Source organism: Pantherophis guttatus, chromosome 12 (genome assembly GCF_059756535.1).
Source record: "Pantherophis guttatus breed Tessera chromosome 12, ASM5975653v1, whole genome shotgun sequence".
Taxonomy (NCBI): domain Eukaryota; kingdom Metazoa; phylum Chordata; class Lepidosauria; order Squamata; family Colubridae; genus Pantherophis; species Pantherophis guttatus.
In genome coordinates this window covers 8199090-8343268 of record NC_142074.1, presented here as the reverse complement: position 1 = coordinate 8343268, position 144179 = coordinate 8199090, and the positions used below count along the sequence as shown (strand labels likewise).

At 41.1% G+C, this 144179-nt stretch overlaps 2 protein-coding genes across 7 annotated transcripts; one reads left to right on the top strand and one right to left on the bottom strand.

The window, feature by feature from the left end:
• Positions 1-41178: 41178 nt before the first annotated feature.
• On the bottom strand, positions 41179-86201 carry SMARCA1 (SNF2 related chromatin remodeling ATPase 1). The gene is made up of 24 exons (XM_034435016.3): positions 85912-86201; positions 79345-79431; positions 75164-75330; positions 74176-74276; positions 73989-74089; positions 72732-72911; positions 71604-71759; positions 70715-70846; positions 70241-70309; positions 67620-67729; positions 65712-65938; positions 64927-65048; positions 63922-64074; positions 63593-63725; positions 62284-62432; positions 61950-62069; positions 60165-60275; positions 59933-60046; positions 59194-59316; positions 54781-54913; positions 52420-52538; positions 50548-50760; positions 43584-43694; positions 41179-41665 (listed from the first exon to the last, which is right to left on the bottom strand). The coding sequence occupies exons 1-24, from the start codon at positions 86095-86097 to the stop codon at positions 41594-41596; spliced, it is 3189 nt and encodes a 1062-aa protein (XP_034290907.2). The 5' UTR covers positions 86098-86201; the 3' UTR covers positions 41179-41593.
• Positions 86202-88244: 2043 nt separating this feature from the next.
• Positions 88245-142798, top strand: LOC117675947 (synaptotagmin-like protein 2). Of its 6 annotated transcripts, none has more exons than XM_087877584.1 (17): positions 88245-88447; positions 112830-113304; positions 113859-114010; positions 121681-121780; positions 124271-124364; positions 125055-125139; positions 126923-128074; positions 131800-131898; positions 132398-132489; positions 132998-133099; positions 134246-134415; positions 136010-136112; positions 136898-137059; positions 137170-137248; positions 138232-138334; positions 139800-140005; positions 141422-142798. In XM_087877584.1, the coding sequence occupies exons 2-17, from the start codon at positions 113204-113206 to the stop codon at positions 141565-141567; spliced, it is 2946 nt and encodes a 981-aa protein (XP_087733710.1). In that variant the 5' UTR covers positions 88245-88447; positions 112830-113203; the 3' UTR covers positions 141568-142798. The 6 variants fall into 6 exon arrangements, with proteins under 6 accessions (XP_087733710.1, XP_034290908.2, XP_060548058.2 ...); XM_034435017.3 differs by lacking the exon at positions 88245-88447 and adding an exon at positions 90612-90894; XM_060692075.2 differs by lacking the exon at positions 88245-88447 and adding an exon at positions 90702-90894 and having other exon boundaries at positions 131803-131898.
• Positions 142799-144179: the final 1381 nt, after the last annotated feature.

Genomic DNA, 144179 nt, shown 5'->3' with positions numbered 1-144179 from the left:
AGTGAGCTTAAATGGACTCCAGAGGATGGTAGAGGACAGGAAGGCCTGGAGGAACATTGTCCATGGGATTGCAATGGGTTGGACACAACTTGCAACTAAAAAAATAATAGTGGATAATAACATCCATGGTAATAAAATACATGGTTTCAAACATTTTGGATCATACTGGGGTGAAATGCTCCCGGTTCAGACCGGATCACCCGATCCGATAGTGATGGAGGCAGGTGGTTCAGAGAACCGGTAGCAAAAATCTCTGTCCCCCCCACCACATGCCCAGCTGAGCTGTGCGATCATCAGAGGCTTTTTTTCTTTTAAAAGCCTCTGATGATCCAAGCTGAGTTGCCTGATCCTCAGAGGCATTTAAAATAAAAAAAGCCTCTGCTGATCAGGCAACTCAGCTGGGATTGTCAGAGCCTTTTGAAAACATTTTTTTACAACCTCTTCGCCAAAGAGGTTGTAGAAAAAATGGTTTTAAAAGTTAAAAAAAAAAATTGGCCACGCCTACCCAGTCACATTACCCCACCACCACCACGCCCACAGAACTGGTAGTAACAAATTTTAGATTTCACCACTGAATCATATCCTTGTTTACATGATTGGAGAGCAGATAAGTATGTGTGTAAATATAATTTCTCTAAAAATTGTAAGAGATAACTACAAAAAATTGGCACAAATTGACATCTACAGTTCTGTAACTGAATTTTTCCTTCTGCACGCATGGTAGCCGGGTTTGAATCCCAGAAGAGATAGCCTACATGAAAATTGTCTATATGTGAAGCCACACATTTTTAATACACAGCCTGTTTTCAGCACTTTTCAGTGGTTCCTGAAAGCATTGCATGACTTCAACATTTCATCTGCTCCAGCTAGGAGAACATCATCTGCCATTTTTAGGATTAGACAGTCCCTTTGTTAACACAAGTTCTGACTTAAATACAAATTTGATTTAAAGATGAAGTTAGGAAATGGAACCAATTCTTAACCTAGGAATTTCTACGTTTCTTTTCTTGGTCTGTATAAGGTGGCCAAATTTCAAGTAATTGGCCTTATTTATGATTTATTTGTTAAATGTATACACCGACCATCTCACTCTACAAAGCAATACTTTGAGGTACATGCAATAGCAAGAGATGATCTCAAAAACAAGATGGTACTTTTCTTTTTTTTCCCTTCTTGACCTGGAGGTTAATGTTTCATAAAGCAACTTTCAAGAGGTGCTTCACTCAAAGTGTCATCAATGTTTTCACAGCCCTATTTCCTTTCAATGATTTTTTTACCACTGTAATTGCTCTGGATTTTTTTTTTTACATCTGACCTAAAACATGCCAGCGATAGTAGTCAGTCTTGTCCTCCCTTTAATTAGGCTTCAGAAATCATCACATAGTTAAATTGCTCTTGCAATACAGTGTCAAGCCAATTCAAAAGGCCAGCAAGAAACTCTAAAATAGCTCTTTGCTTAGCCAACTTGTACTTCGTTTTTCTATTTGCACGACAGCATATATAGGAAAGGAGAGGACAGTGAATTCCAATAACCCATTTTTTTTTCCTTTTCCCGTTTTCCTCCCCAGCTTCCCATTATTATTATTATTATTATTATTATTATTATTATTATTATTATTATTATTATTATTATTATTATTATTATTATTATTATAATTATTAATTATTAATTATTAATTATTAATTATTAATTATTATTTAATCTTTAGTGAGATTCACAGCCTTTCAGGCTGGTTAATAGCTCAGCAGCTCGAGTCCTAACCAAGGACCTAGGAACTGTTAAGGTATTGTCAGAGGATGTAAGCTGTTCCGAGTAAGGTGGTTTTTTGTAGAGTCAAAATGTTCAAGTCCGGCAAATTTAGAATTTCTAAATAGCGGGGTAGCCCTTTGGGTATTGCTCCAAGGGCTCCAATTACAATCGGGACAACACACAATTTCTTTTTCCATAGTCGCTCAACTTCAATTTGCAAGTCCCGGTACTTTGTGATTTTTTCTTGCTGCTTATCTTCAATTCGTGCATCACCAGGTATTGCAATGTCAATGAACTATACTTTTTTTCTTTTCAACTATTGTTATGTCAGGTGTGTTGTGGACCAAGTGCCTGTCAGTCTGAATCCTAAAGTCCCACAAGATCTTGAGTTTCTCATTCTCTAAAACTTTCTCAACCTGATGTTCCCAGTGGTTTTTGCTGTACTCAAATCCAAACTTCTGGCACAATTTCCAGTGAATGATCTTAGCAACACGGTCATGGCGTTGTAGGTAGTCAGTTTGTGAAATTTTGCTGCACCCACTGATCAGGTGGTCGACTGTCTCATCTTTCTCATTGCAGAGGCGGCATTTGCTGTTGGTGGTAACATGTTGAATTTTTGCCTTCATGCAGTTTGTGGCTAGGGCTTGTTCTTGAGCTGCCAAAATAAAGCTTTCTGTTTCTTTTTTCAGTACTCCTGATCATTATTATTATTATTATTATTTGTATTATTTGTATTTTATATTCTGACAAAGTAAAAAAAAGGTTTTTAAAACAGGGACACTATGTAGAAACAGAAGCTTTATCTGTGGTCACAGTTTGCCCATGTATGAGGACAACAGAGAGAGTGAAATTTCTGGGGCAGCATCTAGTCAACCGTGACTGATTTCAAAAAGCTTAACCAGCATCAGACCTGGTTACTATTTGGATGGAAGGCCACCAGCTTGGGGATCTAGGCTAGACTGAGCAGTTGGAAAGAGCGTTCAGAGGACAGCCAATGGTGAATTTATGTGCTGGCATGTAAATTATATGGAATTGCCTGTACAGTCATCAAGAATCTATGGCAATAGATTCGGGTTACAGGAAACCATCATGTGTCTATACTTTCATCTCAACTCATTCCTGTTACATATCTCCATTTTATGAAGACCAGATGTTTCCTATATTCACACTATTCTACTACCTATTTCAGGGGTGTCAAACTCGATTTCATTGAGGGCCGCATGTGGGTTGTGTTTGACCTTGGGGGGCTGGAGTGGGCGTGGCCACAGTGGGCATGGCCAGCTTGATGTCACTCATGTTGGGGGCACCTGTGGTGGCCCAAGTGCTCTGCCAGAGAAAAAGAGCTCCCGAGCTCCGCTTTCGGCTGTGAGGCCCTCCTGCAGCCCTCTGCCAGTGAAATCAAGCTCCGTTTTCACTGGCAGAGGCACCGTAGGGCTAGTCCTTTGCTGTTTCCAGGGGGCCCCCGCAGGCCAGAGCCTTGATAGTACAGTGGTTTAGTGCACCCTGTTATTAACACAGCTGCCTGCAATTTCTGCTGGTTCGAATCCAAGGCTCAAGGTTGACTCAGCCTTCCATCCTTTCTAAGGTAGGTGAAATGAGGACCCAGATTGTGGGGGCAATAAGCTGACTTTGTATAAAATATACAAAAGTATGAAGGCTATTGCTTAACGCATTGTAAGCCGCCCTGAGTCTCCGGAGAAGGGCGGCATATAAATCAAATTTAAAAAAAAAAAAAAAAAAAAGCACCCTATGGGCCAGATCCGGCCCCTGAGCCTGGTCTATTTTATCAGAAAATGAGTGGTGATCTCTCTCTGAATCACAGCACGCAGCTGTGTGGATACAAGTAGTCCTCAACTTACAACAATTCTTTTAGTGACTGTTCAAAGTTGCAATGTCACTGGAAAAAGCGACTTATGGCCATTTTTCACACTTACAACCATTGCAGCATCCCCTGTGGTCAAAATTCAGACAATTGGCAACTGACTCATATTTATGATGGTTGCAATGTCCCAGGGTCATGTGATCCCCTTTTGTAACCTTCTGATAAGCAAAGTCAAGGGGGAAGCCAGATTCATTTAACAACCGCAGTGACTCACTTAACAATTGTGGCAAGAAAGGTTGTAAAATGGGGCAAAACTCATTTAACAAATGTCTCATTTAGCAACATAAACTTTAGGCTCAGTTGTGGTCTAGCCCAGTGGTGGGTTTCAAAATGTTTTACTACCGGTTCTGTGGGTGTGGCTTGGTGGGCGTGGCATTGCTTGGTGGGCATGGCTTGGTGGGCGTGGCAGGGGAAGGATGCTGTAAAATCCCCATTTCCTCCTGATCAGCTGGGATTCGGGAGGCAGAGAATAGATAGGGGCAGGGCCAGTCAGAATTTTTACTACTGGTTCTCCGAACTATTTCCGCTACCGGTTCTCCAGAACTGGTCAGAACCTGCTGAAACCCAACTCTGGTCTAACTCTAACCCTAACCCTAAACTACCCAACAGTCTAAAATGATTTAATCTATTCTACCACTTCCTTCTGCAATTGTATTATATTTTATTAATCAGTATTCAACTAGGGAGGATATTATTTGTATAAGTGTTAGTGTTTTTTTAAGACACTTTTTATTAATGTCTTGCTTGTTGTCTGTTTTTCTTCTTTTGTCCTTTTTTAAAAAAATATTTTCATGTTTTGTATTTCTTCTTGCTTCCTTTTGAATAAACTAAATATTATATACATAAAAAAGAAATGTCCTGAAAGATAAACCAGTGCATGTGTGTTTAAAGAGAAATGTAAATCAAAGTTGATTTCACTGATAGAATTCTGGCCTTCATAATCCTAATATTTCCTAATAAATCAAAAACTTCCTTGGTGGATATCCTGCTCAATTTCAGCCACAAATATCTGAACACACACACAGTAGAGTTTATGAGAAAGAGGAGGTAATAAATGAAAAATTAGGAGCTAAAATTGAATCTTCCCAAGCAGTGAATTAAAATATGTGGGTCTGGGTGTTTGTGTGTCACACACATCCAAACCTGTATTAAATATTGAAATTACAGGGGGGTTCTTGGTGTTTTTCTGTGTATTGGTGGTGTGCATATTTCATAAGTGCAGAGGCAGCGTTTCTCTAATAACTCCTAACCCCTGAGTTCCTGTCATTCAAGTTTAAATTTGAAGAAGCACCAAAGGACTATAAAGCAGAAGCAGCAGAATGACCAACATACCCAGAGGCAATGCTCTTTCACTCATTTTGTTGGTGAAAAGGTGCCTTTGAGGTACGTAATTGAAAAGTCCAAAACTGGCACAAAAAATATTACGAGGTGTACATTTTGATGACAAAGCCTTCATTGTTAAATATGAAACAACAGATAACTGCAAAGGTTCCTCCCCATCGCAGGAGTTTGCCTTCTAGATAAATCTTCGGCATCAACATTATAGACAAAAAAATAGGAGACCATCTCCCAAAGGTGTTTTTGCAAAAGGCAACTGGACTTCCTTGTTTTTGTTTTTTTCCTTGAAAACGTTTTGCTTCTCATCCAAGAAGCATCATCAGTTCTGAAGTTTTGAAGAAGCTTCTTGGATGAGAAGCAAAACGTTTTCCAGGGGAAAAAATCAAGAAAGTTCAGTTGCCTTTGGGAAAAGCACCTTTAGGACAACCATGACTTGGATGATTGGAGAACCTCCATAGATTCCTTTCCTACCCCAAATGCATTCAAAACATGTCAGCCACCTTTTTGCGAGGGGCAGGGGGCGTGAAAAAGATGTTTGTTTAGCCAAAAGCAACAGAAGGGGATAAACTGAAACTTTTAGACAAAAGGTTATCTCAGATGCAGTTTTTGGAGATCAGATGCTAGCTGTAAAACCACAAAATTGTAATTCTTCTCTTTATTTCTGTAGAAGGAAACTAAAAGTAATATCCTTGTGTTACAATCATCTTTCTTTTTATAGCATCTTCTTTCCTTATTGTTGTAGTCAAGAAGTCCAGAAGGGGTAAAAATAACTTTTGCTTCTACGATGCTAATCTCAAATTTAGTGGCGATATATGTATTAAAATATTAATGAATCCCTCAAATGTGGGCCATAAATGGAAATCACAAATTAACAAGGCCATAAATAATGCAAACACCAAGTTAAAAATAACTTTTCTCCTCTTTTTTTTTAGAATTGGGTGAAAGAAATGATAGCATAGTTTTAATTCTGTCCCAGACAAGAACTCACTTATGGTTACATTTACCTTTCAGTGAAATGAATTGTAATTAAGGTTCTTTTTTTAAAATGTAGAAACAAAAGGTGAACAGACCTAATTATCTTCATAATTTATATCATGCAACCTCATGTCCATATAGATAGATGTCTTGTGCAGAGATTCAATCCTTCTTTCCATCCCTATGACATAGTTGCGTCCCTTTCTGGATCGGGACTCCTTACGCACAGTCACTCAGGCACTCCTCACTTCCCACCTGGACTACTGCAATGCTCTCTACATGGGGCTCCCCTTGAGGAGCACCCAGAGGCTCCAACTGGTGCAGAATGCGGCCGCGTGGGGGATTATGGGAGCAATGGGGCGCTCCCATGTGACACCCCTCCTGCGCGAGCTGCATTGGCTTCCGGTGGTCTTCCGGGTGCGCTTCAAGGTGCTGGTGTCCACCTTTAAAGCGTTCCATGGCATAGGACCTGGGTACTTATGGGACCGCCTTCTGCCGCCGATAGCCTCCCACCGGCCAGTTCACTCCCACAGAGAGGGACTCCTCAGGGTGCCGTCAGCCAGGCAATGTCGGCTGGTGACCCCCAGGGGGAGGGCCTTCTCTGTGGCAGCACCTGCCCTCTGGAACGACCTGCCCCCGGAGATACGAAGGATACCAGATCTCTGTGCTTTTCACCGTGCCCTCAAAACATTTTTATTTCATCAAGCTGGGCTGGCGTAATCCCCCCCCCCTCAGATATTTTTAATTGTAAATGGATTTTAATCAGGAGGTTTTAAATTTTGGGCCAAAATTTGTTTAATTCTTTTAAAATTTTAAATTTTGTATTGGGATGTTTTTTATTCTTGGCTGTGCACCGCCCTGAGTCCAGCAGGAGAAGGGCGGTATAAAAATTTAATAAAATAAATAAATAAATAGACCAGTGATGGCTAACCTTTTTGCCGCCGTGTGTCAAAAGTGGGGAGAGAGTGGGGGGTCACGTGCTCATGTGCTCACACCCAAAATTCAATGCCGCCCCACGCCACGACCCCCCATGTATGCACGCAATGGTAAAAAGGTTATCGGTGGGCCCAGTAGGCCCGTTTTTTTGCCCTCCCCAGGCTCCAGAGGCTTTCTTGGACCCTGGGGAGAGCGAAAACAGCCTTCCCCACCCCCTGGAGGCCCTCCAAAGACCAGAAACAACCTGTTTCCCAACATCTGGTGGGTCCGGAAGGCCTGAAAATCAGCTGGCCAGTGCACACATGTGCGCTGGAGCTGAGCTAGTACAACGCTCGCGTGCCCACAGATATGGCTCCACGTGCCATAGGTTCACCATCACAGACATAGACCAATCCCTCAAGAAAGTAAGGAGGGAATGAAGGAGAGGGAAAGTGAAAGAAAAAGAACGATGCAATGCGCTAGGCAAACTACAAATATTGCTGTCCTGCTACAAATATAGCAGTTTCTGTCCCAAAGACTCCGTGAAGGGTTGACTTTTTTGTTTCAAGAGTTTTGTTCATTCATTCTTCCAAGCGGACTCTGCCATAGCGCAGGAATAATGCTAGAAAGAAGATTCATTCTTCCAATTCATATGGGTGCACATCACAAATTAGTGACTCTGGTCAGCTAAAAATAATTGAAACATATCCTAGACCTAGACATTAAACTTCCTGCTGGACCTGATGGGATACTTAAAACATAATTAGGGACAGAAAATGCCAAGTTCTGAAACAAATACTCCTCAGCTTTCTTTACCTGGACTTTCTTCAGATTGCTGGAAATACCAACATTTAATCCATTATACAAAAACAATGCTGAGATCCTAGAAAAAGTGCAGAGAAGAGCAACAAAGATGATAAGGGGTCTGGAGCCTTAACCATGTGATGAACAATTGAGGGAACTAGCTATGTCTAGTCTAACAAAGAGAAGGACTAGGGGTGATATGATAGCAGTCTTCTAAGATTTGAAGGAATGTCACAGGGAAGGGGGCATTAATCAATCCTCCATAGAACCTGAGGGGAGAACAAGAAGCAATGTGATGGAAGCTTGTCTGAGGGAGATCCAACCTGGAACTAAGGAGAAATTTCCTGACAGTGAAAACAATTAGTTAATGGAACAGTTTACCTCTAGAAGTTGTGCATGCTTCATCCTTGGAGGCTTTCAAGAAGAGACTAGGCAGCCCTTTGGCATTGGATGTCCTGGTTCAGCAGGGAGTAGGACTAGAAGACCTCAAAGTTTCTTTCAACCCTATTATTCTATGTTCTCTATGTTCAAATATTAAACAGATCTGATGCTAGTTAAACTTTTTTGAAATCAGTCAAGGTTGACTAGATGCTGCAGAGAATTTACCATCTCTGTTGTCCTCATACATGGGCAAATTGTGGCCATAATAAAGTTTCTGGAGTTGTGGGTGATCCATTGCTGGTGGTTTTAAAGAAAGATTGGACATTCATTTTTGTCCAGAATGGTATAAGGACACAAATTCCTTGTGTGTCCAATCACACTTGGCCAATAAAGAATTCTATTCTATTCTATTCTAAGGCAGGAGGTTGGCTTAGAAGACCTCCAAAGTCCCTTCCAGCCCTATGATTCTATTATTTTTTTTACTATTTTATTGATTTTCAAACATTAAAAAAAAAACAGAAATGCAATTTATGATTTGAACGATTTGAAAATCAATAAAAAAATAATTTTGGATTCTATTATTCTAATTAGAAGCTAGGGGAAACATATCAGTCCCATCCTTTTCCCAACAGGGGTCCACATATTGATCAAGATGCTCAGATCAGTCCCCAATGTCTGGCTTTACACGAATTTCCCCATAATTCTGTTTTGTCATTTTTACAGTCATCTATAATTTGTATCTCATCTATAAGTCGGGAAAACTTTTCAGGACCTTGGAGAGCTCCAAGATAGCTCCTGCATCCGTGAAGCTGAAGCTTTTTCTTTTCCTTGGCTAGAAAGCTCACCCAAGTTTTTGCCCTCTTCGTGAACAGTGAGAGTCTAAAATAGTTGATCTTACAGTGCAGGGCCTGGCATTCTCTCAGCTCTGTCCAATAATTCCATTTTACACACTGATGAATAGCCACTGAGGAGCATGAAATCTCCGATTAAAGGAACATTAACTACCAAGACTTGCTTCGTGTGGCTGTTTGTACAGTTTTCAGCGTGGGGAACCTCTCTGTCAAAATGTTCGAAAGTTCACAGGCCTGGTTTCTGATTCTGGGTTCCATGCTGTCTTGTAGCTTCCAATATTATAATGGTAGAGTTATTTCTTTTCTTTCTTCCTTGTTTTAACCACTTAAGAGAGCATGTTGCATATTTATTAATATTACTTATTTTTTTGCTGGACATCACACAAGTAAAAGACTTAATAGGATCCCATCTATTGCATGTCATCATTTTTTTTCCTTTTGTGCTTCCAGTTTCAGAGTGATATTATGATTTAATTTGTGCTAAGTAATCACTACTCATGGTTTATTTCCCTATGGAGTAACTGCAGTTATATGCACTATCATTATATTCTCACTGGAAGGCCCGGAAGACCAGGAGAAAATCTATTTATGTTATTAAGAGGTGACACCTACTTGATGGCACATGGTCAATCAAGTCAAAGTCATCAGATTCTCGTAGTCATTTGGTGTTTATGTAAGGAAAAATCTCTAGCTGCAGATAAAATGACTGCTTTGTGCTGTGATAAGCTCTTCTATCACAAGGGGACACAATGGCTCAGTGGCTAAGACGCTGAGCTTGTTGATCGAAAGGTATGCAGTTCAGTGGTTCAAATCTCTAGCGCCGCGTAACGGGGTGAGCTCCCATTACTTGTCCTAGCTTCTGCCAACCTAGCAGTTCAAAAGCACGTAAAAAATGCAAGTAGAAAAATAGGGACCACCTTTGGTGGGAAGGGAACAGTGTTCCATGCTCCTTTGGCATTTAGTCATACCGGCCACAGGACCACGGAGACATCTTCGGACAGTGATGGCTCTTCGGCTTTGAAACAGAGATGAGCACCGCCCCCTAGAATCGGAAACGACTAGCACATATGTGCGAGGGAAACCTTTACCTTTACCTATGCCAGGGGTCTCGGCAACCTTAAACACTCAAAGAGCCACTTGGACTGGCTTCCTACAGAAAAAAAAACACAGAGAGAGCCACAAAACCTGGGTGGGCATGGCCCAGGGGTGAAATGCTCCTGGTTCAGACCACATCGCCCAATCCGGTAGCAATGGCGGTGGGTGATTCGGAAAACCAGTAGCAAAAATCCCTGCACACACACCCCCATGCCCAGCTGAGCCATGCGATCATCAGAGGCTGTTTCTTTTACTTTTAAAAGCATTTTTTCTACAATCTCTTCGGCCGAAAAAATGCTTTTAAAAGAAAAAAAAAGGCTCTGATGATCGCGTGGCTCAGCTCAGATCGTCAGAGGCTTTTCAAAGCATTTTTTTCTGCAACCCCTTCGGCCGAAGAGGTTGTAGGGAAAAAAATGTCTTTAAAAGCCTCTAGCGATCCCAGCTGACTTGCCTGATCGTCAGAAGCTTCTAAAAGCATTTTTTTCTGCAACCTCTTAAGGTTGTAGAAAAAATGCTTTTAAAAGTAAAAAAGTTGGCCACGCCCACCCAGTCACATTACCCAACATACACATACACACCAAGTCACGCCCACAGAACCGGTAGTAACAAATTTTAGATTTCACCCCTCAATGTCACTCACCCAGTCACATGACTCCTAGCCATGCCTACCCAGCCACAAAACCATTCTCTATGTCTCTCTCCCTATCTCCCCCTCTCTCCCCTCTCTTTCTGTATCTCTGTGTCTCTCTCCCTCTGTATCTCTCTCTCTCTCCCTCTCTCTACGTATCACTGTGTGTGTCTCTATGTCTCTGTCTCTCTCTCTCTCTCTTTGTGTGTGTGTGTGTGTGTGTCTCCCCCTCCCTTCAGGCGACCGTCCTCCTCCTCCCCTCTCCTCTCGTAACCCCCTGGCCGGCTGTGGCTGAGCCAGGAGTGTATACACACGCAGGGAGACCCTCCTCAAGCAAGCGCCAGAGTGCAGCAAAGATGTGCATGGGGTGGGCAGCTGCTTCTTAAGAGGGTCTTAACAGGATGCGGCTTCTATCCTGCACTAATGCTCTGGCCATCGCCTTGCCATGTCATCCCCCACTCCCGGCAGCTCTTCAGCCAAGCACGGAGGGTGCGAACTCCAGCCCGAAGCGGCAGGAAGTGAAGGCTGCCTTAAGTGCAAATGTGGAATGAAGGCAGGTATAGGGAAGCTTCACTCCTGCACTCTCTGGCGACCCTCTTCCCCCTCCTCCTCTCAGGACATCCGGGACAGCTGTGGCTGAGCCAGGAGAATGTGCACGCTGGAAAGACCCTTCTCAAGCAAGCGCCAAAGCTCAGGAAAGGCGCACACGGGGCGGGAAGCAGCTTGCCTAAGGAGGGTCTCCCTGCGTGTGCACACGCTCCCGGCTCAGCCACAGCTGTCCAGGGGGTCATGAGAGGAGGCGCCACATTTGTGCGTAAGGCAGCCTTCGCTTCCTGCTGTTTGGGGTTGGAGTCCAAAAAATAAGAGGGGTGAGGGGCAGGGCCAACCAGTGATGGGACAGGGAGCTGCGGCAGAGGGTCCAAAGAGCCGCTTGCGGCTCCGGCACCGCGGGTTGCTGACCCCTGACCTATGCTCTTCTAAGGCATCCATTTCACAAATTGGGTCTCTTTTATCCAAGTACTAAAATGTTTTAGCATGCCTTTTCCTCCCCATTTTACAAGTCATTCAATTACTTGAAGACTTCCTTTATTTTCTGGTTTTCCCAAACATTTTCCATAGCTCCCCTAAATCCTGCTTCCTGAACTGCTTTTCTCCATTGACAGTTATCTTCCATATAACCTAAAAAGACATTCACGTACCAAGTCCTAGTTTGGAATAGGCTGTCCTTGATCTGACAAGACTATCTGGAAAATGATCTTCCTTCCAGCTTCCACATTCTTGGAAGACTATTCCTATAAACCCAGAAACACTGCAATGCAGACATAGAAAGTAGCACTAATTTGCTATTCAGTGAAATCACCAACCTGTCCACTAATTTTCACGTATAACGAGGCATGCAATCGAAGAAATGATGTTGCCCTAGATGGAATAATATTTAGATCCAGAAAGTCTGTTTCAAGCACAAACATATTTGGTCATTATAGCAGCTGCTCCATCAGTTAACATTTCCCAATAAATTGCTATGAAGATTGACTCCTTAGAATTAAGTATTACATATTTCCAAGCAATTATAGTGCACAGTTAAGATACGGAAACTTTGGGTATGAAGAATTATCTGTGACTTCCCTCTGCGTCGCTCACCGAAATCATTCATATTGGCTTTGACATCAATTATTATTTTAAAATAATCAGGTTATGCTTTTGGGGCAAACGTGGAGAGTTACTTGCAATAAAGTTCCTGTATTTTAATATTTGAATTTAGTTATAAGTTAGCAAAGCAAGATGAAGAAAAGATATCAAGAAATCCAGATACATCTATTTTCAACAGTTTAGGACAGAATGTGCATTCCCTTAAATTTCTGAACAATTTGAATTGTATTTCTTGTTCAACAATTATGATTATTGTTGTACTTTTACTTAAAACTAACCGTGCCCAGACAACACGCTGTTCAGATAGATATGGAACTTTTTCTGTTTATTTTTTTTAAAGATGTATCAATAAAACATATATTTAAAAATAAAAATAAAAACAATTCAGCTTTTTGCTTTGGAGTTGTATCCTTTCATTTGTTAATATAGATCCATACAAACAGTCTTCTACTTAACAAACTTTTGAATTACAAATTTTCGCTGTTTCTGATGATGTTACCTAGTTTGGGTAATGAAACTTCTGCATAGATACAACCAAGCTCAGAGAAGCTCCAAAGACCCCTCGTTTCACCAGTACAAACAAACCTGACCTCTATGGAGATTCTCAAAGGTGCTTTTCCGAAAGGCAACTGGACTTTATTTTTCCTTGAAGACCTTTTACTTCTCACCCAAGAAGCTACTTCAGTTCTGACTGAATGGTGTGTGTGCATGGAGAGGGGGAGCGGGAATAGAAGGAATTGGCGCTCTCTTTGAGAGCCATTGAGGCTACTTGGGGGGGGGGTTATCTGTGCCCTCAGGATCACCTGTATCAGAGTGCAAATTGGTGTGAAATCTTCTTGGAACTTCTGAAAGGACTGCGTTGTAGACAGGAGAGAGGTGGTGTCATATGCCTCCCCTTCTGCTGACAGAGGGCTGCTCAATTTACACTCTAATTCAGGTGACCCTAGGGGCACAGAAAACACCCCACATAGCCTCAATGACTCTCAGAGAGAGTGCTAACAACCAGACAACTGCAAGGAATATAAATCCTCCCATTTCCTCCCATTATTCAGTCAGAACTGAAGAATCTTCTAGGAACTTCTTCAAAGAACAATGAAGTCCAGGTGCCTTTTAGAAAAAAAAAAACTTGGTGAAAACAAACTCCAACCTAGAAGGTCCTGGAAGGTGGGAGAAGTCAGAAAAGACTAGGTTGCTATCAGGGTTCTGACGGATGCCCTAATTAAATCATGAGCCTTGAGCCAAGCTTCAAAAGAAATCCAGTTATTTATTAGGAGCTCCATGTCAGCACGTACCCAAATGAAGCCAACTCTGACCCCATGTAATTTACAGCCCTAATCATGAACCTGTTTCCCCCTCCCCTCAGGGTGTGTCATCAATCACATTCACCAATGGAGCAATTTCGCGGGTTGTAGAGAACACTCCCCTCTGGCCGATGTTGTATCCCTGGGAGACAGCCTTGAGAAAGATATGTCTGGAATGTGCTCCTGTCTGTGGCTCCCGTGTTGCTTCATTGGTTTCCCATCCCCCCTTGCCTATGGCAACTTGAGAGCAGGCCAGGGATGCTTTACGAGTTGACACTTACAATAGCTTACGTGGAAAACATATGTATGCTTGGCAGGTCGAGTATACACCATTTTGGACACCACCCCATCCTGTCTACCATGATTTCCAGGTATTATTTATTTATTATTTATTTTATTAGTTTGATTTATATGCCGCCCTTCTCCGGAGACTCAGGGTGGCTTACAATGCTTTTAAGCAATAGCCTTCATATTTTTGTATATACCTGCTTAGTAGGGCTTTTGGGGCCCCCTAAGCGGTGTTCTTTTTTATACAAAGTCAGCTTATTGCCCCCACAAACCGGGTCCTCATTTTACCTACCTCAGAAGGATGGAAGGCTGAGTCAACCTTGAGCCTGGTAAGAATTGAACTCGCAGTAATTGCAGGCAGCTGGCAGCTAAATACTACTTTAACAGTAGTTTAGTCCACTGCACCACCAGGTTCCTTAGTATTATTATGGCATACCGGCCACTCATATAAGGTAAGAACTGTATTGTGCATTTTTTTAAGTACTTGGTTGGACTTACAAACAACATGGACTTACAAACAGCCTCTTAGAATATAACCGATTCATAATTAGAGGACTAGCTGTACATTTTTTAAAAATGTGCTTGAATTACAGAAATGTAAATACATTCGCTCTTTGGGAAATATAAAATTATCCTCCCAAACACACACAGACACTTGTAATTAAATTATATCCTTGCTACTCCTTAGATATTTTTAGGTTTATCACTAATGGATCAAAAGAAAATAGTTTCAAACTTAACTAATCTATAGAACATAATAGACCAAAGAGGGATCAAAACTAAGAAGAAGATAGGGAAGAATAGGGCATAAAATAGCAATTCTAAAGGAGGAACGGCAAACCAGGGGAAATTGTTTTATATGGGACATCCCATATAAATAATACGATGTTTACTCTCTCTGTTTTCAATTTTCTTTATACAATACAATACAATATATAGCTAGAGACTTTTTGCAGATGTTCCATTCAATAGTCACTAAGTTATACAAAAAATTGGTTTGGATATGAAGTTCAAAGGTAATTCAGTTGACCCACTGGGAGATCAATTTGTTATTGTTTAATTTAGGATCTACAAAGGGCAGAAGTGTGATGTGATTTGGCAAAGCTGACTTTCCTAATCTATTTTGATTTTGGGACTTAAGGGTCAACATGGATTTTAAGTTATCACAGTGAAAGTTTGGCTCTTATTTTAGCACAAAGAAACCACCCGCTAACACTGGCAGTTTGACCACCAGATTTGAAAGATACAATCTGGGTTAGGGGATTGTAAAATAAATTGTCTGGGGATTCATACCTAGCCTAAAAGCTGCCCCCCTCTGACCAAAAGGATTTAAAAAGCCGAACAGGGAGACGTTTGAGTAAGTGTTCCTAGCAGTAGATCTCAAGATGCATTTTGTACTTGACTTGCAAGACTTTAATAAAGCTATTTCTCTTCCGGCTTGGTGTTCCCCTCCCTGCTCCTCTGTTTGAACATTCAAACCATTCTGAACATCTGCAAAACACATATTGGAATGAAGTAGATGACACATCCTATTTCCATAAACACACAAGCTCACCAAGAAAAGTCCAGCTCCAGAGGAGAATGCAAAGTTTTCTTTAAGCATCTCTTTAGTGCCCTTTGTCAGCAGAGATTCCAGGCAGAAGTTAGTGATTAACATCATGCTGACACAAGCAGTCTAAGTTCTTTAAGGGGACCTCCAAAAAAACAAAAAATCACCTTCAAGGCAAAATCCACCATACATTTCTTGCAAGCTGTTTTCACTGGAAAGGAAAATGTCTGTTTTTATTTTCTACTGCAATTATACTTACCAAAGGAATCTGCCACAATTTTAGCCTTTCTGCTTATAAAGAATTTTCTTCACATCTAATATCACTGTTGTTAACACAGCCTTCATTTTTTACTCAAAACACCTTCATTTCATGACTTCTTTCTAAAAGGAAGGAACTGTGAAGATCCTATATGATTATAATTTGATTTATTTTGCACTGCTGTTAGAACTATTGATATTTGTTGGTAGAACATGTATTGTCTTTTTAATACTGCGCAATCTTAATATATAAGAAGGGAAGGGAAGGGAAGGGAAGGGAAGGGAAAGGAAAGGAAAGGAAAGGAAAGGAAAGGAAAGGAAAGGAAAGGAAAGGAAAGGAAAGGAAAGGAAAGGAAAGGAAAGGGAAAAAGTTAGGGGAAGGGAAGGAAATTAGGGAAAGGAAAGGGGAGGTGAGGGGAAGGGAGGTGGGAAGGTGGGAATAAAGGAAAGGAGGAAAGCAGGAAGGAAATAGGGGAAGGGAAAGGAAAGGAAAGGGAAAAAGGGAGGGAAGGGAAGTGAGTTACAGGAAGGAAGTTAAAGGGAAAGGAAGGGAATTAAAGGACAGCTCTTAAAATGGCTTCATTAAATTGTATCCCCGTCGCAAATCAAATCACAAATATAAACTGATTTGAAAGACAGAGTCAAATCAGGGTTGATTCACATACCCCTAACAATAATCTAATTGACCTCCACATCTTTGTCTCCGAATTAATCCCTGCCCTTTGCCCTCCAGCCATGATGTGATAGAGTGATAAAGGAAAACTGATGACAGCCCAAGATCAGATTGCAGCCATGATGTAGTGGTTGAGCCATAATGGAGAAGAATTCAACTGTTTTTCAAGCTCTGATATCAATAACGGTTCCAAAGGATTCAATTACTGAGAGCATCCAAAGATACTCCCGTGTGGTAGAAAGGCCAACTCATGAAAGGGTTCTTTTTGCTTTCCTTTTTTAATCATATGCCGCACTGATCATTCTTCATTAAATTGCCTGGTGCCTCTCCATCATTTGTCCAATTATTTTATGATCCTCAGAATGAACAGTTTCTGTGTATTTACTTGGATTTGCAGATGCTGTTGCTTGTATCATTTATCAAGCGTGACAACCATGGTCATCTAAAATGCATAAAGCAAAAGCTTTACTCCAGCTAGTGATAACTACTTTGGGAATTATGATTGTACTTGTTTCCTAATTTTGCTTGAAAACAGACTTTTTTGAAGATTGGGTGGGCAAGAATGGTTTAAACCTGTGTTTTTCTACCTTGGCAACTTTTAGATATGGGGACTTTAGCCAGTTGTGGAATTCTGGGAATTGAAACCCATGCATCTTAAAATTGCGAAGGTTGAGAAACGTGATTTAAACTATTCAGCTGCATTTTGGTTCGGAAGCAACATCTTATGAAATAGAGAAGTCAACATATTTGAAGAAGAGCAATTTGAGAACATGGATGAATATGAGATAGGACACGGCACATCACCTACCATAAATCTATGGGAGGATGGATAACATGCTAAGTCTGATGGTCCTTTCTTAAGCACATGCAACTTCAGTTGGCTCAAGGGCCACTCGCCAAATTCCCAAAGTGGTCAAATCCAGGGCTTACTTGGGGAGGGTTTTAGGAGGTAAAATGGGTGCCTTAAATGCGGGGAATTGTGGGAAAGAAAGTTGAGAGCAACTGATGGGGAGACTCTGAAAAGAAGCATTTCAAAGAGATGTCACCTTAATTAACTCACCAGAAAGGAAGTTGGTGAGATATTTCTTCCAGCTTCAAGATGCTCTGTTTACCTCAGGACTAAAGACATCTTACAGAAATCCAGGTTCTTGTTTCTCCCTTGGTCTTGGCAGCCACATGGGGTTTGGCCACAGTCTGTTGCAACATCTTCAAAGCACCCCCTTTAAAATATTCTATAAACAAAAGCAAAGTTATGTCAGCCCTATGAGGCAGACCAGACCAAGAAATAAACCCGAAGGAAGTCAAGAAACTATTTATATTTAGATTGGCTATAGTAAACTTGGAAATCTGATTATGCTTCCCCTCCCCCCTCTTTAATATTCATGTGAATTCATGTTTGTTTTGATTCAAGCAATGTTTCCCTTTTCAGTAATGGATCTTTCCTTGCTCTGTCAAGACAATCTTTACTCCCTACAAATTATTAGTTTTCCCACTCTGGGGAGGTTCTGGGGTCCACAACTTGTTTTGTTTTGCCCCAATTTTATATAGTGTTTGAAGCTACAACCACACAGTATGACCAGATAAGCAAGTTTCACTAGTCAGGTTGAATGTCCAGAAATAAGAAGTGAAGATACAAAATCCTAGAAACTGAATAAGCCAAACCACCTGTCCTCATTTATGAGTGAATTCGTGAAGAGATGCTCTGTGACTTCTTCTTTTCCCCAGAATACAAAATAGAAGAGCTAATTTCCTTTTCCCCAGATAAGGCTGCCTGGGAACATTCATCTGTTCTGCATCTGTGAAGCTCCAAAATATTCTCTTTTCTTTCTCAGCCTGACTGAGTTCTTTTACATGGATGTTTGGGGTCTCTCCTCATGATTTCAGCTTCCCATCCTTTGCTTTCTTGAGTGCCAAGCTGACCTGTATAGATAAAAATATGTATGTGTTATCTACACTTGCAGTTAGACCACTTGAGATGCAGGATGCTTTGGGATCAGTTTATATTTCCCCTTTTTCTAGCTCAAGAGAAGTTACTCGTTTCAGGGCCCTCTGTGAAAACTTTAATTCAATGAAGGATCATCCTAAAAGGTGCTTTGAAGCAAAAGAAACAGCTTTCCCCTCCAAACCACAAAGTTCGAATGGCCTCCTTAATTCAGTCAAAGCACTTGACAGACATTCGAGAATAACATGCACGTGCCCCATTAAATCAAGAATTTATGATAGGTTTCAGTGGGAAGTAAATATATTACAGTGCAATCCAGTGCTGAAACCTGATTGGGTTGAGGTAGGAATGGACACGGAATCATAAACTACATCAAATGGACTAAGTTCTCCCAAAATGCTAAGTTCTAAAAAAGTCACTTGCTTTAGTATGGTGTAAAAAGGCACCTGCCAGATCCTGATTTGGTTAAACAAGGGACATGACCACATCTTGTATGAATAAGACCAGGGAGCAGTAGTCAGTGGAAGGTATTGGCAATGTAGCACCTTGGGCAGGGGTGTCAAACTCAAGGCCAGTGGGCCAGATCCAGCCTGCAGGGTGTTTAGATCTGACCAACAGGGCCACCCTGGAAACAGTGAAGGACCGGCCCTCAGTGCCTCTGCCAGTGAAAATGGAGTTCCGCATGCAGCCCTCCTGAGCTCCATTTTCACTGGCAGAGGGTTGCAGGAGGCGGTCGCAGCCTAAAACGGAGCTTTGGAGCCTGTTTTCACTGGCAGAGCGCTCAGGCTATCACAGGTGCCCCCGACATGAGTGACATTGAGCTGGCCACACCCATCCCAGCCCCCCGAAGTCAAACACAACCCTGAAGCGGCCCTCAATGAAATCGAGTTTGACACCCTTGACCTATGGAAATAGTGAGGGTGTCTGCCGATTACTTTTAAAAGAGACTGGAAAGCCACTTTGGTCTAGTGGTTAAGGTGCTAGCCTTGAACCTAGGAAACTGTGAGTTCTAGTTCCTTCTTAGGCATGAAAGCCAGCTTGGTGACTTTGGGCCAATCACCAGGAGACAGTGAGTTCTAGTTCTGCCTTAAGAATGGAAGGCGGCTGGGTGACCTTGGGCCAGTCATTCTCTCTCAGCTCAACTCATGTCATAGGGTTGTTGTGGGCAAAATAAGAAGAGGATGGAATATTATGTATGTTTGTCACCTAGAGTTATTTATAAAGTAGTAAAGGTAGGATAAAAATCAAATTAGTCAATGAATAATAAAATAATTTAAAACTGTAGACATGAAATGAAGAAGACCACAAGATCAGGACATCTCACAAGGTTTCGGTAGGAAACATTTAAGGTCTCCTTGGTGGCTGGCTGAATTTTTTTGAAATGTAATGATCCTGAGATTTTAGCATTTTTAAAATTATTCTTATTGGGGAATTCTCAAGGCTTTCCACAAAATGAAGGTTCCTGACTCCGGGACAGATTGCATTTAAGGTTCTTCCAAAGTTACTAATCTTAGGTCAATACTGTGTCACCTATGAAAACCTGTTGGTAGCTTGTAGAAAGCCTCCTCAGCAGCATTGATCTCCATCCATCTCAAGAAAGAAAAAATTCAGTCCTCAAAAAATGTTTCCCCTCCATGGAGAAAATATTCATAAGCTCCGTTTCATGCAAGAGCAGTGAGGGCACCTCTTCCGTTCCCCACTGCACAAGCCACCAGGCCAATCGTACTGATCTGAAGGACGTTACTTTAATGAAGCAATTTATGCTGTTAAATATTAATCTGTCAAAGCAGTTAAAGCTACATCTGTAACAAAACCAAGCAATATATAATGGAGAAAGGTAATGAGGGGAAAAAAAGCACTGCCAGAAGTCAAGGTTAAGAAGCTGTCTAAATAAAACTGAGCAAGGAAGAGAAAGAAGCGGATAAGCAAAATCAAATTCCTCCTCTTTGAAGGAAGGCGAGCCGCAGACTGGACAATTGGCATGTAAAAGATGCATCAGCACACAGAAGAAGGGGAGGTGTGGGGAGCATTTCAGAAGCTCCCCAGTTTTCCAGAGAGTCAAAGAAAGGAGAAGAGAAATATTTTTAGTCTTGCAAAATTAAGGAGAAACTTCCTAACAGTGACAACAATTAACCAGAGGAACAGTTTGCCTACAGAAGTTGTATATGCTCCATCACTCGAGGCTTTTAAGAAGAGATTGGCAGCCATCAGTCTGGAATGGTATAGGGTCTTCTTCTTGAGTTGGGGGTTGGACTAGAAGAGGGGTCTTCAACCATGGCAATTTTAAGTCTGGCAGACTTCAACTCCCAGAATTCCCCAGCCAGAAAAGCTGGCTGCGGAATTCTGGGAGTTGAAGTCCTCCAGGCTTAAAGTTGCCAAGGTTGGAGACCCTTGGACTAGAAGACCTCCAAGGTCCCTTCCAACACTTATTCATGCCCTTAAAGCTTTTTGTGATGTGGACAAATCTCACTTCTTCATGGATTCCCAAATTAATATCCTTCTGTATAGAGATCGTGGCTCTCTGCATAATATTACGGCAGTATTTCAATGCTCCCAAACCAAGGTAATCCCAAAACATCATCACAGATCAAGCCACTGCAAAACAATGATTAAAAATCATGGCGGGTAATATACCCTTTTGGAAACTTTGAGTCTCAAAGATGCAACCAATATTTGCACTGAAAACAAAGCTCAAAATCAGAGTTTCGTAGTAGGATTTGCCTCCCTATTAAAAAGAACAGCTGCAGTCTGCAATGCCTTCAGATCAGAGATAATAAAGTTAGTATGCAGAGGCTAGGGCACATTTAGATCGATGTATTTTTGGAAACATCTTTGTGATGAAAACAGCCAATTTCCTTGGTAAAAGAAAATTAAGCCATCAGCTCTATAGAATCCGCTTCTTTCTGAAACTTTTAATGAGCCTGGAAAAGTGAGCATCACAGCTGTATTTATATCTTAATTTATACAGCAGGCATGGGCAGCTCAGAGTTGCATGATTGAATGGGGCCTCCAAATGATTTTCTCGGTTCCTCTCACAAGCCTTCCACCACGGCTGCTAAACTTTTGCAGCCAGCTCATGATCAAAAATCAACAAAACCCATCGAGGAAGCCCTAAAATAAGTTGGGAATGGCTTTGAAAGATCTTCCCCAGATGAAAAAAAAATAGGCAGGCAGGAAACAGGACAAAAACAACTTTATATCCTTTTAGAAAATCTTTTAGACAAAAGGATAGCTCAGCTCTCTCCTAATGGATAAAGCTTAAGCATTGTCAGATCCTACGTTGATGAGTTTGGAATCCACCCTATTTCTCCAATCCTTTCAGCTGGGGCCTTACCTAATCTTTTAAATCTTTCTGAACTTGGTATTATTTGTCGAAATAGAGCCATAGTGGCTGAAAGTATATCAGCCAGTTCATTCAACTGGATCAAGGGGTGAGAAATCAAGTTGTTGATGATTTTTTTTAAGAGTCAAGGAAAGATAGATAGGGATGGGATTGGTGTGTGTATTTAGCATTCAAGCTTCATGATAATAAAAGGTTTAGGTTAGACTCAAAGCACCAGGAAACACAAAGCTAAGATGCTGAGCTTGTCGATCGAAAGGTCAGCAGTTCAGCAGTTCAAATCCCTAGTGCCGTGTAACGGGGTGAGCTCCCGTTACTTGTCCCAGCTTCTGCCAACCTAGCAGTTTGAAAGCACCTTAAAAATGCAAGTAGAAAAATAGGGACCCCCTTTGGTGGGAAGGGAACAGCGTTCCGTGCACCTTTGGTGTTTAGTCATGCCGGCCACTTGACCACGGAGACATCTTCGGACAGCGCTGGCTCTTCGGCTTTGAAACGGAGATGAGCACTGCCCCCTAGAGCCAGAAATGACTAACACACATGTGCGGGAGAACCTTTACCTTATCAGGAAATGCACACAGAAGATGAAGATGATATTTTAGTGTTTTTTCCTGCAACAATTACTTAAGGCATCTTGATATGGTTTATGGTAAAAATAGAGACATATAAATCGAGATAAACTGCATTAAGACTTTTTTTAGACTCATCTCAAGACTCTTTTTTCTGCTATGTATTCACAATGGACTGTGATATACATATACATGTATTTCTATTTGTGTGTTTGTGTGTGTGTGGCATATGTGTGTGTGTGTGTGTGTATGTATATGGTTATATATTTATTTCTTTTCTTTTGAGAGCGGGCATCAGAATTTCATTTTTTAATGTGTGCTAGGGCGTTCATAGAAAAAAGTGGCAATAAAGGTTATCTTGTCTACCTTATTATTATTATAATTGGTGCCCATCCCAATCTAATCCCTAGCAGCTTGCTAAAATTGCATGTTATTTTGATTTGTATCTGCAACAAATTTGTAAGAGCAACAAAGGTAATTAGGAGACTGAAAGCTAAAACATATGAAGAACTGTCGCTGGAATTGAAGAAGTAGAGTCTGGTGAAAAAAAGGACCAGGGGAGACATGATAGCAGTGTTCCAATATTTGAAGAGCTGCCATAAAGAAGAGGGGGTCAAGCTATTCTCCAAAGTACCTGAAGGCAGGACAAGAAACAATGGATGGAAACTAAGCAAGGAGAGAAGCAACCAGGAGAGGAGAAACTTTCTAATAGTGACAACAATCAACCAGTGGGATGCCTTGCCTCCAGAAGCTGTGGGTGCTCCGACACGGGAGGTTTTTAAGAAAAGATTGGATAACCATTTGTCTGAAGTGGTATAGGGTTTCCTGCTTGAGCAGGAAGAACTTCATGGTCCCAGCCAACTCTCTTATTCTGTTATTTTGTTTATTCCGATACAACCCTTCTGGCCTTGAATTCATCTAATTCCTTAATGGAATAGCTTGCAAGAAACTTTTAAAAAACCATGAAGGCCATTATATTTTCTTTTGAGTAAACACTCTAAATGCTATATTTTTTTCTTGTAGAATCCGTTTCGTTGTTCTTTGATGGAGCGCTCTCTCTCTCTCTCTCTCTCTCTCTCTCTCTCTCTCTCTCTCTCCCTCTCTCTCTCTCTGAGAAGTTGACATCCAAGAAACAAGACCTTAAGAGTACTGTTCATAGTATTGATTAGAAAGTTCATAGCATTGATTAGGAAAAAGGTTAAAGTTACAACACAAGAATTCTAGCAAGTATCCTTCTTTCAAACGAGGTCAATAAAGAGAACAATTCAATTGTCCGTTTCATCCTGCCTTCTGGCTCTTCCACACCCATTAAATGAAACCACCGCATTTCATGTGTTTTTTTCCCTAAATCAGGCTTTTTTAAAAAAAAAAATCCATTTCTCAACTCTCTCAGTCTCTTGGACAAACACACACAGAGAAAAACATCCCTGTACGCAGACTATCATCCTCCAAGCTGTATTGCATTTTTGTCCCATTTTTCCTACAATGATCCTGAGCAGGAAACTCATTAAGAAACCAAATTACTACCTATCTCAGGTTGGAACTAATGTATTGACATCCACAGCGGTTGTTAAATGAACTGTAAATCCAATACATGAAAATAATTTTCAAGTGAATCAAATCAGGTTTCAGTCAAAAGCAAAGCACAAGAGACTTAAGGAGTGCAGTTTTCTGAGAGTTCACCGACTAGATGGTTTTTTTTTCTTTAAAAAGGATGGAAAAGCCATCCAAATTTGAAAAATCCAGGGCAAAAACCATAAAATAGCATTAATCAGACTGTACACAATGACAAGCAAACATCAAATCAGGGGTGGGTTCTACTTACCTTTACTACTGGTTTGCAGCGGGGCCTCACACAAGCGCAAAAGCTTCTGCGCATGCACAGAAGCGTTTTGATGATGTCGGGGTCGGTGGGCGGAGTCTCCCGCCGGTTTTACTACCAGTTCTGTAGAACTGGTGCAAACCGGGAGCAACCCACCACTGCCTTAAATGCTTGGATTTTAAGGACAAGGAGGTTCAAATAATATTGGTAAACCTGGAGGCCATCCATCATTTTTATTTCCAGATCTAAATAGAAGAGGAAGAGAAACCCCATAGATACAATGACTCTCCATAAACTTCTCAAGACCTTCCTTGAGTACATTCATTTAAACACACAGACACAGACACAGACAGATAGACAGAGTGCTAGAACTAGAACTAGAGATAGAGACCGTGTGTGTGTGTCTGTACAGGTAGTCCTCAACTACAACCATTCATTTAGTGACTGTTTGAAATTACAAAGACACTGAAAAAAGTGACCTACATCTCTTTTTCACACTTGCAACGGTTGCAGCATGCCCATGGTCACGTGATCAAAATTTGGACACCTGGAAACTGGCATGTCTTTATGATGGGTTACAGAGTCCCAAGGTTGCCACCTTCTGACGAGCAAAGCCAATGAAGAAGCCAGATTCACTTAACAAACTGTGTTACTAGCTTAATTGCAGTGATTCATTTAACAGCTGGGTCAAGAAAGGTTGTAAAATGGGTGAGGCAAAACTCTCTGAGCAGCTGTCTTCTTTAGCAACGGAAATTTTGGGCTCAATTGTGATCGTAACTCAAGGACTGCCTGTAAAAGGATAAGCGACATGGCTGCAAAATTCAGTGCTTGGGATCGGGCTGCCTGTGCTTCGAAAGGGTTAGATTTCAGTTTAACATGACTTATTTTTTGTTTTTAATGCTCTTGCTTGGTTCTACGTACCATTTGGTCATACTTAAAAAGCACAGTATCAGCAAGTTGGGATCAAAATTTGCAAATGATGGCCACAGTGTTGGAATGAATAGACATCATGTGCTAAAAGGGTGGCTTCAGTTGTGATACCGCATCCATCATATTGCAGCTATCCCTGGTTTCAGGCTCTGGCCTACACCTGCTGTTTGATCCTAGCCCCATGATGGCAAAACTATGGCATGTGTGCCAGAGGTGCCACGCAACGCCCTCTCTGTGGGCATGCGAGCCATCATGTAAGGATTGCCTCTCCTTCCAACTTAAGAAAGTAAAAACTCTTGAAATGTGGTTGCTCAAAAGAGATCTTTTATTAAGCAGAAGTGATAGCCACCCGGTTAAAGCAAGATCTGACGGCAAAACGAATAGGATTAAAGCAGTAGAGACCTCTCCCTTTAAATCACAAGTGTGAAGATGTTTTCTTTACTAGTTTCCCTGAGAACCCAAGCAACCATGCATTCACACCATTATCCTTTAAAGTGAAACAACCCACATGGCTATCATAAACATTCCTCCAGGTAAAGAGGGTCTCAGGGCTCTTTGGCGCCAGGATATAGATTGTAAAATATCTGTTGACACAGGCAATGCTAGTAAATCGAATCCAAGTCTCCCCCTTCCTCCAATTGAATGGCAGTATCACTTTTAGGGATCTGACACATCACCCCAGTTCAGCTCTGGCACACATGTACGCACATCTCCCGCACACCAGCTGGTTTTTGGGTCTCTGCCACTCATGCACAGGGGGGGCGCATGCATGGGGCACGTGTGCATGTGCAGGATGTGTGTGCATGCACGGGGCACATGCTAGGGGCGTGCGTGCATGCATGGGGGATGGCACATGTGTGGGGTCCACGCATGCATTGCATTTTGGAGGTTTGGGGGCGCGCTTTCGGCACTCTGTCTGGAAAAGGTTAGCCATCACTGTCCTAGCCTAACCAACTGTTTTGACACTGGTCCTCGGCATGTTCCAGCACAATGCAGAAATATTGAGCTCTCAGCATTAAAAGGACCAGTTTGGTCTAATGGTTAAGGCACCAGGCTAGAAAGCAGGAGATTGTGAGTTCAAGTCCCACCTTAGCATTGAAAGCTGGGCCAGCCCCTCTCTTTCAGCCCAACTCACCTCACAGGACTGTGAGTGTGGGAAAAATAAGAGGAAGATGTGTTGGATATACTGTATGCACCGCCTTGAGTCATTTGTAAAAATAATAAAGGCAGGATACAAACAAATAAATACGTAAAAATAAAATGAGTGAAGGAAGAATAACATGGTAGTAAAATACAGTAGCTGATTGTGCAACCTTGCAACTAACTCTCAGGTTAGCCCCAAGGATCCTCATCTAAAATCTGTTGTAACTAGGTGTCTCCTACCACTTCATTTGTTACAAGACAGTTAGTGGTGGGAGATTCCTAGTGTGTAAAAGGAGACTTGTGCAAGCTGCAACATTAGAAGATCAATGCAAATGCTTCCAGTACGAGTACGAGCGTAGCAAATATTTTCTCTGCCATGTGTGTTTGTGCTAGGGAGAGGAAGTTGGAAAGACGTGGGGGAGTTTCAAACAATGGACCTGGAGCAATTTATGAGCCTGCATTAAGGGACTGATAGAATGGGAGAAGACAGCCCATTAACCTGTGCACACAAAATATGTCTGTTGTTATTATTGTCCATAAATTCCTCAGTTGCCTGTGGAAAGAGGCACCGTAAAAGTAGTGTGACTGATAGAGAGCGATAGTAAACAGCCTGTTAAACAGAAACAGTAAACTCTGCACAAATGGACTTGGTTTTAGGCTGCTGTCGTAAAACCCAGTACAAGCCACACACTTCCAAGGAGCACGGTGAAAACCTCTCCAAAATGTGTTTATGATTCTAGAAGCGCAAAGCAATGATGAAGTGGCTGGCAAGTATTCACAAAGGTGTAGTGTTTGTTTTCAAACTCCAAGCTCTTCTGTCCAACCGAGTGTCAGCTAGCTCGGTTCTACGACATTAAATAATCCACTGTTTGGGTTGAAGGCACTTTTCAAAGGAAGGTGTTTCAATTGCAGTCGTATAACACTCTTGCCTTTATGATTTTACAGCAGCATAATCCCCCTTCATAGAAGTGAACCCTAAAGATATCGGCTTTTTAACCATTTTTTGAAAAATGTTTCATCAAGTCAAGAAGAGGATGTGGAAGAAGAGGACAACATGATGTTTATTAAAGAACGTCTGGGCTCCATAGGGTTATAGAAAATAACTTGAAGTGAGATGTAATTGTTTAGTCATGTCAACATTCTACAATTCTCACAAAATTTTACAAGGGTTCCAGATAGCTGTTGCCTTCCATTTGTGATTTATTCAAAATCCATTCAGACTGAGTGGTGTCTCAAACAACATTTTGAAGATGGATCTCTGGAATTTCTCCAATGTGTGAAAAGATTTTAAGGACAGTGAATAGACTGAATAGAATATTGTCCTAACAATAAAGTAAGTTAAAAGTCTTTGCACACGTTGAGTAATTCTACCAACTAATAGGAGAAGCTGTTGTTCTGCTCCAATGGAAATGTGAATTTCAAATCAAATTTAGAATTTATTAGTCCAATTTATTTATTAGTCCAATTTATATGCCGCCCTTCTCTGTAGACTCAGGGCGGCTTACAATGCATTATAGCAATAGCCTTCATACTTTTCTATATACCTGCTTAGTACCTGCTTTCGGCCCCCTCTAAGCGGTGTTCTTTTTTATAGAAAGTCAGCTTATTGCCCCCACAATCCAGGTCCTCAATTTACCTACCTCGAAAGGATGGAAGGCTGAGTCAACCTTGAGCCTGGTGAGATTCAAACTTGCACTAATTGCAGACAGCTGGCAGCTAAGTGCTAGCACTTAACAGCACTTTAGTCCGCTGCACCACCGAGGCTACTACTTTAATAAACATACTGTTTTAAAAAAAACAGTCTCAGAATACATTACTCACTACAAAAATAGATTTCAATAAGAATTAAATTCCAAGTCTTTCTTACTTCTTTGAAAGGAATTTGAAAGTCAGTAGCCCTTAGTCAAATAATGCCAAAGGAGATAATTTAGCCCCAAACAGTCGCAGGCATGCACAAACTAACTCTAAACTAAAGAACTTAAATGAAATGTGGGTTAGACAGCATCACCATCAGATGGATTCGTAACTAGCTGACCAACCGCACTCAACGGGTAGTCCTCAATGGAACTGCATCTACATGAAGAGAAGTATGCAGTGGGGTACCCCAAGGCTCTGTTTTAGGCCCAGTACTCTTCAACATCTTCATCAATGACTTGGACAAGGGGATAGATGGAGAACTCATCAAATTTGCAGACGACACCAAGCTAACAGGGATAGCCGATACTCCGGAAGACAGGCTTAAGATGCAGAAGGATCTTGACAGACTTGAACATTGGGCGCTCTCTAACAAAATGAAATTCAACGGTGAAAAAAGTAAGGTTCTACACTTGGGCAACAAAATGCATAGGTACGGTACAGGTGGTACTTGGCTCAATAATAGTAACTGCGAGAGGGATCTTGGAGTCCTAGTGGGCAATCACTTAAATATGAGCCAGCCGTGTGCTGCAGCTGCCAAAAAATCCAACCCAGTTCTAGGCTGCATAAACAGAGGGATAGAATCAAGATCACATGAAGTGTTAATACCACTTTATTACGCCTTGGTAAGGCCACACTTGGAATATTGCACCCAGTTTTGGTTGCCACGATGTAAAAAAAGATTTTGAGAATCTAGAAAGAGTGCAGAGAAGAGCAACAAAGATGTTTAGGGGACTGGAGGCTAAAATATATGAAGAATGGCTGCAGGAACTGGGTATATCTAGTTTAATGAAAAGAAGGACTAGGAGTGACATGAAAGCAGTATTTCAATATCTATATACGAGTTCGCCTTCTGCCGCCGATAGCCTCCCACTGGCCACTACACTCCCACAGAGAGGGGCTCCTCAGGGTGCCGTCGGCCAAACAATGTCGACTGGCGACACCCAGGGGGAGAGCCTTCTCTGTGGGGGCACCTGCCCTCTGGAATGAGCTGCCTCTAGAGGTTCGTATGATCCCCGACCTGCGTACCTTTCGCCGAGCCCTGAAGACTCTTTTATTCCAACAAGCCGGGCTGGCCTAATAGGAATTTTTAAATTGGGTGTTTGTTAGTTCTTAATTTTGTGGGCCAAATTTTATATATTTGTTTTTAAATTGTTCTTAAATTTTTTGGTTTATATGTATTTTAATATGGCTGTACACCGCCCTGAGTCCTTTGGGAGAAGGGCGGTATAGAAGTTCAATAAAATCTAAAATCTAAATCTAAATCTCAGGGGCTGCCACAAAGAAGAGGGAGTCAAGCAGTGGTGGGTTGCCCCCGGTTCAGACCGGTTCACAAGAACTGGTAGTAAAACCAGTGGGCGGCTCCACCCACTGACCCAGATGTCATCAGGAAGTTTCTGCGCATGTGCAAATGAAGCAAATGAAGCAAAAGTGCACACACGGCCCCATTGCGAACCGGTAGTAAAGGTAAGTAGAACCCACCCCTGGAGTCAAGCTATTCTCCAAAGCACCTGAGAGCAGGACAAGAAGCAACGGATGGAAATTTAACCAAGAAGAGAAACAACCTAGAACTAAGGAGAAATTTACTGACAGTTAGAACAATTAATCAGTGGAACAACTTGCCTGCAGAAGTTGTGAATGCTCCAACACTGGAAGTTTTTAAGAAGATGTTGGATAACCATTTGTCTGAAGTGGTGTAGGGTTTCCTGCCTAAGCAGGGGGTTGGACTAGAAGACCTCCAAGGTCCCTTCCAACTCTGTTATTGTTTTTTTTTAATGAAATTAAACTAAACTAAAATTAACTCTACCCAGTCAACCATGTAGTAAGAAACTTACACAATGTACTTGAAGGAAAGTAACCATTGGAGAATGTTATTTATTTATTTCATAAGTAGATTAGCTGCCCAACTCTTAATTCTGGGTGCCATATAACCTAAGGCAGTTATAAATAAGAGTTATACAAAGATCCAAAAAAACAAAAATTGAGAATTAAGTAGACTTGAGTTTTTGTTTTCCACTTTTTTAGAGAGATGATACTTTAGCTGAAGTTCATCTTCAATATGAATATCTCCTATATGTTGATGACATCTATAAAGTGGGATATGATATATGATATGATATGACCCCCTGACAGTTTCTGATCAAGGTATGCCTGTCAGGTATGTTCTCTTTACAAAGGGAATTGCAAGACCCCTGCCACGCTTTTTTGATTGGGTGGAAAGAGTAACTTTTAATAATATGTGCCAGTGCCAGAGAAAAATTGATCTGATCACAGAGCTGGTATAATAGGATTTAATTCTGCTTCAGATGTGCTAGTTTTAATAAAAAAGGATTGAACAAAGCTCAAATAAATTACACAGAAAGGTCAGGCTTATTGCCTGTACAGTTCTGTTAACTCTTCCAGAGAAATTTTTAGATATTGTATTTATAAGACCTTTTGATTTGGGGAAAGCAGGATATAAACTGTATGCATGGCTCCCCCATTATTCGTGAGGGTAATTCATTTACAAATGAGAATCCCCCCTGCTTAAAACAAAGCATCTTAAGGAGGCTTCCCCTATGTTGAGGCTTTGTTTACCAAGATGTCCCTGTTACATTAGCAAACCATCTTCGTTCATCTAGAAAATGAGGAGAGGTCTTAACTGGTTTGTGGTCTATGAACAGCAATCTCGTTTATGTGCTCATCTCATCCCATAAGTATACGATGGTTTTAGTCAATCATATTTAACTATTAAATAGATCGGTTTATGGGAGAGATTTCTATCTTGCAAAAGTTATAAAGAGGCAGATAAAATATAATTGCACAGTTGAGAGTGAAGCAAAGACACTTAATAGATCAAAGAATATTTCTAGAAAATTAATAACTTCTATTTTTGTTTGTTTGTTTGAAGTTCTTGGTTAATCAGCAGCTCCTCTAAACAGTTAACAGATTTCTAAAAAAGGAGATCAACCACTAAACATCTGATCTTGCCTGAGAATGTTACAAACTGTTGTAGATCACAGAACTGAAGTCTGACTATAACTTTCCACGAAAAATTCCACGAAACCTTGTAGGAGCCTAAATAGACCTTCTTACAGTTACGCAGAAAAATATGGAGAAAAAGCAAGGAAGTTTTTTAAAATCATAAGAACGCTAAAAATACAATCACCATCTTTTAACGACCCCATAATTCCTTGCAGGGTGGAATCTGGGCAACTGAATGGAGCTAGCAGAGTGTTTACTGGCCGGATGCCCTTCCTGTCGCCAATGTGGAGTTTTGTTCAGCAGATATATTCTCATTGTGCCCAGAGAGAGAAATATCTGCCTCTACCTAGGATCAAACTCACAGCCTCCTGATCGTGAGGCGAGAGCTCCACCTCTAGGCCACCACACCACTGCACTATTCCAATACCAATAATACAATGATCTAAACAATTTATTGCCAGAAAATATTGTTATGGACATCAATCTACAGTATGTAACATTATTGATTCAATTTCTATGGCCACCTATCAAACATTTGACTTAGGCAGGTGAACAACAACTTCGTCTCCTATCCTCCTCCTTCTCCTCCTCCATGTTCATCTTTTTTGTCTTCTTCATCTTCATCCTCCTCCTCCTCTTTTCCCCATGCCAAGGAAAAACATCATTCTAAATCAAACCATCATAATTTATACTGATTTCTAGAAAAGACCTTTCCTTTATAGCTAGGACATGTGAATTATTAATATCAGAATTAAATATCAAAGAAAATGTGTCAAAATTGCTAAGCCTTATAAAGCTAGTTTCCCTGGCCATTGTCCAAATTTCAAAACCATGAGGATTTCAGGTAAGATAACGTGTCCCCCGTCTCCCAACCCCCGCTTTTCTATGCCTCGGTGGGAAAATAAAACATGAACTAGCACATGCACGACATACTGTGAAAGTCAGGGAAGCCATATTACTACATATGCTCAGCCACCTGCCTCTCTGAACGCTAATGATTTATCCCGTCCCATTGGACTCTACTGCATTAGAGTTTTTTCACTTACTTAAACAAAAGGCCACTGAATCTTTGTTTTGCAAAGGACCGGATTGAATTTGAAGGAGGGATCTATGAGATCAGAACCATGAATACTTTTTTGGCTTCTTTTCTATTCTCAGGAACACTTAAAATTTTCTGCAAATATGGTAGCCAGAATTTTGAGGACAAAGGGTTTGCTGTACCAGGCCAAGCTGCAATCTGAGCAGGCTGACTAAAGATGGTGAGGGCTACAGACCAAAGCATCTGGAGAACATCAGATTGTGGGGAAACGGCTGTATAACCCAATGTTTCTCAACCTCAGCAAGTTTAACACCGGTGGATTTCAACTCTTGGAATTTCCCAGCCAGCGTGCTTAAAGTCATTGACGCTGAGAGACATTGATATAATCATTCTTGTCAAGTTGAACCAATGGGTAATCTCACTTCTTTAGAAACATGTCCTCCATCACTTGTGCCTATAAAGGTTGGCCTTCCCTCTCTTTCCTTGTTCGTTTAGCCTAGTCTTACCTACTTTAAATGACAGGACTTGATTTTTATTATCATCTGCTCGTCTGTTTGGTAAAATCCTGGCCCTCCAAATGTTGCTGAGCTACACCTCCTGCATGTTCTTATCTTTCATCACAGTAGCCTGGCACTGACCTTTCAACACTGGTGGGTCAGAACTTCTTCATATTCAACCCACTTTTGCTTATTACCAATCAGAGATGCCAGGGAGATGAATCTCTGGATTTTCTCAAAGGAAGGACATCTTCTACCACCAATACATAAGTAGAGAATCAATGTAATAAGTATCTTTCTGTCAACCGTCTCACTGGGTTTGGCAGCAAAAGAAACTCCTGGGACATTTTTTTTTTTTTAACGAAGAGTGTAACTTTACTGGAGATTTCATATGGGTACAGAAGTAGAAAAGCCACTTCTAACTATTTTGTGCGAAAACAGCATAGGGAAACTTTCCCTTTTTATTTATTATTGTTTATTTATTGGTTCGATTTATATGCCGCCCTTCTCCAGAGACTCAGGGTGGCTTACAATGTGTTAAGCAATAGCCTTCATACTTTTGTATATATCTGCTTAGGAGGGCTTTCGGGTCCCCCTAAGCAGTGTTCTTTTTATACAAAGTCAGCTTATTGCCCCCACAATCCGGGTCCTCATTTTACCTACCTTGGAAGGATGGAAGGCTGAGTCAACCTTGAGCCTGCTGAGATTTGAACTTGCAGTAATTGCAGGCAGCTGGCAGCTAAGTGCTACTTAACAGCACTTTAGTCTGCTGCGCCACCAAGGCTCCTTGGACTTTTCCCCCCAGACTTCCCACGGTCCATTGCCCATCAATCATTTGCACTCTCTTTGTTTTGAGAATGGTCTGTCTGCTTCAGATTTCCCCAGCTGGTGGCCTTGAGGTTTTGGGTCTGTCTCAGGATTCCCGTTGGCAAGCTTTGCATTCCAAATTTCCCTCCTAAACCTCCCTTACATTCCAAAGCCTTCCCAAAGCCTTCCCTCTCCCCTTGGTTGCAAGCAAGGCTGTGTAGCATGTCAACCATGGTACTGGCCTTTCTAACCATGTGGTGCCTTCACTTTGGGTTGACTTCATAGTATCCAAAATAATCAAAAGCAAAGCTTCAACTGTGCTCTCTCACAAATGACCAAATGGAGATCACTCAACTCAGTTTCCCCTATTCAATACTAGTTCAAACAATCAATTTTCCCCACGTGGTCACTTCTATCAGTGTCGAACTGCAGTTACTATCACCCTATCTGGTAGCTAACCAAGTTCTGATTTGAAATCAATGCATCAGCATCTCAAAGGCAGACGACCAATTTACTAAGTTGCTCCGTGAACAAGGCGAATCCATTATACAAATCCAATCTGAGATATTTTCCTCCTTTCTCGGATGTGGTGCTTATAATAAGCAAAATAACTACAGTAATTTTTCAAATGAGAAGAAAGCAAACAAATTCACCACGCCAGAAAAACTTTACCCATCCTATTTTTCACGCCACATCTCTGGAATCAATAACTGCACCTATTGATTGTGGGCATAAATTCAAAACATTAATTTACATTGAAGTATCTTAACCTAATAAAGAAGCAGCAGCAGAATTTGGCCGAATTGATTTCCCTTTTGTTTTCAAGATTAAAATCAAACCTGTGGGAGAAACAGAGACATTGTAAGGTACAAATGCTGTTAATTATCAGTAACTATCACAACAACATCAAGAATCAAGTAGTCCCAAGAGGAAAAATCCATGATTGTTCAGTCTGGAAAAATTGCACAGGTTATCTATGGGACAGAGGAAGAGGTCTTTTCTCACTCCTAAAAGTATTTAAATTTTGCATTTACTGTACATTGGCAAGAGCGGAACATTTTTCCTTGCAGATAATGGGAAGATAATATAACAGGTAGTATTGGGCAAAAGATTTATTTATTTTATTTATTTATTTATTTCATCAAGCATATATTTTATGACAGATACAAGTGTAAACATAATTATAAATACATGAAAAGAATATGAATAAAAGAAAACATTAGGACAGGCACGCATTATGCATGCCCCTTACAGACCTCTTAGGAATGGGGTAAGGTCTACAGTAGATAGTTTAAGGTTAAAGTTTTGGGAATTTGGGGAAGAAACCACAGAGTCAGGTAGTGCATTCCAGGTGTTGACAACTCTGTTACTGAAGTCGTATTTTCTGCAGTCTAGTTTGGATCGGTTTACCATGAGTTTGTATGTATTATGTGCTCTTGTATTGTTTTGGTTGAAGCTGAAGTATTCATTGGCTGGTAGGACATTGCAGCAGATGATTTTATGTACTATGCTGAGGTCAGACCGAAGACAGAGAAGTTCTAAGTTGTCTAAGCCCAAAAGTTCAAGTCTGGTAGGATAAGGTATTTTGTTGCAAGCAGAGGAAAGGAGGACTTTTCTTGTGAAATATCTCTGGACTCACTCAATTGTATTAATGTCCGATATGCAGTGCGGGTTCCAGACAGATGAGCTGTATTCAAGAATTGGTCTGGCAAAAGTTTTGTATGCCCTAGTTTGCAGTTCAATATTACTGGAGAAGAAACTATGCAAGATTAGGTTAACAACTCTTAATGCTTTTTTAGCAATGCTGTTACAGTGAGCTCTGGCACTTAAATCATTTGAGATGAGTAGTCCAAGGTCTTTGACATAGTGAGGGTCGTCTGTTAGGTCATATCCATCCAGCTTTTTATTTTGTATTCTGATTTTTTTTTCCAATGTGTAAGACAGAGCATTTGTTGGTTGAGATTTGGAGTTGCCAATTGTTTGACCATTCTGACACATAGTCAAGGTCTTTTTGTAGAGTAGCAGCATTGTCAGTAGTGTTGAATAGTTTTACATCATCCGCAAAGAGAACACAGTTGCTTATAATATGATCGCAAAGGTCATTTATATAAACCTTTGCAGTCCCAAAGCTGCTTTTTCAAAGGCAACTGGGCTTTGTTTTCTCTTTAATACATTTCGCTTCTCGTCCAGTTCATTTCTGAACTGGAGAAACTTCTTGGATGAGAAGTCCAGCTGCCTTTTGAAAAAGGACGTTTGGGTCAACTATGACCCGGATGCCTGAGAATCTCCATAGATATAAATCTTGGCAATTTTTAGGCTTGTAGAGATTAATTAACTTGGCAATGTTTAGGCTTGTAGAGTCTGGCTGGGGAACTCTGGGACCCAACCCCGATTTCAACCTTGTCCATTCTTGCTCTTTGGATGAAAGCAAGACTACAACATTTTGTTGTTGCTCCTATTTCTGAATAAATAATTCACAAGCTGAGCGACCAACAATTTTTCTTCTTTGCTTCTATATATCAAGAAACAGCTTTCAAATAAGGGGGCAGATGATGAAAGCAAATTTTAACTGACAGATGCCATGCAACTCAAAAAGCAGTGTCAAATGCTTGCAAATGCAAATGAAGAAAAAAATCTATTGACGCAAAGATAATAAAAATATACCAAAAAAAAAAAAAAAAACCTTACGGCTTACCAATATTGTAATTTACTAAGTTGCTGACTTTACTATCAGGAGCTAGTCCTATCATTTGATTGACAGCTAATTAAAATTTGACTAGATTAAAACTTCTGAAGGACTCTCACTTGCATTCAAGGCATTGTTCGGCAAACACGAAGGCCAAATGTTAAAACTATCTAAAGCGTAAGCACTGATAATTTATTTAAGTCCTGGAAATTGTCTGGAATATTAAAAATCCGAGAGCAAATATATTTTGCATGCAAAACTCAAGCCTCTTCAAAATTTGCCATATAAAATTGGCATTAAACAATATTCCTTCTCTAGATTTTTTTTTCCCTTTAAAAAGTACAGTTCAAATGCCAGATTTCAAAAGCGCACTGTCGTTATTTTATGTAAATGTTTTAATACAATATCTTCCATAACAATGATCATTTTCAGTGTCCATTGAAAATGGAAATACTGCTATTCATGCAAGGATTTTTGGAATAAGTAGGATTTGAGTGCAGCTGTAGTTAATTTCCCTTTCTTTGTCCTGAGTAGATATTTTTCCCCAACCCTCCTGCTCATATAAAAGAAAGTTGTAATTTTTATGAAATCTAAAAAAGAATTTTGTGTTGAACTGAACTCTTGGGTCCCAGAAGCTGAGATCTGACCAATTCCAGGTTTCCACACATAAATAGTGGCAGCACAGTGTTTTTGTGAATATGTATCCAGTTGTGATACACTACAGCTAATCCTCAATTTACAGCAGTTCATTTAGTGACCATTCAAATTTGCAACAACACTGAAAATGTGACTTATGACTGTTTTTCATACTTTTTTTTTTTTTTAAATTTGATTTATATGCCGCCCTTCTCCGGAGATTCAGGGCGGCTTACAATGCGCTAAGCAATAGCCTTCATCCTTTTGTATATTTATACAAAGTCAGCTTATTGCCCCCACAAACTGGGTCCTCATTTTACCCACCTTAGAAAGGATGGAAGGCTGAGTCGACCTTGAGCCTGGTGAGATTCGAACCAGCAGAAATTGCAGGCAGCTGTGTTAATGACAGGGTGCACTCAACCACTGTACTATCAAGGCTCTTACAACTGTTGCAGCATCCTGAGGATCATATGATCAAAATTCAGATGCTTTGCAACTGGTTCACACTTATGACGGTTGCACTATCCCAGGGCCATGTGATTTTGCAGCCTTCTGACAGGCCAAGTCAATGGGGAAGCCAGATTCATTTAACAACCATGTCACTAACTTAACAACTGCAGTGATTTATTGAACAGCTGTGGCAAGAAAGGTTGTAAAATGGGGCAAAACTGATCATCTGTCTCGCTTAGCATCAGAAATTTTTGGCCTCAATTGTGGTTGTAAGTAGAGGACTATCTATTTAGACTATCTATGTAGAACTTTAACAATTAAATACCGGTGCAGCCCCAGAGAGACCAAGGTTAAATTCAATCCTTGGTTGATATTTTACTGTGACTCAGATCAGTCCTACCTCTATCGTGATCTTGTTATCAATTTAGTATTAAAACTCCGAAAATGTCCCTGATCCTCCCAAATACCAGCGTGATTTACTGCTTTATTTAATCCTTTCTTTGCACTTGGACAAAGAGCTACCTCCCATTGTTAGAGCCTTGATCTAACAGAGCAATAAAAAAAACCTCATAGGAAGTCAAAATCTTGCATCTGCGTGACAGCTGTATCATTTCCCTCCAGGTTGGATAGCTCCTTATTAATTTGTTGGTACTGTTGAGTTCATCTTCCAGAGGAACAAAAGACGAGAGGCTTTTTTGCAAACTTGTATGTGGCATTTAAACCAAAGCAAGGAATAATGGCAAACCACAGTCTTGAGAGCCCTCCTCAGCTGGCCTCCGTATTTCACCAATGACCAGAAAGATAAAGGAATCCAGGGCTTCAAAGTGACACAAAGAGTTACCTTGGGCGCCTTCATCTCGTTTTGTCTTGCACCACCACAATGTAGCTTGTGTTTAGGCCTTGTGAAGTTCAAGTACGATAAACACTGGGCTGGCTTTTGTGTTGCGATTATCGAAACGTTAAATCAAAAGGCTGGGCTTGCAAACTGAGAAGCTTTTGAATGGCTCTTCTGTCTTTATTTAAACACTTCAAACTTTGTTCTCTAAAACCTCTGCTGCTGGTTTTACTTGCTTCCCTAAACTCATGAACTTCCAACTTGGTACGTGTCTACAGAGATTCTCAGTCATCCAGGTATTGTTGTCCCAAAGCTGCTTTTTAAAAAGGCAACTGGACTTTGTTTTTCCTTGAAAACGTTTTGCTTCTCATTCAAGAAACATCTTCAGTTCTGAAAACATGAAAGTACAGTTGCCTATTGAAAAAGCACCTTTGTTTCAACTAGGCAGAGGTTGAAGAAGTGAGGCCCAACCTTTTGGGCTCAGCATATCAGAAATTTGGAAAATGCCTAATGCCAGGCATTAGAGGAGGGAGGGAGGGAGAGGGAGAGGGAGGGAGAGAGGGAGGGAGAGACCAAACGTCAGAGACACAAGAAACAATTCTCTGCATATTGATTTATTAAGAAAAATAATAAGTGCAATCGTGTGGTGCTATGTAGTATGTCAAGAAATGTCAAATAATTACAAAAATGAAATATAAGTAAAACACACTCATTTTTGGAGGGTCCAGCAGTTGCACAAAAACACAACCCATTCTTCAACGGCCTCCAAATATCACACAAGAACTGGGCATGCTTCCAAGGATAGTTGTTGCCGAGTATTGGAGTGTCATCAAAATTGTTGGGTGTGATCTTTGACATCACACTCACCATCACTGGGTTAAAGACACTATTATCTCTAATGGTTCTAGTTTTTAATTGTTTATTGCCCAGAGTTGCTGAGATGGACAGTCTCTAAATTTGATAAATAAAAAAAATATCTTCCACACTTCCATGTACACAGATCTGAATCATGCATTTCTGGGAAATAATATCCCACAAGCATGCAGATGATTTTGACTAGAGAAAGCAACTTTCAGAGCAGACATGGATGCCTGGTAAAATTTGATTGTTAGACATCCAAAGTAGCTGTTTTTGTGTATTTTTGTGGAGGAATTGGTAGGAGCTGTCCGAATCAACAAAGAATATTTGCTTCCTTTGGAAGGAGAATCTTATCATGTAAAGAATAACATAACCTGGCATGATGTCTACCCAAAACATCTATGCATCATGTGGAATTTTATTTTTTATTTATTGTATTCCACCTTTATAATTTTTACAAGTAACTTAAGGTGGTGAATATATCCAACATGCCTTCCTCCCTGTTTTCCCCATCAAGGTCCCGACTAAAGAATCCAATCAAATCAGAACTCTGAGGCTGCTATCTTCCTCAAAGAACTTCTTTATTGGGTACATCATATCGGCACACTTAGTGTAAAATCAACTCTGAATAGGTCCCAAGGTTTCAGCATAATTAAAATAGAAAGTAACCTCTTCCCCAAGTGTCACTGGCCACATTGGCCAATTAGGTTAACTGGTGGGCTTTTCAGGCACTCCTCCCCATCTGCATCTGTCACCTAGGAAGATGACCTTGGTTCCCACAAGAAAGCTCTGTGTTGTGTCTAGGGAGGCATTCCAACCTCCTCTCCCCCCACCACACACACACACACTGTGTGGCAACAATGAACAAGAAGATGGCTTCTGCCAGGTTCAGTTCGACATTGACATTCCCCACAATAACCACCCTGTGAAATGGATTAGGCTGAAAGAGAATGACTGGCTCAAGATCACCCAACTGGCCTTCATGGGACTAGAATTCAGCGTCTTCTGATGATTGGCTCAAAGTCACCCAGTTGGCTTTCACGCCTAAGGCAGGACTAGAACTCCTGATATACTCTATAACCAGAACTCTCTTCATTCTCCGATTCCTCAATTTTGTAACCAAATTAGAATGCTCTACATAACTGATAAAAGGGACATGGTGGCTCAGTGGCTAAGAAGCTGAGCTTGTCGATCAAAAGGTCAGCAGTTCAGCTATTCAAATTCCTAGTGCCGCATAACGGGGTGAGATCCCGTTCCTTGTCCCAGCTTCTGCCAACCTAGCAGTTCGAAAGCACGTAAAAAATGCAACTAGAAAAATAGGGTCCACCTCTGGTGGGAAGGTAACAGCATTCCGTGCGCCTTTGGCGTTTAGTCATGCCGGCCACATGACCACGGAGACGTTTTCGGACAACGCTGACTCTTTGGCTTTGAAACGGAGATGAGCACCACCCCCTAGAGTCAGGAACAACTAGCACATATGTGCGAGGCGAACCTTTACCTTTACATAACTGATGCTTTATCTCTGAACAGCAGATAAATGTAGATATCCTACATGACTTATAATCATGATGATTGACATGTACTGTACAGCTTGAAAACCTTTACACTGGGAAGCTCCATGCCCAAAACAAACACCAAGATCCCAACATTTCAACCTGAGCTATGATTATCCTCCGCTACTGCTATCTTATACGGGCATCCAAGACTTGAAATAATATGCAAGTGGAGAAATCTGAGTGTAGGTGAAGAATATTTTGCCTTTCAACGTAAGACATCAAGAAAATAGCAGGATGGAAAATAACAGCATAGCAAGAAAAGGATAAGAATGATAGCCTGCAAATAAATCTCCTTCCCTTCCAAAAAGGGAAGAACGATGCAAGAACATAACCGTAGACAAATGTCAATGAAAATTCTGTCATCCAGGTCACAGTTGTATCTTATTTTTGAAAAGGCAACTGATTTTTTTTTTATTTTTTTATTTTTTTGAGGAGGAAGAAGAAGAAAAAGACATTTCCATTTGGTTGTTCCAAGAAGATTCCACGTCTCTGATTCCGGTGACCCAAGTAACCACAACAGCTCTCAGAGAGTGTTGATTTCAAAGAAAACACAATCTTTCCATCCCCCAACCACCATCCTGTCAGAACCTATCATTCCCTCCCACCTCTCACCCCAAATAATCTCAACTGTCAATAACTGTCCTTCCATCTCCCACACCATCTAATATAACTGATGAAGCTTCCAGGATAGGAAGCAAAACATCTTCTTCCTCCTCAAAAGAATCAGTCCAGTTGCTTTTCCAAAAATAAAAAAACCATTTTTGATATCCTTGCAGACAATTCTGTAAGTACTCCTTTAAAATATCAAAAGCTGTACATGAAAAAGAATTTAAAATGAGTAGACAACGTTAAATGTGTCTTTCACCTCAGGCTATTTTAATTCCATTTAGTTCTCCACAATTATATAAAGTAGCAAACAATAATACAACTACGGAATCAATGGAGTGGGGGGGGTTCGTTTGTATGAAAGCAGCAGCATATAAAACATGAAAGCTAAAAAAACTCAGCACAATCTTTAGAAGAACAAGGACCGAGTAAATTTTGCTGAAGACATGAGAAATATCACAAAGTACAAGTGCACAAAAATATTGGAATGCATAAAATATTAAGCTACTCAATAGGTAAAGGAAGGCATTGTAAAAAATACAGATTTGCAAAAATTAAAACCACGAGGAATTGAGGGAGACGGTACTAGGAATACACAGACAGCATCAAAAACATGGGTTAGAGAGGAAAATATTTTTTTTCAGTTGGATACTGTTTCTCAGTTTTACGTCTTTGCTTTCTTGGCATCTTTTTTCCCAGAGTTTTCTGTAGCAGATTCGGCTTTTCTTTTTTGAGACTAAAGGGAGGAAAAAAGAAAATGTCATTTTCATTACTCATACAGTATTTTAGAAAAGTAATGAAATTGAATAGGCCATTATGTCGCCAGCTGAAGGTAACAAAGAACCTTCGCTACCTTTCATCCATCCATATACACACATTTTGACCCAAAAGATGTACAAACAGGGCCTTTGAAAAGACACACAGTGCTGAGAGAAAATTTGCAAACCTTTTAAAACTATGTGGAATCTTGTAAAACTGTCTGTGACCTCCGATGTGGTCATAACTTCAAATAAGTTCTACTAATACACAGCGATTTGAGTTAAACAGACACCATCTGAAACAGACTGGTATGCCATGTTTTTATTAAACTCATTAATCAAATTCAGTGACTTTGCTGAGGAAACTGAAAACATCCTACCAAAAAAACCCAGCTCTTTTAAAGGGGGAAGCTGAGTCAGATGTTCCAATCAATTAAACAATAACCCTGCCTGACTTTGAAGGGCTATAAAACACATAAGGTTGGTTGCCACAACTGGAGGTTGCCTTTCATAACAGAGGTACAGTATGTGGATCATGCTATCGGGCCCAGTAGGTATACTAACCAGGAGATCAACTCCACAGGAAGGCTAAAATGTCTTTTATTGAGATTGGCTCTAAGAAAAACATCTTAGAGCCATGGTGGTACAGTGGTTAGAATGCAGTATGGCAGACTAATTCTGCCAACAGTTTGATCCTGACCGGCTCAAGGTTGACTCAGCCTTCCATCCTTCCGAGGTCAGTAAAATGAGGAACCAGATTGTTGGGGGCAATAGGCTGACTCTGTAAACTGCTCAGAGAGGGCTGTAAAAGCATTGTGAAGCGGTATATCAGTCTAAGTGCTATTGCTATAGTGCTATCTTGCAAGTCTGAACTTGCTGAACTTCATCCTTTTCTTATATTGGGTAGAAACTAATCAAGGAGAGAAGCACCTGGAATTAAGGAGAAACTTCCTAATAGTGAGAATAATTAACCAGTGGAACAGCTTGCCTTCAGAACATCACTGGAGGGTTTTTAAGAAAAGACTGGACAGCCACTTGTCTGAAATGGCATAGGGTCTCCTGCTTGAGCAGGGAGTTGGATTATTAGAAGACCTCCAAGGTCCTTTCCAACTCTATTTTGTAACTAACTAATTAACATGCTTTTTTTCCAACAAAAAATGGTAAACGATGCGTTTGGGTTGCTGTTTAACCAGATTCATTTTATCTACCCAATGAAGCTCTAAACACGTTACAGTAAGATTATGGATAGTCTCAAAAGGTTCACCAACTTTCTCTCACCCCTGCAGTTCTAGGAGCCAGTCTTAACTTTACAAAGACTGCAATTCGTGAATTCTGTTGCAACTGTGTATTTAAAGATTTCGAATTCATTCAGCAGTATAACTCATCACATTTTAACCAGTACATTCTATGCAAACTGTCCAAGAAGCAGATTTCTCCTTTACAAATTCTTACTCATTTTTTTCCTAACAAAAGAAATTTGAGTTTCAGATACCAATATCTTTCATGTGAATCTCTCCCACTAGCAGAAGAGTCAAAATGCAATGGCCTTGCACATTCTCTCAGGAGTCCCTGAACACCCACCACTGGAAAAGACTTAACTTGTAATCTAATGTTTGGAAGTGTTTTTTAAAAATTATCTTGGCAGCTGTTTTATTTTTCCCCTTTCTAGAAGGATGGATACATTTTTTTTTATCCAGCTGCAAGATTTTCCCCTATTGGCCAATATGGTTTTTGAGTTGTTATTAATTGAGTTTTACTGGTTTATGTTTTTCGACTGAATTTGAACATTTATTTTCCTTTCTGTTTCAAAGCTTCTTCTGCATTCACCGAAGGAAATGTGACGCGTTTTAAATGTAAAAAATAAATAAATGCGACAAGAAGATATTCATTAATTACCACTGGTGTCTTGGTTCCCCGCTTCTTCTTTTCAGCTTTTTCTTTTTCCTCAATTTCCATATTTTCCTTTTCAATGAGTGATATGAGCGTATTGCACCGTCTCTGGAGTTCCTGTATAAGATCAAAAGGAAATATCAAGTTCTGCAGCACTTTAACCAAAGGAAGCCAAACAGAAACATTAAAAGGCAAGATGTCCAGGCTAGGAGGCGCGGATAATTCATGCACGCTGAAAGGCTGAAACGAAGCCAAGAAATCTTATTAAAATGTGCTTCATGCTGGCAACGTAGCTTTTATGTTTGTTGACTTTAGCAGTAGGACGCACTCTAAAGTAGTTATAATCCAAAGGATTGAAGAGGAGGCGGGCCAAAGCCCTCATTTTGCCCTATGAGATTGTGGAATAACTACTTGAAGCGTAGAGCTGAACTGCACTTTGAATCCAATTCCAGAAAAGCCCTCTGGAGTACACAAAATTGTGAACATGACACCAAACTGCATCTCTGTATATAGATCCACACCATCCCCTGAGATCATGCAGCAGTTCCAAAAGGCAGACATTAAGACCCCAGGAAAAGGTAGAGCTGCAAACGGAATCCAAAGCACTCCGCAATCCTTTAGGGTAGACACTGACAGACTGATTTTCTGGAAACAGGTGGCCGCTTTAAGATAAACGCAACTGTGCCCTTTTCTACTTTGGAGAACAACTTCATCTAAAGTACGTTTGGTGAGATTTGCTTTGTCATATAGAAAGGGGCATAAGAGAATCTTTCTCCAGAAAATTCCTTTGCCTTTCTTACATTGCCCTGTTTTGCTTTTCAGTTTGGTTTACCATAGAACCGTACATTCCTTAAAACCATAAATAGCAAAGAATCAAGAGCCTTCTTATCTGTTTATTTTGTTCTCCATAGCGCCTAAAGGCAGGACAGGTTGCAGCTCATCTGCGGGAGATCCAACCTGGAAATAAGGAGGAATTTCTTGACAGTGAGGAAAATTAACCGAGGGGATAGCTTGCCTCCTGGAGTTGTGGGTGCTTCATCGCCGGACATTTTCAAGAAAAGATTGGACAACCATATGTCCAGGATAGCATAAGATTCCTTCTTTGGGCAGGGGGTTGGAGTAGAAGACCTCCAGGGTCTGTGATTCTATGACAGCACTAACAATAGCGCTTAAGAGTTATATACTGCTTCACAGCCCTCTCTAAGCAGTTTACAGAGTCAGCCGATTGCCCCCAACAATCTAGGCCTTCATTTTACCAACCTCAGAAGGTTGGAAGGCTGAGTCAACCTTGAACTGGTGAGAATCGAACTGAACTGCTGGCAGCCGGCAGTCAGCAGAAGTAGCCTGCAGTACTGCATTCTAGCCACTGCGCCACCACAGCTCTTGATTCTGAAAGAGTTCTCTAAATGGGGTGGCATAGGCATAATTCTTAAAATTATGCACTGGACATAGAAATTCCTTGACCCAGGCCTTGGTAAGAGACAAAGAGCCCCTCACTTCTCCTGTGATATGGGTACCATAGAAACCACAGCTCATGTTCTTCTATATTGCCAGTTCTGCAGGAATATTTGCCACCAGTTGATTATTGCTCTTTATTTAAATTTACGTGGCACTCTGATCATTTTTATCTGCATGACTATTAAACAATCAAGATAAATTCATATTTATTATGTGTAAGCTTCACCCACAAACGGTTGCCAATAGTTGTTGTTAGAGGATAGTTTTATGCTGGTTTGTTTTATTCAATGCACTTTTATTGGCCAATGATCAAAATAAATAAAGTGTCTGTCCATCTAACCCCTCACTTCATCCCTTTTGCCATCTTTTATCCTTCTGTTTTATTGATTTTACTGTAATTTGATTGTTAAGAGCTACCCAGTCTTATTGAATTGGGCAGGACACAAGTGAAACAAGTTATTATTTATTATGCGTAGAAAAATATGAAGCCCCAGCTGCCAGTTCTTTAGCTTGTGTGGGGCTTCACATGCATGAAGTTCTTTTCAAGAACTGTACCAATGTAGCGTATGTGAGGATCCATTTGTAATTGACAGATGGAAATGTTGTCAAAAAATATTTTGAAAAGTATTTTTAGTTGACCGTTTCATACACTTCACAACCAGGAAGGGAGAAGATGAGTTGGTCCAATTAACAGCAGCAGTGTTTTCTCCACTGAAACATCCCTTCCTAAGCCTTACAACCATACAATAAAATTTCCTGTACTCTCTGCTAATCAACCATTTTATATAGAGAAACAGATTGTGTTATTTAAAATACGTCTAAAATTTGGATACGTGAGTGCTATAAACACCGCTTGTGATTTTAACACCAAACACATCAATCTCATTATAAATCTTTTTTGGCTTGGAATACGATCTCAATATGCTTAATTATGGTAGCAAATAATATTTCACTGAAGTGATGCTCTCACTTGAGGGCAACAAAAGCCGTTCAAAAAGTGAAATAACTACTCCTCCATAAGACCCACAGACTAAATAATGGAGGGAAGGGGGAAAAGACCTGCAACCTCCAGCTTTTCTTCCAAAACTACACCGCTTAGCATTTAAGCTCTCTGTGAACAAGCCTCTACTAAGAATGGTCAAATTTGGGGCTTGTATTCACCATAAGATGAAGAAATGCAGATACAGAACGGACCAATATGAATTATTGTACCAAAATCAGAATGAAACAAGACCAGGTATGTTAAAAAAAAACAGCTATTCTTCTTCTCATGGAGTGCCATTTTGATAAAAAAAAAAAAAGAAAAAAGGACACAGCAATGACTAGAATGAAAACAGACTTTCAGCCCCCCAGATTCCCTAAGAATTTCTGGTATCTGAGTTTCTTCCAGCTTTTATGCGCAGCCCAAAAACAGTTCAACATATTTTAGACTATTTAAAAACGTTCCCTAGTTACGGAGGAATGCACAATACCAGGTGTTCACCTTCCCACTCATTTAACGCACTACACTGGGAATTGTTTCCTTGTTCAAATATGGCAATAGCAGAAGACCGGTGAGATTTTGACTTCCTTATGTTACAAACCAACCTCAAAACTGAATTGTGAAAACAAAAATACCTTGAGTATTTTGGAAGTATTCCAAGCCTATATAAGTATGAAACATCTTTACTCTGAACTTCTCTTTCATAATTTGAAGATTTTCCAAGAGCTCCTTCCTTCTCATATTTCTACATCAACGTGAATCATTGTTTGGCCATGGAGACATAAGGGCAATGGAGACATTAGGATTTACTGGAAGTTATCACTGCCATTCAGACCATCACTGTAATAGGAGTATTAGATCAATAAATATTGGCTGGTACTTCTGCCAAGCTACATCCCCTGCTTTGGAAAATGTATTTATGGGAGACACTGAGCACAATACCAACTCTTGCAAATTAATGGAGAAACATTAGCAATATTTTGCTGTAGTATCAACTTCAGACTGTTTTTTCAAACCTGAATTTAGATATTATTTGTAACTATGCTATCTCTTCACACATATAAGGCACATCAAGAGTTTTGTTTCCTTATTTGTATTCCATGTTGCCCCAAATTATAAAGATTATATTCACATCTCTAATAAGAACAGAGAGCTGTACTTGTTCACAAGGGCTCTTTATAATCACTGCTATAAGCTTTTAATTATTCCATGAAACTTCCTGTAAAATATTTGCCATATATTTTGACATTCAAATCACGTAGTATTACTAGATGCCTTTTTGTTGCTAATATTCCATTTCTGTAAGTAGTAACCTTAGAGTTTGAAGTTTTCTAGGTGGTTTCCAGGTTGTTTTCTAATTAAGAGTAGTTACTGCAACACAGCCATCATTTGGAACAGAAGGAAGTAGAGAAACGAAGTGCTGGTGTTACGCATATTATCAGCAGTGACTATTTTTCGATCATAAAGAAATTGTCAAAATATGGAATCTCCACTATGAGGGGCAGGAAAACTTGCCTGCATCCTAAAAGGAAGAAATATTGTTTTTCACTGATATAGACCATGAGGCATATAAGTTAATGATGAAAAATGATACAGTATACTGACTAGCTCAGAACAGAATACATACACCAACAAACCTGGACTAATAGAAAAAATGTACACTGGGAACAGGCAAACATCATGCCTTGAAAAGAACAGATCTGAAAATCAGTAGTGTTTAACGATCCCATCTTTATCACTGTCACTAAGAAGAAAGGCCGCTACTAAAGCAGAGCATCTAAAGGTAAAGATTGGGAAAGAAGAAGAAACAGGAGTCTTATAGAAATGATCGCACCACTTATAGATTCATACTGTGTAAGCTATATGCTTGCAAGAAAATAAGATTTGCTGTAGAATTATATGGGTTTTCTGAAAAATATTTTTTCAAATGAAAGCAGAGCTGATGAGCCACACAGAGGTAAATCAGCTAATTTATCTAGAACCAGAGAGACATCTTGTGGCCATCGGAACATAATGAAGATCTTCCAAGCAAAATGCAGAAACATATCATATTTGCTTTTTTTTTTTCCCTTTTGTATATTTAAGCACGGATGTTTTGAGAAGTTTCAAGAATGAAACCAATAAGTGAATAGAATCGATGTCTGGATATAAAAAGAGACTCATTGATTCACATTAAGGATTCATCTGTTTTAGACGCTCACCACAATACCCCTCAGTTTCTCCTAGGAATCCTGTAAGTAGAACATTTCCCACTCCATTGTCACTTTTGAGTTATTGGCATTCAGAGATATATTGAGCCTGGATGTGGCATTACTAATCACCACTGCTCCTCTATAAAAATGGTAGATGCAATCTCTACAATAGAGGAGTCAAACAGGATTTCTTCAAGGACCGGATCAGCATTGTAGTTCTCCACGGGCCAGCTTGGGGGGCGGGAGGCCTGGAGGCTGTCCAGGCTGAAAACAGGGGACAGGGGGATCATGCACGGGCCCATGCCCCGTTTGGGCCGGCAGAGGGCTGTAGGAAGCCGTCCACGTGCAGCCCACCCCATGCCCTGTTTTGGCTGCCAGAGACTGGTCCTTTGCCATTTCCAGACCAACCCCGTGGGCCCCACGGGCCTTGACTTCAACACCCCTATTCTACAACATGGTATCCTCCAGATGTCATGGGTCCAACATGGTTGGGAAGTCAAGGAGTTGCAGCACCCACACATCTGGAGGGGACATATGGAGAAGGCTTATCTAAACTAGTGTCTTATCATTATACCTTGTGTCAACAAATTCCTGCCTGTCCTGAATTCTCCACAAGTGCATTTTACTAGATGAAGCCAAGTCCTCATGTTAAGAAAATGGAAATAAACCCCTTTACCCATTTTCTTCGTGTCCTCTCTCTTAGCCATTTATCCTTACTAATTTTATAGACTTTTTACTATATTGTTCCAACTTCTTGGGAGCATTAACACCTTTTGTTCTTCAAAATCAGATTTCCCCAATAACTTGATGTGTTTATGACAAAAAAAGGGGGAATGGGGGGAGAATTGTAGCTGCATGTAGAAGACACCAAGTTATGGTAAGCTGAAGCAGCTAATTATGGAAAATGAGATATTCTTTTACATAAGCTAGAGAGTAACATATATTTGTTTAGTATTGGTCTCTTATGGAAGCATTGGGATTTGCCATTAAATCTGAATATTCCCCAAAGGAACTCACATTTGTCTGGGTCATCTTTTCATGTTCTTTTATGCTAAAGAAAATAGTTCTAGAAATTCATGCTGAGGTTTAGAAATGATACACCGCAGAGACAATTTAACAATGATATCCTCTGCAGTTAAAATTTAATATGTCATTTCATTTTATCTGCCCAAAGTCAAACAATTGTACATTTGTTTTTGCAGGGAAAATTTATCTTCACTTCAGGCAGAATTTAAGAAGATAATCAACATAAAGCACATGTAAATTGTTTAAATGGATCCCGATATATCCAATGGAGCTTTAAAAATATTCCAGTGCGGATGTTATCCAGAATATAACAATAACCCCAAAGAGTGACAATTCATCTAAACAAATCATAGTTACCTTGGCATTACAACAGGCAAATTTCTTTTAATTTTCAATGTCATCAAACAGACCCCAATTCTAGTTCTTTACATGCCAATATTATGTCTATAGAGATTCTCAGCCATCCAGGTCATGATTGTCCCAAAGGTGCTTTTTCAGAAGCCAAAGGCACTTTTTCTTAACTGGACTTTGTCTCTAACAAAGAGACAAAGAAAGTACTTTGAAAAAGTATCTTTGGGATGCTAGTGTTTTGTTATGTCAGTTCCTGATGTAGTTCTGCACAGATTACAAAAAAGATGTTGAGATTTTGGAAAAAGTGCAGAGAAGAACAACTAAGATGATTAAAGGCCTAAAGACTAAAACATATGAAGAATGGTTGCAGGATTTGGGTTTGGCTAGTCTAGAGAAAAAAAGAACTGGGGGGACATGATAGCAATATTCCAGTACTTGAGGGTCAACCTATTTTTCCAAAGCCCTGAAGGCAAGACAAGAAACAATGGATGGAAACCAATCAAGAAGCAACCTGGAATTAAGGAGAAATTTCCTAAGAGTGAGAACACTCTACCAGTGGAATGCCTTGCCTTCAGAAGTTGTGGGTGCTTCATCATTGGAGGTTTTTAAGAAGAGACTGGATAGCCACTTGTTTGAAATGGTATAGAATCTCCTATTTGAGCAGGGGGTTGGACAGAAGACCTCCAAGGTCCCTTCCATCTCTATGATGACACTTCTGAAATCTGGATATCACATATTCTTAGATGGGAAATGGATAGCCATACAGATGTGGCACTAGAGCAAAACAGCTCAAGAGAAGCAGATTTTTAATATTTTTTTCTTTTGCAAAATAAATAGTTAACTATTTCAAAATAAAAATAGAATGACACAATCAGATCTATAAAACCAAAAGGAGTTAAAACAAACAAACAAAAGACATGCAGACATAAACCAAGCCCGTATCAGCAGACCCTTTGCTTACCATGGCGGTTCTGGACTTAATAAACCAATCAAATCTGAATTGGGGCGCATTGCGCACACACTGTCTTAGCTCTTCATACACGTTTTCTTTATCGAATCCCATTTTATGCAACATGCATATCAAAAATCGATCTTCTTCTTCTGTGTAATTTTTGCCTTTGTTGGTTCCGTACTGAATTCGCAGCTGATGGAAAGGGGCTTTATACCTTGCAATCTAAAAAATTTTAAATATATATATATAAACATATATGCATGTATCAGATTTCTTCTGCTAGGCATTTGTCTGCATCTCATTCAATAGCTATGCACTCTTATTTCAAGGGCAGGAAATTCACTGTAATTACACCAAGGTCAAAGCAAATAAATCACTTCCGCTCAAAATGTATTTAGTAGTTCTAAGCATTAAGGTCTTAATACTGGCGATGTAACACCAGAATAGCGGTATGCTTATATTGGGACAAATCATCCTGTTTCGGAGACATTATGTGAAGACTTAGCTTTCTGGAAATGGCTCTAATGCTGGGAAAGTGGAAGAAAAAAGAAGAGTGACTCGTATCAAAGGAAAGGAAAGGGTGAATGTTTGTTCTCCGAGCTTGTGGGTTGGTTTCCAAACTTTTCGTTACCAGGCTAGGTAACACCTTCAGTGGAGTTTAGGGGATGTTAATGTTCTTCTGTTTATAAGGGCTTCAGGTATGTGTGTGTCAAGTGAGGGTCTTGTGATGGGGATGTTACAACAGGTGAGAGTCACTGGGAGGTGAACTGCTTGGGGGGGGGGCTTGCGTGAGTTGGTTGAGGGTCGGTGCTGTCTCTAGTTAGCTGTGTGGTTGATTTGAATTCTGAGGGGTTCGTAGGTTTATTTATTTATTTATTTATTGCAATTTATATGCCGCCTTTCTCCCTAGGGACTCAAGGCGGCTTACAAAATGACAAATTCAATACAAATCACAATACAATACAAAATTAAAATCAGTAACCCAATTAAAAAACAATTTAAAATTATCCCAGTGTACCCCCAAACGGATCAGTTTAATTGGCGGAAGAGCCACGTCTTCAGCTCGCGACGGAAGGAAAGAAGGTCGGGGGCTGTCCTGAGCTCAGTGGGCAATCCATTCCAGAGGGTTCGGGACTCCCACAGAGAACGTCCTCCTCCTGGGGGCCGTCAGCCGACATTGTTTGGCCGACGGCACCCTGAGGAGGCCGACTCTGTGAGAGCGCACAGGACGATGGGAGAACGGCTGGAGATGGTCCTGCAAGTATCCCGGGCCTAAGCCATGAAGAGCTTTATAGGTGAGCACCAGCACCTTGAAACGTATCCGGAGTGCCACCGGTAGCCAGGTTCCTACAGCCAGCCTACAAACCCTTCAGAATCCAAATCAACCACACAGCTAACCAGAGACAGCACCGACCCACAACCAATCCACGCAAGCCCCCCACCAGTTCACCTCCCAATGACCCTCACCTGATGTAACCTCCCCATCACAAAACTCCCACTTGTCACACTCACACAATTTAAACAATAATAATGCGGATGGATTCCGTTACAGTGGCAGTGGCTGTACTGTTGAAAAACTTGAAACACCAGATTAAGGACAGACTGTTGGAGAGAAAAAATATCTATGTAGTTGCTAAATGTCTAACACAAGCTTGATGTAAATTAATATATTGGGGCATTTCAATTCTTACAGCCTTATAAACACGTATCAACACAAAGACTAAGTTTGCCTACTTCTGAATTGGTTATGGAAGTTTTGAAATGAAAAATTAGGAAAGGGCAGAGAATAATTTTGTCAGCGGGGGGGGGGGGGGGGGAATCACCACCAGCTGATTTTTGAAGGACAAGATTAATTAGGAGAATATCAATGGACAGGTTTACTTTGACATCCAGTGCTTTTTTGATGCTAATCCTCCTCTGTATTCTGGCTTCTCCTCTTTCAATCTGAGCCATGATCCTCTCAATGTCCTGGAGTTCATTGCAACGTTCCCAAAATACAGCTGAAATTAAAATAATAATAATAATAATCTTACATGTTCCATAATAAAAGGAATATTACTTCAAAGCAATTAAAGCACTGAGTTCCATAAACTGAGCTAAATGCAATTACAGCATCTCTATAGTGAGAAGAATGTTTTAAATATTCTGAAAACTTACCAAGTTATATTTTATGCCATTAACCTTTTTTTATGCCAATGCTCTCAGATCTTTCAGAAATTCAAAACAAGAAAGAAAATACGTATCTGACTGAATTTGTAGAAGTAGATGAAGCAATCCAAATTTCCTACAAATTTTTTCAGACATTTCTTTCAAAGAGAGCATTATAAGTTGGAGAGAAAATGTAACTTTAAAATAAGCGATTAAGCTTAAAGCCTATTAAGTGTTATTCAAGGGTGGGTGGAAGAGGCACAGAAAAAAGAGGTACAGGCTAAAGCCAACAGGCCTTTCCATCTGCTACAAAATGCAGTTTCTCGCATTTCAAGTTGACTCTACGCAACAAAAACAGAAACCGTGCCCCATCTGGTCTAGCTGTTTATTCTCAGTGGCCAACCAACTGCACAAGGAGTCCATTAGCCTCCCAGCAGAGTTTTCAGAGGTAGATCCAGTGCCATTGAGGCAAACAGCCAGTGATCCCTATGATTCCCCCTGAATCAGTGGAATCCTTTTTTTTTTTTAAAGCTGGCCAAGCTGACAGCCAGCACTATATTTTAATGATAATGAATTCCAAAGGTAAATCAGGCATTGTGTAAAAATATTGTGTCCCGATTTTTCCTGTATTCAGTTTTATGGGGTGAACCAGCTAGTTCCTCTAAATGCCTCACGGAGGGCTGTAAAGTCTTCTGAGTTTTCGGTATTGATGTTGAACAACTGCAAATGGAACATTTCAAAAGGTGCCATCAAAACAACTTGTACAAAAGACAGAATTTTATCCAAATCAGGAACTTTCTTTTTCTAGAAGAGCATCCAGGCAAGCATAAAACAGGCTTGGCCGTTGTTGCTTTTTTAATCGTAACTGAAAACTACAAGATTAAAGAATATCTTGTCCCCAGGACTATCCTTGATCAATGTGGGAAGTATTATAGGAGCTCAGAAGTTGGTAGTGCATAACAACTTCTTCCATTTTCTTCTTTAATCTCTGTCATTCTCACATTGTAATTATTGAAACAATGCACCATTCCAGATGCCACAGGTAATAGCAATGAAACCACCTCTTTTCTCCCTAATTTCTACCTGGACATATACATATGTAAGTCTTGAAACTAGAATTTGTAGCTTTGGAACTGGAAGGGTGCTTGAGCCAATTACACTCCATTTAAGAAGCAACTATACTTTATTTTCTGAAATGTATTTACATGCTGTGCCTGAAGCTCCTGTGGGAACAATCTGTGGCTTTAGTACCCAACTCTATATATGAAGGCCCTTATATGTGTGAAAATAGAGGGCACAGAATGACCCCAAATGATAGCAAAGGGAGTGGCGTGTGGAAGGAAGAAGAGGCTTTTAAGTAGAGCCCTGGACCCTTCAGGATGGGAAATATTTGAAAGAATGCTGCTGCCCTTCAAAAGTATGGCCAAGTTTGCAAAGCAGAATTATGTTTGCATTGGAAATGCATCTGGGATTCTTGTGAATCCATCACTCAACCAAACGGTGATCAGCCTTATAATGTGGTCAGGAGAAAGAAATAATAAATCTAGCCACTCTCCCTCTGCCTTGCCAGCCACAGCACTGTCAATAACGAGGGTCCTCATTTTACCCACCTCGGAAGGATGGAAGGCTGAGTCAACCTTGAGCCTGGTGAGATTCAATCTGCCAAATTGCAGGCAGTCGGCAGACAGCAGAAGTAGCCTGCAGTATTGCATTCTAAACACTGCACCACCGTGGCTCTCAAGTGAAGTATGTCATAACCATTTGTCTGAAATGGTATAGGGTCTCCTGCTTGTGCAGGGGGCTGGACTAGAAGACCTCTGAGGTCCCTTCTAACTCTATTATTCTATGTTCTATGTTCTATAACTAAAACTCAATCAGTGCAGGAATGGGAACAGCTACAGGGTTATGGTGCATCAATCTTGGCATAATCCCTCGGCAGATCTTAAATCTTTCCATCCAGAACATTTCCTTCTTTCCACATTACAAGTTCCTCAGGTTTCTCCATCCTTGGTAGAATTACAAAGGTAACCCAATAGGAAAAAAAAATGAACTGTTCGCAATCATTCTTAATTAATCAAGGAACGATTAACGCACCTGAATACTCGATAACTTCCTCAGGTGACTTTCCTTCCACCTCACGGGCAATATCATCTATGTCGTCACGGCCATATTTTTCATTAGCTTTAATAAACTGATTGAAGTCTCTTTTGTTCCAGTTTGTAAAACCCTGTTAAAAGAAGAAGTTGTTTTTGTCAGATCTTGCATCTTAGGAGGATACAGTTGGATTTGTTCATTAATGCCTTGGTACAATGTCACATAATAATTACAGGGGTTAATGATCTTGCAGTATTTCCATAAACATCTATTATCCCGGGTTTATTACTCAAGTCATAAAAAGCTGAGTTATTTTTAAACACATCTCCTCACACATAAGGGAGGGAAGTTGTTCTATTCATGCTTGTAAATGGCAAGTCTCCAAAGAAACAAAGTTCAGTCCAAATCTTAGCAGGCTTTCACTTGTATCACACTTGAACAATTACAAGTAACTAACAAAAAAAAACCCCTTTAAGAATATGAGGGCACTTGTCCAGATGTCACAGGCAATCTTCTGGAACTAAACGCAGGAACATTCTGTTTCAAACACTTACAAAGCAAATGGTGAATGAAATTAACACCTGGAAGGGAAGAAAATCCCCAGTTCCCATGCATACTTTTGATAAAATATGGAGGGGGGGAGCATGAAAAAAATCTATTGACTATGGAAGGAATATAAACAAAAAATTGGCACTCAAAAGAGTTCCTTAAACATCATTAAACTTTTAAATAATTAAATCAGGAACCTCTAAAGGTTGGCAGCAACCAAAGTTAATTACTGGAGAGACAAATGTCAAATATTTTATATAGTGTGCCATTGATAATCAGTGTTTGACCAATTGCAAAATTACTGTAAAATGCTAGATATGACTCTTATTTCTGAGATCAGATATACTGAAAACCAGCCAGTGTACACAACAAACATTTCCTTCATCCAGAAAGAACCACTCTATGATGGAAAAACTTCTGCTCTTAAGACAAAAAATATCCTTCCAACCCTTTGTATAAAACAATAAATCAGCAACAAGAAATGAGGTACTTTTTGAAGCATGGATTAACATCCGCATGACTATTAGCTACAGGAAGTTCTCAACTTACAACAGTTCATTTAGTGACTGTTCAAAATTACAACAGCACTTTAAAAAAGTGACCTACGGCCATTTCAACCACTGCAGCATCCCCATGGTCATGGGATCAAAATTTGGATGCTTGGCAATTGGTTCGTATTTATGATGGTTGCTATATCCCAGGGTCATGTGATCACACCTTTTGCGACCTTCCAACAAGCCAAGTCAATGGGGAAGCCAGATTCATTTAACAACAGTCTTAATAAGTGAACAGCTGCAGTGATTCACTTAACAACGGTGGCAAGGTAGGTTGTAAAATGGGACAAAATTCACTTAAGAAGTGTCTCACTTAAGAACAGAAAGTTTGGGTTCAATTGTGGTCATAAGTCAAGGACTACCTGTATTTGGTTTTGCTAATGTCAGTCTATTTTTGAATGGAGCAGATTCAACGCTGTGCATATAAATCTGGGATTAAGCTCTACTAACTCACAGTTCTAACTCACAGAACGACTTGCCCATAAAAGCCCAATTAAGGGATACGTGAAGCCTTTCATATGTCAACTATCTCAGGGTTGAAATGTTCTTCTGAGCACAAAATAGCCATTTTCAGCCAGAAACAGTCTGTTCTAATTTGGAAATATTTCAAGTTCCCAAACTTTTTTGGTCTTAAAATACTTGCCAAATGTCTGCGTGTAGCGTGTTTCATGCTTAAGATACAGGTAGTCCTCAATTTACAAAAGTTCATTTAGTGACCATGCAAAGTTACAACAGCACTGCAAAAAGTGACCTGTGACCGTTTTTCACACTTATGACCATTGTAGTATCCCCATGGTCACATGATCAAAATTCTGTCGCTTGGCCACTGGTTCATATTTATGATGCTTGCAGTGTCCCAGGATAATGTGATCACCTTTTGCGACCTTCTGTCCAGCAAAATCAATAGGGAAGACAGATTCAGTTAACAACTTGTTCACTAACTTAACAGTTACAGTGATTCACTTAACAACTGTGGCAAGAAAGGTCGTAAAATGGGACAAAGTTCACTTACCAAATGTCTGACTTAGCAACAGAAATTTTGGGCTCAATTGTGGTTGTAAATCGAGGACTACCTGTATTTGGGGAGGGGGCTCTTCAAATTCAAAACATTTTGCATATGCAGAGTCTCTTTCAAGGTGAGGCAGTTTTGGGAGACTTTAGGGACACATCCATGCTAGTCTTGTTGCAGCAGGATAGAATATAGAAGTGGCTTTCCATGTTTTTCCTGTGGCAAAATTTTCTTCAAATTTTCCCAATCCAGCCTACAAACCTGGCATTTCCTGTAGGAATCTCTACCATGTACTAATCTGACTCAATTCTATTTAACTTCAGAACCCAGACAATATCAAGCAGCTGCTACCATCTGCTGAAACAGCTGTATATTTTTAGATAATAGCTGAAATGCACACTTTAACATCAAGCTGCATTTCTTTGCTTTTACGGATGTTCTACCATGTTGGGATTATCAGTTGTAAAAATAAAAATTCAAACAAAGAGCAAGACAGTCATATTGATTTGACTCGACCAATAATATGTGGATAGAAAAATGTAAAAAGAAATGTAAACAGACCAGGGCGAAAAGATTCAGATGTTTTATGTACCTATTTTCAAACATTAAACTGTTGTAAAAAAATGTTTCCTCTCTCTGAAGAGAGATTAGGAGCCATCTGTATTTTCATTGTAAGATTCACTTCATCTGACACTGGCAATTTAAATGATCAAAAGACAGTTGTTAAGTCAACCTTTCAAGTGGAGGATTCAAGTATATGTATCCTTAATATATAAGTGCTAATATAGAAGGATATATTAAGAATGTTATATTTTGTTGGAGAATAATGCAACAAAGCTCTATGCTTCCTATCTCATAACATGCAAAGAGTGTTAAAAATTATGTTTGAATAGCCCAGCAATTCAGGCATAAAAGTAATTACACTGATTCAACAACACTCATTAAAAACGTAACAAAATCTAAACTTGCAGACTTTGTGCCAGAAAGTTACTGATGAAATGTTAAACATAAAGTGCCTGGAAGCATCCACTACTGGTAGACCTCAACTTAGGATCGGTCAGCCAATAAATAGTAATCCACTGCAGAAGAGGAGAGAGGTTTATTTTGGTAAAAGCCAAACCTTTAGATTCAGTTTGAACTGTGTCAGTTTCAACTGTTCTCTTTGTCGAATTCCCACTTTCTAACTTTACTTAGCTACTGAGAACTTGGTCATTGCATTTTGAAAACAAAAGACTAGAATCCCTTCTCTTTCAATATTTGCAAACAGGAATTCAGAGCATAACCACTAAAGATGGACAGCTTTTTTTCAGGAGGGTCCTTGGTGCTCTCTGAGCTTGGCTGTTTTCTTGCAGACCTTTCATTACCCAAACTAGGTAACATCATCAGTGCTAGCAGGAGTAGTCCTCTACTTACAACTGTTCATTTAGTAACCATTCGAAGTTACAGCAGCACTGAAAAAAGGTGAGTTAAGACCATTTTTCACATTTTATCACCGTTGCAGCATCCCCATGGTCACATGATCAAAATTCAGACACTTGACAACTTACTCTATTTATGACGGCTGCAGTGTCCTGGGGTCATGTGATTCTCCTTTTGTGACCTTCTGCCAAGCAAAGTCAATGGGGAAGCAAGATTCATTTAATAGCCATGTTACTAACTTAACAACTGCAGTTGATTTATTTAACATCTGTGGGAAGAAATGGGCCAAAATTCACTTAACAAAGTCTTGCTTAGCAACAGAAATTTGGGGCTCAATTGTGGTCATAAATCAAGGACTGCCTGTATTGATTAAGTTACCTCATTTGGGTAATGAAATGTCTGCAAGAAAACAACCAAGCTCAGAGAGCACCGAGCACCAAGCACTCTTCATTTCAGCCCTGAGCTACAAATATCCTCCTTTATTGGTAATGTGGGTTTTTTCCCAGCTGGGGCTTACACAATTATTTATTTTTCCCTGCCTCCAACAGCTGTAGGGGATGGCTGTCACGTTATGGTCAACAACATTATCTTATTTAGGGGATAATGTGTGAGTTTCAATGTAAAATATATGCATTAAATATCTCATTTACTCCCCCTTCCCCCCTTTGGGGATGGAGGGAGGGGCTGCATATAGACCTGCCAACTCTGGCTTCGAGTCAACGCAATTACAAATTAATCCATATGATCAGACAGCATTTGCAGTTTTCCAGGGGATAATTACGGTAATGTCTTGCACAGCAAGCAGACGGGTTGATAATCACAGGTTCTTCTTCTTCTTTTTTAATAAGAAATAAACGTGAAGCCCAGAAGCCATATATATACCTGGGTGAGCAGCCTTTCTTTCTCTTCAGCCTCTTCGGCAGAGAGAGGAGCTGATTCATCAATCTTCCGCTGTTCCTCCTTCTGCACCTGAGCTGCATTTGGAAGGTCAGGATTCCTGGGGACCTAAAACCAGCAATGAAGTGAATGAATAGTAAGCGAGCAATGCTATTAAGAGTTCTGGATAGAGGCCTCTCTGGCTCCCTTTATGGCCTTTCTCTGAAACGCCAAAAGGCAAGATTGATGCATTTTTCATCTACTGGGGATTTGTTAGGAGAGGAAATATTTCTCTGGCATCGGGGCAATAGTAGAGAAACATTCTTTTTACTTGTGTTTACAGGCCTCAGAAAGTTCTTCAGGCAAGATGAACATAACCTATCATAACTCATTTCTTTCCCCTTCCTCCTCAATGGCTCGCAGGCACTTGTTCCACACAAGTGTACCAGTAACAGCAATACATAAGTAGCCAATACATGTCCAAGAGCTCTCTTTAAAGCTTCCAAAAGCTTCTGGATATCATGAATATAACGTGTGTGTATATGTGGAGAAGACACAGCAGGAATACACACCGTCCAGTGCTTAGGCACTGAAGAAGTGATTTGTGTAATAACCTATATCCTGTTTGGAATGGGCCAGTGCTACAAAAAGTTGATTTTAAAAAGGATGCCTTTGTAAATTCGGAGGGGGGTGTTATTTAATTCTAGAGTATTATTTATTTAATATTAAGGTTGTAGTTTCTTACCTTATAACCTATCGTCTTCCGATAATAGAGGATTTCTTTTTCAAGAAGTTCAAATAACCGTGGTGGAAAGAATTGGAAATCTTGAATATTTGGCTGCTTAGGCGGTCGCGGAGCCTTTGAAATTAAACACATAATATGAGTATCAATGCTATTCTAATTTTTATTTGCGCATTCATGAAAATGAATATATTAGCTCTTTGTTTTGTGTAACATAGAAAGTTACAGTGCTGACCTTTGGGATTTTAGGCTCACTGACACGGAGAGCTTCCCTAAAATAGGCATCCACAGCGTAGTTGGCTTTGCGTTCTCGTTTTGGAGGCTCGATCCATTCCATCATGCTCAGCTAGAAAAAATAAACCCATTAAAAGGACAGGGAAGATTATTAGGTTCTTACTGACCCAGGTGCTTCTTTTACAAAAACCTGAATAAATTGTTGTGTGCTGGGTTAATTCTTTCTGTATTTTTTTTCATGTTCTTCTCCTGAACAGAAGGATGCCTTTTTTTAAAATATTGAAACTTGAATAGTAAACAGAAGTAATGAACTTTCTTGCCATATGTTAAACCATACCAGTATTGAATTTGAGAAAATTAAGAAATAAAGGAGCACGTACATTGTTTCACGTGAATGAGCCTGGGTGACAGTTTCCTTCAGAGAAAATAAATTAATTGCATTCGTGGGACTCTTTTGAGAATTCCATTATGAACTTGACTAGGATACATTTTCCCAAGCATCCGTCCCCTGGACCTAGGTATAATTAATTTTTGGACCACTTTCATGCATCGTACATTCTACACTGGTTGGACTATGCTTATTTCATGCATTGACAGCAAAATTAATGGGGGATAGACATTTGGTAATTTTAAAAAAAATAGTGGTTTGATTTACTGTATATCAGTGGTTCTCAACCTGTGGGTTGGGACCCCTTTGGGGGTCGAACAACCCTTTCACAGGGGTCGCCTAAGACGATCGGAAAACACATATTTTCAATGGTTTTAGAAATAATTTTATGGTTGGGGGTCACCACAACATGAGGAACTGTATTAAAGGGTCGCGGCATTAGGAAGGTTGAGACCCACTGCTGTATATGCTGGCTGGGGGACTCCAGGGAATTGGGAATTGAAGTCCATAAATATTCAAGTTGACATAGTTGACAACGTTCTTGATATTACTGGACTAAATCTTCACCTATTTCTGTCCACGGGGAATCCTGGCTGATCTGATTTAACAGAATAATAGAGCTGGAAAGGGTCTTGGAGGTCTTCTAGTCCAACCAATCTGCTCAACCAGGAGACCCTATACCCATTCCAGACAAGTGGCTGTCCAATTTCTTAAAAACCTCCAGTGATGGAGCACCTATAACTTCTGAAGGCAAAGCATTCCACTGGCTGATTGTTCTCAGTTTCTCCTTAGTTCTAGGAGAAGTCAATTAGTTTCCATCCATTGTTTCTTGTCTTGCCTTCTGGTGCTTTGGAAAATAAGCTGACTCTATCTTCTTTGTGGCAGCCCTAAAATATTGGAGCAATGCTATCATGTCACCTCTAGTCCTTCTTTTTACTAGATTAGACATACCCAACTTCTGCAACTGTTCTTCATATGCCTCCAGCCCACTAATCTCCTTCGTTGCCCTTCTCTGCAGAGTTTCCAGAGTCTCGACATCTTTTTTATGATATTGTGACCAAAACTGGATGCAGCATTCTCGGTGTGGTCTTACTAAGGCTTTATAAAGCAGCACTAACATGTCACATGAGCCTGATTCTATCCCTCTGTTAATGCAACCAAAGATTGCATTGGCTTCAACTTTGCATCTCAGGCAACATCCAGAGGACAATAGACTTTCCAGTCACAAGTACACGCCAACCTAAATTCGGGGGGGGAGCCAATAACGAGAGCCTAGAACTTCACCCCAGCAACATCCAGAGCTTATTTTAATATGTTTATGATCCTACTGAAATCAAAAGTCATTCTCTGTAATGCAATTCATGCAGCTGCAATGCCCCATGTATATGAAAAATATACCTTTTGCTTCCCTCTGTAATCTTCCCCTTCAAAATTGTACAAACTCATTTCAGTGTCCATTGTGAAGTTCCGAAGGGAGCTTTCACCCATTTTTTGCAAACGTTCATTCATTTCAGCTGTCTAAAGAAAGTCACAAGTACCAAAAAAGAAAGAGAACGTATTTTTAGAAATGTCTTTTTCATGTATATAAATACTATGGCTGATTTTAATCATTCTGTATGAAAAGTTAGCTAAGCTAACATATTTTTTTTCTGGTCAGTTCAGAGCTGATATTTATTACAGATAGCAGAAAAAATGAACAAGGCACAGTGATTTATGTTCCACATTATCTCACCTTTTTTTCACCTCTTTCTAAAATAGTGGTAATGTCTTCATCAGTCAGTTCACTGTCTTTGGAAGCGAACACGTGTGTTGCTCCGTGACGGATCATTTGCAACATTTCATCTTTTGCTAGTTTGTTAGACTGCTGATCAATAAGCCTTCCTAATACATAAAACACAGAGAATTTTAATTCCAAACCCATTGTGAGTTCTATACTAGAATTATAAAGTCATATCCCTATCTAAGCAGGTTGTTTAATAAAACTACAATTAAAAAGTGGAAGTACAACAGGAAATTTAAATATTTCATATCTTAGTGCCAAATTTAAAGCGAAGATTTACAGAAGGGATTGACTTTGACATGTGCAATTTGAGGAGATCACCATATGATATTATCCAACTTTTACAGGACCATTAAATTTTAATTGATCAGGAGCACAATATGCTTTATAAGCATATATCAAGCAAAGCATTTATTTGGTACTGAAGTCACATCAAAAGTAGAAAACAAAGCCAGATACTGAACCATTCACATATTAAAACTGTACTCGTGTAATTTAGGTACAATTTTTTAAAAATAAGGTAGAAATTCCTTTGCCTGGTGCACCAGAGAACTATGCAGCAATTTTGTTCAGTAAAAAATATTTACAAGTAGTCCTCAACTTACAACCATCTGTTTAGTGACTGTTTGAAGTTACAACACTGAAAAAAATGACTTATAACCATTTTTCACTTATAACCATTGCAGCATCCCCATGATCACATGATCAAAATTCAGATGCTAACTCATATTTATGACAATTGCAGTGTCCCGGGGTCATATGATCACCTTTTGCGACATTCTGACAAACAAAGTCAGTGGGGGAAGCCAGATTCACTCAACATCCTGTTACTAACTTAACAACTGCAGTGATTCACTTAACAACTCTGGCAACAAAGGTCATAAAATGTGGCAAAGCTCACTTAACATCTTAGCAACAGAAATGTTGGGCTCTTGTAAGTCAAGGACTACCTGTAACTGCTTATATCAGGGGTGTTTTTCCAACTTGGCAACTTTAAGACCTGTGGATCAACTCCCAGAATTCCCCAATCAGCCATGCTGGGAGCTGAAGTCCTCAAGTCTTAAAAGTCGCCAAGGTTGGACACTCCTGGCTTCTATCCTCCATGTTTTGTCCACTCCAGTTGCCATTCTCTTTTAAAGTTGAAGGAGGGAAACATCTCAAAGGAAGTCAGATTTTTCTAGTTTCACTATCGAACGCTACAGGTCAGATCCTGCCTTCTCTTAATTTTATCTCTGAATACCACAAATATATTACACCGTACCTTGCTGAATAACAATTGAATCCAGCCTGAGTTTTATCTCAGCTCTTTCTACTATTCTCTCTTCAACAGTGTTGTCAGTGATAAGCCGAAATACCCGCACAGCCTTTTTTTGACCAATCCGATGAGCACGATCCTAATCAGGGTAAATTAATAAAGGTGTAAGTGAAAAGATGCCGAATACCAATTTAAAGGCAAAGGTGAATGTATCGCTATTTAGTCTATTTTAATCAACCCTTCAAATGTAGCGTTTACATGTGTGTTCGTTTTCAGTTAGCTTATATGAAAGAGTACAGCTGCCCCAGAAATAAACCTTGAAGATCTCCACTTACCATCGCTTGTAGATCAACTTGTGGGTTCCAGTCTGAATCATAGAGGATCACAACATCAGCTGTTGCTAAATTAATCCCCAAGCCTCCGGCTCTTGTACTCAACATAAAAACGAATTTCCTGCTGTTTGGAGCATTAAAGGTATCTATTGCTTCCTAAAAAAAAAAAAAAGATATATTTTTTTTAAAGAGACTGTAAAAATACCGTTTCCTGTTGTTGTTTTGCCTGGTTTCTAAAATAGTTACAAGGAGAATTTTGGCCATGATAGAAACACAGGGAATCAAATCTCTTTCCTTCACGTCTCCAAGCAGTTCTACAAGCAAACTAGATCCCCAGCCTGTGAATTACAGAGAACTTCAAGCAGCACAGGTGATTCTCACTGGCATTCTTTGTAAATGCGCCTTTCACTTATTTTCCCTTAAAGTGATACAGGTAGTCCTTGACTTGCGACCATTCATTTAAACAACCAGGCAAAGTTACGACGGTACTGAAAAAATGATGTACGACCTGGCCCTGCACTTACAAACTTGCACAAGATTATGTATCTACATACATCTACGTTATGTATCTACAATGATTGCAGCGTGCCAGGGTCACGTGATTGCCATTTTCAACTTTCCCAGAGGGTTTCCAAAAAGTAAAGTCAATAGGTGAAGCTGGAGTCACTTAACAACTTTGTGGGATTCAGTTAATAACCACAACAAAAAAGATAATAAAACCAGGTAGAATGCCCTTAATGACCGCATCGCTTGGTGATGGAAGTTCCAGTTCCAATGATGGTCGTAAATCAAGGCCTATCTGTAGTTGAAACTCAAATCAGAAAGTTGAATGACATAGCGTGCAATCATGGAAAATTAATCTCTGTTTATAAGGCCTGACAGAAGATAAAACCGCTGTCACAGCAAATTGGCACTCAGGAAAATAGTGAAAAAATGTTAGTTGGTACACAGCCTGTGTCCAGGATAGAACAAAATAAACGTTCAAGAGACTAGACAAATTATTCCCACCTCTCTCTCCTCGTGCGGTGTTTGCCCATCCAGGCGACAATATTCATAACCTCGCCACATGCAGTAGTCTTCCAATATATCCAATAAGCGAGTCATTTGGCTAAAAACAAGAACTCTGGAACCTGAGGGACAAAGGAGTGGTTGAAGCACTTTTAACTACCTTTGAGTTAATGATAATGAGAAGCATCTACATTAAATAGTTATGTCCGGGAATGAGCGTTTACTGATATCAATAGGACCAAGGAATAATGGCTAACTTTGGTGGATCTTCATCAACTGCATGATGAATCTGGAATTGATCATTTATTTATGTATTAAATTTGCAGTTACTCAGCTGCATCGCAACTGGGCAATGTTTTTTATTCCACTCACTCATTCATTCATTCATTCATCTCTATCCCGCCTTTATTATTTTTACAAATAAGGCAGCAAATATATCCAACACACCTTCCTCCTCTTCTTTTCCCCACAACCACCCTGAGAGGTGGGTTGGGCTGAGAGAGAAAGTGTGCCTGGACCAAAGTCACCCAGCTGGCTTTCATGGCTAATGTGGGACTTGAACTCAGGGTCTCTTACTTTCTAGCCTGGTGTCTTAACCAATGGACCAAAACCCTATATACTGGCAATGTGTAATATAAGACAATTAAAAATAAGATAATACAGAAATTGTGCAGGATAGAAGTCGTGGGGGGAAAAACCCCACAGAATACCACAACAAAAAAATCCCACAAGGGGTCCCACTAGCCCAAAACTGGGAGGAAGGGGAAGGAGATAGTCTGTCTTACCCTGTTCTTTGAGTTTTGATAGTAATTTGTCCAGGGCAACCATTTTGCCACTATTGGTCACTAAATGAGTATCAGTGGTGTAAGGAGGGCCTGGTTCAGCACCATCAAACAGGTACGGGTGATTACAACATTTCCTCAGCTGCATCAGGATGTTCAACAACCGCATCTTGTCCATTTTGCCCGCTGAATTTAAGATATCAATATCTTTCATCAGGATCTTGGTATACCTGTAAGGTTAATTGGATAATTTAATAATAAAGGAACAGCACATTAATGTTTGAATGTATAAAGGAGGAAAGAGTCTCAGTCATCTATATCCGTGTTTGGCCATTTGTACATGACTTACTGTACAGCATTAAGCTTCTTTGCTTTATTTTCACACTCTATAAGAGTTTTTCAAACCTGAGAACTCTACACTGTTTCTGCAAGCTCATCAAATTTGATATTTGCTGCAGGGTAACAGCCATGGATATTGGAAAAGAAAAGATACATATACAGTATACATATATATATAAAATTGAGCTCAAGGGGAAATTAGGGTATCACAGAAACGGTGTAATTCAGTAACTGGTGGGGATTAAAAAGGCTAGTTATAGCCCCAAACAACCTCAGGATTGATTGAGCCTAAACTAACTTTACAAGCAAGAGAGTGAAGATTTAAATTCCTTTCTTCCTGCTAAAGGTAAAGGTTTCCCTGTCCAGTCATGTCTGACTCTAGGGTAAAATACTCATCTCAGTTTCTTGGCCAACGGAGCCAAAGTTGTCTAAAGACATTTTCCATGGTCATGTGGCCAGCATGGCTATTTGCCAGAGGTGCACAGAACGCTGTTACGTTCCCATTGAGGTGGTACCTAATAATCTACTCATGTTTACATGTTTTCAAACTGCTAGGTGGGCAGGAGCTGGAGCAGGAATGGGTGCTCACCCCGTCAAGCAGTGCTCGGGTCTTGAACCTGGGCTGTCAGCTTTCTAGCTGACAAGCTCAGTGTCTTTAACCGCTAAGCCATCCTGCCCCATTTCTTCTTGCTACCAACATAAAAATTGTCACCAATGCTCTAGGAACTGTTGGCTACCAAGAAGAGAATCCTGGAATTAAACGGGGTGGGTGAGGCTCTCACAATTCCCTATGTTATCAATCCCAAAATGGCCACGTACATTTTCATCCCCATAAGCAGTTTAAAAATAGGAGAAAGGGAACTTCTCCCAGTTTTGCAGCTGTGTAGGGAGCCTCAAAATCAGCTGCTTCCCATTTGACCAGATCATTTGTCTGCTGCTCATGAATGAAGGAAATGGCGGTTCTTGATTCTGAATGTGTTACATTCAGGTTTGTCATCAGCCTTAAGAAATAAACACATTAAAGGCAGGCAATCAGGTATATTAAGATTAAAACTTTGGTTCTCCCCTTTCTCAAGTCAAATTCTTGCCTTTTGTTTCTCTGAACACCAAGCAACAATAGTAAAACTTCTTTTTTAAAAATAAAATCTATTCTCCTCCATTCCCAACCTATTGGTATTACAAGTCTCAGAATTCTAGAGGAAAAAAGAGCCAATGAATCTTGTTGGGGAATACTAATCTAATGATAATAACTTGAATTTCAGCATTTATTTAGCAAATGTCAAATGTTTGGTGTAGGACAGAAGTCTTGTAATGTAGATTAATACTGCATTATTATCCCAGACTAAAGTGGGAAGTGGAGAAAAGAACTATAGCTTAAGCTAAAATAGCTTACTTAAAATTTATCCAATCCAATCATACACCTAGAAAAATATAGAAGAAATATTAAGGACCGCTTAAAAGAGCTTCAGGGACATTAATATATACAACTGCCTGTTGTTTTAATAAAGTCCACCTTGCTTTCATCACATAATCAGTGTATCATTCTCTTGGTATAAGATTTTTAAAAATTACCATTCTCTCTGCATTTTGCTGAGTCCCAGATAAATTTTTACTTCTTTTTTAGGAGGCAAGCTTTTTTCCACTTCAGCTTTTATGCGCCGTAGCAGAAATGGCTTCAAAACCTGGGGGGGGGGGGGAAACAAAACAAGAGAAACATAGGGAACATTTTAGTGACATCCCAGATTTTTCAGACATTTCTCCCTGTACAGGTAGTCCTCAACGTATGACAACTGGGACTGGAATTGTCATTGTAATTTGCTGTGGTCATAGGTCAAGGCGCTATGTGACTCAATTTTATGACTATTTTTACACTGGTTGTAAAGAAAAACACTTCAGTTATTAAGCAAATCCAATGATCATTAAGTGAATCCATTCTCTGGAATGGGCATATTTGCTGGAAACGGGGAAGAATATCACAAATTGTGGTCAAATAACCGTGGGATGTTGCAACCAGTCGTAAATGTGAGCCAGTTGCCAAAATGCAATCATGTGACCATGGGGTGTAGGGCAGCAGTCATAACTTCAAGGGCAAGTTTGTAAGTAGATTTAAGTCTGTTGCTAACTCTGAACAGTTATTAAAACAACTGGCTGTATCAAGAACTACTACGAAGCTTCTGCCATCTACCTTAAATACCATACTACATTGCCCGTAATCCCCAGCTTTACCGATATTATGGGAATTGTGTAAACTCCTTTCATTTTTAATTGAGGAAATGGAATGCTTCACTTTTAAAAAAGGAAATATATTTCTCCAAAAGCCATGCTGGGAAGACACAAACCAATAAATTCTATAGATGCTACAATGCTACATTATGAGCTCTGGTGGTGCAGTGGTTAGAATGCAGTACTGCAGGCTACTTCGGCTGACTGCCAGCTGCCAGCAGTTCGATTATCACTAGCTCAAGGGTGACTCAGCCTTCCATCCTATCCTTCCGAGGCGGGTAAAATGAGGACCCAGATTGTTGGGAGAAATATGCTGACTCTGTAAACCTCTTACAGAGGGCTGTAAAGCACTGTGAAGTGGTATATAAGTCTTAAGTGCTACTGCTATTATTCTAGATCAATGCTTTTCAACCCGTGGTATGCATACCTGGCAAGTGGTATGGGTACCCCGGGTTGAAAAGCACTGGAAAAAAAAAGTGTTAAAAAAAGTGTTGAAGTGTAGCGGGAGGGATGAACTGAAGCAGCGGCAGTACCACACAGATCTGTGGGAGAGTCAGCTGGAGCTGTGGTGTTGCTGGGGCTCTGCTGAGCGCCCAGGATCAGCGCACGCAGCTCCAGCTGATCGGCACTTCCGGGAGCAGCACACAGACTTGGGGAGTGAGCTGGAGCTGCATCAGAAGAGAAAAGGAGGAGGGGGAGAGAAGAGAGGATATAAAAGGAGGTGGTTACGGCAGGAAAGAGAAAGAGAAAAAAGTCAAGGAAAGAGATGGGGATGGGGAAAGTGAGACGGAGAAGAGGAGAGGCTTCTTTGAGACAAGCAGAGGAAGAGAAGGGGATAGAACAGTGCAAAGATTAATGTCAGAGAAACAAGCACAAGTTTCCCATTAAAAGTGTGATAAGGGGGTGTATAGATAGTCCTCAACATACGACAATTGAGCCCAAAATTTATGTTGCTAAGTGAGAAATTTATTAAATGAGTTTGTCCCATTTTATGACTTTTCTTGCCATTTGTTAAGTGAATCACTGCAGTTGTTAAATTAGTAACACGGTTGTTAAGGGAATCTGGTTTCCCCCATTGACTTTGCTTGTCAGAAGGTTGAAAAAGGGGATCACATGATTCTGAAATACTGCCTTCCATCCTTCCAAGGTCAGTAAAATGAGGACCCAGATTGTTGTGGGAAATATGCTGACACTGTAAACCGCTTAGAGAGGGCCGTAAAGCACTGTGAAGCAGTACATAAGTCTAAATGCTATTGCTATCATAAATATGAATCAGTTGCCAAACATCCGAATATAAATCACATGACACTGGGGATGCTGCAATGGTCATAAGTGTGAAAAATGGTCATAAGTCACTTTTTTCAGTGCGGTTGTAACTTCGAACAGTCACTAAGCAAACTGTTATAAGTTGATGACTACCTGTACTTTATCACTTTTTTCCTTTTTTTTTTTGGTCATCAAGGATTTGACACCTTGTTAGACAACTGGTGGTACTCGAATATTGCCATATCCTAAAAGTGGTACAGTCTGTGAAAAGGTTTAAAAACGCTGCTCTACCTAACTCTTATTTTACACTTCTCATATAGACATATATAGATTTGAATGTTATTTGTTTTAAAACGTGCATTTCTGAAAAACTATAAGCAAGTCATATGGCCCATGCCTTTTGTAATAAATATTTACCAATTTAAAAAATCCTCCCAAACATATACAAAGCAGGAGAGTGGCACATCACACATCAATAAAAAAAGCAATAAATTAGAAATGTATGCACATTTATCAACTGAAGTCCTTTCTAAAAAAATCTTCACCAAAAGAGAAGTGAGATGAGCCTTGGAAAAGGAGTTTATATTCAAACACCATAATGATTGCACTGAAAGTCACACACCGTCTCAACCATGCACTGCAGAGTCTGGGATGCATGGAAGCTAGGCCAATAAACTTCTATCAAGACATACCACCATACTTACCGCATGAAGTCTTTCCACAAGTTTTTGATCACCAAGACAATTTTTAGTATCAAACCACGAGTCAAAGTCCTGCAGATGTAAAAAATTCATTTTACTATTATGTTTGTAATTTCATATTTTCCCAGTGCTTAGGTTAGCTCAAGTAGAAATTATAGGACACGAAGAAAGAAACATCCATTTGGCTTGGAAATCAATATATCCATGTTGAATTCTTCCATCCTATACTATGTAAAACATACTCTTTGCTCTGAAATCATGGTTGTGCCACAAATATACATCACCAATAGCAGTTGGAAAAAGGGAGGAACCTAAACAATTGTAAAGTTAGGGTACAAGCATATTTTGCTATATGTAAATGCAAGCCATAGTAGTAAAATGTAAAAGCAATTGCGGTGATATAACGTTAAAAATTAGTTTGCTATAAAACATGTAATTTATGCAATTGAAAGACTTCAATGTCAATCCCAGTCTCACCTCTGCAGAATTAAAGACATCTGGTAAAAGGAAATTGAGCAATGCCCACAGTTCATGAAGATTATTCTGTAAAGGGGTTCCTGTTAAGAGCAAGCGATTTGTTGTCTTGAATTCACGGACAATTTCTGATAACTAACAAAAAAACATGAAGAGATTTTATTGCCAATATATTACAAAAATACATTTTTATTAATACTAACTCTGAGATTTGGAAAACGAAAGCTCTGGTCTATTATGATTTCTTAAAATTCTCTTACAGACAAATTGAATACATTGGGTGAAATCTTACTCTAAAACGTATTTTGTGTGCTAGAAAGAACTTAATAAAACAATGTCACATACCCCACATCAAAAGGCCAGAAAGACTTTCAAAAGTGTTCATCCAACTAGGATGAACTCCAGATCATTCTAACTCAAAAGAAGACATATTGAGCCTTTTCAAACTGAATAGATAAGTTTTCCATTGTCAAGGATGACTCTTCCGGAGTTTTTGCTACTTTATGCACAAGGCTGCAGTCTCAGGAAAGTTCATGGCATCATGGTTCACAGTCAACAGGAAGCAGGGGTAGATCAAAAGGGCCACCCAGTTGTTCAAAATCTGTGAAAGTCACAACTGAACACAGACTGGTGCTGGGGCAAAAAATCTTTACCAAAAGGTAACCCAACTTGTGAAGTTTCTTCTATGAACTCTCCAAGGTCCTGAAATTGTAAAGATGCTGTTCCATTCATCTTCTATTCCTTCTTAGATATCACTTCATTGATTGGATTGCTCAACCAGTCCAAGCAAGCTGAAAGTTTTATATATCAAAAATTTTTCGTTTTGTTCAAAAAACTTACCTTCCCTCCAGGTATTGTTCCTCAGTGCTTACCAAATAAAATTAAAACTTACCTTGGATTTTTCATTTTTTATCCGATGAGCTTCATCGATCACCAGATACCTCCAGTTAAATTTTTTGAAAACCGACTTTTCTTTAATGACCATTTCGTAGGAGGTCACACACACATCCCACTCTCCAGGCATCATAACATCACGGATAAAAGCAGCCTGTATGAAAAATAGACATAAAACAAACTCTCCAATAGAGGCAGCTTACAGTGTTGAAACAATGGCCATTTAGCAATGCCATTTCAGAGAAAACGGGCAGGAAGAAGAAACAGAAATATGAACTTTAGAATTAACACATTTAGATCATTTACATTAGTAAAGAGCTATTAAATAATATGAAAAGTGCATAACTTCCTGCATAGGGGAAAGGAGGATGTCTGTTCTTCAAAGGATACTAGCAGTGATGTTAAAACAAAGTTTTTTCCTCTTAAAACAGGAGAAACAGTATCTTCCTAGCAAACAGTAAACTTAACCTTTCAAAAGCATGCCTGTACTCAAAACACTGGATGAATCCAATACAAAATATGTAATTTACACCTAAATAAAGCTGAGTATAGTGAGCATTACTATCAAGCCATACATATTAAAAATTATATGCTGGTTTTAATGTCTGCAACTCCCAGGTGTTATACCAAAGATTTCAGAGACCAATAGCAATAGCACTTAGACTTATATACTGCTTCATAGTGCTTTCATTTTACCCACCTAGGAAGGATGGAAGGCTGAGTCAACCTTGAGCCTGGTGAGATTTGAACTGAACTGCAGCTAGCACTCTAACCACTGCACCACCTCAGCTCTTAGAGACACAACATTGGGACTTTACTTTTCACCTCTGCTTTAATGCTATTCATAAAAAGTCTTTTTTAAAAGTTTAAACTGCAATACTTTTACAATAATCAATGAATCATTTTATACTCTGAAACAAAGTTTCTCTACCTTGGCAACATTAAGACATATGGACTTCAACTCCCAGAATTCCCCAGCCAGCATGCTGGCTAGAGAATTCTGGGAATCGAAGTCCACATATTGTCTCGAAATTGCAGAAGTTGCAAATAAAGAATTCTGGGAACATTACATTCTGACTTACAGAGTAAATCTCCAACTGACTGACTGACTAAGAGTGACACTTACTCTGGCATCCTTGTCTCCAATAAGGCAAACTGCTCGTAATGATGGAACCCAACGTTTAAATTCATTCATCCAGTTATGCAAAGTTGATTTGGGCACCAGAACCATATGTGGACCGGGAATGTTTCGATAATGCTTCAGATAGCCCAGCAACGCAATTGTCTGTAATGTCTTTCCTAGACCCTACAACAGTTTTAAAAACAGTATTTAAATGTTACGCATCTCTTTTTAACAGTTCTGAAATAATCTCCATCCATAATCATGCATAAAGGAAGCTTATGATCACAGTATGATCTATGGAGTCTAAATCAGCCATAATTTCAATATATTGCGATATACAAATTACTATTCTGATTAGCATTTGTTTCCAGACAATAAAATAACTTCTTGAGAACGATCCTCTGTAATTCATAAGAAATATTACGCAGAATGAAATGTTTAATTACAATTCACTCTGAGCCACGCTGCAACTGAATATTTTAGTTGTAGTTCGTATTATTGTTATGCATTATGTATTCCTTCCTTCGCTTTATATTCATGACTCCTTGGGATATCTGCTGCTTGGTTAAATTTTTGCATGCAAAAAATGATACGTTGCATTAAAATATAATGCTATAGTCACGATCGCCCAAAACTCCCACTATCTGGGTTTTTTAAAAAAAGAGAGAGAGAGAGAGAGAGAGAGGGAGGGAATGGGACCTACAAAATATGATAGAAAAGGGCACAAAAAACATAAAAAGACCCTCATCCTGCTTGAACCACAAAAAAATTACATTTTGCCTGTCTTGCTATATATGGTTTGTTGGAAATCATGAAAAGAATGTGGAAAACTGGACTCAGATTGTCAACAACCCATGAGCTAATAAATGCCAGACCCATTACAATGGGGTATGAAATTAGAAGGAGTTTGTGGTAACTTTTCTGGCTAAACATGTTTTGTTATAAGATATGTAGATTGGGTAGGTCGATGTAGGATTTAAATTTAGGGTCTAGTCACTCTATGCATCTGATAAAGTGAGTTGCAGCTCGCAAATACCTTTTAATAAAATGTGTTAGTCATAAAAGAGGGTCCTAGACAACTCATAAAGAAATGTGTCTCCTCCCACACCGGGATATGAAAAAGTGCATGATAGCCAAAATTGCTATTTTATTAAATCTTTTTAAGAGCTTGGAGTCTTGACAGGAAAACTAACAAACTTACAGCTCTTGGGTTTTTTCCCCCATATCTCAAACCACATCCACAAAGGTGAGTTTCTTTACCATTTCATCTGCCAAGATGCCATTTACGCCATTTTCATACAAGGAGATCATCCAGTTCAACCCCCTAACTTGATAGTCCCGCAATGTTCCTCCTTTAACATCTGCAGAAACATAAAGCGTCCCTTTGTTATTCTGTAATTTAGTTGATGTATCTATGAAAGCAGAGATGACTAATTGGTACACTCACAAGAAGGAGATTCCTCAAATCGGATGCACACATTTGAGGTTTTCCGGCTTTCCGAAAGCAGCTCCTCGTCTTCCTCTTGTTCTGTCCTCCTGTGGCGATAGCTAAAAAAAAGAAAACCCAACACATGTGCTTCTGCTTTGGGGACAAATTCCCCAAATAAAGTGTTCTGATCTTTTCTTATGCCGATGCCTATTCCGTCCTGTCCTGTCCTGTCCTGTCCCGTCCCGTTCCATTCCATTCTGTTCCATTCCATTCCATTCCATCTTCATGTCACCCATGTCCCATGCCACCCTTGTTATTAACCTTCCAACTTCACCTGAAATACAAGGCTGAGCTGGATGCAAACATCTCTTGAGACTGAGGTCAGTTCTTCTCATTCATACAGATAGTCTTCGACTTACAGCACTTTGTTTAGGGATCATTCAAAGTTAGTTACACTGAAAAATGTGACATGACCAGTTTGCACACTTATGACCATTGCAGCAGCCCCATGGTCACCTGATCAAAATTCAGACACTTGGCAACTGGCTCATATTAATGATGGTTGCAGTGTTCCATCTTTTGCGACCTTCTGACCAGCAAATATTCACTTAACAACCTTATTGCTATCTTAACAACTGCAGTGATTCACTAAGCACTGTGGCAAGAAAGGTAGTAAAATGGGGCAAAATTCACTTAACGACTGTCTCACTTAGCAACAGAGATGTTGGGCTCAATTGTGTTTGTAAGTCAAGGACTTCCTGTATGAAACAAATAAAATGTTAAAAAGTTCTGATATTTATGTAGTTACTTACCAAGCACATGTAAATTACATTAAAGTGACCAAAATATCTTTACAATCCACAAGGCATGAGCTTTTGAGCATCCCTACTAATGTTTGGAAATTGAAAGCTGAAAAATTTGACACGCTCTACCTACATACAATATGTTTTAAGATGCAAATATAATTTCAACATAACTTCAAAAATAGTTTAAAAACAATGCATACTCTCCTGCCGAAAGCAAGCTCTGCTTTTCGTCCTTCTTTACCCGTGGTCGTCCCAGTTTCACTTTGAGGGGAGAGGTTGGTGACTTCTGGGCTGCAGGTTGAATAAAGTGGGCAAAAAGTTCGGTCTGCTTTAGCAGGAATTCAAATCGCTTGGCTCGGTCGGTTTTCTACAGCCCACACAAGAAAAGCAAAATAAGATAAGGTGTGATTTAAGAAAGCAACCCTGAACTCATACATTGGGGTGGGGATGGGGGGGGGAGGATGTTTGACTCTTCCCAATTAAAATTACAAACTCTCTTCCAAACTTCTTCACTGCAAACCTCTGAAGAATTAAGAATGAGTTCAGTAAGAGACTTAGGAGTCCAGTTCAATATAGAGATTAAGAAAAATATGCAGTCAGACAGTAAGCGCCTTGATTGCTCCTTCTAGCCCAACTGTTATTTGTCAGGAAGGAAGAGTCTAAAATATAGACAATGATATCAAAAAGATAACTAAGACTGGAATCTCCACCCAGCTCACAAGTAGGCTATAAGCATTTTTATTTATAACTTTTGCCAACCTGAAATCAACCTGGATATATTTAACTTCAATTTCTACAAAGGAAGAATAGCTAGTAGCCATGCATGATGACGGTGATGTGAGTTTAATCCAAGATCCCTGGAAGGTACCGAGGCTCTAATGCACCTTTTTTTCATGACAAAGATTGCTGAAACAGGCACGGATTAAATTTTGACTGAATGACATCCTCTGATTAGGACAACCTGGGCATCACACTGAATGGAATAACTACGTTAATATTGATTCCTGACAATGTGAACGAGGAACCTGTTCAGCAATTCCAAGGGCTATGGAAAGAGGACAGCTCTGGAACTCTGCAAATATCCTGAACTATGATCAGATTGCAAGGATATTCTGATTTCAGGACAATCTGAATACTGAATACTAATGTCTCCTCCTTGCCTCACTAGAACATTTTATGCAAGAATTGTGGAGTATTGTCTAGCAAAACACTTCCAACATGGTGAAGTTCCAGAACAATAAATCAGAACCATAACTTTGTAAAAGAACTTAAAGCAGCACAGAATAAAGACATCTATATTATTCAATATAAGATGAGTGTTACACAGATTGTATCCTGTATCATCCAGATTTAATGAATATGAGATTTCCAAGTTTAAAACACAGCTCTGATATTTTCAGCAAAATATTAAGTCTGGATCCAGACTAAATCAATAATCATACATATACATTCTTACTCTTACCTGGGGAAAATTCAACAATTCAGCATCCATTTTCAGTAAAATTTACATTGATCCAAATTCTAAACAACAGAATTTATTTAATTATCATTTAATCATGATAATTTATTATTTTAATTTCAAATATTAGTCTGGATCTAAACCAATATTTCAGAAACACTGCTTATGTGGTTGAACAATATAGAACTATGAAATAAATACTAGAGGCAATATACAATTTTACCACATGAGGGCAACATAATCCACAACTTTTTGATAAATCCCATAGGAAAAAAACACCATTTTACATATACATAATTTGTTTATTCTTCTAAACTTTATATTCAGCCTGTTAGGTTCAAAATGTTCAAAAATATCTGATTATTCACTATTTGAATAGAATAGAGCTGGAAGTAACCTTGGAGGTCTTCTAGTCCAGCCCCCTGTTCAAGCAGGACAACCTATACCATCTCAAACAAGTGACTGTCCAGTCTCTTCTTATTTACTTGTTACATTGAAATTTATTTACTTGTTATACTTTTCTCCTTTTCAAAAACTATAGGAGAATCAAGGATTTTCAAAGCTAATTGCAGTAACTTCCAAACATAAAATAATCTGTAAGGTCCAGCAAATATAATCCAATCTTAGTCCTTTGTATTTATAAAACACATTGAATTCAATGGGACCCAGGGACCAACCCAGATTGGATCTTGCAACATTATCCTGGAACATGTATATTTGCCTTTACTTCCATTTTTATTTGAAAACTTTTTTGATTTTCTTCTGCTCTTTACCAAGTAACATTCCAGCAATTAGGAACAGCCATTAATCTCAAATAAATTTCAAATATAAAACCACTGAGGTTCAAGAAAAAACACACAGAAATGTAGTTTGAAGCTGTTCAGCATAAAGCAACTAGACAGCAGGTTCAGCTATTTTATCCATCCCATGTACTTCTGATATAAGTTTATGAATTTTGCCCTACGCAAAATATGGCAGCTGAAGTTTTCATGTTCTCCAAGTACTGGAGTCAGATGAGGCTGAAGCATGGCGATTGTTATTATCAGTGAGGAGTACCGCTTTCGGGCACCAGGTGCTGGACTTTTGGATCTTGGGGGTTTTATAATTTTTATTGTTACTATGAGCCAGCTGGAAAGCTGGCAGCCCAAGTTCGAGACCCGGTGCCATGCGACGGGGTGAGCTTCTGTCCTTCCCTTTAGCTCCTCACAACCTAGCAGTTTGAAAGCATGCAAGCATGCAAGTAGATAGATAAGTACCAATTTGGGGGAAGGTAACAGTGTTCTGTGACATCATGCTGGCAACATGACTACGGAAATGTCTTCGGACAGCGCTGGCTCAATGGCCTTGAAACAGAGGCGAGCACTGCCCCCTATAGTCAGGAACGACTATTGTAGTAAAACTTTTTTTTTATGAGCCAGAGCTATGATATATAAGATGGATGGCCATATAGGTTTCCTAGATAAAGGGTGGATTCATCATCAGGGTAGGGAAAAACAAACCACATTATGGCTGTGCATTATGCAGAACTATTTACTTATGGGATTTTCTATTATTTCAGCCCTAAAGTCTTAGGCAATGTACTAATAATAAAATAATACCGTGATAATAAATAGGAACAACACACCCCGGTAATACAATAAAATGAATAAAAGTTCAGATTATGATCTTAAATCTGAATGCAAAATTCTGAGATCTGATTACTTTTGTGCTCTTATTTCAATTAGCAGAAAAAATAGCACAAAACAACCCAGGAACTGAATGGATTCACATACTGTAGTAATGCTATTCTGTATTGTGTGATTGTTTTATTACCTTTGAATATTGTATCTTATTCCAAAATATAGTTCATATAAATTTATGAACCCAGTGCTATATAAAGGAAGATAATAGGAAAGCAATGGAAGATACTCTACCTCTAATAGATATTTAGAAGAAACAGTTCAGAGGTGCAGCTTTTCTAACATGTCATGCCAAATTTATTTATAAATCACTAATGTATCAATGGGGGATGTGCCCTTGCGAACCTGGGTTTTTTTAACTTATTAAAGTGATGCTGTTATTATATCTTATGTGCCTTTTAGCCTACAGGCTCCATGTTTTATATTGAGATTTTATGACTGGCTGCACTACATTATTATTGCTTTTATTCTATGGTTGTACTGTACCAAAAAAAAAAGGGCCATAATACTTTCTGCTACCTCGAGACACAATACACTAAACTGTTTTTCCCAAGCTACTCATCGAGAAAAAGATTTTATTCTTAAGCTGTAGAGAAAAATCATTGCAGAACCAAATGACAAACTCGCTCAGGAAATGCCGCCTGGATTCTAAAACATTAGCCTTTGGCACCGAAAGTTTAAAATCAAACCTGTAATTATGTGTTGCAAGACTAACAGTAACTGGCTGTTGGAGGCAAGGAGAGATATCAAGTTGTAAATCAATTTACAGTTAACTTTTTCAAGCTGGGAAACAAATGGACTCTTTAAAAAAAAAAAAAGACTTCTAACTCATCAAAGACAATAACAACCTGATTTCCACCAAGGCAGCTTAATGCCCTTTGTCCTCCTCAGCTTGTATAAATGACCACACTGGGAGATCTCCCTGACAAGCACAGTGAGGCCTGAAGCTAAAGGGTCTTGAGTGTACACAGCAAGCAGGTACATCCAGAGTAGGACTAGGCAACATCTGAGGAACAAAGGGTACAATTCAGCCTCCCAACCTTCTGGAGGGAGGGAAGGAAGAAGTCACCTGTTAAGGGGATAATATCACAGGAAGAGGCATGACCATTTTTTTTTTAGCTCAATTATCATTGAATGGAACAATCAGTTAGATCGTTTTAAAGGTAGATACAGGGACTTCTTATCAGCACAATTAAATTTAACAAAAGACACCACAGGCAAAAAATCCAAGTAACAAATTTACCATCTTCTCTTCATATTCCGGATCAATTTCTTTTTCAGATTTAGTTGCCTTTGGAGGAAGTTTGAGTTGAAATGGAGGATCATTTTTCTGCAAATAAAATGAAAATTCTTCAATCACAATATATTTAATAAAGAAAAAAGACAGGCTGTTTTCCCAGCATAATACAGATTAAAACATGTTAAAATGGAATAGAGTCGTGGTTCTCAACCTTTTCTTCACCATGGACCCCTTTTAAATGCCTTTTGTGGCCATGGATCCCCAAGACTCAACTCAAAATTTAAATCATAACATTTCTTCAAACCTTTGAGGGCCCCCTGTGACAACATCACGCCCACCCACCCACCCACCCAGGGTCCATGGACCACAGGTTGAGAACCACTGGAATAGAGCAGTAGAAACTTCTTGGGTGAAAAGCGAAACATCTTCAAAGAAAAACCAGAAAGTCCAGTTGCCTCTTGAAAAAGCACCTTTGGGACACTAGAATAGAGAAATTATAATTAACACTGGCATGTCCTCTATACTTTAGGGTACTTTCCATAATCTTAAATAATGTGTTTTATCTTCATTGGCAACACTATACTATTTTTATATGTCTACCAAATTACCCTTGATTGTTGTTTGGGAATATAAACTCACTGTGATAGAAGCTTACAATTACTAAAGCTTGTATATCTATAAAAATCCTTCACAACATGCATCTGGGGATAAGCAAGACTATCTTTAAAAAATCTTCGAATCTTGCAATCCTACTTTGTTGCTGTACCCTATAAGCAATATAAATTACAATATAGATATTATAAGATAATAATTCTCTTTCACGAACTACAGGACTGGGAACGTATCAATGATACAATGATAATAGAAAAAAAAGCTTTTTTACCCAGTTACCCAGTTTATCTTTACCCAGTTAACTTATGAAAGTTACAAGCAGATGTCATTGTAGGCATCCTTATATGCCTTTCAAAGAGAATTAAACAAATTTATGGGGAGAAAGTGATTAATTACTAGATATAATGGCTAGATCAAGAAGAAGAATACAACCTTTAGTATTAGAGGATAGATCAATATTGTACAAAATGCTTAGGAATATCAGCAAGAGGAGCTGCATACAGTAGTAGCTTGACACTCAACTGCTATGAAACTCATCAAATTTGGTACTCGGTGCATTTTGACACAAACATTTTGTCTAGGCACAAGCTAGAATTTGTCAGTGTCAGTTGCCTTGTGACTCATTATATTATTCTTTGTGGGAAAAATGTGTTTAGTACTCATTGTTTTTGATACTCATCGTGCCTCCCGGAACCAATTAACGATGAATATCATACTTCTGTTTGGGAGCTTGAGCTCCACAGAGGCAGCTGTTTGATCAACGTAGGAACAGAATAAGAGGTCTTTTTGTCTGATACAGCATGGCTTTTCTTACATTCTTATTAGAGTAATTATAATTTAAAACTGTACATATACCACCTTCACGACAGTTTTTCACAAGCCCCTAGAAAGACTGAGGTTCAGGCAGGTTCCACTTCAGTATCTATCTTGAATCTTCCTTGGCATAAACCATAAAGACTCTTGAGAAACAATAAACACCTGCACACTTTTCTGTACAATTCATTTTATCAGCTATATGAAGTATTATCATATGCAGAGTTTCAAAGATGAACATTAATGGAAATAGAACAGGATTTTTTTTTTACTATCAGGTAAAGCAAATAACCAAAGTACATAGGAAAGTTATACCAAACAGTATATTGATATGCATCCTGTAGAAAAAGAATTAAAGAGATTAAAGAGATTTTGATCGACTAAACCTATATATGTATACTATATCATTTGCACACTCCCAAATGAATCTACTTTGTTTGGTGTGTCTACCATAAAAGTACTGTATTACCAATTTGAACATTATTGTGTATTAAACAAAGCCATCATAAATGGCCAGTAATTTATTTAGCTTATTAATAAAATATAAAGAATTTGTTGATAGATTTACAGTTCACAATGCATTTAAGCTGTTTTGACATTTCAAGGATTGTAAATCTCATTTTTAAACAAGTTAGAGAAATAATCTATCACCTGAGAATACTTCATGCTTAGAGTATACAAATATATAACAATAAAGCTACATAATCTTATTTTCCCCAATGCTACTTAACACAGAGTGGCTTATTTCTGAATAAACAGGCATACAGTGTACTGTAAAAGTTTCGACTCTTGGTTCACAAATCACTGATTTTGTTACAACAGACAAACATGTCCACTTCCCTAGAATATTTATGTATAAACTGACTGGTTTGTTTATAACACTAGTAAATACATGAGCAGATTAATTAATATATACCCAATATACATAGATTAAGGCCAAGGGGATACAGGGAAATATACATAGATTAAGGCCAAGGGGATACAGGGAAAAATAGATAGCTACACATACTTTTCATCAGCCTATTCCAGTTCAGTGTAATAAACAACAAAGGCTGGAAATTCCTACAAATGGAATAGGTTTGCTGCCAGATTATACACTAGATTTGTTCAAACAGTATCTGAACCCATGCTTAACTGAAATAGATTTTACTGAATTAGCCGACTTCTTACACTGAACCAAAAAAGAAAAACACAGGCTGGATTTCAATTACAAACAGATAGGCAGGCATTTATTGCAAAACTCATTTAAAACCTATGTAGCTTAGCAACTGGTTTCCAAGCTTGTGTCAAAAGCTGATAAGTGAAACTGACTAGCTCTCTCTGTCTCCTCCTCTCTTTCCCATCAGAAAAGTCATGCTGGATCACATAAAAACTTTGCCTGTTCAACATTTGGCACCTTCAGTAACCAGTGAAGTACAGACTATACCCTATAGCTGAATTTGAATTTGTCTGTATGAGTCTAGGGAATCAGCCCCAGTGGAGGGATAAGCATTTTAACTAAGAGCAAAGAAATTCAAATCTGATCTTTCACTGGACCTCACTGGACAAACTGAATCTCAGATGCTACTGCAAAATTCTTCTTTTTTTCCTTCTTCAAATGAAACATTTAAATGACAGGGAACACTATGTCCTCAAATGGCTCATAAATAACCACCCTTCATCATAAAACCAAGAAGAACCTTACAGAATGTGCCTGAAGCATCCCATTTTCAACAGTGGCCAAAAAGATGAGGCCAGGATGCTACCTTCCCACTTACTGTTCTCCCAGCAACTGGTAGTTCAGAGAAAGCTCCAGTTCTTGGAATGCTATTATGAGACATACTGCCTTCCTTTCTTTCACCACCCACCCTCTTCAAAAAAGTCAATTATTTTTCAGAGGAGTGATGCTTCAAAGATTGAATATTGTTGCCTTGGGAACCAAGGACCAAAACTGACTCTTACCTTGCTCTTACCTTACCCATTTGGTCTATGCTGATGGTTCTCAAGCAGAGGCCATATGACAGGACATTTCAAGGGGGGAAGAAATTAAAAACATATACTGGGGGGCCATGGCAGATGCCAAGGGAACTACAGAAAAGCAATGGCTATTTATACTGCAAATACTATCTTGTTGATGCCAAAAATGCACCAATTATCATCCCATGTTCCTATCTGATTATTTACTTATTTAAATTTATTGGCTGCCCAACTCCAATGGATTCTGGGACCAGGATAGTGAAGCAACAGGAAAAAAAACAAGGAAAGCATGAGCAGAAAGTGATTTGGAAAATTCTGCTCTACACTATAATGCCTCTCATAATACACATGCTAGCAAGGATGATGGGGATTGGAGTCCAACACATTCCAACCTCATCAGACTAATCACTGAGTGGAAATAATGGAAAGGCTGGTCCATGACAATCAGAGGACAGGGATGAACCACAAGCAGGGGCTGACAGGAGGGGAAGAGTTAAAAGCAAAGATTCCCTCTCTTCTGAGGGCCACATAGACAAGACCTTGTTCATGACCTGGTAATGGTTGTCACTCTTTCTGTCAACCCATCCAAGTATCAATTATCCATATAGCAATATACCAAGTACAGGTAGTCCTCATTTAGTGAACATTCAAAGTTACAATGGCATTGAAAAAAGTGACGTATGCCTTTTTTCACACTTAAAACTTTTGCAGCGTCCCCATGGTCACATGATTTACGTTCCTATGCTTGACAATTGGTTCATATTTATGATGGCTGCAGTATACCGGGGTCATGTGATCCCCTTGTGCAACCTTCTGACAAGCAAAGTCAATGGGGAATCCAGATTCACTTAACAACCATGTTACTAATCTTACAGGCGCAGTGATTCACTTAATAAATGTGGCAAGAAAAGTCGTAAAATGGGGCAAAACTCACTTAACACATTTCTCACTTAGCAACATAAATACTGGGCTCAACTGTGGTTGTAAGTCGAGGACTACCCTGTATCAGATCAACCTAGAAAGCTTCAAGAGTTCAGCCTACTTCAGGCAGGTGTCAGCGAAAGAAAGCCTCCCTGTAGTCAAACCTAAACATGATTTTTGGGGGTGCCTCAATGCAGAGATTGGGGGTGTTTTTTGGTTTTTTTAAATAGCAATGCAAGGGGGGAGGGGTTGCTCCTGCCTTCTCCATAAATTTCAGGCATATTATGCAAAGGCTCTAATAGTGGGAGAGGGAGAAGGAAAGGGAAGGAGGACCAGCAGCAAGAGGGATGGATTCAATTCATTGGAAGCCCTATAAGTACAAGTCCTAGGGCTAGATCGTTATGGAGAAAATACAGGTAGTCCTCAATTTACGACCAACATTGAGCCCAACATTTCTGTTGCTACGTGAGACATTTGTTGAGTAAGTTTTGCCCCATTTTACGACCTTTCTTGCCACAGTTGTTAAGTGAATTGCTGCAGTTGTTAAGTTAGAAGCACGGTTGTTAAAGTGAATTTGGTCTCCCCATTGACTTTGTTTGTCAGAAGGTCGCAAAAGGGGATCATATGTTACCAGGGCACTACAACTGTCATAAATGTGAGTCAATGGCCAGGCATCTGAACAGTGGTGAAATCAATTTTTTTTTACTACCGGTTCTATGAGTGTGGCTTGGTGGGCATGGCTTGGTGGGCGTGGCAGGGGAAGGATACTGCAAAATCCCCATTCCCTCCCCACTCCAGGGGAAGGATACTGCAAAATCCCCATTCCTACCCCGCTCCAGGGGAAGGATACTGCAAAATCCGCATTCCCACCCCACTCCTGGGGGAAGGATACTACAAAATCCCCATTCCTACCCCACTCCAAGGGAACGATATTTCAAAATCTCCATTCCCACCCCACTCCAGGGGAACGATAATGCAAAATCTCCATTCCCACCCCATTCCTGGGGGAAGGACACTGCAAAATCTCCATTCCCACCCCACTCCTGGGGCCAGCCAGAGATGGCATTTGCCGGCTCTCCGAACTACTCAAAATTCCCGCTACCGGTTCTCCAGAACTTGCTGGATTTCACCCTTGCGTCTGAATTTTTAATCACATGACCATAGGGGATTGCCGCAAGTGGTGAGTGTGAAAAAATGGTCATAAATCACTTTTTTTTCCCAGTGCTGTTGTAACTTTGAATGGTCACTAAATGAACTGTGGTTAAGTCGAGGACCACCACCTGTAAGGACTATGGTAGTAGCAAGGTGCCTGAGTGGCGTAGGAGGCTAATGCCTCCTACTAAGGCAGCATTTAACATCCAGCTGCCTGCAATTACTGCGAGTTCAATTCTCCCCAGGCTCAAGGTCGACTCAGCCTTCCATCCTTTCTAAGGTGGGTAAAATGAGGACCTGGTTTGTGGGGGAAATAAGCTGACTTTGTATAAATATACAAAAAGATGAAGGCTATTGCTTAACGCATTGTAAGCCGCCCTGAGTCTCCGGAGAAGGGCGGCATATAAAAATAAATAAATAAAAAAAACAAGAGCCTTGATAGCACAGTGGTCTAAGCACCCTGTTATTAACACAGCTGCCTGCAATTTCTGCTGGTTCGAATCTCTCCAGGCTCAAGGTTGACTCAGCCTTCCATCCTTTCTAAGGTAGGTAAATTGAGGACCCAGTTTGTGGGGGCAATAAGCTGACTTTGTATAAATATACAAAAGTATGAAGGCTATTGCTTAACGCCTTGTAAGCCGCCCTGAGTCTCCGGAGAAGGGCGGCATATAAAAATAAATAAATAAATAAAAAGGTGGACGGTTTCAGTTACAGTGCTGATGGGGAAGAGGCAAAGGACCAGGTTTAAGGGCAGATCACCCTCAGAAATATTACGTCGATATAATCACTAGGGGTCGAAAATGACGCGATGGGACCAATCCATCCCTCAAATATTGCCAGAGGTCTTTTCTTCTCCTCAGCCTGGCCTCCGGACAGCGGCATCTCCTCGTGGTCTCCCATCCATCCCCGAACTTGCCGGCGCGCTTCTCTCCCTGAGGCCCGGCACTCGCCAGTCAGCCGACCCGAAAGGCCCAGGGAAGGGAAGGGAAGGGAAGGGCAGGGAAAGGGCCCAGGGCGAAGCCTGAATCCAACGCCGGCCGGGGAGGTACGCGGTTGCCAGGGGCGACCAGGCGACGACCTCCCCCGCCGCTTCTCCCACCACCACCACGGACCCACCTCGTCCTCGACGGGCTCCTGCGAGAAGGCGGCCGAGGTCGAGGGCTCCTCTTCGCCGCCCGACAAGCCCGGGCTGGCCGAGGCCGGCGTGGAAGCGGGCTCCGCAGCGGCGCCGGCATCCATTTTGGGCCGGTTAGCGTGAGGCGCGACGCTGAAGCTAACGGGACTCCCGCTCGCGCCAAGCATCGCGAGAGCCCCGGCGAGACCTCCGCGCGCAGGCGCGTTTCGGAAACCGAAGAGGGGCGGGGGGGAGGCAGGTAGCCTGGCCACGCCTCCTGGGCGGGGCTCCCCCCCGCGGGAAGCGCGAAGAAGAAAGAGACGTGTAAGCGTTCGTTTGCTGCCCGGTAAAGGTAGCTGGTTCTCACGTTAAAGCGGTTTATTCGTGCAAATGAGCTCGACCTGAGAAGGTTTCACTTGCAGAAGCGTCCTTCCTTGCTTCAGCTAAGTCTCGGAAGGTCCGGGAGCTGCTAAAGCTGAGCGAGGTTGGACTGGAGACCACTCGGAGAGCCAGGGAAGCAAGTTTATTTATTTATTTATTTATTTTATTTTAATTTGATTTAAATGCCGCCCTTCTCCGGAGACTCAGGGCGGCTTACAATGCGTTTAAGCAATAGCCTTCATCCTTTTGTATATTTATACAAAGTCAGCTTATTGCCCCCACAATCTGGGTCCTCATTTCACCTACCTTAGAAAGGATGGAAGGCTGAGTCAACCTTGAGCCTGGCGAGATTTGAACTTACTTTAATTGCAGACAGCTGGTGCTAAATTATAGTGCTTTTAGTCTGCAGAGCTATCCAGGCTCCTGATTAGAATTAGAACTCACGGTCTCCAGCTCTCTAGCCTAGTGCCTTAACTACTAGACTAAAGTGGTTTTATTACAGGTAGTCCTCAACTTTTTTTTTTTTTTTTTAATTGATTTATATGCCGCCCTTCTCCGGAGACTCAGGGCGGCTTACAATGCGCTAAGCAATAGCCTTCATCCTTTTGTATATTTATACAAAGTCAGCTTATTGCCCCCACAATCTGGGTCCTCATTTCACCTACCTTAGAAAGGATGGAAGGCTGAGTCAACCTTGAGCCTGGCGAGATTTGAACTTACTTTAATTGCAGACAGCTGGTGCTAAATTATAGTGCTTTTAGTCTGCAGAGCTATCCAGGCTCCTGATTAGAATTAGAACTCACGGTCTCCAGCTCTCTAGCCTAGTGCCTTAACTACTAGACTAAAGTGGTTTTATTACAGGTAGTCCTCAACTTTTTTTTTTTTTTTTAATTTGATTTATATGCCGCCCTTCTCCGGAGACTCAGGGCGGCTTACAATGCGCTAAGCAATAGCCTTCATCCTTTTGTATATTTATACAAAGTCAGCTTATTGCCCTCACAAACTGGGTCCTCAATTTACCTACCTTAGAAAGGATGGAAGGCTGAGTCAACCTTGAGCCTGGCGAGATTAGAACCTGCAGTAATTGCAGGCAGTTGGTCTTAATAACAGGGTGCTTTAGACCATTGTACTACCAAGTTGCTCCAGATGGGGCGCCCCATTTTTATTCCAAAACTGGAGAAGAAGAGTGAACAAGATGCACCAGTTATCTCTTGCCTTTAAACCAGAGACCTTCAAACTTGGCAGCTTTAAGACTTGTGGACTTCAACTCCCAGAATTCTCCAGCCAGCTGCCAAGTTTGACATCTGCTTTAAGCTATCTGGGGAATTCTGGGAATTGTATTCCCCGTGTCTTAAAGTTGCCAACTTTGAGAAAAAAACTGCCTGAAACCAAAATGAAAGAAACCACATTAAGATCTAAAATAATCCTCTGTTCAGCTGCTCGAATGGCTTGTAAAACCATGGATTAAATGAAGCGTGAATTAATCTAACCAGACCTGCTCAACTAGTTAAAGGTTAAAAGAAAGGATAACTTAATTCAAACTGTCTTTCACTTTTCAGCTTTCGGGGGGATTTGGCAAAAGTCGGTTTGTGCTGAAAAGCGGAGCGCCTCCAGAACCCCTGTAATAAATGAGCCCGACTAAAGATGCTGAGTTTGGAATCTGGACTCTTTGCTAATTTAGACGATGCCGTGTGGTTGATTTACATTTATTTCCTAAGCAAATGTCTTAATTTAAAACAAGTTTTTCACACATCCCTTCTGAAATGCATTGGTTCTCCAGATCACGCAAGCATGGATGGATACAATGGTGCATAGCTGACATACCAAAAAGAATTCAGTCTAGACAAATGGGATTTATAACAAAATTCTGTGGGCTGGGAAGGGAATTCTTCCCTCCCTCTTAAGGATACACCACTCCGTTCTTCATCTATTTCCCCAGCTCCTCCCATTCCTAATAATCCCTCTGGATCCTGAATAACTTGAGGATTCGTTCTGGATTTCCCCCGTTCTTCGGTTTTTACAAACCTCTCTAGAACACCCAGGAGCCTGGATAACTCTGCAGACAAGGCACTGTAATTTAACACCAGCTGCCTGCAATTACTGCAGGTTCGAATCCCGCCAGGCTCAAGGTTGACTCAGCCTTCCATCCTTTCTAAGGTAGGTGAATTGAGAACCCAGTTTGTGGGGGCAATAAGCTGACTTTGTATAAATATACAAAAGGATGAAGGCTATTGCTTAACGCACTGTAAGCCGCCCTGAGTCTCCGGAGAAGGGCGGCATATAAATCAAATAAAAATAAAAATAAATAAATATCCCCAAACCCTTTAATGTGTATTTCAGTGGTGGGTACTTTCTAGTAGTTAAGGCGCCAGGCTGGAAACCAGGAGGCAGTGAGTTCTAGTCTTGCCTTAGGCTTGGAAGCTAGCTCCATAACTTTGGGCCAATCACTCTCTTTCAACCCAACCACTTTACAGGGTTGTTGTTATGGGGAAAATGGGAGGAGGAAGGAGTATTGGGCACATCCTGAAAAGAACTTCTCGCATAAAAGCATTTTGCTAGCAGCTGTAGAAGCCTGTTTTGCAACATCAGATTTTATACTTCAGATGTAGTGATCCCCCCAAATCCATGCAATAATCCATTAGTTTGGTATTAAAACCGTCTGGAATCTCTGAAAAAGGCAGGGCAAATTATTCAAAATTAGAGAGTTGCAGAATAAATGTGTTGCTTATTTTTTTTTTTTTTTAAGGGATGTAAAATCACATGCCATAAATGTTTATGTCAGCTGACATGAGTTTCAAGTCCTCCCTCAACTAAATTCACTTAAATATTGGCCAGCAATATTTCTTACCCTAACCTCCCTGGCACGTTTGGCTATAATCTAGCATCCGATGGTGGATGCATCCTTATTCCATAGGGGTCTGTCTCTGAAACTCTTGGGTCTACCTGGCTGAGGAGGATGGGGGTTGGAGTCCAGAGCTGTTGGACATTCCTGGTTTGGAATAGGCACTGCTTGGTGATAGTACTCAGCCAAAAGCTTGTTTATCACCCGAAATATTGATTTAATGGGAATTATCGAATATCAGAATCAACCCTAATAGTTATTTCAAGTCTTCAAGAGTTATAATATTAGGAGAAAAAAACATTTGATCACTTGTTGCTTGTATGTACACTGAGAGCTTATGCACCAGAGGCAAATTCCTTGTGTGCCCAATCACACTTAGCCAATAAAGAATTCTATTCTATTCTATTCCATTCCATTCCATTCCACGGCTGTCTTTAGAAGAGCACATGACGGCCGTGGCCAGGGGGGCTTTTTATCAGGTTCGCCTGATACGCCAGTTGCGCCCCTTTCTGGATTGGGACTCCCTACGCACGGTCACTCAAGCACTCATCCCTTCCCGCCTGGACTACTGCAATGCTCTCTACATAGGGCTCCCCTTGGGGTGCACCCGGAGGCTACAGTTAGTCCAGAATGCGGCCGCGCGGGGGATTATGGGAGCGACGGGGTGCTCATATATGACACCTCTCCTGCGCGAGCTGCACTGGCTTCCTGTGGTCTTCTGGGTGCGCTTCAAGGTGTTGGTGACCGCCTTTAAAGCGCTCCATGTCTTAGGGCCGGGTTATCTGCGAGACCGCCTTCTGCCGCCAATAGCCTCCCACCGACCGGTTCGCTCGCACAGAGAGGGCCTCCTCAGGGTGCCGTCGGCCAGACAGTGTCAGCTGGCGACCTCCAGGGAGAGAGCCTTCTCTGTGGCAGCACCCGCCCTCTGGAATGACCTACCCCCTGAGATACGCACGATATCAGACCTCCGGACTTTTCATCGGGCCCTGAAGACACACCTATTCCATCTAGCTGGGCTGGCTTGATCCCATCCTCTCAGTTTTAATTGAATTTGGTTTTAATTGGGTTGTTTTTAATATCTTGGGCCGAAATTATTTAATTGTTTTTTAAATTGTTTTTAAATTTTATATGCAATGTTTTATCTTGGCTGTACACCGCCCTGAGTCCCGCAGGAGAAGGGCGGTATAGAAATAAAATTATAATAATATAATAATAATAATTCCATTCCATTCCATTCTGTATTTTCTATTCTATTCTATTCTATTCTATTCTATTCTATTCTATTCTATTCTATTCTATTCTATTCTATTCTATTCCATTCCATTCCATTCCATTCCATTCCATTCCATTCCATGGCCCTGAACTCCTGTTTTGACTGTTGGCTCCAATGAAGACCTAAAGACTTGGACCCTATTGGCACTTTGCTTCCTACCAGCTCGGGGGGGGGGGGGGAGGGAGTGCTGGCGCCCCCGAGCGGCCGTGCCCCTTCTGCTCATCCAGGCCGGGTTTTTCCTCTCCTCGGGGCGGCGCTCGGCCGCGGAGCAGCGCCTCGCTCGGGGGATCCAGGCCGGGTTTTCGCACCTCTGCCAGGGAGCGCCGGGTCAGCTGTGGGCGAACGCCCGGGCGGGCAAGCAGGCTGGCTGGCAGGCAGGGCGCGTCGCAGGGAACCGCTGGTGGCAGCAGCTGGTGGCTGCCCTCCTCCTTCCAGGGCTGGCAGGGGACGAGGGACTCTTGCTGCGGCTCTCCGGACGGTGCTGTCCAGGTAAGCCGCGGTGGGGTTTTGCAGAAGGAGCTGGACGGGACACGTGTAGCCTTGGTGGAACTCGACCCGCGTCTTTAGGCTCAGCTGCGTCCGATTCCGCTGGCTCCGGAGCCTGCCCTGGGGCTGCGTTCGCACGACCGCCCGGCCCAGGTCCTGACTTGGCCGAAGATGCTGGGCACGGCAACCTTTCCCGAACCCGTGACTTGCGGGACAAAGGGTTGTGCGAACGGAACCCGGGACCGGGAATTCCGGCTTCTGAATCTGGAGCGCCTGCCTACATTTCGGAACTCCGAAGGGTGTCCAGCTGTTCTGGCTTTGCCCGAGTTACATCGAGCCCTAAGAAAGATACGAGTCTGGCTACCCAGTAGAAGTTCAGGGTGTTTTGCGAACGCAACCAGTGGATTCGAGGCCGTGCGCGATAGAAAGCCGTGGCTGGCCGAATGCATTTATATATTTAATTCTGCAGCACCATTCAAATCTCGGGAGCTGTTCTTTTGAATTCTATCCCAATTACGTGGGGACGTGCAGGAGAAGAATGGGGAAATCAATATGATTTCGTTGTGTGATCGCAAAAAAGTTTTGCAAACCTTGGAAGGAAACTCTCTCCCATCTGACACAAAACGGTCCAAAAGCTTTTTCTTTCGCTATATTTAAGCAAGCGTTTTATGATCTCTAATCTTGCCTTGAGGAACATTTAGAAGTGTTGACTCTGGACATATGTCAGTGTATTCTTTCTTTCTTTCTTTCTTTCTTTCTTTCTTTCTTTCTTTCTTTCTTTCTTTCTTTCTGTCTTCCTTCCTTCCTTCCTTCCTTCTTTCTTTTTCTTTCTGAGTGTCTAAAAGGAAAGCCATAAAAATGTTTGCACATTCATTTTTCAGTATCTCATACACACACACGTCTTCATTTGATTAGTAGAAAAGAAGTGTACATTTCCATAAAGCGAGTTTCCCTTTGTTTGTTTTGTTTTGTTTGTTTTGTTTTTTAAAGTATAGTTTGTTGAATGAGCCGTTATTGCTTGGGAGTTGCACACCCTGCTAAGCCAAAACCACCAAGCAAATTATACTGTGGTTTAACTTCATGTGGGAATCAGGCTACTTTCTGACCCTAAGTCACAATTCCCTGTAATTAACCCATCAGAGAAACATAATCATTTGTGGTGACTTGCTTGGGACTGTGACCTGAGTTCCTTTGATGTCTTCCCAGGGATTTTGAACACATTTTACCCAGTTTTGCACGACAGGCACCCAAGGAATGTAGAAGGACATTCAGGATTAATGGGTGGTTTGATTGAGCTTTCTTCCCCCCCCCCCCCAAAAAAAATAGCAACCTGAAAATGCCCTGACGTGGCATTTTCTCACTTTCATCAAAGGCATTCCTGAATAAAATAGGAATACACCAAGAGACGTTGCTCCATCAGTTTCTTTTGGGGAAAAATAAAATAAAGTGGTTTGGGATTAACAGGTAAAAAATGAAGGCATATTTGCTAGTTATTTCCTGACTTTTCTGCAAGAACCCAGGGCAGCTTCTACAAAGATCTGCCTTCATTTTTATTATAAGAAGTCAAGGCCAAGCAATCATTCTGGTGAGAGAGAATTACAGACCCAAAATTGTCTGCTGAATGTTCATGGCTACAGGATGGTACATTGATCCTGTGCCTCTGCAGCTCTCACCCACAAATTCACCTGACTAGGTGACTCAGTGGCTGAGACACTGAGCTTGTCAATCAGAAAGGTCGGCAGTTCAGCGGTTCGAATCCCTAGTACAGGTCTCCTGCGTGAACAGGGGGTTGGACTAGATGACCTCCAAGGTCCCTTCCAACTCTTGTTACTGTTAAATTAACCCAGGGTGTCTCAACCTTGGCAGTTTTAAAATGTGTGGACTTCAACTCCCAGAATTCTCAAAACTGAAGTCCACACATCTTAAAGCTGCCAACAGTGAGATATGCTGCTTTGACCATTAATCCCTCTGGGACTGATGCTGAGATCTTGCTGAAGCTTGTTGGTTTGAAACCATGATATCATGTTTATGCGTGACAACTGTTGAAGCCTACGGTCTGTACTGAGCTGTGTTCTTGTTTTGTATATTATACACACATACGTGCACCCATCGGATATACCAGAAGACAGATCCCATAGTCAGTCAAAATACGTTTTATTGAGCCCTATTATTTTCAGAGAAAATGTTAGGCATGTTCAATGATCATGCGTCAAATTAAGTAAGGAAGTATTTAGAAGAAAACAGCAACTATCAAGAGCCTTGATAGTACAGTGGTTTAGTGCACCCTGTTATTAACACAGCTGCCTGCAATTTCTGCTGGTTCGAATCTCTCCAAGGCTCAAGGTTGACTCAGCCTTCCATCCTTTCTAAGGTAGGTAAATTGAGGACCCAGTTGTGGGGGCAATAAGCTGACTTTGTATAAAATATACAAAAGAATGAAGGCTATTGCTTAACGCATTGTAAGCTGCCCTGAGTCTCCGGAGAAGGGCGGCATATAAATCAAATTAAAAAAAAAAAAAAACTCATTCAAACATTGAGTGTAATTTGTAGGACAAGTTGTCTCTGGGGCCTGACTTTTGGTGTAGTGCTTGAAACAAGTTATATAGCTTGTTGAATAAGCCTCAAAAAAAAATTAAGTTTGGTCGTCATGCTTAGCTATAACCAGAGAAATCCACCTTTGTCCTTTTCCTTGATGAGTTTCCTGCTTTACGCCATTTATTTATTTATGTCACGCCTTTATTATTTTTACTAATAACTCAAGATGGCAACATATCCAACACACTTTCCTCCTCCTGCTTTCCGCACAATAACAACAACCCTATGAGGTGGGTTGGGCCCAGAAAGAATGACTAGCCCAAAGTCACCCCGCCGACTTTCATGCCTGAGGCAGGACTAGAACTCATCGTCTCCTGGTGATTGGTGCAAAATCACCCAGTTGGCTTTCATAGCTAAGGCAGGACTTGAACTCACAGTCTCCCATTTTCTAGCCTGGCGCCTTAACCACTAGACCAAACTGGCTTTCACTAGCTAGTTAAACGATGGGCTGCTTTGCAAAATGAATTGCATTCCTAATTGTTGGCTTTGCAGACGTCCAGATGGATTGGTCCACAAGTCCTAGAGCACGAGTGTCAAATTCAAGGCGCAGGGGCTGGATCCGGCCCGCATGGTGCTTAGATCTGGCCCGTGGGGATGTCCCTGGAAACACCAAAGGAGTGGCCCACAGTTCCTCTGCCAGAGAAAACGGAGCTCCCTTTTTTCTGGCAGAGGGTTGTAGGAGGCTGTCGCAGCCAAAAACAGAGCTCGGGAGCCCATTTCTTCTGGCAAAGTGCTCGGGCTGCCACCACCCCAACACAAGTGACATCGAGCTGGCCACGCCCACCATAGTCACGCCCACCCCAGCAGAGGTGGTATTCAGCAGGTTCTGACCAGTTCTGGAGAACCGGTAGCAGAAATTTTGAGTAGTTCGGAGAACCGGCAAATACCATCCCCATCTATTCTCTGCCTGAGTCCCAGCTGATCGGGAGGAAATGGGGCTTTTGCAGTATCCTTTCCCTGGAGTGGGGTGGGAATGGAGATTTTACAGCATCCTTCCCCTGCCAGCCCACCAAGCCACGCCCACCAAGCTATGCCACCCCCACAGAACCGGTAGTAAAAAACTTTGAATCCCACCACTGCACCCCAGAGGTCAAACACAACCCTGATGTACCCCTCAATGGAATTGAGTTTGACACCCCTTTCCTAGAGTATCTGGAAATTAAACCAGGGGTCAACAAAGAACTCGTGACCAGGTGGCTAAATTAGGGGATTATGACCTAGAAGACCCAGGTTTCTAGAAGCTTCCTTGTGGCCTTGAGCCAGACACTCACTCACAGCCAACCTACTCTTGTAGAGTAAAACTAAAAACAGAAGTATTATAATGTCACCTTAACCTCCTGAAGGGACATAGTGGCTCAGTGGCTAAGACACTGAGCTTGTCGATCAAAAGATTGGCAGTTCGGCAGTTCGAATCCCTAGTGCCGCGTAACGGGGTGAGCTCCCGTTACTTGTCCCAGCTTCTGCCAACCTAGCAGTTTGAAAGCAGGTAAAAAAATGCAAATAGAAAAATAGGGACCACCTTTGGTAGGAAGGTAACAGCATTCCGTGCGCCTTTGGCATTTAATCATGCCGGCCACATGACCACAGAGACATCTTCAGACAGCGCTGGCTCTTCGGCTTTGAAATGGAGATGAGCATTGCCCCCTAGAGTCAGGAACAACTAGCACATATGTGCGAGAGGAACCTTTACCTTTAACCTCCTGAACTAAAAGAAGGATACAGGTAGTTCTGGACTTATGATCACAATTGAGCCCAAAATGTATGTTGCTAAGTGAGAAACTTGATAAATGACATTTCATGATTTTTTTTGCCCCATTTGTTAAGTGAATCATTGCATTTGTTAAGTTAGTAACACCGCGTTAAGTGAATCTGGCTTCCCCATTGATTCTGCTTCTCAGAAGGTCACAAAAGGGGATCACATGACCCCGGGACACTGCAACGGTTATAAATATGAAGCAGTTCCCAAGCATTCGACTGTAAATCACACGACCATGGGGATGCTGCAATGGCCCTCAGTGTGAAAAATGGTCAAAAGTCACTTTTTTCAGTGCCGTTGTAACTTCAGCGGTCACTAAATGAACTGTTGTAAATTGAGGACTACCTGTATGATTTGAATTAATTGAAGGCAGACGAAACTAAGAAATACTTTCCCAATATTCACATTATAATTCTCTTCCCTTTTCCTCTTGTCTATGGCTCCATAGCAGTCTGATTTCCCAAGAAAATGCGTGCATAGAAACAGAAAGCATTCCTTTTTTTAAACTAAATCTCATAATTAAATTGGTGGGCCATGGCTGAATCCAGCCCATAATTTTGCTGCTTGGAAGGGAGCTCCCTGAACCCAGCAATACCTTGGATTCTGCTACTTGTAGACATATAAAATACACTTCAGGATTCTTGGCTGGCTGAAATGCAAGCTTTGAAGTTTGACTTTAGCCATGAACTGCAAATCAACATTGTACATTATAAAAACAATCACTAGAAATGCATCTGAGCTTGCAAAGGAACCCGAACATATGGAAAGTTGGAAGCTTATCAAAGCAGGGGAGGGAAGTCCTTTGTTCTCTATCCTGCTGTCGATCCCAAGAAAGTTTTCAATATGTACTTTTAATCACCTCTTCAACTTTCTAGAAAGCCAATCCTGTAGGTCAGTGTTTCTGCAACTTGGCAACTTTAAGACACGTGGGACGTCAACTCCCAGAATTCCCCAGGCAGCTTAAAGTTGCCAAGTTGGAGAAACATTGCTGTGTAGACCATGGTTTTGAGTAGACTACTTGTTTACTCATGGTTTGGCAGAGAGGGAGGAGGCATCCTCCCCCCCTCCCCTTTGCTGCAGTGCACTGCTAAATATTTTGGCTTTGTGATGCTGGCCAAAGGATCAACTTCACCCAAGTAACAAAGTTTTGGAAAGGTTATGATCTTTCTATTAGCACTGATTGCATTAGCTAGTAGAGTAATGAAAGGTTTGCAAAAAAACAACCAAACTCAGAGAGCGCCAAGGACCCCCAGAGCTCAGGGGTTTACTTTGCTTCTGAGTCAGGCTGCCTCATGGCCCCTCAGCTGAGAGCTTTTCTGTTTTTCACAGCAGGAGTAGGCATTTAAGAATCCTTTCTCATTTCTTCCAGCACAGTTTGGAGAGGTCCCTTATTTTTCGGTCTTTCTTCAGTCCAGTTCAAGGTCTTACAAGAAGACTCGTGGTGGTGCAGTGGTTAGAATGCAACATTGCAGGCTAATTCTGCCGACTGCCAGCCGTTCAATTCTCACCGGCTCATGGTTGACTCAGCCTCCCATCCTTCCGAGGTCGGTAAAATGAAAACCCAATTGTTGGGGGCAAGAGGCTGACTCTGTAAACAGCTTAGAGAGGGCTGGAAAGCACTGTGAAGTGGTATATAAGTCTAAGTGCTATTGTTATTGCTATAATGCAGAACTGAGCAACTTCACTCTCCATGTACATCCTCTGTAGGAAACCAGAGGAAAAATCATTGGGCTTCAGTGTTCTCTTTCTAGCCTTTTGTATTTAGAACATAGACTGCTCGGGTGTTATGGCCCGCCAGCGGCCTGCGCGGATCGTGGCTGATCCCGACGAAGAGGAGGCTGGTGTGGTGTCGCGCCAGCAGCCTACGCAGCTAGCGCTCGTGTCGAACAGCGAGGAGGCTGAAGAGGATGTGGTGCCAGAGGCAGAGACTCAGCCAGGGCCTTCAGAACCTCCAGAGGCTCCTTCAAGTGGAGAGAGCGAAGTGGAGGAGCCTCTCCTCAATGCTCGAGCACACAGGGCTGCCAAAAGGCAGGAGTGGCTACTCAGGAGGAGGAGGTCTACTCGAGAGTAGGGTTTGAGGATAATTGGCCACTCCCTTAGCCTATTTAAGCCCCACGCAGCTAGTGCTTTCTTGCTGGAAACAACTCGTATTTATTATCGGAGTATTTTGGTTTATCGTATCTTGTTTTCTGGGCTGCTTGCCAACCTTTGCCGGTCTTATTTATTCTTGCTACTTAATAAATTTGATAAGGACTGTTGGTGTGTGTCAATATCCTTGGAAATCCGGAGCTGGGGCAGAACATAGGGTTGGAAGGGACCTTAGAGGTCTTCTAGTCCAGCCCCCTGCTTAAACAGGAGACCCTATACCATCCTGGACAAACGTCTCTTCATGAAAACCTCAAGCGATGGAGCATCCACAACTTCTGGAGGCAAGCTGTTCTTCTGATTTAATTGTTCTCGCTGATAGGAAATATATTGTTACATATCCAGAAAGATTGGATCATTCTTTGTTAAGTTTCCATCCGTTACTTCAGGGGTCGCCAGCTCTCAGCTATGAACCAGTACCAGTCCGTGGCCTGTTAGGAACCGGGTCTCACAGCTGGAGGTAAGTAATGGGTGGGTGAGTGAGTAAAACTGAATCTATTCCACCACCACCCCACCCACCCCCAGTCCATGGAACAATTGTCTTCCACAAAGTCAGTCCCTGTTGCCAAAGAGGTTGGGGAACTCTGCATTACTTCTTATCCTGCCCTCTGCTGCTTTGGAGAATACATTAACCCCTTCTTCTCTGTGGAAACTCCTCAAGTACTGGAGGACTGCTATCATATTATATCATATCAATACATCATATGATATATCACTTTAAAAAAGATGTGGAGACTCCAGAAAGAGTGCAGAGAAGAGCAACCAGGATGATTAGGGGCCTGGAGACTAAAACATATGAAGAACGGTTACATGAACTGGGCATGGCTAGTCTAGTGAAGAGAAGGACCAGGGGAGATGTGATAGCAGTGTTCCAATACTTGAGGGGCTGCCACAGAGAGGAGGGGGTCAAGCTCTTTTCCAAGGCACCTGAAGGCCAGACAAGGAATAATGGATGGAAACTGATCAAGGAGAGATTCAACCTAGAAATAAGGAGAAATTTTCTGACAGTGAGAACAATCAACCGGTGGAACAGAAGTTGCCTTCGGAAGTTGTGGGAGCTTCATCCCTGGAAGCTTTCAAGAAGAGACTGGACTGCCATCTGTCCAAAAATGGTGCAGGGTCTCCTACCTGGGCAGGGGGTTGGACTAGATGACGTACAAGGTCCCTCCCAACTCTGTTAATCTGTTAAATATCATCTCATATATTATATCATACCATGTCATGTCATATCATTCGTTGGTTTCCTTGTTCTGGATTCTTCTTCTTTTCTTCGTCTTGCACCACAAGCTGGTGAGAAAACTGTAACTTTCTCCAGCGGCCTGAAGCAGTAGGACTTCTGAAATTGAAGACCACAAATTGGCGTCCTCCCCCCACCCCTCATCGTAACTTTGAGTAAACTCTGAAACTGTGCCTAGGGCTGTTTTGCTGAACACTTTTCTTTCTGGAATAAGTTGAACTACGGGTTGAAGTAAACCTTAATGTTTGCAAACCACCCAGAGTCACCTTAATGATCTGGAAGGTGTAGAAATTGGATAAATCAATAAAAATTTCTTCGCATTATAGCATGAGGTTCATGAGGTCATGAAGTTCTTTCTTCCTGGAGGTATTTCTCCAGGTTTATTGAGCGTTGCACACACACCCACCTTGGTTATAGACCCAGCAAGCACAATGTAGTCCTTGTAAGGCTCCTAGCTCTGGCTTTGATTGCCTCTTAAAGCAGCCGTGTTATCTGCAGCCCACAAGATTACAGCCCAACAGAATTAATAGCTAATTATCTAGAGTAAATTTCTGATCAAGCCAGCTTTCGGTAAGAATAGTAGGCTTCTTGCCGTCAAGCTGCCACATTATCTTCAGTGTAAGTGTTGGGCTTTCAGACTGAGAAGGCTAAGAAGGGTTTGGAAGTGATGCCAAATAGACCAATCCGTCTTGATCAAAAGCAGGCTGAGTTCAGGGAATTAAGCAAAATCAATTAAACAGACTGATCCCCCACTCAAAGGTGCCGGATAAGCTTCATTGAAAGTGGGTTACCTTGGAGCAACTAAAGTGGAAATCTACTTGGGGAATCTTGGAGGCATGATCAACTGGATCCTGGAGAAAAGAGCCAGAAATTTATTTTTTCACTAAGTCTTCTTTCAGCCTGTTTGGCGGAGAGGTTGTGGCTCAGGGAAAAAATACTATATATTGAGTGCAAAAATTCAACCTTCAGATTCTCCAGGTCCAGCTCAAAAAGGTAATCTAGATCAGGAGTGGGCAACTGTGGCAAATTTATGACCTGCGAACTTAGTTCTGCATAATTAAACTTTTCTTCCATGATGAAACTTTTTATGGGCAAAAACAGGGGACTTGCTTCAAAAATTTGGCAGAACGATAGCAGTAACACTTAGACTTATATACCACTTTACAGTGCTTTACAGCCCTCACTAAGTGGTTTACAGAGTCGGCATCTTGCCCCCAACAATTGGGTTTTAATTTTACTGACCTCGGAAGAATGGAAGGCTGAGTCAACCTTGCGCCTGTGAGAATTGAACTGCGGGCAGTCGGCAGAATTAGCCTGCAATACTGCATTCTAACCACTGCATCACCACGGCTCTTTTCAATCTTGGTTAGGCTTTAGAAATTGTAATGCAATTTGCCAATGTTTCTGCTAAACACCAAAGATCCATCTAATTCCAGTGTTTCCCATATTTTGGCGACTTTATTTATTTGTTTATATTTTTTATTTGTATTCATTTTTATTGTTTTTACAAATAATTCCAGATAGTGAACATATTCAACACACAGTCCTCCTGTTTTTCCCCACAACAGCCCTATGAGGTGGATTGGGGTGATAACAATGGCCCAAGGTCACTCAACTTGCTTTTATGACTAAGGTGGAACCAGAACGCACAGTCTCCTGGTTTTTGGTCTAGAGCAGGGGTCCCCAAACTTGGCAGCTTTAAGACTTGTGGACTTCAACTCCCAGAATTCTGGCTGGAGAATTCTGGGAGTTAATTAATTAATTAATTAATTAATTCAATTTATATGCCGCCCCTCTCCAAAGACTCAGGGCGGCTGACAATACATTTAAAAAAATCATTATTAAAAAAAAACATTTTAAAATTAAAAACATTAAAAACATTAAAAACTCATTCACACCATTCATGGCCGGATCTCGCCAGATCACAAGAGCGAGATCAATGGCCCCAGGCCTGCCAAAAAAAGACAGGTCTTCACCGCTTTCTGGAAGGCCAATAGGGTGGGGATGGTCCGGACCTCAGGAGGTAACTGGTTCCAGAGAGCTGGGGCAGCCACAGAGAAGGCCCTCCCCTGCGGGCCCACCAGCCGGCATTGTTTAGCTGATGGGACCCGGAGGAGACCAACTCTGTGGGATCTTACCGGTCGCTGGAAGCTATGCGGTAGAAGGCGGTCTCGAAGATAACCTGGCCCTGAGCCATGTAGGGCTTTAAAGGTAATAACCAACACCTTGAATTGTGCCCGGAGACCGATAGGGAGCCAGTGCAGTTGAAGTCCACAAGTCTTAAAGCTGCCAGGTTTGAGGACACCTGGCCTAGAGCTTTAACCACTATATCAAATTTTATGGAGGCTGGGGAATTCTGGGAATTGAAGTCCAATGTCTTAAAGTTACCAAGTTTGAGAAACATGAAAAGTCCATCAACTGAGCCGGCATTTCAGCCTAGTTTTGAAGACGTGGTCAGCCACTGCCTCAATCTATTACTCTGCCTTCATTCCGAAATTCACAAGTCTTGACCCTGATTTTTTCTCTACTTCCACTTCTCTATCACTGGTAGGTCACTGAAAATGACCTCATTTATCTTTTCCAGCCAACACGGGCTTTAAATGCTCATCTGAGAGCAAGCAATTTTATATCTTTGTCACTGTATCTGCCAGGTCAACAGTCCCATGTTCCCCCACCAGCCTCCTTGCTGTCCGACTCCATTGCCAGCTCCGCAGGCTGCTGGCAGACCAGAACATTGATCTGTGTGGTCTTCCATTGATCCAAACTGCTTTGTTTGTGATCAAACAGAAGAGAAATTACATGAGGCTACGTCCTGCGGTCTGAACTAGTCAAACAGACTCCACCTAGAGAACTCAAACAGTATCCAAATATTTAAACTGCCGTTCTGAGTTGCAGCCTTGTCATAGAATCCAACATTTATTACAGAAAGTTAAATAAGCAGTTCCTTTTCCTAAATAAATTAGATCTGCGGTGGTTGGCGAAGGAATGGTGTTGCTATTCCTTGTATCTTGAGTGGCGGTGCCCAGCTAATCTTACCTGCGCTGAAACGGAGCTAAACAAAGTCAGATTTGATGGGCGATAACAAAGAGACCCTAGGGTTGTAAAATAGATGATGGAGGAAGAGGAGGAGGAGGAGGAGGAGGAGGAGGAGGAGGAGGAGGAGGAGGAGGAAGAATAGCAAAGCACATCAGTATTGCTAGAAAAAAACTACGGGGGCATCTAAAATCACGCTCAATTCAAGGACGTGCTTATTTTTCACTTTCTTCACCAATTTTCTGTGCTATTACTTCAGGACAGTACTGTGACACAGGTTCCATTGCCTTTTCTGTTTTAACTTCCTCTGTGGGTGTCATTGCACCAACAACTGAGTTTACATATCAGTGAATTCTCCACATGCCTTCTATGCCTTTGCCTCAGCCTCTTGTATGACTCCGAAACAATGGTGGTTTATTCCACAACCATGGTTATCCACCACTTCCAAACCTGGACCGCAAGATTCCTGTTGCAAGCTGATTGAAGATGTGACTCTGGAAATCTGGAATGCTGAATAAATGATAATAATAATAATCTATGATTATTGTCTAATAAATCATAATGACTCGCAGGTCACATAGAAGGGAGGTTTCTTTGCAAAATTTTCAGTTGGAGACTTGTGAAGTCAGACAATCAAAGCATTCAGAAGAATGAGGTTGTTTCTGGATATTGGCCAAGTCTTGGCCTTGCAGGGGGGGGGCAGGAAGTGGTTGGAAAATTGCAGGTGGGATGGAAAAGCTGTTTGTTGCAATAACCACACAGGCTTCTTTGTTAATTTATGCCAGCTCAGCAGTCCCGCCTTCCAGAGGTGTCCTCACCTGGTCTCATTCTGGTGTTGTAAGTTTTGGGGATGGTTTTTTTTTTTTCTATCTGCAGTTGCAGCTTGGAAAGAAAATGTTGCACAGATAAAACATCTGTGGGGGCTATAATCACGATTATTGCTTATCAGATCTTTTTAAAATCTATACCATTTTATGTAGAGCAGGAGTATCCAACCTTGGCAATTTTAAGACCTGTGGACTTCAACTCCCAGAAGTGTTCTAATATCTGAGAGGCTGCCACAAAGAAGAGAGGGTCAACCTATTCTCCAAAGCACCTGAAGGCAGGAGAAGAAGCAAGGGATGGAAACTAATCAAGGAGACAACCAACCTAGAACTAAGGAGAAATTTCCTCGTGGTGAGAACAATTAGTCAGTGGAATGGCTTGTCTCCAGAAGTTATGAGTGCTCCATCACTGGCGGTTTTTAAGAAGAGATTGGACAACTTTTTGTTTAGAGTGGTACAGGGTCTCCTGCTTGAGTAGAGGGTTGGATTAGAAGATCTCCAAGCTCCCTTCCAACTCTGTTATTCTGTTATTCAGAATTCCCCAGCCAGTAAGCTGGCTGGAGAATTCTGGGAGTTGAAATCCACAGGTCTTAAAGTGCCAAGGTTGGACATCCCTGATACAGAGTATAGAAATATTTTGTAAAACACTTCTCTATTTTTATGTGCTAATTGGTCTGTGGCCTGGGATGTTAGATTTCAGCATAATTTGCTTTTCAGTGTATACTAACAAATCAGAGGTAGTCCTCAACGTACGACCACAACTGAACCCCAAATTTCTGTTGCTAAGCAAGACAGTTGTTAAGTGAATTTTGCCCTATTTTCAGATGTGCAACTGGCTCATATTTATGATGGTTGCAGTGACCCAGAGTCATCTGATCCTCTTTTGCGACCTTCTGATAGGCAAAGCTCCGGACGGCTCCTGATCTCCGCTCCTTCCATCGGGACTTGAAGACTTGGCTTTTCAAACAAATAGGCTGAGACTGATTCCGGGCTTTATTATTACTACTAATTAATTATTTGGATTAAATTATGATTTTATTGTACTTGTTTCTTAACTTGTGTTCGCCGCCCTGAGTCCTTCGGGAGAATGGCGGCATATAAATACATGTAATAAATAAATAAATAAATAAAGTCAATGGGGAAGCCGGATTCATTTAACAACCGTGTTACTTAATTGACAACGGCAGTGATTCACTTAACAACTGTGGCAAGAAAGGTTGTAAAATGGGGCAAAATTCACTTAAGAACTGTCTTGTTTAGCAACATAAATTTTTGGCTCCATTGTGGTCCTACCTAGAGGACTCCCTGTACAACTTTTTTGACATTCATAGTGGAAGTGGGGAACATGAGCTGCTCAGGGTCCTTTTCAGTGGTGGGTTGCTCCCGGTTCGCACCGGTTCTATAGAACCGGTAGTAAAACTGGTGGGAGGCCCCACCCACTGACCCTGACGTCATGAAAATGCTTCTGCGCATGCACAGAAGAGTGTGCACGTGTGCGAGCTTTGCTCGCGCACGCGCGACCCTATTGCAAACCGGTAGTAAAGATAAGTAGAACTCACCCCTGGTCCTTTTGAACAAGCAGGGCAGGATAGGGCAAGTAAGGAAGGAAAGAAATAGATTCTGGCAACCAATTTTTTAAAAAGGTATTGCCGTCAAAATTTCCTTTCTTTCCACTTGTCTCCTAGGAGCCTCTATTAGAGAATATGCTTTTTCTTTCTTTCTTTCATGCTTGCCTGCACTGCCTGGCAAGCAAATATTTTCTTTGAACTCTTCATGGTTCCTTTCAAGAGAATATGAGCTTTTAAATATCCTTTTTTTTTTCTTCTTCTTCTTCCAAAGGCTGATATAAAACATGCAGCCAGCTGGGACTTTCTCATGCAGCTGATTTGTGTGATCAACGGAGAGGGTAAAAAACGAACAAAGAGAGGAGACCTTGATTTATTTTGCTAAAGATATTTTATTTTATTTTAGATTTTTGTTAGATCCTAGCACCCGTTTTGCTCCTCCTGACGTTCTTGCAAAAACAGGATAGCCGCAGAGAGTTCCTTTTCAGGCATCTGGCAGGCAGGGGCTGATAAGGGCCTGGCAAATTGGAGAAGCCCTTCAAGAAAAGAAAAATCTTCCTGTATTAACATATTAAGAAATTTTCCTGCTTTTCAGCTAATCTTACAGAGTCAAGCAAAGAAGAAACTGCTTCCATCCAATGGATTTCCCCCCCACCCCACCCCAATAAAGGGAGCTATATCTGTGACAGATATAGAAAAGGATGTATGATTCGCATGGTGGTGACCAACCTCTTGTGGTTTTGTTTTTTGTCACTCCTGATCTCTAGAGATGCACTTGAAAAATTTGAAAATTTTTGGGACACTCCAAGGTTGGAACTTGTTCAGTTCCCCAATGGTGCTTCTGCAGGTAGTTCTTGACGTAAGAACACCCCCGATTTTCACTGCTAAGCAAGACAGTGGTTAAGTGAGTTTTGCCTCATTTTACGCCCTTCCTTGTCACAGTTGTTAAGTGAATCACTGCACTTGTTAAGTTAGTAGTACGGTTGTTAAGTGAATCTGGCTTCCCCATTGACTTTGCTTGTGAGAAGGTTGCAAAAGGGGATCGTATGACCGCAGGCTATGCAACCGTCATAAATATGAGTCAGTTGTCAAGCATCTGAATTACATGGCCATGGGGATGTTGCAATGGCCGTAAGTGTGAAAAACAGTCGTAAGTTGCTTTTTTATTTGCTGTTGTAACTGGATGGGCCTGATGGCTCAGCAGACTAAAAGCATTGTGATTAACACCAGCTGTCTGCAATTACTGTAAGTTCGAATCTCGCCAGGCTCAAGGTCGACTCAGCCTTCCATCCTTTCTAAGGTAGGTGAAATGAGGACCCAGTTTGTGGGGGCAATAAGCTGACTTTGTATAAATATACAAAAGTATGAAGGCTATTGCTTAATGCATTGTAAGCCTCCCTGAGTCTCCGGAGAAGGGCGGCATATAAATCAAATTAAAAAAAAAAAAACTTGTAATGGTCACTAAGTGAACTGTTGCAAGTCAAGGACTACGGGTATCGTCTCAGTCCAAAGATTCTTCAATCTTGGCAGAGAAATGTATTTTTTCCCCCTTAGCACTGCATCTATTTGCAGTAAGTCAGACTGTCCATTCTCCCAAAGACTTGAGGCTGGAAATAAAGACTATCTAAACAAGAAAGATCGAAATGTATACAAATATGGCATGCAAAATATTAAAATGTCTTCTCTTTGCCCAGTGGTTATTTATTAACTTTAAGAACAAAGCTGGTGTGCTTGGCGGCAGCTTCATGTCAAGTTCAAGAAAGGCAGGCAGGAGCTCGGCACGGATGGGTGCTGAAAAAGGATGAAAACCATTTCGACTTTAACAGCTGGACTTAATATTTCCAAAAACATGGAAGCCCAAACATTTCTGGCTTTCTTCTTCTTGACAAATCATGGCAGGTTCCCAAGGCAGCCTGCATCCAATCTGGCAAAGGAGAACAAGATCTTAATGGGCCATTTTCCTACTAAGAATTTATTTTTCTTCCTTTCGATTGTGTCTGTCCCTGCAGGTCAAGTCCGTGCAGTTTGCTTGGCAAGGTTTTTCAGAAGCCGTTTGCCATTGCCCCCTTCCTAGGACAGAGAGAGAGGAACTGGCCCAAGGTCACCCAGATGGCTTTGTGCCCAAGGAGGGACTGGAACTCACAGTCCCCCGGTTTCTAGTCTGATGCATTAACCACTACACCAAACTGGTATATAATCAGTGGTGGGATGCAACCAGTTCTGTCTGGGTCATGCGAACCTGTAGCGGTGACTGCGGGAGGCTCCGCCCACCCACCCGGATGTAAGGCGTGACATGAGAGAGAGAGAGAGAGAGAGAGAGAGAGAGAGAGAGAGAGAGAGAGAGAGAGAGATGGATCTGTCTGTCTGTCTGTCTAGATATCTAGCTATCATATTAAGAAGCATATTCTTACAAGCCCAAACTTTTGATGGGTCCCCTGTATTTATTTATTTATTTATTTATTTATTTATTTATTTATTTATTTATTTATTTATTTATTTATTTATTTATTTATTTATTTAATTTCTATACCGCCCTTCTCCCGAAGGACTCAGGGCGGTGTACAGCCTAATTAAAAGCACAAAGACAGACAAAGTTTAAAAATAATTAAAATTATTAAATAATAGGCCCAATTTATAAAACCCCAAATTTAAAATCCCATTTAAAACCAATTAAAAATCTTTACATTGATAGCCCAGCCTGGCAGAACAACAAGGTTTTGAGGGCACAGCGAAATAAACGGAGATCAGAGATTTTACGAATTTCTGGGGGCAATTCATTCCAAAGGGCAGGGGCTCCCACAGAGAAGGCTCTCCCCCTGGGTGTCACCAGCCGACATAATTTGGCCGATGGCACCCTGAGGAGACCCTCTCTGTGGGAGCGAACTGGCCGGTGGGAGGCTACTGGTGGCAGAAGACGGTCTCGAAGGTATCCAGGTCCTGTGCCATGGAGTGCTTTAAAGGTGGTAACCAACACCTTGAATCGCACCCGGAAGACCACTGAGAGCCAGTGCAGCTCGCGCACCCCAGATATTAGGTCCAGACTATTTATAAAAGAAAGGCTTCAAACCTTGATGACTGTTGGGACCAGTCCATGCAGGTTTTAGCAAGATTTCCAGAAATGATTTACCATTGCCTTCTTCCTGGAACTGGTCCAACATTGCCCAGACACAAGTCTCATGGTTTCCCAGTTTCTAGCCTGGTGATTTTAACCACTAGGCCAAATTGCATTGACATCTATATCTATTTGATGGATGGATGGATTTTGCACTATCAAGACATTGTCAACTCCTAGCGACCCAGTAGGTATATTCTCTCCATGATGATCTCTTCCTAAACCCCTCCTTCAGCTCATCTAATGCTGCCGCCATCACCATTGTAACTGAATCTGTCCCTCTTGTTGCTGGTCATCCTCGTATCTTTCCTTCCACCATTTCCTGCATTAGGTCCTTCTCCAGAGGTCTACTGTGTCCGAGTAGGATAATTTCAGCCTGGTGTCTTGAGTGAGAACTCTTGAGTGAGATCTCTGGGTTGATCTGTTTGATGACCCACTGGATTCTTTTCTTGGCTGTTCGCGATCTTCTCAGGAATCTTCTCCAACCCCAAAGTTCAAAGCTGCAAATATGTCTATGGAGACTCTCAGTCATCCAGGTCATGATTGTCCCAAATTGAAGAAGCTTCTTGGATGAGAAGCGAAACATATTCCGGGAAAAACAAAGAAAGTCCAGTTGCCTTTTGAAAAAGCACCTTTGGGACAAAGCGGCCAATATTTTTCCTGTCCTGGACCTTCAGAGTCTAACTTTTGCTTCCATAGAACACCGTAACTTGCATTATTCTGATGTTTGTAAGTATAGACATCTAGACCACCGTATATATCCTTGCCTGTATTTTTATATCTCCCTTTGTGTGTGTTGTGGCCTGCCAGCGGCCAGCAGAGCTGGTGGTAGACTCAGACAGTGAGGAGATTAGGGAGGAACATGGGCCAGTCCTGGAGTCTGGGGAAGGCTCTGATGAGGGCTCTGCATCGGAGGCAAAGAGCGGGCCAGGGACGTCTGACAGTTGTCAGCTGCCTTCGGAGTTGGACATCAGTGGGGCAGAAGAACAGCTGGAGCCTGTTCCCAGTGTGCGCATACACAGAGCAGCCAGGAGAAGGGAACAACTAAGGAACAAAGGTCTACTCAGGAGTAAAGCCACAGATGGACAGTGAATGGCCCCTCCCATAGGAAATAAAGAGGAGCGAACGGGGAGGGGAGTTTGCAGGAGACAATTAATTCGCTTAATTGGTTCATGACTCTCAGAGACTTCTTGCCAAGTTTTGAAGTTATCAGCCTGTCTGTGACTGTAAATTCTCCCTTGAAAGACTTTGCTGGATGTGAATGAGAAGAATTCACAGTAACTTAATAAAAAGGGGCTTTTGTCGGGATAAGGAGTCTTGGGAAGCCTAGGCCAGAACAGTGTGTGCGGAGAGGGAGGGAGAGGGGGAGAGAGAGAGAGCGCAGTCTGGAAATTCCAGACTTTATTAGAGTCAAGAATGCTGTAGAATTCAATGGAATGTGAAAGCATTAAGTTCTTAAGACTTGGGCTTCCTCAGTAACTGTTATATTTATAATCCATTGTTGGAAATCAGTGTTAACAGGGTTGCAAGACAGGAAAAACATAATATGAAGCGTAATGTTCCAGTTACAGAAAGCTGGATCTGTTACAGGTTTATTCCAAAGCTGAAGGCTGCTTAGTTCTCAGAAGGTAGTTTTACTGATTTACTTACCCTGACTTCCTAACATAATTTAAGTGGCCTTATGTTCAGTGGGTCTGGCAGATCAGGAAGTTGCTCCTGTTGATTCTACAGTCCTGAATATTGTCATTTCAGGCTCTCTCAATGGGATTTGATACCTAAGTACTGTAGGTTACTAAAAATTCATAGAATTAATGTGAATTCTATAGTCATGATCTCTCCATACAATCTATCACCCCCAGGATAAAATCAAAAAAACTATACAAAGCATCTATTTAGATCTCTGAAGAAGGTTGGAATCTAAATAAAGTAACTAACTTCTACTTGTCTTGGTGGAACTTAGAATAAGCTTATTGTCACTTTGAATGTTCACTAAATTCGGCATACATTAAAATGAAATTTCATTGCGTAGAGCTCTCAAAGGATCACCACCTCCAATATATACTACCATAAACATGACTAAATAAACAAACATAAATACAAAATTATGCATATACCCACATATATTATATGACACGGAGAAACAACATGAGCCGAGGTGGCGCAGTGGTTAGAGTGCAGTACTGCAGCTACTTCAGCTAACTGCTAGTTCAGCAGATCAGCGGATCAAATCTCACTGGCTCAAGGTTGACTCAGCCTTCCATCTTTCCGAGGTGGGTAAAATGAGGACCCAGATTGTTAGGGGGCAGTATGCTATTTAGTATACTGTCTTTGGTGTAAGCTGTCCAGAGTTCTCGGAGAGTGGGCGGCATAGAAATATGAATAATAAATAAATAAATAAACAAATAAACAAACAAACAAACAAACACAACCTACTTCAGATCAGGGGTGAAATTCACTTACCTTCCCTACCGGTTCGCAAATGTGCACCGCACCGCACATGCGCAGAGGCTGAAAATCATCACAAAAAAGGGACGTCATGACATGCACAAGGATGGGCGGGGCTTCATGCAGTTGGCCCTACCGTATTGCGCGATCTGGTAGGAACCGGCTGAATTTCACCCTGGTTCGGGTGTATACATGTACATGGCGAGAGAAACGAATCTTGTGAGTTTACCAGATGGATGGCTTAGTTGTCAATCACCTTTTCCAGTACTGTTGTAACTTTGAGCGGTCACTAAATAAATGGTGGAAAACCAAGGATGACCTGTATTGTAGTCTTGCAACAGGAAAAAGGGGCCACCATTTGGTGCATTAGGATGGACTGTCTGACCATAACTGAGTCTCCAAAAGACACTAAGCTCTTAAATTGCCTGTCCTCAGTTTGATTGAGAGGTGCGCCTATAAACCATATTCCATACTGTTGGTATTGCATTTGACTGACTCTTTGTGATGAGATGTCCATTGGCTTCAGCTTTTACTAATATTTGTTCATTGCCAGCAAAAACGGGCTCCCGGGTTCCGTTTCCAGCTGCGATGGCCTCCTGAACCCTCTGCCAGCGAAAATGGAGCTCGGGAGAGCCGGACACAGTTCTCCCGAGCTCTGTTTTTGCTGGCAGAGGCACTGCGGGCCAGTCCTTCATTATTTCCAGGGTGGCCCTGCGGTCCAGATCTAAGCACCCCATGGGCCGGATCCCATGTTTGAGTTTGATACCCCTGTGTTAGAGGATAAGAACTGCATCTTTTTGACAAAGTGGGTGTCAGCACTTCAAGCTGCATTTACTCTAGTGCTGACATAAGAAGGAGAAGTGGAGGCGTCTGGAAAGGGACGTTTGACTTTTCACCTACTTATTTTCCCTGGAGATAATATCCCCTAGGAGATGGGATGGGAGGGGGGAAATTCCTTTGAGCTGGAGCAGTAGATTAGGGGTAGAATGACTTGGAAGATGGCCAATGAGTGCAGGGGAGTGGGGAACGGAAAGGGAGGGTTTTGGGTCTGGAAGTCAGTGTTGGCTTCGATGGAGTCGGATTTTAGAATGTCGTGCTTAATAAATAGGAGTTTTCCTTCAAAGACTTTGAAATGCAATTTATTTGAGACGACCTCGAAACCTGACAGAGGGTTTCTATACTAAAAATAAATGAGGTGATAGAAGGACTTGATCCAGTTAGATCTGCTTTAGATTTCTGTTCAGAACCATCTTCCTTAGTTGGCACATTATCTGGGATCTAGTAAAGTCCAGGGATCCTCCTTGTTCTGGGCTCCTGTTTTTATAGCAATAGCAATGGCACTTAGACTTACAGTGAATACCGCTTCACAGTGCTTTTATAGCCCTCTCTAAGCGGTTACAGAGTCTTGCCTCCCCAACAATCTGGGTCCTCATTTTACCCACCTCGGAAGGACGGAAGGCTGAGTCAACCTGGAGCTTGGTGAGATTTGAACTGCCAAATTGCAGGCAGCTAGCATTCAGCAGAAGTAGCCTGCAATATCGCATTTTAACCACAATAACATGTTCCCTCACTTTTATAACAGAGCTTAATTATATTAAGACAATGTAAACCCTGTGCTAAAAATATCTTCAACACCACCCCCACCCCCGCCCGCCTTTTTTTTCCCCCTTAACCATTCTGGTTTAGTTTGTTGGAGGAATGAACAGCAACAGCAACTTTCTGTTCTTTAACTTAGAAGAAACCTTCACAACTGTCAGGCAAGGAGACCAGAGGCTGTAGGTCAGCATCCTGTTTTCTAGCGTGCAGAAGTCTCTTTCTTTGCAGGAAGTCCACATCTGGGGAATTCAATGACAGGTCTCCACTCCCTAGGGAGTGATATCTCTGCTCTTCCATGAACAGATCTTTCATTTATGATTAATGAGCACACAGAATATTGCTTGCTTGAATTCATGTGTTCAGGCACAGATAAATATTCCCAGTTTACACAGGTGATTGCCATGTGTTGTCTTTATATAAAATATCATCTCAAGTACATTCATTTTCCTCCCTCTCTCCCTTTATTTTCCTTCCTTCCTTTTCTTTATTCTTCTTCCCTCCTCCCCTTCTTTTAATTTTCCTTCCTTCCTTTTCTCTATTCGTCTTCCCCCCTCCCCTTCTTTTAATTTTTTCTTCCTTCTTTTCTTTCTTCCTTCCTTTTCTCTATTCTTCTTCCCTCCTCCCCGTCTTTTAATTTTTCTTCCTTCCTTTTCTCTATTCGTCTTCCCTCCTCCTTCTTTTAATTTTTCCTTCCTTCCTTTCTTTCTTCCTTTTCTCTATTCTTCTTCCCTCCTCCCCTTCTTTTAATTTTTCCTTCCTTCCTTCTTTCCTTTCTTCCTTCCTTTTCTCTATTCTTCTTCCCTCCTCCCCTTCTTTTAATTTTTCCTTCCTTCCTTCCTTTCTTTTTTCTATTCTTCCCTCCTCCCCTTCTTTTAATTTTTCTTCCTTCCTTTTCTCTATTCATGTTCCCTCCTCCTTCTTTTAATTTTTCCTTCCTTCCTTTCTTTCTTCCTTTTCTCTATTCTTCTTCCCTCCTCCCCTTCTTTTAATTTTTCTTCCTTCCTTTTCTCTACTCGTCTTCCCTCCTCCCCTTCGTTTAATTTTTCCTTCCTTCCTTCCTTCCTTTTCTCTATTCTTCTTCCCTCCTCCCCGTCTTTTAATTTTTCTTCCTTCCTTTTCTCTATTCGTCTTCCCTCCTCCTTCTTTTAATTTTTCCTTCCTTCCTTTCTTTCTTCCTTTTCTCTATTCTTCTTCCCTCCTCCCCTTCTTTTAATTTTTCCTTCCTTCCTTCTTTCCTTTCTTCCTTCCTTTTCTCTATTCTTCTTCCCTCCTCCCCTTCTTTTAATTTTTCCTTCCTTCCTTCCTTTCTTTTTTCTATTCTTCCCTCCTCCCCTTCTTTTAATTTTTCTTCCTTCCTTTTCTCTATTCATGTTCCCTCCTCCTTCTTTTAATTTTTCCTTCCTTCCTTTCTTTCTTCCTTTTCTCTATTCTTCTTCCCTCCTCCCCTTCTTTTAATTTTTCTTCCTTCCTTTTCTCTACTCGTCTTCCCTCCTCCCCTTCGTTTAATTTTTCCTTCCTTCCTTTCTTCCTTTTCTCTATTCTTCTTCCCTCCTCCCCTTCTTTTAATTTTTCCTACCTTCCTTTCTTCCCCCTCCCTCCTTCCTTCTTCCCCTGTTCCTGTCTTCTGCAGGCAAGAGAAAACTGGACGGGCAGACTTCTTTGACTGAAGGCAACTGATACTGGAATGTTCTCCAATGTGCTATTGCAACCCTTTAAAGCTCACCATTGAGACTACTCATGCAAATGGCTCACCCTTCCCCCTTCCACTCAGACCAAGAAGAGTAGGAAGAAACATTTTCATCGTTCCACCAACCAGCTCTAAGAGTGTCCAGTTGGGCCTGGTCAGATTCAGGCTTCGCAGCACCAACTGGACCCTCCAAAAGGCTCTTCTGCCAGGCAGCCTGGCCTGAATTCTTGGCTTCCGTGTTGATGACCAGCTCACTGCTCTAGTTGTACATCTGAAGTGCCAGCCTTTGGGCTGGATTGTGGGACACCAAGGAGAAGATGCTGGACCTCAGTTTTCTGACCGAGGAAGAGTATAGCAAGCTGATGAGAGTGCTGCAGAGGGATGCAGAGCTCAAGAAAAAGGACAGCGATCGGATCAGGTAGGAAGAACTTCCTGGAAGTGGTCAAAGTATACATATGCACAGATATACAAGATTATGTTTCCCAGATGGTAGCAGAAGAGGGATTTCTGCTTTTGAGAAACCAGAGAATTTCTTCTCCCCCCCCCCCCCAGACTAGTATTTGTCAACCTTGGCAACTTTGAGATGGGTGGACTCCAACTCCCAGAATTCCTCAGCCAGCCATGATGGTGGGCTTACAGGCAGGGGTGGGTTCTACTTACCTTTACTACTGGTTTGCAGTGAGGCTGCGTGCGCGCTCTTCTGCACATGTGCAGAAGCGTTTTAATGACGTCAGGGTCGGTGGGTGGAGCCTTCCACCAGTTTTACTACCAGTTCTATAGAACCGGTGCGAACCGGGGGCAACCCACCACTGCTTACAGGTCTTTATAAGATGGAGTTTTGCGATTTGTTTCTTTGGCACATTTTCAATGAAAGACGCTTAAGAGATGCATGAAAGGAATATGTTCATCAAATGCCAAGCTATGGTACATGCTTTTCCTTTTTCTGTTTTTTCGCTCTTCCCTTCTGCTTAGGCGATTGCAAGATTCGCTGAAGGATGAAAAGAAGAAGAAGTTTGTGACGGGCGAATGGTTCCACGAAGCGAAGGCCCAGCGTTTCCGAGAAGATTTAGAAGGCTCAGATCTGCTGCGAGCTTCAATTAGGAAAAAAAACAGCCACTCTGACGGTGAGTGCAGAAGCATTTCGAGGACTAGACTAGCATTCAAATCACACTCAATCTGAGGTTCACATCCGCTCTTGCCTATTCTTAGAAACTTAGCTCAGACTTGCGTTTCTTTTTTTTTTTAATTGTTTAAATTTTTATTTTATTATATAAAATATAAAATGCAAAAAAAAAAGAGAAGAGAAAATAAGAAATTAAGGGCAGGAAAGGGAATGTGAAAAGGGGGTGTGGGATACAAGGGGGAAGAGGAAAAGAAAGAAAAGAGAGCATTAACTTCCAACTCTTCCTAGCTCAGTCCAAGATAAACAGCCTCCAGCCTCAACTTTTTGCTTTTACACACTAATATATAACTACCCATTTCTATAAAACCAAATCTTTCTGATCAACAAACCAAGATCAAAGTTTCATTTTTTTCTTCACAAGAATTGTGTTTCTGATTCAGCTCAAGGGGGAGATACTAGCCATGATTCCCATCATATTAGAGGACAGGTAGTCCTCAGCTTATGACCATTTGTTTAGAACTTTAGGGGCTGTTTGCAGGCACTGAAAAAGGTCACTTATAATGGTTTTTCCCATTTATGCCCATTGCAGCATCCCCGTGGTCACGTGATCACAATCCAGACACTTGGCAACTGACTTATATTTATGACCGTTGCAGTTCCCGGGGTCATGTGATTTCCTCTTGCGACTTTCTCATAAGACACGTCAATGGGGAAACCTGATTCACTTAACAACCATGTTACTAACTTAACAACTGCAGTGGTTCACTTGACAACTGTGGCAAGAAATGTTGTAAAATGGGGCACAATTCTCTTGCTTAGCAACCCAAATATAGGGCTCTGTCGTGTTTGTATGTTGAGAGCTATCTGCAAACAATGGCTCAGTTACTGTTCTGTAACCTGCTTACTAAGACTCTTGGCTAGAGTGGAAACTCAGCTATGACAAACCACTGCTAGGTTGCAGCCTACAGAACTTCTGAACCTCTCCATGAAGTCACCAAAAATTGAGCCTATCTTGAAATGGGGTGTTAAAATAAATAAAGAGCTTCTATGATCTAAGACAGGGGTTCTGATTTCTGATCTGTGAACCCTGCGGGGCCACAATGTCGTCACAAGAGGCCCACGAAGTCTTGAAGACATCTTATGATTTAAATCTTGAGTTAAGTCTTGGAGGTCCATGGCTATGGTCCGTGACCATGAAAGGTATTTAAATGGGGTCCATGGGGGGGAAAAAAGGTTGAGAACCACTAATCTAAGATGTTAATGGCCGGATGGGTTCATAAACTTTGACAATACTTGAGGCAGTTTACAGTAGTGGCCAAAATTGTGGAAACCTTTTGGGAGAAGTGTATTTTTGAGGTTTGATAATACCAGTTTTTTTGGGGGGGGGATGTCAAGATAATCATATTCTACTGCTGGAATGGTTGGGAATAGCCCAGACCTTCACCCAATTGAAAATCTATCGAGCTGACTAAAGAAACTTGTTAGTCAGAAGCGACCCAGCAATAAAACCCAGTTAATAGAAGCAATCCTTCAATCTTGGTTTCACGTTATAACAGCTGCAGAACTAAAAGACTTGGTTCACTCCACGGGAAGACGTTGTAAGGCCGTAATTCATGCTAAAGGTTACCCAACTATTAACTGACAAAAACTATTCAATTTACAAAAATTATACGACGATAATTTTTGTACATCTCGTTTTTTTCTACATGTTTCACTTTTCTTCTTTATACTGTAACTGCTATTCTAATAGCAAATCCTTCATAAAGGGTATTGCATTACATTCTTGATTAAATTATCTTTCCATTGATATATAATTTTATGGTACTACTCCAAAAAATATGGTGGTGTTATTAGCTAGTTTTAGAAAATACACTTTTCCCAAAAGGCTTCCACAATTTTGGCTGCTACTGTAGTTTCAGAGGAAAACAGCACAAAGCAAGGAGGTGCCTATGAAAGAAGGAGATGCCATTAGGCATGACTCAGAGCAAAGAACTGGAGACTTCCATTTTGTTTTTGAGATGCGGTGCAAAATCATGACCTACCGTGTTTGAATTCTCATCACTCCCTGCAGCAGCTCTACCAAAAGAAAACAACCCAGCGAAAGTTCTTTTGTAATTGTTGTTGTTGTTTTTTGGTTTCTTCTCTTCCTAAGATATATGCTTTCTGCTGAAACGCTACAGATTGTATGCCTTGTAAGAGGAAATAACGCCAGCGAAGGTTTGCCCTCCTTCCAATAAAAACATTTACATTTAGCATGGCAGAATAAATCCAGCTGGGCAGTTTTACAAAGTCCTTGGTTAAATCTCTTGCCAAGAAGACTTTGGCTCTGGATTACTAGGGGAGTTGCTTGCCCTGATCAGGTTAAGAAACCTGATTAAGTTTTGCCCCACATGCTATGTTGAGCAGCCTGTTTTTAGGGAAAGGAGACAGGCATGATTTAAAGATGGATAGTGACCATCATTGAAGGGATCTGAAGTCAGAAGAAATGTCTTCTCTTCTTGTGGGACTTTCTGCTTTTTGGTCTGTTTTCTTTTAAATCTACCGTGTTTCCCCGAAAATAAGACCCTGTCTTATATTTTTTTGAACCCCGAAATAAGTGCTTGGCCTTATTTTCGGGGAGGTCTTATTATTTTGGGGCACGTGGAGCAAGATGGGGCTCCTCTTGCAGTCTTACCTGATTTCCAGCTCTGCGTTTAAATATTTTCAGGGAGGGCTTATTTTGGGGGGGAGGCTTATTTTAGCGCATGTGCTCAAAAGCCCAATTGGACTTATTATCAGGGGATGTCTTATTTTCAGGGAAACAGGGTACATGGCAGGGGTGAAATGCTCCCGGTTCGGACCGGCTCGGGCGAGTAGGTAGCGATGACGGCGGGCAGTTCGGAGAACCGGTAGCAAAAATCCCTGCCCCCGCCCCCCCATGCCCAGCTGAGCCGCACGATCATCAGAGACTTTTTTTCTTTTAAATGGCTCTGACGAGCCAAGCTCTGACGATCCCAGCTGAGTTGCCTGATCGGCAGAGGGTTTTTTAAAAACCCTCTGACAATCAGGCAACTCAGCTGGGATCGTCAGAGCCTTTTGAAAGCATTTTTAACATAGTTTTACATGTAAAAAATGGTTTTAAAAGTAAAAAAAAATTGGCCACGCCCACCCAGTCACATTACCCCCACCACCAAGCCACGCCCACAGAACCGGTAGTAACAAATTTTAGATTTCACCACTGGTACATGGTCTCTCATAAAATGCAGGAAAGCTAAATCTATATGCTTTCTGTTTTTCAGTTTCTTTGACCTTATTCCCCCCAAGGCTGTCATAATTTTTCTCCCTTTGTCTATCTAGAATATCTTTCCAACAACCCTAACAAAGGACTGAAAGATACAGATTGAATTGATCATAAATTGGCCTTGACTAAAACACAGCTGGCTAAATTCACACAGGATCTAGGCCTAAGCCATAAAAATATGTTCTGAAAATCTAGGGGTAAAATTCGCTTACCAACTGTTTCACCAAGCAACAAAAATGTTGGGCTCTATTGTGGTTGTAAGTTGGGGACTGCCTGAATTCAATTTTGATGCCACCCGACCAGTGGTGAAATCCAAATTTTTTTACTACCAGTTCTGTGGGTGTGGCTTGGTGGGCATGGCAGGGGAAGGATACTGCAAAATCCCCATTCCCTCCCCACTCCTGGTGGAAGAATATTGCAAAATCCCCATTCCCTCCCCACTCCTGGGGGACGGATACTGCAAAATCCCCATTCCCTTCCCCACTCCTGGTGGAAGGATACTGCAAAATCCCCATTCCCTCCCCACTCCTGGGGGAAGCATACTGCAAAATCCCCATTCCCTCCCCATTTCAGTGAAAGGATACTGCAAAATCTCCATTCCCACCCCACTCTGGGGTATTTGCCGGTTCTCCAAACTGCTCAAAATTTCCGCTACCGGTTCTCCAGAACCTGTGAGAACCTGCTGGATTTCACCCCTGCACCCGACTCTGATCATTTTACTTGGTGTCACTTTTAAATTTGGGGAGGATTGAGATCTGGCTCACCTCTGAAAGTAGCATGAAGCCATTGGATTTAACAACCACTTCTCTGTTCTAGAATTTCCTGAAGCAAAGACTTGAAGTTTTAAGTGAAATATAAAATTAAGTTGGCAACATAATGGTTTGATAGATAAACAAGAATCAGTTAATATGAAATTAAAACAGCAAATGGAGCTACTGTAACTGCTAGACCAATTCTAACTCTATCAAGGGTAGCTGATCCTCAGTTTACAACCATATGTAGAGTTGGTGCACATTTGAGCTTTATCGAGAAACTTATAGATTTGTCTAAGTTCATTTCATATATTAAATAATATAATGCAAATAACCATTGCTTTTTGCTGGTTGGTTGGTTGGCTGTCTGGCTCCATTTTATTGGTGATATCTGGGTTAGAACTCAATTGACACATCCAACTTTTGCATTTGACAATGTTGCCTTAATTTTGACATGGCATTTGAATAGAAAATAAAATGCCATATCAACCTGAATTTGTTTGAGCTTGTATAACTCTGAAGTTCTTGTGTTTATCAGGCTTCTGTTTTCAACCAGATAGTAAATTGGTGAAGAGATTATAACTTTTAAAAAGGTGGACCTTTAACCAAACAAAGAACCCAGCCAGCGAAACAGGTTGGACAACTGTTGAGTTCAGAATGTTATTTATATGAACACCAAAGTTTCTCCTTCCGAGTCATTGTTTTCTTAGCTTTTATTGAAAACCACCTTTTAAATTTTGTTAAGGCTCAAGAACAGCTTTCCATATAATTCAGATAGACAACTTCCAGTAAAGAGAAACCCCTAAAACAAATTGCTTGAATGTTAAGATGATTAGATGAGATGGAGAATTTTTTGTTTTGAAGTACTGTATTCCTTAGGAGAAAAGTTGCAGTAAAGATGGAATGTTATGAATTGTTATGAATTGAATGGCATGAACGAGTTTAAACAAGTTACTCTTATTCTTGTTCTTTTGTCTTAAATTTACAAAAGAAGGATGCCTGCATGGGTCTCTCTTCCTACTTAAGACATTCTAAGGTGATCTTGCCAGACGGGCCCAGAATTGGGAGGATCTTGATCAGAGATCAGTGTTTCTCAACATCAGCAACTTTTAAGCTGAACTAAGGAGAAATTTCCTAATGTTGAGAACAATCAGTGGGACAGTTTACCTTCAGAAGTCGTGGGTGTTCCATCACTGGAGATTTTCCAGAAAAGATTGGAAAACTGACTGAGATGCTATAGTGTCTTCTGCTCAAGCAGGGGTTTGGACTAGAAGATCTCCCAGGTCCTTCAACCATGTTGCTCCATGTTCTATTGCACCCTATCTTGCCACCTGGCCATGTGATCATTGAAATGAACCTTCCCTTGGCAGTTCAGTCCTAACAGATGAGTTCGAAACTCCAAGGTTTCATTTACCCCCATCCAGGCAGTTTCACTCTTTGCACGCTCTCTGCACAATTTACCTGGCCTGCATTATTTTCCTTTCGACTAGCAGAGTAAAAAAAAAAATTGGATTGTGTTCTTCTCTGCCAGGGCAAACAAGCACAGCCCATCTCCTTTTATGAGCCCTTACTCAGTCACCTCCTCTGTTTGCCAAGTTCAAATGATTTGGGTTCCAAACAGGAAGTTGCTGGCTTCATATCCTGCTCTCCTGTTGACAGACTCAGTTCTGCCTTGTTTAGTTTTGATCTGGGATTGGTTAGTTGGAAAGAAAAAGCCAAACTGGATCTCCAGGTAGGGCTTACCGTAAATACGTGTTGAGTTTTGATAGAGTTTGTTTGTTGTCAACCTCCTACCCATTGCCCATTTTCTCTTGCGCTACATGTGCTAAAGTTCTCACATGTTGCTATGGCCCTGTCAACTCTGGCTAGCTTTAAATAGCCAAACATAATCAGCATTTGTAGGGACCGGGGAGAATTTCCAATTATGGGAAGATGATAGATATACTTAAAGTTTTGCTTGCTCAGTGCAGAGAAACCAAACACAGATCTATAGATTTTAACCGCCATGTTTCTTCTGTTTGTTGAATTTCTGCAACATGAATTCTGGGGATTTTTTAATTAAAAGGGTCAGAATAGAACAAAAAAACTTGCAAAATCGGCAAAAACATTTTAAGGAAAAGAAACATTGGATCTATGCATATAAACACAGGCAATCCTACAAAAATAAACATTTTAAACATCCGGGTTCATTCAATCTTTTTTGTCAAAGACAGCTTTCATATAATGGTTACATTTTAGGAAAACCATTCAAAAATAGCTATTATGATTTAAGAGAGGAGTGTCTCTCTTAAATCATAATAGCTGGCTGGGGAATTCTGGGACTTGAAGTCCACAAGTCTTAAAGTCGCCAAGGTTTAAAGGAATCATTGCTGAAGTTTCTTTTTTTGTCAAGTCAGCTTTTCAGCCAAAACAGGTTTGCCAAAGCAAGAATTTTTTTTACTGTTCTAGTGTTTTATGGTACAAGGCCTGTCTACTAACAACTTAGCCTGGCTCCAAATTTTTCTCTGCATCACTTTATGCATAGGCAGATGGATGGATGCAAATATAATTTGCATTTGCTATTAGGCAATATGGACAATAAACTAACAGCGTGATTCATTCTGAAAAAAGTACTTTGCTCAGTTCTTGGAAAACTTTCAGTGAGGCGTCGCCCCCAAAGCTGTTGATATGTACCAAATGACCTGCAACACTGGCAGTTCCGTTTTGGAAGATTGCAATTCATTTTGGTGCAATTTCACTGGAGCGTAATCCAGCCTTTAGGTCAAGGCCTGGTGGCTTGTTGAAATAACTTGAATGGGAATTTTTCCAGCAATGATGATGATGATGATATTATGACAATGAAGAGATGATGATATGATGATAGTGTGCTGGTGATAATATGATGATGATATGATAATAACATGGTGATGAAGTTATGATGGTGATGATGATATCACAATGATGAGAAGGAGAAGGAGAAGAGAAGGGGGGGAGGAGGAGGAGGAGGAGGAGGAGGAAGAGGAAGAGGAAGAACAAGGAGGAGGAGGAGGAGATGGAGATGTCAAAAGGATGATACAGAATATGAATGATGAGGGGAAAGTGAGTTTCTAGTGTTCTGAAATTAGGACTTTGGCCAAGCTCTCCCTCTCATCTCAAGGTCCAGCATGGTGTAATGCTAAAAGTGGTAGAGTAGGAACAGAGAGACCTAAGACCTTCTCCCCATCCCCTCATCATCATCAGCCTATCTCATAGGATGACCTTACAAGGTAAAAAGTCACAGTGTATATTATCTGAAGCTTTGGAATGAAAAGGCAAAATAAAAAGCAAAAATAAACTGGAAACAGTATGCTAGCATTGTGTACTTGCATCCTGGTGACACACACCTGTTGTCATTTGCACACCCATCTCTCAGCCCCATGAGTGCTTTCAGCCCCATGCTACTTTCTGGCATGATGAGACTCATTTCCTGGAAGAAGAAGAAAAAAACACGATTCCAATCACTGTCAACTCAAGAACCTTTCAACCCTGCTGAATTACCTTGGCATGACTGATAGGTTGCCAGTAATAATTGCACCTTGTCCTATTCTAGGGAGGGCAAAGAGATCTCCAAATGTAGCACTTTTAGAAAACAGATGAAATATGATTGGCTTTTCTTAACAGGCACAGATAATGAATTCATTCCCCAAATCGTGGAAGGTGGACAGGCGGTGTTGCCGACAGATGTAGCTGTTTTGCCTTCGCCTCTCTCAGAAGAAGGAAGGTAATTCTTAAATGCATGTAGAAAGCACAAACCCAACAGTGTGCTTGTCGCTTAGTTGTGAACTTATTATTATTAATAGATGACATTTATATCTTGTTTTTTGTCCAAGCACAGCCTTTGTTTTTTAGGATGAGCGTAGGCAAAACATAGGAGCTTCAGATGAAATTTGAGGGCAAAATCTAGATGAAGCCGAGGAAAAGTAATTGGAGATAGGGTGGGTCAGTGGGCTTAGGAAGGAAAAAAAGAAGTGTGACAGCATAATGGTTTTTATTGTGGCACCTGCCTTATGGAACAGCCTTTCCTGCTGAGACTTGGACAGCTGAAACTCTGCTGGTGTTCTAGAACAGAGGTCTCCAACCTTGGCAACTTTAAGACTTGTGGACTTCAACTCCCAGAATTTCTCAGACAGCTTTGCTGCCTGAGGAATTTTGGGAGTTGAAGTCCACAAGTCTTAAAGTTGCCAAAGTTGGAGACCCTGTTCTAGAAGGCCTTATTTTTTTCCCAAGCTTTGGGACCGCGGTGTTAATGGAACCTGGTATGTCAGTGTATTTGCTTTCTGCTGTTGAAGGCTTCTTGGTTTCAAAGTGTTGGAAAATGTTTAGGATTGTCTTGACTAGGTTTTTCATCCATTGTTGCGTTTACTGTGTTTTTATATTTTCCTGTTTCTGTAATTTTCTGTTCTCCACTGGCAATCAAATGCAACATGCAACCTTTAAAGGAGAATATGTGTACCTCAGGGTTGAAATAAAGGGTCCTTGGTGCTCTCTGAACTTGCTTGTTTTCTTGCAAATGTTTCATTACCCAAATTAGATAGCAGCATCCTTTCTTTCATCCTTTCCCAACACCAAGAATTATCTTGGTTAAGATGGGTGGCTATATTGATGTCCTTCACCCATCCATCCAACCACCCATCTTGGGAGCATTCATGGGATATGGGGAAGCATGGGGAAAACTGCAGAATTGTGTTAGGCACAAGGAGACCTTCGGCCTAAGTCAGGAGAATAGTTTGGGGGCAAGAGAAGAATAGGAAATGAAAGCAAGATCATAGTGAGCTTTCGGCAATGCGAGCAAAGCTTTTGCAGTGAGGAATGCAGACTCAGCATGGGGAGTAAAGGAGGAAGATGCTCTGCTTATGTGATTTAGGGGCTCTAAGAACTCAGTTGCAAACTTAGAGGCTGCATTACATGGTGATTGATTTTAACCTTGGTCTGGTTAACATTAGGTTCCCTGTATTGAGCAAATCCAGAAAATCCAGTCCTTCACCATCCTAGCTCAGGGTGCTGCAGGAATGCAGTTGTTTGTCTGTTTATACTAAAGCAGAGTTATTTTAAAACCTTTTGCAGGAATTGCCAAGATATCTTTATCCTGTTAAGGTCTGGCAACATATCAAGCCGTGTTTGTTTGTTTTTTCCAAATGTGATTCAGCAAAAGGCTTTTGTTTTGATTGCTTCTTTCAAAGTGGAGGGTGGGAGAGTCTGTTTTGGCACTGCTGGTGTTAGGCTATCAAGAAAGGGGGCATTTTGCATTTAACCACCAGTGGAAATGGGTTCCTTTTGTATTTTAATTTTTAATTGTGCTTCTCTTCCGGACTTTTCCCAGTGAGGTCATTGAAGTCCGTTGCACAACCAAGTTTGAAATCTAGAGACTGAGCAAGAAGTAAAACCTGCCCTGTTAAAGCTTCATTGCAAGAACAGGCACTATTTGTTCTTTAAACTGGCAGGTAAACCACAGCTGTCAATTCCGGTAGTGGTTTTGTTGACTGCAAAAGAAAGCTTGCAAAGCCAGAAGCTAAGAGAAAGGTTAATCATGAATCTTTCCAGTTGAAATGCTGGAGCCGTTTGCTAGATTATTTATCCAGGAACAGAATGCCTTTCTGCTTCAAAGCAGTTCATTTGCCAATAAACTAGAAGATGGAAAAAAAAAAAACCTGAGCATTTTGCAATTCAATACATTAAACATATAGATTTATTTTTGGATCAGACACTGGTTTAAATTGGGCTGACGTCTGGAGCACTTGGATTCTCCAATATTAAATTAGATTTCTCACTTATTACGGGAAACTTTCTCAAGATGTTTGCATCTTGCAGCTGCATCTTACAATTCCAACCCCACTTTGCTTCAGTAGAACTGTTTTAATAAACCAGCATTAGTTAAGTCCTCAGCCAACAACACATCATCGTCTATACACCACTAAAGCAAGTGTACACAACAGACGTAAGTTAAAGCAAACAGCCATCATTGTTGATCCTTGCCTGAGTCATGCCCATATACGTATGAACAAGCAGATGTGGGGGGAAAAATGTGCGGTTGCAATGATATAAAATAGCCTTTTCCACTTTAGAAATTACAGAGTTCTTGCTTATCTGTAAGAACAGTGGGAGGAAACCATGAGATATAGCAACATGAGACAGCCTGTGTCCAGAAGCAACATCCTTTCTCTTGTCTCTCAGGTTTTGGGTCTTCTGATAAAGTGCCCTTCTGTCTCTGCAGGTTGTATGAACCTGGTTCGAATTCTGAAGAAGGACAACTACTCAAGTCAAAGCCAAGAGTGAAACTTACAGCCCGACCCTCGTCTTTAGAAAAGGTAGTAGAACCCAAGGAAGTAGCATGGAACTTGATCTCAACAAACTGAGGTCTTTTTAGACATGTCCTCCCTCTGAATCTTAAACACATAGAGAGGAAATGGATAAGAGAGAATCCCACCTTACTCAGTGGAAGCCTGAAACAAATCACAGACATCAGAATACAGAATATTAGAGTTGGAAGGAACCTAGGAGATTTTTTAATCCAACCCCTTCCTCTAGCAGGAAACTCTATCCCATTCTGGGCAAAGGGCTGTCCAACCTCTTCTTAAAAATCTCCAGTGTTGGAGCACCCACTATTTCCAGAGGCAAGCTGTTCAATTGTTGTCATTGTCACCAACTTTATGGATGCAGATTTTCATGACATCAGGAAACCTACCAAAACTGGGATTTTTGACAGTTTGGACCTACCTATAGTTTGTGTGGAAGGGTGCATTGAAAAATCCTTTCATCCTTCTGCTAAATCTACTGAATGGAAGCTAAGATGAGATGGTGGGCACGTGTTCCCTTCATGCATTCAATTCCCAAGTAGCGGGGACATCTAAAAGGAACTCTCCATTCTCCGTTTTGTCATCCCTACCATTAAGGTTTAGTAGTTTTGTCCTTGGTGACCCCATAAAATTCTAATAAACCAACAGCCTTTCTGTTTTGGTCACAAAATCTAATTTTATTTTTTTTCCCATTTCCTTCAGAAATCCAGTGTAGAAGATGTATCTCCAGCAGACAGTGGGGTTGTGGTCAGTCCATTTGTGGCTACAAGGGAAAACTCAGAAGTTGGTAAGGAAACCAAGCATGGCCTACAAATCACGTTTTAAAAACTTCAGCTCAAGGAACGAGGCTTTCCATAAAGTATAATGCAACACATTCTCACAGGGAGAGAATATGGCTAACTTTATTTCAGGGCAAGAGCCCCTCCCCTCACCCCTTTTAAATGTTATTTTTAATGGTTGGAGACCTCAAAAGAATAGGGCACAAGTATTATTGCCCAAGTAAACAAGGACAGTTTTTGTTCGTTGCAAGTGTGCATTTAGAGTTTCCTTGTTACTTTAAATCAGAGGTCTTCAAATTTGGCAGATTTAAGACTTGTGGACTTCAACTCCCAGAATTCTCCAGCCAGCTAGTCTTAAAGCTGCCAAGTTTGAAGACCTCTGATTTAAATATATCCTAAAACTATGCATCAATTTATTTCTTCTATTTTTCAGCTGAAAATAAATGTTCACTACTAATGTTTAGCAATTTGCCACCCAATTTCAGAGGTATTGATCTCAGATGAAGGATGGGAGGCTGACACCCAAATTGGATCTAAGGGACAATATCAAATCAACGGATTTGTTGCCCCCTGCTGCAAGTGAAAAATGAACAGGATAAACTTCGTGTTTCTGATCAGCTGAATATTTTAAGGAGGATGATGGTGATTTGAAATGGACACCTACCTTATACTGTTTCCTTCTGTCTTATTTCCATTCTATTCCAGATTAAGCGGACCTGCCATTTTTCAGCAAGGTTCAAACTGAGCAAGAATTTAGTCGATAAATGAAACCATAAACTAGACCAGAGATTAGCCCACTAAAAAAAATCTTCTATTTTCAAGTTTCTCTTCTCTTTTGTTTGAACAGAATGCTTTTTTTGGCTTTGTTAAACCATGGTTTCCTCTTCCACTTTAACTGGGAAACTATGATTTGCTATCTAACTGCAGACTATAGTGGTTATCCAGTCAGATCTTTGAGATGTCTCCACTCGGTTGTGACAACCTGGTGGACTCATCTGGATGTGGTGGCTGATAAGACCTGGATTACAAGCAATATTGGACAGATTATCCCATCATTTACATTAATAGCCACACCATTTTTATGTGGAGGAGCTCTTGAAAATTTAAAAATAGCCCAACGTACAATGCCCCTTGCCAGAATGAATATCCTGAGGCCTATCTGAGATTACCAGATGTGGTCCCAGCCATAGTACTATGTCTCCTTTGGTGATATAAGCAATAATTCATTTTAGATGGAGAAGTACCAGTGGTGGATTTTTTTACTACCGGTTCTGTGGGCGTGGCTTGGTGGGTATGGTGTGGCTTGGTGGGCATGGCTTGGTAGGTGTGGCAGGGGAAGGATACTGCAAAATCTCCATTCCCTCCCCACTCCAGGAGAAGGATACTGCAAAATCCCCATTCCCTTCCCACTCCTGAGGGAAGGATATTGCAAAATCTCCATTTCCACCCCACTCCGGGGCCAGCCAGAGGTGGCATTTGCCGGTTCTCCGAACTACTGAAAATTTCTGCTACCGGTTCTCCAGGACCTGTCAGAACCTGTTGAATAGCACCCCTGATGGGTACCATGTTTGCTGAATACTTATCACTGGAGAACATCTAGGAGTTTCCCCATAATGATGGTGTCCAGATATGTTAGTCTTCAACTTCTAAAATTCCCACTGTTCTGGGAAGTGATGGGTAGTCCAATGCATGTGGAGGACCCATATCTGAACTAACAGGTGTGTGAACTCAGGTCTTTCACTACAGTTCCGGAGAGTCATTCATTTTCTTTCTTTTGTGTTTTCCCCATAGGGTTTGAACTCTCACCAGGTAGCTCCACCGAGCTTCTTGATGAGTTCTCTTACTCAGTGGGAGATTATGTTCCTAAAGTTGCAGAAGATATCCCTGATGGTGTTAAAGAACTCGGAGGATTTCAACCAGCTCTGCAAAGAGAAGTCAACCCACCTAGCAGAATACCAGTTAACAGAAAATCAAGCAAACCATTATTCTCTCCCAACTTCACCAACAGTGACGGAGCTAAAAAATCTGGGCTGGGTTTAGAGAAGACACAAGTCTTGAAGAGTTTCAAATTTCCACCTGTAGGAGAGGAAAACAGTCCTCCACTGAATCCGGATGCCAATCGCATTATCATTTCATCAGTCAATACCAAGGATGACGAAATTGGTGTCGACCATGCACACTTCAAGAACTTGAAAAACTTTTGGGAGAAAGGAGGTGAGTCTCTCTTGGCTAACGATACAGTGGAAAAATCAGTGGAAAAAGCCAACCCCATAGAGGTCAATGGAAGGCCATCCAGACTGAACCGATCTCTGTCAGCCCAGCCCAATCAAGATCAGACCAGTGATGACAAGCTTAGTTCCAACATGAACACTAAAATCAGAATCGTCTACAACAGATCAGTGACCTTGTCTTCCAGTGAAGATGAGCCTGTTTATACCAGCCCACCAAGGAAAGGATCAGGCTCCAACATCCCCAGATCGTCCTATGACAGACGCAAAGGCTCAATGGGAAGTCGGAACCATCTAAGTGAGGGTAATGGGAGACAGTCTTCAGTGGAAGAAGAAAGAAAAGTCCATCGTTCCACCAAGAGATCGAAATTACCTGTTTGGGTACCTTCGGTCAAAATAGAGACACCCATCAAAGGACAGACAGGGATCATTTATGAGCCAGAGATTCCTGCTGCTGAGTTTGTCATGATCGAAGAAAACAAACGCAAGATGGATTCCTTGGCAGGAAGGGTTCAGATCTTGATTGAGTCCGTACCATCAGAGGAGATGGATCCAGGGGATGATGTTGTAGGAAGGCGTCCTGATTTGGACAATCTGGAAACGAATGAGATCCTGCATGAAGTTGAACTCTGTAGTTTTATGGAGGACCTTCCAGAAAATGAAGTGGATGATGAAAATCAAGATACTCAAGAAGTGGATAATTACGTGCCTTCAGGTACTGACGTTTCCTAGTTAAATAAAATAATAGCATTGGCTAGTAGATTTATAGACACACACAAAGATATAGAAGTACACAAAGCCATCCACACATACATAGAACGATTCATACATTATGCAATTATTTATCTACTCAATAACATGTTTTTCCTTGTTTAAACCATTTGATATTCAGAGCTTTATGCATTCCCTCATTATTTGGAGTCGACCCCTTACAATTCCAAAAAAAATGGTTACCAAATTGCAATGCTTTTTATATGGCAGAAATGAAAATTGTTAACTATATGACTGGAAAAGAATGGTAGCAACCAGTGGTGGGTTGCCCCCGGTTAGCCCCGGTTCTATAGAACCGGTAGTAAAACTGGCAGGAGGCTCCGCCCACCAACCCAACGTCATCAGAACACTTCTGTGCATGCGCAGTAGAACGCACGCACATGTGAGCAAAGCAAGCGCACGCGCACGGCCCCGTTGCAAACCGGTAGTAAAGGTAAGTAGAACCCACCCCTGGTAGCAACTATATTGAATATCAAAGAAATATAAATCAAATCAAAATTATTTTTCACCCTGATTTATCCCATCCTTTTCCAATTCCATTTGAGAATGTCAGTCTGGTACACCAATTAAAATTCAAGCATAAGCCTGCCCACACATAAGAATTCAGGATGGTTTATAAGACACACAAAAAGAAATATTAAAAATACTCAGTGTTCCTTGATTCTGCTGCTTCTTTTTCTCCTCCTCCTCCTCCTTCTCCTCCTCCCCCCTCCTCTTCCTCCTTCTCCTTCATCTCCTCCTCCTCGTGCTGTTAATTTTAATAAGCAATGTGGATTAACATTGTTTTTAATGTAGAATTTTATTTAATATTTGTAGGTATTAGACAAATATCTGGGTATTAATAATTATTAGAATAGAATAGAATAGAATAGAATAGAATAGAATAGAATAGAATAGAATAGAATAGAATAGAATAGAATAGAATAATAGAATAGAATTTTTTATTGGCCAAGTGTGATTGGACACACAAGGAATTTGTCTTGGTGCATATGCTCTCAGTGTACATAAAAGAGAAGAAATTCTATTCTATTCTATTCTAATAGAATAACCACCCAGAAAATGCTAATATCATTTGGTCGCAACAGGCAAAAGCTCATGTCGTTTTGTCTTCAAATTTGATGGTGAATTCAACTAAAGAAAATGCGAGCTGCTCGAGTTGTCTCTCCAAAGCAACACAACCGTTTTCCTAGCAGCAACAGTGGATAAAATCATTAACTTTGATTGCATTCCAGCAGAACAGAGAAATTCTTCTCATTTTTTCCCCTGCCTGTCCTAATTGAATATGAGGAAGGAAAACCTGCTTTTAGAAATGCTTCCAAGGGACAATAACATGTTGGAGGGTGAGGAGAGGATGTGTGGGAATGTCCTAGAAAGTATTGTGGGATGGCCAAGAATTGTCTCAATATCTTAACAATCCTCTCGCCATGTTCTCAATGCATCAGTAGTGGACCTTTTCCCATAACTATCCCCACCAAGAAAGACTCCCATTAGTGAGAAATGAGTGGTGAATTTTTAGAAAACAACCTCCCAAGCTCTCTGCCCAGAAGTTCAGAGTATTTCAAAAACCACTTTGTGCTCAGTTACAGTTTGCAGTAAAATTTGTATCTGAACACAGAACTCCCTGGAGTAGCTTTCAAGTCTCGTTAATGGTTGAAATTGCATTAGTAGCCATCATAAAGTAATTAGGGTTTGTATATATAATTTTCATGGATCGCTGTTGTTCTCCAGGGTGATATCCACCAGCAATATCAACCAGACTTTGGCTCTGGAAACACATCAATACACAACTACTCTTCTCTTTTGCTTTTGGTTGTTGTTATGGGAGTGCATTACAGTAAGGACATGTAGACTGATCTTGACTGAGATAACCGAGAAACTTAATTCCTTCCAGCTCTCTTTACTTTAAAATTCATATAGGTAATCCTCAATTTACGGCCACAATCGAACCCCAAATTTCCATTGCTAAGCTGTTAAGTGAGTTTTGCCCCATTTTATCACCTTTCTTGCCACAGTTGTTAAGCGAGTAACACAATTTTAAGTGAATCTGGCTTCCCCGCTGACTTTGCTTGTCAGAAGCTTGCAAAAGGTCATCACATGACTCCAGGATCCTTCAACCATCATAAATACATGCCGTTGCCAAGCATCCAAATTCTGGTCACGTGACCACCAGGATACTGCAATGGTCGAAAGTAGTCACAAGTTACTTTTTACAGTACTGTTGTAACTACATATAGTCATTAAATGAACGGTTGTAAATTGAGGACTACCTGTACTCTTATGTATATGAATGATGCCGTCCTAATGTTATTTACAACAGCAAATTGAGCTTGGAATGCTAGGGAATGGAGGCTAAAACATACGAAGAACAGTTGCAAGAATTGGATATGACTAGTTTAGTGAAAAGGACTAGGGGTGACATGATAGTAATTTTCCAATATTTGAGGCTGCCACAAAGAAGAAGGGGGTCAACCTATTTTCCAAAGCACCAGAGGGCAAGACAAGAAACGATGGTAACTTATCAAGGAGAGAAGCAACCTAGAACTAAGGAGAAACTTCCTAACAGTGAGAACAATTAACCAGTGGAACAGCTTGCCTTCAGATGTTGTGGGTGCTTCATTACTGGAGTTTTTTAAGAAGAGACTGGATGGTCACTTGTCTGGTATAAATTTTCCTGCTTGAGCAGGGAGCTGGACTAGAAGATCTCCAAGGTCTTCCAGCTTATTCTATTCTATTCTATTCTATTCTATTCTATTCTATTCTATTCTATTCTATTCTATTCTATTCTATTCTATTCCATTCCATTCCATTCCATTCCACTCCACTCCACTCCACTCCACTCCACTCCACTCTACTCTACTCTACTCCACTCCACTCCACTCCACTCCACTCCACTCCACTCCACTCCACTCTTATTCTATTCATTTCAGAAATTGAAGTAACAATGTTTTTTTCCCCTGAAAGTTCAATCTAAATCCTATGCTTGCTTGTTTTGGTAGGGCTAGTTCCTCTTCACCAGCCAGAACAGGCCTTCACCTCCACCGATCAAAAAACCAACCCTCAAAAGCCCCTCCCCATTTCCAAATGGTAGTTGGAAGTTGGGTCAGTGATCAAAAGGGGGGGGGACCTAAAGTATAAATCTAGTTGGGAACACAAATTCTGGGTCCATCAACCAGTATCTCTGCCTCTAATCAACAATGAGAAGAAAGGGAGAATGGAAAATTCCATTGGCAGGGAGTTAGAAAAATCAAGGTGACATCCGTGTTCGTGCAATCAGTCACTCCCCTTTTTAATGTCTGGGACACACACAACAAAGGAGTGAAGCTTTCATTGCATGTAGAAGTAGTCCTTGAGTTACAACCAGTTGCTTAGTGACAGTTCAACATTCTGATGGTTCCACCTGGGTGGGTACGTATGATCCAAATTCTAAATTCTGACGGTCAGCCCCCCCCACACACACACATACACACACCAATCAGGCTCTCAGCAGCTTGGACTGATGGGCAGGCTGCATTACAGTCATAAAGCAAGGACTACCTGGATGTGGTGGTCACCTTGCTTTTTTGACCCCGCTGTGAATAGCCTTAAACACGATGAGTTCAGTTTTGAAAGCTGTGAAGCTCAAGGTCTGCCATTGTTTGAGACAAGTCGATGGATTTCCATGTGTTCCAGAAGGAGAGGTCCCTCCTGCCCCCGTTTTCAAGAAAATAAGACGCACCAATGGCTGCAATCTTGCAAAAAGCATGGTCAACCTTTACACAACCACTGAAAGTAAGTAGTAGTGCCCCAATCTAGGAGGGGGAAAAAAAGTTTGGACTTGACCACTGGAGGGAGACAAATCTAAAGAGAAAGATGCAATAAATAGCTATTTATTCCTTGCTCGTCCCCCCCTCCCCCTTATGCTTTTAAGATGCTGCCCTAAAGTCTCTCACGGTTTGGGGGGGGGGAAGGGGGGGAAACAATGCACAAAATTAAAAAGCTGCTGTCTGTTCAAAAGGCTGTGCCATTTGTTGCAGTGCCTTGATCCTGGGCCTGAATGGAATTTTTGCAAACCTGAAAAGTGCCTGCCCAGGGAGGGGTGGAAGACTACAACTCCCAGCATCCTCAGCCAAGATATTTCTCTCCCCCACCCCTCCAGTGATTTTGGCCTTTTTTTTGGAATTATGATATTTTTGTCATTTCTGGAGGGATGCTTCATGCAAGCAATGCCCTATTAACCTTGCAACTTAGCAAAGGAGAACGTTAAAGGCACATCTATTTTTGTTCCTAGCTTACACCAAGCCTCAGGTGCTGAGTCATCAGTATCTTGAACCTGAAAGAGCCAAAGAGCTCAGCAGATCCTCTCCTTTCCTCCTCTCTGAGGTAGGTTGATATCTTATTACTTTGATTGTTGTTCTAGTAGATGTTTTTATCATCATCATCATCATAACCAATAACGTATCTTTCCTCCTGGATCTCTTATTTAATCCCCAGAGGGACAGCTTGTGAGGTAGGTAAATTGAGGGATTAGACTAAAGTCATGGCTGAAGGTGGATTTAAACAGTTTCATAAACAGTTGCCTGATGTTGGTTTGCTGGATTGAGGTGAGATCTTTGGGCGCTTCTTAAAAGTAGGACGTGAGGCCCATCCATCAGAAGCAAGGGCTCAGATGATCCAGAACATGGGATAATGTGATAACGAAACCCTTGTGAGGAGAAACAGTGACTGGTTCATTCATCAGAAGGGTCTGCTAATGGGACAGTTCGGTTTTTGAAGCGCTGATGTGGCCCAAGAGTAATGTCGCTTTGTAGCTCTGTTGGGGATCCATCTTTATATGGTTGTAAGTTTTATATGGTGCCAGATTTGAAGTCTCTTTCGATGTGCTTTGCAGACAGAATCAGACACAGCTTCAGAAATCAGCTTCCAGTTCAACAGGCACAAGAAGACATCAAGCGTGGGCAGCCATTCCTCTGACATGGCGTCTGTTTCTTCGGTAGGTTCTTCAAATGTTGCTTCTGGAAGACAGTCTTGGGGGGGGGGAACCCTCTTAGCTCCTCCAAAATTATTCTAATTCTTTTCCACCCTCTTCTCATCACCCTGATTATTTGAAAGCTTCCTGAGGTCCTCTCTGAGACACTGGTGAAATGTCATAATCTTAAATGTCAAAACTCACTTAACAAATTTCTCACTTCATAACATAAATTTTGGGCTCAATTGTGATTGTAAATTGAGGAGTACCAGTGGTTGCATTAGAAATTACTGATTTACTGGTTACTGGTTTTCAGATTAGAATTGTGTGCAATGTTCTTTCTTTGTGCCTGAAGTCTTAACTACAAGAGGTGGAACATCTTCTGATTATTATTGCGCTACACCAGATGATCTGCGAGAATGCTTCTAACCCTTAAATTCCATGATTCTACTTGTAGATCTCTAGAGCCGAATCTGTGTCATAGTTCATGAGCTCTTGGTTCAATTGACCTGATTGGGTTGATCCAACCCAAATTCAGTTTACCTTAAATTCTGTCTAAGTAAGAGAAAGCAAGTTCATTAAAATGTATGCACTGTGTGTACCCTTCTCTGGGGAATTATTGTGAGTGTAACATGCTGAGTCAAACTGAATAATCTTTCTGCATAATTAGCAACAGCAATAACACTTAGACTTATATACCGCTTCACTGTGCTTTTACAGCCCTCTCTAAGCAGTTTACAGAGTCAGCCTCTTGCCCCCAACAATCTGGCTCCTCATTTTACCCACCTCGGAAGGATGGAAGGCTGAGTTCACCTTGAGCCTGTTGAGATTCGATCTGCCAAATTGCAGGCAGCCGGCAGTCGGCAGAAGTAGCCTGCAGTACTGCATTCTAACCACTGCGCCACCACGGCTTTGGTTCCCTCTTCACTTCAAAAATGGCATAGAAAACTCATAGTTTTCAGAGGTTAGGGTTGAAGTTGAAGTTGAGAAAATTCAGAAGATTTTTACCTAATTCTGTCCAAGATGTATTCAAGACCTAAGTCTCTGATATGACATTTCTCTTCTGCTTGAAGCACGATGGTATGCTTAAATGATGGAGGTTTGTTAAACATCTGGTGAACTTTCTCTGTTGTACTCAAAGACATCCTTATGGTCTTCTCCTCTATCTAGGTGAGTGGCAGTGTCTTGAGTGTGTACAGCGGTGATTTTGGGAGTGTCGATGCTCAGGGGTTGGTCCAGTTTGCCTTGGATTATGATGAGAAGAACCAAGAATTCCAAATTTTTGTTTCCCAGTGCAAAGACTTGGCAATTGTGGATGAAAAGAAAGAAAGGACAGACCCGTAAGTAAAGTTGGTTTTTTTAAAAAAAAAGTCTTAGCAATATCTACTGTCCTAATTTTTGCACTTTAACCATCCCTAAGTATAGAAGAGTCTTCTCCCTTGCTCGTTTCAACGTCTTGCCCTCAGCATTGCTGGACGGACGATTTAAGAGGCTCCCGATAAGTGAGTGGTTATGTCCCTGTGAGGTTGAAACTGTGGAGCCTGTTCTTTTATACTGCCCTATGTATAACACAGGCAGGACTAAATTACTGTCTCTCCTAGAAACATCTCTCTCTGGATCCAATGCTAGTAATTTGACCTTATATTGTTTAGGGGACGGCTCCTCACACATTACTTTTCAGGTGTCTACATTTTTTTTAAGAGCTGTAACTATTAGAGGAGAACGCTGTAATTCCTCTCAGCCAAGGCTTCTGGTAGCCAACTGTTTATGATGTTACTTTCCCCACGTTCTTTTGCCACTATATTTGTATTTTGGTCTGTGACCGCCAATAAAAGTTATTATTATTACTGTCCTAATTTTTTTGTTAAGCATTGTTTGCTTGTCTGGAATTTGATTTGAAATATCCTGATGCCAGAGAATCCTCCAAGAATTTTACTTCTATCTCAGTTCTGCTGGATAGAATGGGGGAACTTGGCGCAGCCAACTTGCTCTGACCTACCGTACTTTTTGGAGTATAAGACACACCTTTTTCCCCCCTAAAAGGGGGTGAAAATTTAGGTGTGTCTTATACACCGAATGTAGCCCTGCCCACCCACCAGCCCCCACCCTTTGGCCTCTGCCTCCCAGCAGTTTACCTCCTTGCAGCAAGCAGCAAGAAGAAACAGCTCGTTTCAGCTTCAGCACAGCCTGATTAGCACAAGTTGATTGGATCGGCCTCCCGACTCTCAGCTGTTTTGTGGGGCCTCTGCTGCTTGCCGCAAGGAAGTAAATTGCTGGGAGCAGATTTTTTTTTTTTTCCTTGTGCTAATCAAGGAAAATGAAAATGAAAGTAAAGCAGGCTATTTGCTGTTCGCTGCAATGAGGCAAAATTGCTGGGAGGCAGAGGCAGATTTCTTTTTCTTGTTTTCCTCACCAAAAAAGGTAGGTGCGTCTTATAGTCCGGAGCATTTTATACTCTGAAAAATACGGAATATGCCCCAATCGTCTCATCCCTGCCAATTCATCCTGGCCAACTCTCCACTTGCACCTTGAACCTAAAGCAAGACAAGGGCCTCTGCAAGTCACTTGTCCCTCTTTTGAATTGTCCCAGATTGAAATGTCCCGCAGTGAGTTATCCTAGATTCTGTTGGGACTCCTCGTGAAATTAATGGATTTGGCGAGCAAACTCATGCAAGGATGATCTGGCAAGGAAACATCTTCCAGAGGACACAATAGCTTCAACAAGTTAGAGACAGGCACTTTGTTTTCATCAACATACCTGGCCCTCTTAAACTTTGGATGACCCTAGAAAAAATGTTCAGATTAGAAAAATAGGCGAGCATAGCTTTTGTCCAGGGTTGTCCCCAGGTCCATCAAATCATCAGAATGCAGAAGCCAGATCATCTCCAAGAACTGGTCAATTGAATGTTTCACTTAGTGGACATCTCTTTCCAGGTACGTGAAAACATACCTGCTTCCAGATAAGGCAAGGATGGGCAAGAGAAAGACATCAGTGAAGAAAAGAACGATCAGCCCCGTTTACAATGAGGTGTTGCGGGTAAGGAAAACCAGGGATGGCTTAAGGAGATTAAAAATAACAGAATAACAAGAGTTGGAAGGGATCTTGGAGGTCTTCTGGTCCAATTCCCCTCCCCCACTCAAGGAGGAGACCCTATACCACTCTGGACAAATTGCTGTTTAGTCACTTCTTTAAAACTTCCAGTTATTGGGGCATCCACAACTTCTGAAGGCAATCTGTTCCACTGGTTAATTGTCCTCACTGTTAGGAAGTTCTTGTGTTTTTTTTTATATTTGATTTAAATGCCGCCCTTCTCCGGAGACTCAGGGCGGCTTACAATGCGTTAAGCAATAGCCTTCATACTTTTGTATATTTTATACAAAGTCAGCTTATTGCCCCCACAAACCGGGTCCTCATTTTACCCACCTTAGAAAGGATGGAAGGCTGAGTCGACCTTGAGCCTGGTGAGATTCGAACTTACAGTAAGTGCAGACAGCTGATGTTAATCACAATGCTTTTAGTCTGCTGAGCCACCAGGCCCATAAGTTTCCTAACTTAATTACAAGTTGCTTCTCTCCTTGACTAGTTTCCATCCATTGCTTCTTGTCTTACCTTCAGGTGCTTTGGCGAATAGGTTGACCCCTTCTTTTTTGTGACAGCCCCTCAAATGCTGGAATACTGCTATCATGTCACTCCAGTCCTTCTTTTAATTAAGCTAGCTATACCCAATTCATGGGTCGTAGGGCTTAATTCTAAGGTGTTTCCCAAAATGAAGCTACAGGTGACTTTGAAGTGTATCCATTTTCCTTTCACCTTCTCCCCAGTATAAAATACAGAAAATGGTTTTGCTGATTCAAAAGTTGAACCTGTCTGTGTGGCACAACGATCCCTTGGGAAGGAACAGTTTCTTAGGCGAGATGGAAATTGACTTGGCCAGCTGGGACTGGAGAAACAATAAATTAAATTGGTATATGCTCAAGCCACGGGTAAGCGCAGCTCTGCTGATATTCTGCTTTAGAGATTGATACCTCTGGTGACTGAGCAATCTGTGGTCATTCCTGATTTTTTTTGCCTATCGTGGCCTCCTCTTTTCCAGAGCCTCTCCGCCATCAATGGCGTTGACCATCGAGGGGTGATGAATCTTTCCATCAAATACGTGCCACCAGGAAGTCTAGGTAAAAACAACCACCTTCAGCTCAGTTGTTTTCAGAAGTTCGGTTGATATTATCAGAACAGAAATAGACAACATAGAGCTCCTGATACTGCGAAGCAAACTGACGTCCTTCTTCAATCATTATTTTATTCAAAGAAGCAAATAAATAAACGGAAAGTGGTATGCTGTGTGGGAAATTCCATTTTTATTTCCAGAAATGCCTCAATGACCTATCAAAAACCCATAAACATTCTTTACAAATTTAAAAAAAAAATGTATATACAATTTGGAGGTGTCCACAACTGCTGTGGACAGAAAGTAGCAGGAAATTGTCCGTGCCACTTTATCTTCTAATAAATTGATGCTCTATAGACATTTGGTGATGATTTAAGCCCCCCACTCCGTTGAGTCACATTGGGAGAGTGTCCACAACAAGCTCTTATAATTTTATTAGGTGAACCCAATACAAGAAGGGTAAAAAAGCTGAAGCTTCTGGATTCTATCTGAGAACAAGAAGTTGGAGTAGATACTGTCAGATATGTTCAGTGTCAAAATTTATAGAGAACATAGGGGGGTCCATTATACCCAAACAATAGCCATCATCTTTCTTTTAATGACACCATAATCCCTTGAGGGGTGGAGTCCGGGCAACTGAATGGAGCTGCGTGTTTACTGGCCGGATGCCCTTCCTATCACCAATGTGGAGTTTTGTTCAGCAGATACATTCTCATTGTGCCCAGAGAGAGAAATATCTGCCTCTACATAGGATCGAACTCTCAGCCTCCTGATTGTGAGGCGAGAGCTCCACCTCTAGGCCACTGCACCACTCTACCCAAACAGTAGCCATGTGGACTGGAAATTCAAGGGACTGAAATGCCTCAAAGTCTGGAGAGAAGTAGACTGGGGGGAAATGAGCTGGATTCAATTACCTGTATTGTAATATTCTTAAAATTATGGATGTTCTTGTATTACTTATTTGCTTCCCATGTTCATGATACATCACAGCAGGCCGCAAAAATCCCCCATCTGGAGAGGTCCATATCTGGGTGAAGGATACCAAAGATCTGCCACAGTTACGCCCTTCTGGAGTAGATTCCTTTGTGAAATGGTAGGTGTGACATTTGTGGGGTTCTGAACTTTCCTCTGGTTGATGCCTGATTGAAGTTCCTGGTTTGAGCAACCTTGTTTGAAAAAAATCCAAGGTTTGCTGGATGACACAATGCAAATCCTGAGGTGGTCAGAGATCTCAGGGGTTTTTAGGCCCAGAGGGCATCAAGGTAAGGAAATATGTCCAATTTTGACATGAGAAATATTGCAAAATTAATCTAGTGGCTTTGGTTGGAAAATTGCTATACAGGTCGTCCTCAACTTACAACCACAATTGAGCCCGAAATTTCTGGCGCTAAGTGAGACATTAGTTAAGTGAGTTTTGCCCCATTTTATGACCTTTCTTGCCACAGTTGTTAAATGAGTCAGTGCAGTTGTTAAGTTAGTAACAAGGCTGTTAAGCGAAGCTGGCTTCCCCATTGACTTTGCTTGTCAGAAAGACGCAAAAGGGGATCACGTGACTCCGGGACACAGCAACCGTCATAAATATGAATCCGTTGCCAAGCATCTGAATTTTGATCATATGACTATGCAACAGTCATAAGTGTAAAAAACGGTCATAAGTCGCTTTTTTCAGCACTGTTGTAATTTCAAACGGTCACTAAATGAAAGGTCGTAAATCAAGGATGACCTATATTGTTGTGACCGAGGCCCACGTAGTGATTACCAAACACAATTCAGTCCTGAACAAACTTATTTTATTAAAACAGCTGAGAATGAATTCATTCTCAGTTTAGTCCAAAACAAATTCTTCGGCCTTATCACCAACCTTTGATGTCTTTGGCAACCTGCCAAAGGCTTTCCTTGGCAAAAACCCCACAAAGATCAAGAGACGCTGACAAGAAACACTGGAATCACCATTGCTTTTCTACAAAGAACCCAACGGCTCATTGCTGCTCTTTTAAGCCTTATGGGAGTGGCCAATCATCTCCTGGCCTTACTCCTGAGTCGTCCTTTTTGCTTCAGCTGCTCTTGCCTTTTGGCAGCTCTTCACATGTGTGCACTAGGAACAGGGTCCTTCTGGTCCTCTGCCTCTCTGCTGTCCGCCTCTGGAGGCTCTGAAGTCTGCACATCGCTCCCAGATGGGCCCTGGCCCCATCTCTGCCTCCGATGCAGAGGCCTCGTCTGGGCCTTCGCCTGACTCCAGAACTGGCCCATTGTCCTTCCCAGTCTCCTCACTGTCCGACTCTGCTGCTGACAGACCACAACATGTACTTACCAAACCAGAAAATCTCTACGTTGGATTTTGTTATGGCTATGAACCTAGCCTTAGTCAAGTAACTCTCTATTAGAGTACCATAGTCACCTTATTTATCACATATGGGATTAATAATTATTTTGCTTGTATCAAAAGATACCTATAGCACTTTGAAAACAGCAGAGAAAATGTTAAACATCAGGAAGCACTTGAAGAGAAAACTGTGAATGTTCCACCAAAGCTAAAATGCCGGTCTCTTCTTTTTAAGCTACGTGCTTCCAGACACCAGCAAGAAAAGTTATCAAAAAACCCGAATTGTCAAGAGAGACTCCAACCCTGTCTTCAACCACACCATTGTATATGATGGATTTCACACGGAAGATCTGAAGGATGCCTGTGTGGAACTGACGGTCTGGGATCATGAAAAATTGACTAATCACTTTCTCGGAGGGATCCGACTAGGACTCGGCACAGGTAAGTAATGGGGTCTGAGTCTATCTTGTTTCATTTCATTCTCCTGTGATAGTTGCCTTAACAGGGTTAGAATCAAGATCACGTGAAGTATTAGCACCTCTTTATAAAACCTTAGTTTATTTATTTATTTATTTATTTATTTTTATATGCCGCCCTTCTCCGGAGACTCAGGGCGGCTTACAATGCATTAAGCAATAGCCTTCATACTTTTGTATATTAGTAAGACCACACTTAAGAATACTGCATCAGTTTAGGTCACCCTATTATAAAAAAGATGTAGATACTCTGGAAAAGAATGCGGAAAAGAGCAACAAAGGTGATTAGGGGGCTGGAGGCTAAAACATATGAACAACTGTTGCAGGAACTGGGTTTGTCTAGTCTAGTGAAAAGAAGGACATGGGTTGACATGATAGGGGGGCTGCCATAAAGAAGAGGGGGTCCACCTATTTTCCAAAGCATTAGAAGGCAAGACAAAACACAATGGATGGAAATTAATCAAAGACAGAAGAAGATCATCTCTCCAGAAATATAATTTTGCAACGGCAACAGGCTAAACTTCTGCAGTGAGGAGCTATATAGGGATGTGGAGTTACACAGGCAGTGGTGATAGAGAGCACTAAGAAGCACAAACACTTAACGAAAGAGCAGAGGAATTTCTTTCAGGTGGAAGGCTGAAGTTAGTTCTATCCGATTATGATTGGGTTGATAGTCCTCTTTTTCTCCAGAACCTGAAAGCAGTTGCACAGGGTTCTCTGTTCATTTTAGCCTCACAGTAGAATAGGTGGTCCAGAATCATCCAGTGAGCTCCTGTGGCTGAGGATGGGCCAGAACTTGGGTTTTCCCTTTCCTCGTCCGATGGATTAATCACTACACCACACTTACACTCTGTATCATGCTGGAGGACGCAAAAGTGAGACAAAAGGTGAAGGCAGCACGAGTGGAAAACCCAACCCAACCCAACCCAGTTCAACTAAATTTGTTTCTATGAGTTCAATATCAGTTTAATTTTCACCTTATGTCAAATTAAAATTTACATTTTGGTGGCAAATTTTGAAATGACTTAGGTTTAGGGCAGGGCTGGAGATGGGGAGGCAAGTCTCTTTTAAGGGGGGGGGGAAGAGGAACAGGTTAAGAGCACTCATTTGGTATGTTAGTTGAGCAGTGATGTGACATGTCTAAAGTGCTGGAAGTTCTATTGCAAATAGAACACTAAGGCAGCTTAATTTGGTTTAGCAAAAGAGAAGGAGAAAAGGATTCAAAGCAGCTACCATCTGCCCCTTTTTGCAACTACCATGGCCAAATCCATCCATGACTCAGGACACAAATGTGGTCTTGCCTAGAGGAATGCTTGGGAGTTGGACTTGCGTGCTAGACCACCATTTCTAAAGTGCTTTATTGCTTCTTGCTTTGGGCCAGGCATCAGTTATGGAATTGCTGTCGACTGGATGGATTCCACACAAGAGGAAGTAGCATTCTGGCAGGAAATGATGTCGACACCCAATGAATGGATCGAAGGCTCACTCCTCTTGCGCTCCTTGGCTGGGAAAAGCAAGTTGAAGTGACACTTCTGCGGTTCAGCTACGTGGCAGGGAGAACACGCAGAGGTCATCTTTGGTTTGTTGTCAGGTACATAAGAATGCAAAAGCTACTTCAAGGGAGCCAAAAATTAAGGACGCCACTGAGCCAAAGAAAGATTTTAAGAAGAAAGGTGCTAGCATCACACCTCGCTATAACTCATAAGGCATGGAAGAGCTAGACCATACCTCAGTGGTACAGATTTTCTTTGACTTAAAGAGCCAGAAGGCAGGGCTGAAGAGGTGGAGATGGGGGATGGGGGAGTTAAATTACTAATACAACCACTTTTTGCTTTTCTGCACATGTGAAACTGAACTAAAGTTGTGGGTAGCAGAAGCCTCCACCAACAAACTCACTGTGCATCTCTTAAAAACTCTCTACTGGGATGAAACTGTTGGAGATGAATGACTTTATTCCAAGCTAAAGAAGGAGACCATATCTAGATGATGCTCTCAAGCACCTGGATGGAATCATGGACTTTAACAAACCCTTTAAGGTCTTCTAGGTCAACCCTGCTCATTGGAGGAGCCAAGATTAAAGTGTTCCTGACAGATGGCTGTCTAGCCTCACCTTGGACAGCTCCAACGATGGTGAGGTCTCTTGGTCATTCTTTCCGCTGCTCTTTACTGTTATGAAACTTGTTCTGAAATTCAGTCAAGAGTCTGCCTCCTATGATTTCATGTCTAACTCTTTGGAACCCAAGAGAAGAAGCCAGTCATCTGTCAAAGCTTCTGGCAATTGATGGACATTTGCTTTTCGGTAAGTGAGTGAAGGGATAACACGACATATGCGACAGAGGAGCTCAGAGAGGAAAACAGAATTTGTAGGCTCTTCAGTTTTATTTAAGAGGATTTTAACTTTTCACTTGCAATTTAAATCAGAACATTCCTTTTCAGGATGATTTCAAAGCTAAAGGTAGCATTTTATCAGGCTGGGTTTTTTTTAATGCATTGGCTGTGGTAAATCTGCTCATTGTGAGCTGGAAACTCTTTTTAACGAATGGCTGGTCAGCCTCTGCTGGCCCTTATTTTTAAGCACACTTAAAAAAAAACACTTCATGCTCTCTGTTTACTATTCCTCTCTCTCCTACAACCCTACCTTATGAACTGTGGTTATCTAAAAAGACTGCTCTTGGGATAATACTTTATGTAACTTGATGAAATGGACTACAGTCCATACAATGCCATAATAAATGTGTTAGTCTTTAAGATGACAAAAGTGTCTTGGTGTATGTCAATGAAGATTCAATCATCCAGGCCAAAGGTGTTAAATGGTTGATTCAGGGCAACTGGATCAACCTTTCTTAATCTTTGCTAACAGAGATTGGTCCAGTTGCCATTATTCAACATTTTGACACAAGGCTCTTGGTGATTTTTGCTGCAACTGAGGTTGTTGGTAGGTTGGCCTTCTTTCTGAGAACTTACATCCTTATATCCAATGGTGAAATGTAAAATTTGTTACTCCTGGTTCTGTGGGCGGTGGGAGGGGTAATGTGACTGGATGGGCGTGGCCAATTTTTTTTTTTTTTTACTTTTAAAAGCATTTTTTTCTACAACCTCTGGCCGAAATCCCAACTGAGTTGCCTGATCGTCAGAGGCTCTTGTTTTCTTTTAAAAGCATTTTTTTTTCTTTTAAAAGAAAAAAAAAGCCTCTGACAATCAGGCAACTCAGCTGGGATCATCAGAGCCTTTTAAAAGCATTTTTACAACCTCCTTGGCCAAAGGTTGTAGAAAAAATGCTTTTAAAAGGCTCTGACGATCCCAGCTGAACCGCGCGATCATCAGAGGCTTTTTTTTTTTACTTTTAAAAGCATTTTTTCCACCGAAGAAAAAATGCTTTTAAAAGTAAAAAAAAAACCTTTGATGATTGCACGGCTCTGCTGGGCATTGGGGGGTGGGCAGGGATTTTTGCTACCAGTTCTCCGAACCACCCACCGTCATGGCTACCGGATCGGGTGATCCGGTCCAAACCGGGAGTATTTCACCTCTGCTTATATTCCTAAAAGTTGGATTGTGGGTTTTCCTCCTGAATAACCGTAAAGCCTATCTGTGTATTCTTAGTCAATGTTTTGCTTCGTTTAAATTGACTTAATTGAAATTAAGCTTTGTGGAATGCAATAGATCAATGGGTGATACTATAATTTAATATTAATGTGCAATCTGAACAGCATCAATATTTAATAGGGATATTACATTGTTATGTTAAAAAGAATATTAACCTTAAATAATGCAATATATGCCTTCCAAGTACGTTGGGTTTTCATCCCCATAATTTCTGCATCAACGTTGCCAATAGGAAATACATCTTGAGATCACATGTAGTATAGTCAAACATGGTGCATTTTATTGGGCAAGTTTAAAATACTGGAATTGTTTTACTTTCAAAGGTGGAAAAGTACCACTAGTACCACTTTACAAAGCCTTAGTAAGACCACACTTGGAATACTGCATCCAGTTCTGGTCGCCACAATATCAAAAAGATGTTGAGACTCTGGAAAGAGTGCAGAGAAAAGCAACCAAAATGACTAGGGGGCTGAAGGCTAAAACATATGAAGAACAGATGCAGGAATTGGATATGTCGAGTCTAGTGAGAAGGTCTG

What these genes read in the sequence shown, in the direction of transcription:
- LOC117675947 (XM_087877584.1), top strand. Translation starts at nt 113,204, where the DNA reads ATGCTGGACCTCAGTTTTCTGACCGAGGAAGAGTATAGCAAGCTGATG. An exon ending in AAGGACAGCGATCGGATCAG is followed by an intron (nt 113,305 to 113,858) that starts GTAGGAAGAACT and finishes CCTTCTGCTTAG; the next exon opens with GCGATTGCAAGATTCGCTGA. An exon ending in TTTACAATGAGGTGTTGCGG is followed by an intron (nt 136,113 to 136,897) that starts GTAAGGAAAACC and finishes CCTTCTCCCCAG; the next exon opens with TATAAAATACAGAAAATGGT.
- SMARCA1 (XM_034435016.3), bottom strand. Translation starts at nt 86,097, where the DNA reads ATGCTTGGCGCGAGCGGGAGTCCCGTTAGCTTCAGCGTCGCGCCTCAC. An exon ending in TAGAAAGAGGTGAAAAAAAG is followed by an intron (nt 62,070 to 62,283) that starts GTGAGATAATGT and finishes GACTTTCTTTAG; the next exon opens with ACAGCTGAAATGAATGAACG. An exon ending in TTAAGTCCAGAACCGCCATG is followed by an intron (nt 43,695 to 50,547) that starts GTAAGCAAAGGG and finishes GATCTTATACAG; the next exon opens with GAACTCCAGAGACGGTGCAA.